This window comes from Eucalyptus grandis, chromosome 9 (genome assembly GCF_016545825.1).
Source record: "Eucalyptus grandis isolate ANBG69807.140 chromosome 9, ASM1654582v1, whole genome shotgun sequence".
Lineage (NCBI taxonomy): Eukaryota > Viridiplantae > Streptophyta > Magnoliopsida > Myrtales > Myrtaceae > Eucalyptus > Eucalyptus grandis.
In genome coordinates this window covers 43,781,438-43,911,759 of record NC_052620.1, presented here as the reverse complement: position 1 = coordinate 43,911,759, position 130,322 = coordinate 43,781,438, and the positions used below count along the sequence as shown (strand labels likewise).

The window sequence follows — 130,322 nt, the reverse complement described above, 5'->3', positions numbered from 1 at the left end:
AGTGCAATGCATATATAGCCACCGCCGAGGCTAATTAATCTTGCATCTTGTGAATTCATCGCATATTAATGCTGCAATGCATGGTTCATAATATCTCCACTTCAATTGAGCCATATAACCACTTTTTGGGGTTAATCAATCTTGCATCTTAGTTATAGAGTCAAATAAATATTATATGAAATTCATAAACATTTCATAACCATATGAAAGAACAATAAAAAGTAATAAATTTAAAGCGAAACAACTAAAAAAATTATTAGAATCATAAAATTCAAAGTTCAAATCATCATCCACCAATTTGATGCCTCATCAAAGTAATCGATGTCCTTGCATTTGCTACTTCAAGAACAAAAGGAGTCACACCAACGGAAATATTATTGGCATCGACTATGGTTATGGCAAAAGAGGATTGATTTTAATGGCATGAAATTCACTACACTTGCCTGCATTTTTTAAAGATGCTTGGTATAGGTCAACAAAATGCCTTGGCGTACGACAAGTACGTGACCAATGTCTAGTCATGCCACAGCGATAACAAATACTTTCATTAATCGCCTTGTTTGGCTTCTTTTCTTTGCCATGATTCAGGCCAAAGTTTGATTTCATAGGGTGATTAAATTTCTTGACATCCCTTCTAGGATTATGATCTTACCTGCACTTATAGCCTTTAAAATGGCAAGTATTTTTCTCAAAATTAGCATGTGCTTCAGGCAATGCTTTTAAGCCAGCAAGTCTAAGATCATGATTTTTTAGCAGTAATTCATTAATTTGCTCGGCAGTAAGAATCACATAAATTAATTCAGAATATGTGGTAAATTGACGTTGCCGATATTACTGTTGCAATACAATATTCGAAGCATAGAAGGTGGAGAAAGTTTTCTCTAACAATTCCGCATCAGCGACTTTGATATTGCATTACTCAAGCCAAGAAATAATATCAAATATAGTGGAATTATAGTCAGACACTGATTTAAAATCTTGCAGTCTGAAATTTTGCCAGTCATATTGTGTTTGAGGGAGGATAACAGTTTTGGTATGATCATACCCATCCTTCAACCACCTCCACAGGATCTGTAAGAACTGGGTACTTGCCTCTGCCACCCCAGACGTCTATCTTTGTTGCTATTCTAGAAGATTCTTTTAGAAAGAACCAAATATGGCAGATGTACGAAATCATCTTAAAGAGTTGAATCGAATCCAAAAGGAAAGAGGAAAAGAGAAAGTTCCCATAGAATCAAGTTCGGTTGTCATATCAAAAGGCTAGATCGTATGATGCTATCCAATCCATTAGAATCTTTTCTAAAGGATTTGGGTACTGTGGCTAACCCGATCCCGTTATCCAATAGCGCAGATCCTACCCTTCCAAATGATCAAACTCTATTTCCAACCGAACAAACTGTTCCTACCACTTCTGAAACTAAATCAGATTCAGTCTCCTTTTCATCCTCCTCATCCTTTTCCATTCCCGATATTGATCTTCTTCATATTGCACCAGTAACTTCATCCATATTCATGGCTGATCCTCCAGATCAGGAAATGGAATCAAATTACTTCGACTAAGAGATTGTTCAAAATAATCCAAGACACCATGTGTCCATAGCATCAAAATAGTTTTTCACCATCGATGATATCCCCTACCATAAATGGCCAGAAAGACTTGAGGAATTTCATACTTGGTTGAACACTTAGTCTATCACCAACCATGATATGAATGATGTCCTTTACAACTTTTTCATGAGGTTCACAGGAAACCTCAAACTTTGGTGGAAATCAGTGTTTGAACAAGACCAGATTCATTTTCTGATGTCACCAGATTTCAGCCATGCTATTACTCTCTTATATAATTTCTTTGTGGGAAAACCCACTGACCTCATAGAAATGAAAAGAAGAGGATTTTTCGAAAGAAAATGTTGCTCCCTCCAGAAGAAATATCTTGATAAGCATTATCGAGAAATGCTTAAGCTTTTTTACCATATTGGAGCCGATCCAAATCTGAAGCATGTTTCCTGACTTCCATCCCTAAAGAACTATCCCAGATGGTTGAAAGATCCTTTTTTGGAAGACAAAGGAGAGTATAGGATATTCCCTTGGGAGAAATACAACAAGAAATCCATCTATGCCTTGAAGAATTGTGCCTAAAGCGCCAGATAGTCCGCACCTACATTATAGACGATAGAGAACTCAAGACAGCTTGTTCTCGCCGGAAGTTGAAAATCAAATGCTCCAAAAAGGACTGTGATGGTACTTGTGGAAAGTTTTCAAGAAAAAAGAAGCACTTCAAGAAGCACTTCAAGAAGCACTTCAAGAAGCACTAGATGAAGAAATCATCAAAACATGGCCATGAGAACTTCCGAAGAAAGAAGAAATGGCGATATCTACGCAAAAGGAAGGATCGCATAGGCCATAAGAAGTCAAACCGATGCTTCATTTGCAATTAGAAAGGACATTTTGCCAAAACTGTCCCCTGCCGAAAATGTCAGCATCATTTGATACATCAAATTGAGAATGAAACATGTATTTCTTTAAAGATGATGATATTGAATCATTGTTCTCTGCTGATGAAGAACCATCTCGAACAAACTCTTTGTGCCATTCCATGTTATCCAACTTCCAGTGAAACTAAGTCAGATTCAGAGTCTGAAGATATTTTTCATATATCACCTACATCTCCAGAACCAAGTCTTAATATATTTTCAAGCCAAACTCATTGTCCCTATTTCCCTGTAAAAATCCTCACCTCAAAGTTTGCTAAACCAATCGCTGTTATTGCTCTCATTGCTATCGGAGCAAGTTGTTCAATTTTGGACACTAAAGTTCTTCCTGAAGAATATTGGACTCCTTATGTCTAATATTTCAACTCTGCCTCAGGAGACACTTTCTCCACAAATGTGAGAACTACTCCCATGATTGTTAAGTTCTTCCCCTAGTGTTCTATAACCACAAAAATCTTTGGATCCAGCTTCCCAACAAAGACTTAATCATTGGTTGGGACATTATGACCCGATTTCACAACTTCGCATCATTCCCGGAAAAGGTCTTAGGTATAAAGACCACCTCTGAGTTCGTCAACATACAAAGACTCTTTTCCATCCAAATGAGTCTGTTAGACCCGAATATGCAAAAGCTGTTGAAACTCGTTCGTAATCCCACTCTAAATTCGCCGTAAATGTTCCCATCATTTATGGGAAAATCCAGAATTCTTTGTCTGCCTTCCATTCAAAAAGAATGAAGACATCAATCCAACAAAGGCGAGTCATATGGGAATGAAGCCAGAACACTTGGCTTTAGCTCAAAGGGAATGCTCAGAATTATTGCAACAAGGCCTTATTGAAATCTCAAACTCTCAATGGGCTTGTGAAGCCTTTTATGTTAATAAGCGTGCCTAGCAAAATAGGGGAAAAATGAGACTGGTAATCAACTATCAACCTTTTAACCTTTTTTTCCAAAATGATAAGTTCCCTTTGCCCTCTAGAGATTCTTCTCTTTACCGGTCTAACCAAGGCCCACATCTATTCCAAATTCAACCTCAAAGCTGGATTTTGGCAATTGGGCATCCATCCTGAAGACAGATCCAAAATAGGATTATGTATTCCGAACTAGCACTTGCAATGGAAAGTTCTTCCTTTTGGCCTAAAAGTAGCACCATCTCTTTTCCAAAAGGCCATGTATCGTATCTTCCAACCAATTATCTCAAGTGCTACAGTATATATCCATGATATCTTGCTCTACAGCCCTGATGAGCAATTGCATTGCCAACTTCTCGAGCAATTTGCAGAAATCGTGAAGAAGCATGGCATCATGCTTTCTTAACGAAAGATGAACATTGCCTAGACAGAGATTGAATTTCTTGGTATGCACCTCAACAAAGGTACATACTACCCAGGGCCACATATTGCACAAGAATTATTGAAGTTTCCTGTAAATAACTTCACCACAAAACAAGTTCAGCAATTTCTTGGGATTATCAATTATCTCAGAGATTTTGTCCCAAATATTGCAAAGCTCTTGATTCCTTTGCAATCTATGCTGAAGAAGAATCCCCCACCTTGGGAAAAATTCAGACTAAAGCAGTCGCTGAGCGTAAAGAGATAATGTAGAATCTCCCACCATTGCAAATACCATCAACAGGAAAAAGAATTCTTCAAACTGACGCCAGTGATGAATACTGGGCAGCCATCCTGTTTGAAGAAATTGATGGTAAGAGACACCTTTGTGCTCATAAAAGTGGAAATTTTTCTCAAACTGAAATGCATTACCATTCCACTTTCAAAGAAATCTTAGCAGTAAAAAATGGAATCAAGAAGTTTGAATTCTATCTCATCGGCCATCATTTCTTGGTAGAATTAGACATGGCATCTTTTCCTCAGATGACCAAGTTTAAATAAAAGCAGATTCTCAAATCTCAACTGCTTTGATGGGCTAAATGGTTTTCAAAATACTCTTTTAAAACCAAACACATTTCTGGAAAAAATAATGTACTTGTTGACTTCTTGTCAAGACCCAAAGCATCAGCCGAAATCAACATGTACATCAAGAGGCCTGCTTTCCATATGCTCAATCATGGCGTGAAATACAAGATTAAGAAGATCAAAGATTTGTCGAGCTGGAAATATCCCCAGGAGATTATTCAACAAATCCAAAATGATAATCTCGCTGAAAACTTGGAAGACCTTATGTGGCAATGCCACACAGATCTGTTCATATTTAATGGAGGTTCAATTCTTTATCCTTGTGGATTAAATTCGGATTATCCATTCATACATCCTCTCATATGGAAGGAAGATGATTTCCCTGATCAACTCAAGACGTTATTATGGTACTTAACCAATAAGTACTTAATAGCTGTTGAAATTCCAACCAGAAGATTCATTGCCAACCTCACAAGGATATTCTTACTCGGCAGAGGTAATGTTGAAAGAGAATGAGATAAAAATCTCTTAGACTTTCTCAATTGGTTCTATCCCCCTACCTACTGGAAATACCTCATGGAAAAAGAACTAAGAACCATATCACCAAATCATGAAAGTTCATACCATCTTGTTTTTCTAACGTCCATGGTATTTTTTCACAAATAATGGCACCATCATCAATGCCCCACAGGAAATAGGAACCACATCCTACAAACCCCACCTAAATAGCAGAGAAGCTCGGATTCACAAATCTTATCCAAGATCTGTTAGATCCCGTGAACGCCAGTACCAAGAACTCCAGAGAATTTTGTGCCAAGAGAACAAAACTATTCCTGAAGAAGCATGGAATTATAATGTACCAACTGCATAGGATCATTATGATCTAGCACCAGAAGTTAAGGAAGCACTCAGGCAAAATAGACAAGTTGCATCATCCCAAGATAATGAAATGACAGATACAAATGACATTGTCCAATCCACTCATGACTCATATACACAATGGGGAGGTCCTCTTTCCCAAGATCCCTATGATCCAGGACCGTCGTCCTTATCTCAAAACATGGACACATCCTTCTATGCACAACCATCCAATTGGCCCCAGCCAACCATTCCTGCCGACACTGCAGTACGTGACAATATAGACTAGGCTCGAGAAGAAGCATCCCACTGGGCTCATGTAGAAGCATCCTCAGAGCCATGGTCTCGTTTGTAATGTTATTTGTTCCATGCGCTTAGTAGGTGAATCCAGTGCTGAGAAGATCTCTTCACATCATGTCTACATAACCAAAAATTCTCGAAGCACCCGCTTTCTAGCTCCATCTCCATCATCCTCAACCCCACCGATTTTCGTGCTTCTAATGCTTCTAAGATAGATTATCTCTATGAAGTCTCTCTTAGTGATGAAACCAAGATTTCAAACCCAACTCCCTCTCATGAACCCTATTGACACCTAAATTTTAATTATTTTTATTTTTATTTGTTTACAATAATATTTAACTTATCTTTTAAAAGTTGTTAAAAATATTTTGTTGAGGAAGGAGATTTTGAAAGATTTCGGATAATGAAGCCATATCACAAGTTGAGTGAATTATCTTTAAAAATCTTCATAAAGAATTTGGGGGCTATTTTCTTGTTGAGCACATCTCTCCGTTTCGAAGGGTGATCCTTAGCGATTAGGTCAATATATGCAAATCTTCGTAGGTAGAACAAATTAGGTTTTCACTCTATAAATAGGGGGGCAAGACTTCGGAAAAAGGGGGTTCTTTTCTCTTGGTCAAAAAAAAAAAAAAAAAAAGAGAGAAGGAAAAGCTCTCCTTTTGCTGAAAAGTGCACCCGTAGTACAGGAGGAGACAGAGAGAGAAAGTGATGTGAGAGAGAGAGAGAGAGAGAGAGAGAGAGAGAGAGAGAGAGAGAAAGAAAAAGAGGCCACCGCATCGTCTTCTTCGCGAGGGAGAAGCTCGAACGCGCCGGCCGGCTTTGTCTAGCTGCTGTGCCGGTACCGTGACGTTAGACACCACCGCACCTCGCCACTTCGCTGGTCCGCCGCCGCCACGCTGCATCGATGATTTGGTCGCTCCTCCGCCCGCCGACCCGCTGTGCTCCCTCGACGCCCGTGCTCGAGATCCGCTCGCGACCCAAAGACCCGGCATTCCTTGCTCCTGGCGACCTCCTTCCCCGACGCCACCGCTGCACTGGGCCTGACGAGCCATCGTCATCGCCATCTCCGCCGCGCCTCAACGCCCTGCCGGCCTTGCCCGCAACACATCGCCGATCGACCCACACGGCCCCGACGCCGAGCCCCACCTTGCGTCACCTATCCCCGATCCGCCCGCGAAGCCGCTCCACCCGCAGATCCGTGACCCGGACGCCCGTGAAGCCTCTCCGCCCGCAGCCGAGCCCACCGCAACACCGTGACCAGATTCCCCGAGTTACGCCCCATTCGCTGCCCCGCCGTCGGAGCCGAGCACTCGCGCCCATGACGCCGGCCGAGATCTTGCTCGCCGCTGCTCCTCTCGCAACGCCATCGCCGACGCCGAACCGCTCGCGCCGTCGGGTCCCATTCGCCGAGCTCCGAAGATTAACTCCCGGTGGACCTCCACGAAGCCGCCAAAGCGTGAAAAGGAAGAAAAAAAAAAACAAAAAAGACAAAAAATCAGATTAGGTAGTTTTTATTATTATTTTATCTTTATTTTTTTTATAGTTTATAGTTTTTTTTATATAATTTTTTTTAGTGTAATTATTCATTGATACATGATTGAGATTTCAACATGAAATAGTCCTCAAAATAGGGATTGATAGTCTGATTTTCACGCCCGAAATCCGACTCGCGATCCCTTATAAAAATCAACAATCCAATCTCAAGCCCGAGATTCGATTCAATTTAATTTAAAATTGGCCAACCCGATCTCATGCGCGAGATATGGTTCGCCAATTTTCGGATATCAATCTCATCTTGTTTGATTTTGCTTGTCGTCAAGTTGGTTGAGTTAATCGCATTTTTAAAAAAATCCAAAAAAAATCTGAATAAGGATTAGGTTTGTTTTTATTATCTTGCATATTTAGGATTGCAATTTAATTTCGAATTTTATAAAAACACAAAAGAAGTCATCATGCATATGTCATATATAATTAGGACATTGTCATGGCATATTAGATAAAATTGCATGTTTCATTTTAAGTTTAGATTAATTTTCTAGATAGATTGCATCTTAGGTTAGAGATTTGCTAGGTTAAGATAATATCTTAGTTTTAATTAGGATTTAGTCTGACTGATTAATATAAGTTGGATAAAATCTTAATCTAGATAAATAATTTTTGCATTTTTCTTAATTTCGAATTTCATGAAAAATACAAAAATTGCCTTAGAATAAATTCATTTCATTATCTAGAATAGATATGTCATATAGAATTAGGGCATTGTCATTGCATATTAGATTAGAATTGCATGTTTCATTTTAAATTTAGATCATCTTTTTTAGATAAATTGCATTTTAGATTTAGATAATGTCTTAGTTTAAATTAGGATTTAATATGACTTAATCCCTAGTTTAAATTAGATAGAATCTAATCTAGCTAGATCATTTCAAATTTCATAAAATTTGTCTTAGGATAAATTAGTTGCAATTTCTAGGATAGATTGCATTTTTAAATAAAAAATGTCATTTGCATGTCATATAGAATTAGGTTCATGAAATGCATGTCATTTTAGTGATTATTGTTAGGTTCATTTCTAATTAGAAATTGTCCGTCATTAGATTAGGTCATTTAATAAATGTCGCGTGACATATAGCTCGCGTATTAAATTATATGCTGCATGTCATCTTAGTTTAAATAATTTTGTATGTCATCGCATCGCATTGCATGTCATTAGAATTCGGTCATTTAGATTGCATCTAATTATTGCATTTCTTCATGTCATATAGTTTAGGTCATGCTGCCATGTCATATTAGATTATTAGAATGCATCGCATGATGTTCATTAAGAAAAGCGAAAACATAAAATTGAGTAATTGCTTGTTAATTAGAAACCATATCTAGGGTTGTTGATGTGGATTTTAATTTAACACTGCAGATGCTTTCATTGCTTTGAGGTAAGTCCTGCATTATTTAATTGTTTTCTTGGGTGTTAAATTGATGGTTTGTGCACCTGCATGAACACCTCACATGTTAGGGAACTAGTTTAAAATCAATTCAAGCTGCTTGCCAAACCTTTTTCAAAATAAAAAGAAAGGTACCGAAAGGGCGTTAGAGAAATCTAACGTAACCAAGTTCCCTGCACTTAGTCTCTGGTTCGTAGGAGTAAAGTAAATCTCCCTGTTACTTTACTAGGGTTTCTAATCGACCCACCAAAATAGATTAGTGGCGACTCCTAGTTAAAAAAATCAATTGCATGTTAACAATTCAAACCTAAGTCGCAAATTGGTATGGGCTTGAGAGAGCCCGAGTTAAGCCTAGGCTTAACAATCCATTAGCCAAACCATAGGTGGTCCAAACCCGAAAATTTGGTCGCGACAAACCCTTACTCCGCTTTTGCCAAACCCAACTCGTCATTTTTACCCATCCGCTCTATCCGCCAACTTATTCATCAAACCCCAAAGCAAGTAAAAGGAGTACGTTCGGTCCTCCAAATTCGACCAACACCCCATTCCCGCCACTGAAAATGAGTACTTTGTTACTCTTCAGATCCCTCAAGAGTTCCCCAGACAATGGGCTCAATAGGGATATACTCATGTCCATTATGGCGCTGTTCGTCTTGCTCTCACCTTTCATGATCGTAAAGGTTTGCCCGTTGTGGCAAGAATTGCATTGTTAGATACCAGGTTTTTACAATACCAGCATGCTTGCATTGGTACTGTTCAAACTACTATGAATGCTGGAACAGTCTTTGTAACTTTGTATCCAAATTTCAACATCGCCTTTTCAGACCCCCAGCTACTCTCTTTCTTAAAAGTTCAAGTCCAGCTCACTGGAGCTCCTCAAACTGCCGACTCTGTAGTTGCAACTCTGCATTACCAGATGGTTTATCGAGTACCGAACCATGCTCTTGATCTAAACTTCAAAATGGTAACGAAGATGCTCTGTTTATCTCAATGCTGAATGATCAAGCATCATGCATCCATGTTCCTAGGCAGATCCCGAAGGACACGTTAGCCAAGCTCATTCTAGAGACTTGGATCACAAACTACGAAAAGCTACACCAGCATAACAAGCCTTTCCAGTCTACGAATTCTGAGTTCGTTTGAAAAAAAGATGGAACTGTTTCCATCAAATTTGGCAAGTAAAAGGAAGAAAGTCCTTCTATCTTCCAGACCCTCTTCATGATTGAACCATGTGTTCCTCAATCAATTTCCAAGCCAGATCCAAAAAGCTTGTTCGACACTTTGACGATGATGGACATCCTGTCGATTACTACAAAGACAACTATGGTCATTGCTTTCGGGATCCTTTTTGCCAATGTTCTTATTGTACAAACTCCCCTGACGAGGTAGATCCTTTTGCCAAATCTCCACCTCGACAGAAAAGGCCAAAGGATAAGGTATACCAAAGGTACTTAAACGAAGATCCCTCCGTTGATACTCTTGGTGAGTGTGATAAATACCGCCTTCATGGTCTCTTATGCATCACCTCCTTCACCGTAATTCATTACCACATCCCAAGCTTCACCAGATCCACCAAAATCACCTCCACCATCTCCTCCTCAGAAAAAACAAGCTCTCTCCCCGTTTTATAAGCAATCCTAAAATGGGCTAAGAAGCATTCTTACCCACTTAAAGCCCTAGCAGAAACACCACCCACTTCTTCCATTGCCATGTTCCACGACGCTGACTTTCCCCCTCTTGTCAGAGAAAGTTTTAAACTCTCGTTTCCTGCTTAAGTGGAATTCATTGATCCACAAGGCAGATACCGTCATGTTCCTAAGATACCTGCCCCCACTGATGTGGATGAACAAGGAAGAAAAAGAAAAACTCCTGCTGCTGAAGTTGTTCTAAATTGGCAATCAGAGACTCTGTTAGCACAAAACAATGCTTTTAAAGCAATTGATTCCAGAATTGGAAATGTGCAACAAGATCTTCGAAAATATGATGAGACCACCAAGAAAATGGTTTATGAGTTCCAGAATAGGCTAAATGCCTTGGAATCAAGACAACGTCTAAGGTATCATCATCTAGAGAGCCCACAACCAGAGATAGAAAAGCTTAAAAGACAAATCCAACTCCTTGAAAAAATGAAGGTTCGACCTTTGATCCAAATGCAGCTTGGGTAGATTAGAAACGTTTCCATTCTGTCATCTCGAGTGTCTCTAGGCTCTGAACCAAAGAGCTAAGTGGTTTTCTGCTAAAAGGCTATCTCTGAAGGGTTTGAACGGGTTGTTCGCCCACTGTGGGAAGGCATACCTGCAGAAAACTGCGAATAAATATTGAGTCTACGAGCTCTCATGCAAATGACGGTGGATAAAAATCAGCGCATTTGCCTCATCCTTTTCATTTGAGATTTCATCCTCTGTAATTACATTAGCGAGACCTTGCCATTGGAGTTGCATTTCCATGTCAAGATATCATGATAGATAATTATTTCCACTCACTTCCAGGATGTGGAATTTGGGCTTTTCAATATTTGCCATAATCCTTGCAAAAATAAATCCTTATTAATTAAAAAGATTTCCAAATATCCACCGCCACCTCAGGAGCAAAATGATACTTTTAGATTTGAAGTTGGCTTTGGGCCAAGAAAAATGAAGAATTGATAGAAGAAGATGTAGTATAAGTTGATGAATAAAAGGAATACCTATCTTGCAAAAATTACTTATTCAGTCGGTAGATCTTCGTGCTTGCAAAAATTACTTACTTAGTTAGTAGATTTTCGTGTTGTAAAATATTGCATTGCAAATATATAATAGATAATAGATTGAGAAGAGAAATCATTCACTAGAGATTGTAGAGAAAGTCGATGAGAGAATTTTATTTCCAGTGTATGACTGTTCTATGACTGTTATGATTGTGTTCTATCTTGTTGTATATCAAAACTAAACTCATATTTATAGGAGAACGAGAATGTACTTATCATTAATATCAATGTATTGAATGATACATGTACTAGATATGGGAGATGAATATTCATTGTATAGGAATATGTACTTAGAATGTATGATACAAATGTACCATAATAAGTACATTAGATAAGATGAATATAATGAATATTCATTCATGTATTTCATAACACTCATCAATTTCTTCGTCCTCCTCTTGCCAGAGTCATCTCCATGTGTCAGCCTCCGCGCGTCCACAGTTGACGCCCGTCCAAGCCAACACTGTTGCACGTCCAAACCAAACCACCCCTCCATCGATCTTGTTGTTAGCTTCATCTTCACTTGAAAGAGTCCTACATCTCTGTCGTCTTTGTGGTCATCTTTACCCGTTTGAGAACAAACGGCCAAAAATCTAGAAAAATAGAAGTCTTTTGAGAAAAAAATTAGGGAAAATCTTTGAGACAAGAAAGGGGCAATGGGTTTCTCGGCTTGTCGTTTTAGCCAAAAAATCTGGAGTTTACGGAGCAACGCAGGTGAAAAATCAATGGGTCTCTTGGCTTGTCCTCTTGGCCAAATGTAGAAGACATGGCCGCAAACAACTTAGAGTTATGGGGAATCTGCAGAAGCTAGGGAAAAAAAAGAAACCCATAAACTAAAATGCTAAAGGTCTCCTTTTTAATTGCAGCTCATGGCCATAATAAAAAAACCTCAATTTGTCTTTGTTTTCGTCTTCCCGATGGCCAACTTCTAGATCTGAAACAAAACCTCGTCCATGGCCGTGACAAACGAGGTCATGATCTCAATTGTTGTTGGGCTCTTCCGGAGGGAGGGAACTCAAATCACGGCTGGCGCGGCGACCACAGCAAGGTGGAGGGCTTGTGGATGGAGGTTGCGTGGACCAAGGGTGGGAATTTGATAAGAGTGACCGGAGCGGTGGCCGCGAAGGAGGAGAAAGAGAGAGAAAAAAAGATTTTTAATTTATTCTTTTTTCTACCTTTAGAATACACGTGTCAAATGGTGATTGGGTAAATTTAACAAAATGCACTCCACGTATAATGGTGGCGTGGTGAGAAGCATCCACCGAATATTTTCACCGTGAGCTATCAAGATTAAGCTTCTTAAAACGCTACTAAGGATGGGATTGGCCATTTAGCCCAAAATTTCCTTAAAACACAGCCACATTCAACACCTTGGATTCAATGATAGAGAAAGACTAAGGCCCTATTTGGTAACCATCCAAACAACCAAATTCCGATTCTTTGTTCCCGAATCGGTATGGGCCTAGAATCGCGTTTGGTAAAATTTTTGTTCCAGGGAACAAATTGGGAATAGAATCAAGAATAAAACAAAAGTTGATTCTTCTTCCCTTTGGCCATCTTGCGACCGCCGTCCACCACCGCCTGCACTGTCCGCCGCCACCATCCGTTGTCGCCGCCACCGCCGTCGGCCGCTGTCCGCCGCCGCTGGCCACTGGTCCGACGAGCTCGCCAGACTAGGGCGAGGTCCGGTGAGCTCGCTGAGGCAAGCCCAGCCATCGACGAGGCTCGACTCTCACCAGATCCGGTGAGGCCGAGCCTCGCTAGGCCGGGCAAGCCTCGCGACGCCCAGCCCCACCGGTGGCCAAGCAAGGCTCGCCCAGCCCCGCTGGTGGCCTGGCAAGCCTCACCTAGCCCTGGCGAGGCCGGCCTGGCCACCGACAAGGCTTGGCCTTGCTAGATTTGGCAAGGCTAAGCTTTGGCGAGGTTAAGCGAGCCTCGCCCAACTGCCGGTGAGGCTCGGCCGACGAGGGCCGGCCTTGCCGAGGGCTGGCAACGCTCGGTGAGGTCGCGCCCTCGTCCGGCCGCCGGTCCGGCGACCGACCACAAGAAGAAGAAGAAGATGAGAAAAAGGAAAATAAAGAAAAAAAGGAAAAAGAAAAGGAAAAAAAGAAAAGAAAAAAGAGAAAAAGGAAAAAGAAAAGAAAAAAAAGGAAAAAAGTAAAAAATTATCTAAAAATTAAAAGAAATTGATTTGGAACATAATTAATGAGCATGGTACCAAACACAATTCTATTCAAGAATCGAAACTTTGGACGCTACCAAACGGTTTAAAATGCGTAGAATCGGTTCTCGGGAACAGAATGAAAAAGAATCATTTCTGATCAAAATCTACTCCCGAACAGAATGCGTTACCAAACGCACCCTAAGAGTGCAAACGATAACCTTTCTATTTCTGTTTCCGAACTATTTTTCTATTCCGTTTATATTTGGAACACAAATCTGTTTGGCAAAATTATTTTACTTTTCAATATATGGAATAAATTTTTTACTCAAAAAAATAGGTTTGAAACAAAATGAGAAGTAATTTTTTTTTTTTTACTTATGTATTTCTAAAATAAAAATGAAAAATAAAAACTCTTCTTATTGTTTATTCTCGCTATTAGCCAGTCACTCATTTGCTAATACTAGCCGCCGGCCATCGTATTGTCCACATTGCCACCGCCCTCATCCATCCGTTGCCGTCTACCACAGTTGCCATCCACAGCCATGGTCCGCCGATGGCTGCAGCTATCTACGGTGGCCGCCGAACGCCATCCGGAGGGGAGAAATTTTGTATCGTTATTAAACAAATTTCTATTCCAGGAATAGAAATTTTGTGTTATTATCAAATGCGTATTTTGCTTAGAAACTCATCTAAGAATAGAAGTAAAAAATTATTTCTCTTCCAAAAATTAATTTTTAACCATATGGTTATCATTTGTACCCTAAATAACCTTGATTATCTCGGGCCTTCTTCTTATCCTCTGCCTTAAATTGGCTTTATAATCCTTTGATTGGCTGCAAGGTGCTTGCATGGTCATTTTCGGAAGAGTAGATTCTGTTGTTATCAAGGGGACTTTGTCAATTCAAGATAACCAAACCATTTTCTTATGTATTATTAGTTATCAAAACGCCTAATTCTAATCTCTTAATCAAAGAGATTATAATTTATCATTACTAATTTATCTTATAGAACATCATGGATTCTCGAAAAGTAATAAATGATGATGAAACGGGCCACTCAATTACCATGAACAACTTTAACCCAAGAAAAGGAAATGACCATGAACAACAATAAGAAGCACACATCAAATTACCAATTTGTTATAGGGTACGGATCATGTTAACCAGCCTTTCAATGTTGGTCTGAGAAGAACCGCTCGGTCTGGTTGCTGCCTCCCCTCTCCTTTCACTCCATGGCCTTCTCTCTCGCCTCTCTCCCCTTCTCCCTTTCCATCAACTCCCTCATCACCCCTTCAACTCTCTCTCTCTCTCTTCAAACCATCACTTCTGCCATAGATCATCTCCAGCCCGATCCCCCACCTCGCGCACGAATACAGGCAGTTCATATGCTGCTCAGTGAAGAAGGGCCAGAAAACGAGCGGCACTCCCGCGCACACGCTCTCCAACGTGGAGTTTCACCCGCAATGCATCACGAAGCCTCCCGAGCTGTGGCTCAAGACCCTCTCTTGAGCGCACCACCCCCACGATCAATCCTCTATCCCTTATCTCCTCCCTGAACTCTTCTGAGATCACGTCTTCCCTGTCGTCAACCACGTTCGGCTTGATGACCCACAAGAAGGGACATTTGCTATCGGCGAGTCGCCAAGCGAATGCTCTTAGTTCTTCTTGAATCACCGTTATTAAGCTCCCGAAGTTCACGTACAGCACTGATTCGGGCTCTCTTCTGTCGAGCCAACCCAAGCATCCGCATCTTCCCTCCATAGAATTGATTATATGGACTCCAACGAGTTTGGCGATGGAAGGAGCTGTTGGTGGAGCATGGGAAGTGGGCCTAGCGTGTAAAGCTACGGATACTTGGCTTTGATGGCCTCTACTACCTCCCCTTCCAAATCGTCGAAAGTGCTGAGGATCACGCCGTCGGCTTTGAAAGCGTTGTTGACGGACTTGGAGTTGTAATTGAACATTATGTCGTCGGGGTTGGCTATTCTGATGAAGGTTGGGAGATCCCTCAATCGGATGCCCTGCATCGCGGATATCCAATCAACCTCCGTGTCGAGAAATCCATTACTTAAGCAGCTTTCGTCTACAATTTAATATCTTGTAGGTATAGTGAATGAATTAGACAGCCTGTAAATTCAATCCGCAAAGAAAGAGAAATCGTATCACCTACCTTTCAATGGGAATAAGCCTCCATCCATCAGCTCTTCAAAGTGGAGGTCCCCCAACATGCCGCGACCGCTAGGAGTGAAGAACATCACTTCCAAAACGCCTAATTCTCGGGCAACTTTCAAGGTGAAGCTCATCACGCCATCCGAAACTATGCACGTGAGAGGAGGGGCATCGAAATTCATGAGCTTCATGACGAGCTCGCGGAACGAACGTAAGCCATCCACCGGCAATGTCAAGCATAGAGAAGGGAGGTCAAGTATGCCTTTCGGGTTCGAGGGCGGCAATCAATCGGAGATGACCTCGAACCTGAAATCGTCCAAGCCCCGAAGAGCACCCTCTCCCACGGACTTCTCTAACCTCTGGTGATTGAACTTGGTATGAACTATGAACGAAAGTGATGTGGAATCCTTTGTGATTAAGAAGCTTGGCCAGTTTTAGCATGGGGTTTATGTGGCCCTGTGCCGGAAGGGGTATGCACATAGCGTGGGGCTTTGTGACGGATGGCTTCGTGATTGATGATTTCTCTTTCGATACGCAAGTTGGAATGAGCACTCGGCACCGGCTTAGGAAGTGGAGCACTGGCTATAGGAGCTCTACTCATAGGAGCTCTACTCTATGTTTATTGGTTATTTTTATATAGCTAATGTTAGGTAGATTAAGACTTCAAGATTCACAATAACCAGTATATTAACGAGGGGACAAATTAGTCTGAATTTTTTAACAATCAATATGCTTGACTATTGATAATGATTTGTTACATCACTTAATAAGTAAAGGAGAAAGAAATCCTAAGTGCGAATATGCCAGCCATAAAGTCAAGCCCAATCTTGAGTTGAGATATCCGGGGTCCGATTCCCTATTGTCTGATTTTTCTGTTATCATATTATACATGTACGTGAATGAGGTTGGCTCGTAATAACATTTTAAAAGAATTTACACTAATAATTTGGGAGATTGAGACGATTTTTACAATTTAAAATAAAAATCTTGTATTTTTTTTTATTCTTTGGTTTTTTTTAATTATATTTTCATTGTGGCTGGCTAATGTCATTGCTCTCGCCCAGGCGCTCATCAAATCTAGGTGAGTGATGTCTTTGCTCCATGGTTTGCGAGGGTGTCGGCCACCCTCACTGGCCAAAATTGAAAAAAAAAAAAAAAGGGAAAAGGGAAAATTAAAAATTGAAAATAAAGGTTCAGAAAAATTTTAGAATTAAAATATTTGTTCGGATCAATGCTTGTTGTCGCTAGTTATGTCGCGCAAAATCAAATGGGTATTTCTATAATAAATTTGAGATTTTTTCAATAATTATCTCGATATCAGCACCATTAGGGACTTGGCCAATTTGCCTCCGTGTATCAAAGAGGATTAACTCAAGTTCGGGAGAGAAGAACACTAGGAGTGTGACATCCTGATTTTCAAGTCTGATTTCGATGAGATGAGTTGGGCTTTTCATTGACGTGTCTATAGCATTTTTCTCTGAGTTGGCTACTCACGAGTTAATTAACCTATTAGGTAAAATCTAAATACAATAGACATGAGAATTCAACTAGGAATTGACTGCTCGACCGTGCTAATCTGCAAGGGTCGTTATGGCACTTTCAAAATGGATCAGAGACCAGAGATAGGTCGATTTGATAGAGATATGTGATTAGTGCGTGGGTGATTCCATCTAATTGCAAAATTTCTGTCGAACGATACTAGACCGATTTTTCTGTCATTTTTGTACCTTGTGTCCGTATTTGAAACTTCGAGATTTTCACGACAATCGAGAGTCGCCAATGTGTCGAAGATGTACATTGTGGCTCGAAAATAATTGACCACGAGTTAATTGCATTAAAAATTCCTAGAAGCTACCTAGTAGATTGGGACGTGCTAAAATCACGTTGAATTGAAATTAACCGCGAAATTGAGCTTGATTTCAGAAATTGAAAGTTCTGCCGTGTCATGATTTATTTTAGGAATGTTGACTCACTTTCCAAAAATTTTTCGGAGATTCCGAGATTTTTACGAAAAATCAATTCGAAAATTGAACGGAAATTTGGACGGGCTCGTTTGAAGGAAATTTACATGTATCACCGATCCTAAAGCACACCACGAAATCGAGCGTACCTTGTTAGCCACATATTAAAAACCAATGCCGATAAGAGGAAGAGAAAACCGATCCAGTTCGATACGATGACGTCGATTGGCCTTGAAGGGAAGACGGCGTCTCCTTTAGCGTTTGTTTTTCTTTTGGAGGGAGAGGGGGAGAGGAAACGTACGCACAAATGCCAAAAGGTGTCTTCCTCTCTCTCTTTCATCCCTTATATACGTTCCCTCAAAAATAGAAACGTACCCCTTCATCCATGGGCCCTAATAACGTGGGCCGGGCTTTCAGGCCCAACATGGGCGGACGGGCCTTAAGCCCATCACATAAAATCATCATCTCCCACTCGCACATGGTGGGCTGAATAGGATTCTCTTTACCTCTCTTCAACATTCATACTGGTGAATAATCCGCGCGACCAGCATACTTTGAGAGCTCGTTGCTATACATCTGTTAGGAATATATAACAGCTTATAATGGGCATCACACTCTGAGTAGATTTAGTATGCAGTTCCCTAGATCGATCGATCACATTTATATCTCTCTTGATCTCTCTTAAACAATGATATATATACTGTATTCACAATTATGATTATCCCAAAGACAGTCATAATTGGTTAACCAGTGAATACAAAACTACAATGTGATTCTCCAAATTCGATCTTCCTCTTCCCTTTAAACTCTCAATTTCAGTTCAGCTTACTTTTCTAGAAATGTCCCATTAGATCGAATCAACTCATGACTATTGGCAACATCCTAAGATAGCAAACACTAAATAGAAATCTTGAGAATAAGTAAGAGTCCTGAGGGGACTAAAAATTGAGGAACTCTTTTCCTCAAGAGTCTCACATAACATAAAAGTTGAGATCAAACTTTTGCCACTCTTAGTGGTCGTCTCATGCATACATAGTATGAAATACATATTACGGTATTAACTCCTTTCCCATGGAGCGTATGTCTACACCTTTCAATATCGTACAGATAATAGTTCAGACATACCCAATGTCTAACTTGAGTTCACGTATCTACTCATTCACAAAATTCATCAGAACTCACATCCGGCATCATAGACAGATAAAGTAAAATATGTGGGATATTTTACTTTCGGACATAGTAAATATTATGTCCTCATCTTAACACTCAGTTAAGGCGACATACATATTTTAAGCTTGAGCTCTCGATTATCACCTAGATAATAAGCTTAAAAATAGTCTCATCTTTATTTATCACACAATAAATAGAGACAATTACCCGTGTGAGTGGGCAAATCTTGTATCTGTCCGACATACTTTCTCAATTTAAAGTAATGCACTAAGCATTAAGATGCATAAAGATCAAACAAAGATTCATAGGCATTAATGATGAAAACACAAATTCATCAAATGTGAACACTTAAGAGAAATTACAATATTCAGTACATCAGTCTCTACGCAATCCTAGAGATTTCACATGGCCACAAAACACATCTCTAGATATTGGCTTTGTCATAGGATCTGCTACCATTCTATGCGTAATATGTACTGTAAGTTCACATCTTTTCGTGCAATCATATCTTTGACAAAATTATACTGGGTATCTATATATTTGGTCTTGCCATGATATTTTGGATCTTTGGTGTACGCTTTTGCTGCTTGGTTATCACAGTTAACCAACAATGAATGTGCAGCACTTCTAATAACACCTAAATGATCCAATAATCTCTTAAGCCAAACATCTTCTTATATTGCTACTGATAATGCCACGAACTCAGTTTCCATCTTGGACAAGGCTATATACTTTTGTTTCTTACTGCTCCAACATATGGTGCCATTATTTAGTAAGAAAACAAACCCAGAGATAGATTTTCTTTCATCTAAATCTCCTCCCCAAATCAGCATCAGAATAGCCTTAGAATCGCAGATCCTTTCTTTAATAACTCAGCGTATAATCAGCAGTTCCCTTTAGATACCTTAGTATTCTCTTAACGGCCTTCCAATGTGCTGGACCTGGATTGGATTGATATCTACCCACCATTCCAACTGCAAAACATATGTCAGGTCTTGTACACATCATAGCGTATATCAAGCTCCCAACATCACTAGCATAAGGAACATATTTCGTTTGTTCCTTCTCTTGTGGAGTCCTTTGACACAATCTGTGGCTCAATCCTTCACTTTTTGCAATAGGAGTGTCTATGGGTTTACAATCCCATATCATTCATCTCAAAGTTGGAAGACAACCAACTCTTGACAGTATTAACAAACTCCATATTGCTTCCGGCAATTAGTATATCATCAACATATAATGATATGATCACAAATTGATCTTTGGATCTTTTGTTATATACACAATAATCCTCATCTATCATTCTAAAATCATATGCCATTATGGCATTATGAAAACGTATATACCATTGTCTTTGACGACTGCTTAAGGCCATATATCGACCTCAAAAGTCGATATACATTTTCTTCTTGGCCTTCTTTAATGAAACCAGCAGGTTGTTCCATATATATTTCTTCCTCTAATTCTCCATTGAGGAAAGCAGTCTTTACATCCATTTGATGTAACTCAAGATCCATTACTAACCAATATTGCCAGAATAATGCGAATCGAGGCAAATTACACTATAGGAAAAAATGTTTCTTCATAATCAATTCTTTCCTGTTGATTATACCCCTTCACCACAAGGCGAGCCTTATGCCTTTCTATCGAGCCATCAGCCTTACGCTTTATTTTGAGAACCCACTTGTTCCCAATAGCTTTGCGTCCTGTTGGAAGATCAACCAGTTCCAAACTTGGTTTGACTTCATTGACTCCATCTCCTCTTTCATTGCATAAATTCATTTTTCCTTACTAAGGCAATTTAGAGCCTCATTAATATTTCTTGGCTCATCCTTATCTTGCGGAGCAATCATAAAAGTTTCCCCTTCAATGTCAAAACGTACGGGGAATACTTTGGCGACCTATTCGCCGAATGGGAGATTGTACACTTTGCACATCATTCCCCATTATGCTCCCACTAAGATTAGATAATGATGACGTCGTCTCATCATGTGGTTGCAATTGAGAGTGAGTTGAATTCAATTCATCACTTCTCATATTACTCCCACTTGGACGAACTCCACTAATATCATTATCTTGATCCAAGGTTTCAAATAGGTAGTAATCCTCACCTATTTCGCCCTTCTTAGGAAATTCATCCTCTTATAATGTGACATCCCGTGATTCAAATTCAGTTATACTCCCACTTTCCTGCTCACCTATGAACACATACCCTTTCGAGTGTTCGGAGTATCTCATTAAAATACTCTTCTTTCCTTTAGGACCCAATTTCCCAAACTTGTGAGAGGACTCATGAGTATAGGCAGCACAAACCCATGGCTTAAGAAAACTTAAGTTTGGTTTTCTACTTGTCCATAACTCATATGGAGTGGAAGTAACTGATTTGGAAGGCACTCGGTTAAGTATATAGGCAGCAGTTAACAATGCATCACTCCAAAAAGTGATAGGTAAGTTAGCATGTGCCATCATGGACTTAACCATTTCTAGTAGGGTTCTATTTCTTCTCTCCGCAACACCATTTTGTTGAGGAGTATATGGAATAGACAACTATCTTTTTATTACTATTTCATGACATAATTTTCTGAACTCATCAGATAAATATTCTCGACTTCGATCGGATCTCAATGCTTTTATTTTCTTGTCTAATTGATTTTCTACCAAGTTCATAAACCTTTTGAAACAACTTATTGCTTCATATTTATGAGAAATCAAATAGACATATCCGAATCGAGTATAATCGTCTATAAAAGTGATGAAATAAATAGTCCCATGCCTTCCTTTCACATTCATTGCACCATAGACGTCAGAATGGATTAAATGTAGAGGAAATTCAGCTCTTTTACCTTTTCCAAATGGTTTCCTTGTCGTTTTCCCTACTAGGCAATGCTTACATATGGGCAAATCGACTTTTTCAATGTTGCCCAACAAGCCCTCTTTGGCGAGTCTATTCATACGTTGTTGGCCAATATGACCAAGTCTAGCATGCCACATAATCACATCATTATCATATGAAGTAGAAGACGTGAAACAAGGGAATAACAAATATTGACATAACTACAGTCAACATTTAGTACAATAAAACCATCCAGAAAATGACCACAACCATAGTAGTTTGTATCCAAATACAAATCTACACCGCTATTACGGAAGTTCACACTAAAAACAAGCTTAACCAACACCAAAATAGACACTTAAATTTCGACGAATTTCCAGAGCATATAGAATATCATGTAGGAACAAGGTACGTCCACCATGCATGTTCAATTGGCAGGTGCCAATCCCTTTAACTTCATCTCTAGAATTATTTCTTACATAGATCCACTTAGTTCCAGTTGGTACTCGTCGGAATTCCACGAATGATCCTCTATCCTTCGCTACATGGTCTGTTACTCCTGAATCTACAATCCACAGAGGATTGGATTTAGCCAATAATACAGAACTTGACACATAAGCAAAGTTCTCAAATGTACAAGAGGTGTTTACCTTCTTTGGCTCACGACAGTTGCAAGCATAGTGACATTTATTGTCACAATTGTAACACCTCACCCTTGACATTTTCTTCACTTGAGGACGTTTTCCTCTCTTGTGTTGGTTAACTCTTGATTTCTTGCAATAAGGACTTGATCGTTCACATTCCCACATATTGAACGAATCAATATGCTTATGCTTAGAGCTCAAAGCCCTTTCTAAGCTAGAACTAGCATTGCAAATATCTATTTTCGGCTCAAATGCCGTTAGGCGGTCCTCAGCTAGCTCAAGGTGGCGCACGGCATCCTCAAGATCTTCCATAACATGGTCAAGAGCTTCTAGTGCTTCTTGCTTTTCCAGCACATATTGAATCTTCATATTCAATATTTCACAATTGTTGCCATTCATATCAGCAATTACGTTCTTAGTTGCTAAAACCATCGATTTGAACACATCAGACATATATGCACGAATAATTAATGCCTATCATTTATGCATCCACTTTGCAAAGACCCATTATATCAATGAACAATTTCAAGGAAGGTTTTAGAATCAAAAGGTCACTATGTTTCCAATCATTCTCTAAAAATCCTAACTCAAAATTATCATTAATATAATTGTCTTATGCAAAATAAATTCTATGAAGTTACAAAAAACTTCTATGAACTACCCACAGTAGTCGACAATAACAGAAAACAAATAATATTTAACATCCAATAGAATAACAATGCTTTCACATAATACAACTATCCATTACACTAAGTAATATATACAAAGAAATATCAACATAGAAAAAGATATTCAACACTAAAAAACATCTCAAACTAATCTAAGAAATAAATAGGGAATGACCCTTCTAATCTATCACCAAAATATCTCGAGAAATTTGAAGGCACATTTGCCAACCATGGAAAAACTTTTGGAGAGCTTTCATGTCGCCTCCAAGGCGCATTCACTCTGCGCCATGTGGCGCTCAATTTAAGAGTTGAAGTTTTGGTTAACTCAATCCTATAGTACTCTCTTACAAAAGCTTCCACTAGCCTCCTATAACCCGGGACCACGTTGACCTCCCATAGCTGATCTAACACTGCTTGCCATTCAAGTGGAAGAGTGTTCATCAAAGTCGGCACCTTCTTAAAATATGGCATAAGATAACCATTCCAGATGATTTCCTGTATCATCTGATTGACCTTGACCACATGTGATACTAAATCACCGTTATGCCATTGATAATTAGCTAACTCTATCATCAGCCTTTTAAGTCTTGCACTTCCCTCGTCCGTTCTAGGGATTGCAGGCATCCGTGCATAACGCATCATAGTTCTTGCAACACATGCAGAACTAAAAATAGATTACTTATAATACATAATGTACATAAGGAAAAATACATAATTTTCTATGATTCATGCAACAAATGCAGAATTTAAACAATGGATTACTTATTGAAAAAAAACAATGGATTACATAGACATAATTGAAAAAAAAAAAAAACAGATTCCTTTTTTTTTTTTTTTGGATCAACGTCAACGGTCAACGGTCATCGGTCAACTGCATCAACGGTCATCGGTCAACGGCCAACGGGCGGCAGTTCGGGGCGGTTGGACCGGTCGGGGCGGTTGGACCGGTCGGGCCGGTCGGGCCGAGTTGGACGAACCGACCAGCACGTGCTGTGTGTGTGTGCGTGGGCTGACGTCACGTAGACGTCAGCCAGTGCGTGCATGGCACGCGCCAGGCTTCCGCGCATGTCGGGTCGCCAGTCGGGTCGGGTCGCCGGCCGGCCAATGGTCGTCGGCGACGACGTCATCAATGACGTCATCCTAGCGGTTACCGACCATTGGGTGACGTCACGATGACGTCAGCACGCATCGATTCGTCGACTGGCGTGTGCCGGTTCGTCCGCCGGTGGTGCGCATGTGCCGGTTCGCCGAGCGGCGTGTGTGGCGCACGCACTGGCCGTGCGTGTGGGCATGTCCGGTGTCACCCGGCGGCGCACGACATGTCGACGGACTCGTCTTGACGAGCTCTTTCACCCTATGTTTTCAGAAATTAATTTTGACTTACGAAAACTCGAAAAAATGGATGAACAGTGCTCGGGTGTCGGGATTTCTCGCCCCGATCCATGTCGGCCGATTATTTTCGCGAAAAATCAATCAAAAACATCAAAGGGGTTGGGAAAACATGAACTAGGGCTCTAATACCAATGTTGGGAATGTCGGATTCCCAAAAACCGGATTTGACACTAAATCGAACCCCTAAAACGAATGCGGAAGACGAAGCCCGGGAAATTCACATGTATCACCGATCGTAAAGCACACCACGGAATCGAGCGTACCTTGTTAGCCACAGATTAAACACCAATGCCGATAAGAGGAAGAGAAAACCGATCCAGTTCGATCCGATGACGTCGATTGGCCTTGAAGGGAAGACGTCGTCACTTTTAGCGTTTGTTTTTCTTTTGGAGGGAGAGAGGGAGAGGAAACTTACGCACAAATGCCAAAAGGTGTCTTCCTCTCTCTCTTTCATCCCTTATATACGTTCCCTCAAAAATAGAAACGTACCCCTTCAGCCATGGGCCCTAATAACGTGGGCCGGGCTTTCAGGCCCAACATGGGCGGATGGGCCTTAAGCCCATCACATAAAACCATCAGGTTGATTTTTGGCATCAATTTAGTTGATTCTTGGATTATGTTGGTTAGAAAGAATTAGGGGGGGACAAGGATTCGATGGAGGAGATAAGCATGTTGAGTTCTTTTCCCCCCAGCTGCTCTCCACGGGCGCAGCTTCTCTTTCATTTTCCACGGAGCCGATCCCTCCACGTCGCTTGACCACCGCCTCTCTCCCTTCGTGCGACATCTTCTGCTTCCGTCTTACTTTTATTTTCCCCGAATACTCTTCTTGCATCCATCTTCATCGAACAGCCCTCCACCCAGCCTTGTCTTCATCCAGTCAACTAGCGAGATTTGTTGTTGATTCCTCTTCATCCACGCACGAGCCGCCCGCTCCACGCGTCTTCTTCCCTTCTTGCATCCAACTTCATCGAAGGCCAAAACCCACGCTTCCTTCATTCTGGTTTTGCTTTCATTTCCCTTACAGCAACCCACCGAATTCTCCATCTTCAAGTTTTTGTTGACCGGATTTTCTTCAACGCCTGCAACTTTCATTCGTCCACCACCTTTTGTCCTTTCTTCATCTCACCGAAGCCATCTCTGCCCATTCGGTGTCTCGGCTTTGCTCGGTCGATATCCCCCCAGCAGGAGCTCCAAGTGTTGACCGCAAGCCGCTCGCCTCTCCCTCCTTCGTGCGGCCCAAGCCCATCCGAAGCCAACCACTCGAAGACCCGCTTCAACCCCTCATGATTCAAGACCGAATCCAGCAGTTTCTGTGCCGGTTTTCTTAGCCCAAACAGCAAGTTCGTTGGCCATTTTCAGTTGATCTGAGCGTTCCCTCGGCCTCGCCATGAGTTCAAGTCTCGGTCGCCGTTGCGCCACCGTCGCCGTGAGCCGATTTTCAAGCTTAATTGGTGAGTTGCGTTCTAATCCTTTATTAGTGGGCTAATGACACTTAGAGGTGTGTTAGTTAGCTAATTGGTGGATTAGTTATGTTAATTAGATTTAGGATGGCTTAGTTAGATTAAGTATATAGTTAGTAGTTAGTTGGTTTATTTAGTTTAGTTAGATGGATTAGTTAGGAATTAGTTAGTTTATTTAATTGGTGTACTTAGATTAAATTATATAGGATGGTTAGATTTAATTATTAATTAGATTATTTATTTTAGTTAGTTTAGGTTAATTTAATTAAATTCTTTAAATTTATTTATTTTGTAATTTATTTAATTTTCGGTAATTTATTTAATTATTAATTATTTTCCGGAAATTAGGCCAGGATAGCCTAGTGATCGAATTTTGTGCTGATTGCAATGGTGTGTTCAATTTCTGCAATTGGATGTTAATTTGTGCAAATTGAGTGCTGATTAGAATTTTGAGTATTTAATTCTAAAATTTGTAAAATTCATTATTGATTCGAAAATCCCGGATGTCGGGTTCAACACCGAAAATGGTTTTATGTACTATATAAACCAGTGGGATTTTGAATTGGAGGATATCAATTTTTCTAGTGTGAATTGACTGTGTACCCACACACGACTATTTTTTCGTGTATTTCTAATACGAAGAAAATAGGCCAGGTTCACTATTTTAATTGAGACGGTTGAGTGCAATGCACAGTGTCCAGGGCTGAGATTGATTGGTCGTATGTTGGTTAAGAGAAACCATCCTGGTCTATTAAGCCGGATGTTGCCCATTCATTGGGACTTGGGTCGCAGTAGATTCTGGACCTACGCCCCTTCGGGGAAGCCGTCTAATTGAAAGAGAATATTGGAATTGGTCATACCCTTAAGGGGTGTAATTAACAATTGGAACGCATGATTATTGAGTTTGATGCACCCGATTATGAGACCAAAACTATGTGACATGGAATGGGACGTGTCATAACGGTTTGGCCTTATAATCAGGACCCCGATGATTAATTGAATTGATGAGGTGTTTCAATTGTTATGTGCATTGATTTTATGCATTGAGAATTATGAACTATACTGACATGCAGGAAAGGAAACTGAGGCGAGGTAAGTCCTTTCTGCCAATTGAGTGGTTGTGTGGTTAGGACACTGCTAAGTGTATTTCCCTCCTAATCGGGGCTTAGACCGTGAACTCGTTGAGATTTATATCTCACCCCGTCGTGGGCTTAAAATTTTCAGGACCGTAGAGGGAGGACTTGGAGCTGAGTTGAGGTGACCTGAAGAGTAGATCAGATAGGATACCCTCTTTTTGAGAAATAGTCTTTTGGTTATAGACTTGTGTAAAAGACTCAGTATGTTTATAAAATGTGGTTTGTTTGTGAATGTGATGTCATGTTTTTCTATCCCGAGATAGTTACTGTCAGGGGATTTGTTATTTGCTTCCGCATGTGCAATAAAATAAAAGGGTTGGTGACTCGTCCTGGGAAGTCGCAAAATATTTATCGACCAGAGAGGGATGGGCATGCGCTCGAGGATTGGGGTGTGACAAGGAGTGCCAAAACTTTCGTACGGTGTTTACTTGTGTATGAATTTTATTTTATTTTCACTTACTTAAGTGCCGGATTGGAGTAAAATCATTCACTTAAGTACAAGTTCCGGACAAACGTTCCACATGAATTTTTTTGAAATTTTTGAAATTTTTGTTTTTGTTTTTATTTTGCTTTTTTTCTTTAGGGCTGGCAAGTGTTACCGGTGACCGTTGTTGGCCACAAAACCCTCATCGAGGGCCGCCTTGCCCTTGGCCACGAAGGCACCTAGTGAGGCCATCAAGGCCTCACTAGCTGCTGGTGAGGCCATGACGCCCTCACCCATGGCCTTCATGGTTAGGGCAAGGCAGCTCTTGCCCAAATCTAGTCGTGAAGGCCATGGTCGAGGGCATCGTGACCTTGCCAGCCCCAGGTGAGGCGCCATCACCTACGAGTCACCTAAAGCTAGTGAGGGCTCGACAGCCTCACTCGGGGCCTTCATGGCGACGGCAAAGCGAGCAAGGATTGCTAGTGACCCTCGCCGACCATAAAGAAAAAAAACCAAAATGATAATTATAATAATTATAATTATAATTATAATTATAATTATAATGAAATATTATAATAATATTTAAAAAATTGTCCACATCATACCAATGAATCCATGTTAAATGACTAGTGTTGGCATGTCAAATGACTAGCGTCTACATCAGATTTTCGGGCCAAGAAAATTGGAATTAGTACTTAAGTGAACGATTTTTCCAAATTTGTAGTACTCAAGTGAGTTGGCATTCAAGTGAGCGTCGTACGAAAGTTTTGGCACTCTTTATTTTCTTTTGCCCAAGTTTAGGCCATATAGCAAATGCAGTTAGGCCATTTCATTACCCTTCTCTTTCAACCCAAGTTGCCAAACTTGTACTTAAGTTTCGAAATTCACCGCTTAATCTTCCTTCATTATGCCATTTATTTCGCTCAATTATAAGATGGAGTGTTCGAGACAACAATGTCCAGGATTTTATTTCATGCAAACTCGTTATGAACTTAGGTTACATGGACTATATATTGTTATATGTATTTTTCGAAAGGATATTCTTTTGTATTCAAATTCTTTTGTGGAATGGATTGCGTTAGGTTTCCTCGCAATCAAATTTGAAGATACTATATTCATTGTAGAAGGGCTCCCATGTACTTCTGTTCTCTTGTAATACTTACACGTACCCAATAATTTGTAATTTAATCTTTGTACATATAGTTGAATGAACTGTACGCGAGCCAACATTTGGTGTGTCGATAAAGGCTGAGGCCAAATTTCCAAGTGCTTAGAGTCCGTTTATTCATCATGTCACATGATACGTTCTTTTATTATTCACTTGTATTCTGACCAACCCCACATATAAAGAGTAATGTAAAAGCACTCTAAGCCAGTCTCGTAAAATTATAAAATTGAGCACTATAATAAAATATTAAAAAACAAACGAATTATGTTCGGTAGTAAATCAGAATTTGTTTGGACCTAGGTAGGTCCTTAAAAGGCCTTGACGGCCCAGAAAGACGGGTCCCAAGATACCGGAGGGATAACCTCCCTAGGGTAGGAGTCCCTTGTCTGCTCCTGGGTACAGCTTGGGAGGGGGCTGGAAAAATAAGCCCTCCCCACTGCTAGACCGGCCACAGACCCTCCCTTGGAAACAAGGAAAGGGAACGGCCAGCACGCCTGATCCCCGTGAAGCCTTCCCCGCTTTAAACGCAGCGGGAGTGGTTCAGGGAAATGATGGTGCCGGAGAGGGAAAAGTGCCAAAAAGTCCTAAACCTTTTTGTCATTGTGCCTTTAGTCCTAAACCTTTTTTGGTGTTGATTTAGTCCTAAACTTTTTAGGTTGTGCCAATTCAGTCCTTTCTAGCCAAGTTTGGCCGGATTTTGTTGATTGGACGCCGGCCGGTGACGTGGACAACTTTTAATAATATTTTAATATTTTAATATTTTTATTTTTATTTTATTTTTTTTTTTTATTCTGCTCTTCTTCCTCCAGGTTGGTCGCCGGACCTCGGCAACCGGCCAGAGGTGACGGTCGGCGAGGTCAAGGTCGACCTCGCCAGCCACCTCGCCCGGTGGCCGCGGGGGCGGCGAGGCTCGCCCTCGCCGGATCCGGGCGAGGGTCAAGCCTCGCCCATGGCCGGCGAGGCTCGACCTGCCGGATCCGGCGAGGGCGAGCCTCGCCCACCACGCGCAAGGCCGCCCCGCGGCCACTGGGCGAGGTGGCCGGTGAGGTCAACCTCGACCTCGCCAACCGTCGCCTCGGCCGGTCGCCGAGGTCCGGCAACCGGCTGGAGGAAGAAGAGCAGAATAAAAAAATAATAAAAATAATAAATAATAAAAATAATAAAATTCAAAATTCAAAATTCAAAACTATTGAAATATTATTAAAAGTTGTCCACGTCAGCCGGCCGGCGTCTAGTCAGCAAAATCCGGCCAAATTGGCCGGAAAGGACTGAATTGGCACAACTTAAAAAGGTTTAGGACTAAATCGGTAGAATGACAAAAGGTTTAGGACTTTTTTGGCACTTTTCCCGTGCTGGAGAAGGGGCCTTCTCCGGGTGGCCGGCCGTGCAACATCACTTAATATACCAATTTCATCTATCAATCTGAGTGTACAAGTAGCACCGGTCGCTTATAAAAAGAGTCAGAGGCTCTTCTTCCTCACACACGACACAGAGAGAGGGAGAGAGAGAGAGAGATGGGTTCTCAAGCGAGAGGGAAGCCTCATGCAATATGCATCCCATACCCAGCACAGGGCCATATAAACTCCATGCTCAAGCTGGCCAAGCTCCTTCACCAAAAGGGCTTCCACATCACCTTCGTCAACACCGAATACAACCACAAGCGCTTGCTGCGGTCGCAGGGGCCCCACTCCCTCGACGGGCTGCCCCACTTCCGCTTCGACATGATCCCCGACGGCCTCCCGCCCTCGGACGCCGACTCCACCCAGGAAATCCCCTCGCTCTGTGCTTCTCTATCTGAACACGGGCTATCGGCGTTGAGGAGTCTTCTCGTGAAGCTCCAAGAGCAATCCCAAGACGGTGTGGTGCCCCCGGTCACGTGTATCGTGTCCGACCGCGCGATGACGTTCGCTTCGGATGCTGCTGAGGCGTTGAAGATTCCTGAAGTTGTGTTTGGACGCCCAGTGCTTGCGGGGTGCTTGCTTACGCTAAGAATCGTCGTCTTGTCGAGGATGGTTACGCCCCTGAAAGGTCCACACTTCATATTATATTTGTCAAAGGAGGATTTAGGTTTTTTCAACTTTTTTCCCCAAAAAATATTTGCAGTTACATATTTTGGAATTTGAACGTTTCTCATTTCCATATGCACTTCTCTTCCTCTGCTTTTTATTTCTCCCCGTCCTTCATTTACATTTCGAAGGAAGACTAGTTTTATTTCGCACATGGCATTAACATAAAAGACAATAAGAGAAATGCAAAGACAACTAAATTTTTTAGTAAGATGTTTACTATACATGATCCGGCAAGAGCACTTTGGGTGTTATATAAGTTGATCACTATGAGTTAGGTGCTACTTATTTGAATATCCGATGTGATACCACATATACTAACAAATAAATTTTAATAAGAAAGTATAGTATAATTAACATAGTGCTAGGGTACAGGTTACATACGAATACTAGTTTACAACAAGCACCATTTTTGTGTCTGAACAACGGAAAGACATAGCTCATGTAATTCCCAACAACAAAAAGATATATGAACACTTACGATTTTGTATACAAATCTTATTTACGGTTTGAACCCCTAGCATGATTTTTTTTTTATATGGAGCATATTGCTGGGGAAAATAAAAGGTGGTTCTGTTATAAACTATAGATAAATATTTTGAATAATATTCTCAATGGTTCTATCTACCCTTTATGTTTGTGGTTTGAGGTGTCAAAATGAGTCTTAAATCTATATTTGACTCATTTAAATCATAAATAGGTAATATATGAGTCACTTACATTTTGAAATGGGTCATATATGGGTCATTTATATTTTAAGGAGACTAGTTAAATGGATCTTAAATAGGTTGGATTTAAAAATCCATTCCCAACCCAACTTCCCTTTTTAACTTTATAAAAATGTTTTTTAATAAAAATAAAAATTAGAATTATTTTTTATATTTCATTTTCCTTATCTTTTTATTTTTTATTTTTTTTCCTTTTTTTTTTTCTTTCTTCTTCCTCCTTCCTTAGCTAGTGGCCAGCATGATGACAGTTGGCGACCGGCTAGGCAAGACTTGAGCTCGTCGACCTCAAGCGAGCTTAAGGTCGTTGACGATTGGTCGGTGAGGCATGAGCCTCGCCGATCTAGCGAGTCAATCGTTGGCAAGGCCGGAGCTTGCCTAGATTTGGCAAGGAGCGAGCTCACCAACATTGGCGAAGCTCAAGCTTGTAAATGCTAGTACGAGCACCTATAGGGGGTGAATATGTGCGAAAACAAACTTTTGAGAAGTATAGTGTAAAACTTTACTTGTAACCTGAGTCTGTTTAACAGAAGACTTTAAAAAGAAAAGAGACTCTAACAATTAAATAAAGTTACGAGCAAAGTAAATGAGTTTAGGAAAGAGAATAAGAACACAAAGTTTATAGTGGTTCGGCTTAATCCAAGCCTACGTCCACTCTCCCGCACTGACAGCCCACGGCTGGATTTCACTATGAATTAAAAGAGTCATTACAGTATCACGTCCTTGATTCCATAGTTTAGAGACTCTGATACACTTCCTCTAGGTCTCACAAATGTATAAACTCTCTTTTGAGTACAAGTTTATGCTCAACAATTGAATTGGCAAAGAACAAGGAGCTTTAGGCTTTGAAATTTATCTAATGCGCACACACTCGAATAACTAGAGTGTCTTCCTTATATACTCCTCCATGCCTTCATAACCGTTGGCACTTTCCAAATGAGTTCTTCCAATCTACCTGTTAGACAAAACCAATTAGGGAGATCTCGAGTTATTTAAGGAATATGATGATAGCCCACCAATCCTGCTCACCTATACAATCGGGATCTAGGTTTCCATAAGTAGAACCTTCCAAGTGTGCTTCACCATTTAACGGATCCAAATTACCCAAATTAAAATCAAGGATAGTAGATTCCGATATGCTATCTCCAGCCGTGAGATCTTCTTTAGTTGATCGAATCAAATCCTTAAAGAAATACTTGAATCTGGATAAGACTTATTCGATGGTCTAGAAACTGTCAATGAGGGTAGACTTTGAATCTTGAGTTTAGCGGTCCAGTAGTCTTCAGACTTTGACAAAAGAGTCTGCAAGTCTTCAAACTAGACTGATGGAAACGTTTTGTCAGCTTCAAAACAAATACAGAAGTTTTCTCCAACAGAGCTCACCTCCATTTGGCCAGCCACGAGCTCGTTGACCTTAGTTGAGCTTTGGCTCGCGAGATTTGGCAAGCCACGAGCTCCCCGACCATGACAAAACTCGACTTCGCCCGAATTTGGGAAGCCGTGAGCTTGCTAACCACAACAGAGCTCAAGTCGGCAAGCTCAGGATGGTCACCACCAGCGGAGGAACAAGGGGGAAGAAGAAGCAAGAAAAGAGAAAAGAAAAAGAAAAGAAAGAAATAATAATAAATTCAAAATTTTAAAATAATTAAAAGTTTGATTTTTTTTTAAATATTTTTGATAGATAGATATCCATATACATATTGGAAAAGTACTTTTAGAGGAAGCTCGATGTTGTCTAAATCGAAATTCAATCAATATCGAAATAGAAATTCTAAATTATATAATGTAACTTTTAATTTGATAAATCACAATCAAGAAGTTACCCATTCTCACATCCTAGAAGATTTGTTATAAATAAATATTTTTTTCATGTTAATCATTAACTAATCAAACTTTTTCTTATCAAGAATTTTCAAAAGTATTTCAATTTAAGGTTTTTCACCTTTTTATTTTATTTACTAATTTTTTTATTTAGTTTACTTTTTTTAATTTAATGTGAAGTTTTTATTTAAGTAATATATATATATATATATATATATATTTTGTGTGTGTGTGTGTGTGTGTGTGTGTGTGTGTGTGTGTGTGTGTGTGTGTGTGTTTGAAGAGCTTAAAGTGTATTATATGGGTGGAAATGGGTTTTTTTTAGATTGAGTTAAATATTAATGTGTCTCGATAATATGGGTTGGGTCGGGTTGGGTATGGGTTATGTATGGATTGTCAAATTTACATTATATGAAAATAAATCAAAACGGGTTAAAGGGGTCAATATTGGTCAGATCATTTTTGACTCGACCCACCCATTTAACGGCCCTATTTGTGGTATAACCCTTTGATTTATGATGATGACAGACCCAACCTACTTGTCGAATGGATATTTAGAGACCACAGTAAGCATTCACCTGAAAGACTTCCCCACCTTCATCCGAACCCTAGACCCCCAAGACATCATGCTCAATTACACCATCCAAGAAGTCGGGAGATCTTCTAAGGCTTTCGCAGTCATCCTCAACACCTTCGACACCCTCGAGCATGACGTCTTAGAGTCTCTCTCCTCTATCTTTCCCTGCATCTACACCATTGGGCCGCTTCAGCTCCTTGCTAACCAAATCCAAGACGAAGCCCCGAGAATGATAGGGGGGAACTTATGGAGAGAGGATCCCGGGTGATTGCCATGGCTTGACTCAAAGGATCCCGGCTCGGTGGTGTATGTGAACTTGGCAAGTGTCACGGTCATGACGGCTGGCCAGGCGCCCGAGTTTGTGTGGGGACCGGGCGACGATGCCCCGAAGCCTTTCTTGTGGATCATAAGGTTGGACCTCGTGGCAGGTGAGTCGGTTGTGTTGCCGCTCGAGTTCATGGAAGAAATTGCGGCCGAGGGATGCTTTGGCAAGCTGGTCTTTGGCGGGAGGAGGTCTTGAAGCACCGGATGATCGGGGTTTCCCGACGCATAAAAGATGGAACTTGACACTCGAGAACCTTTGCGGTAGCATGCTAGTGATATGTTGGCCTTTCTTTGCAGAGCAGCAGACTAACTGCTGGTATAGTTGCATGGAATGGGGGATCATGATGGAGATCGACTGTCGCGACCTTCCCGAGGGTAAATTACTCAAAAAGGCTAATGGATTACTAAGTCCGAAGATTTGGCACAGACCCTCCCAAGTCCTACCAATCGCGACTTGATACTAAGAAATTAACTCATTTAAACATGCAATTATACTCAATTTGGAGCCGCCACTAATTAATTAGGGTTGGTTAGAAACCCGAGTAAAGTATGGGAGAATACTTTACTTTTGTGAACCAGAGATTCAATAGGTCCGGGACATGATCACGCTAGATTAATCTAATGCCCTTTCGGTACATTTTTATTTTAATTTCAAAAATATTTTTTGTAGGCAATATTGATTAATTTTAACCTAAGCTACTAACATGCAAATGGTGGTCATGCGGGTGCACAATCAATGAAATAAAATTCAATAAATCGAGGTGATAAATTGTAAGAAATTATAAACTACATCTTCATTAAGGCCCACTCTCTAAAGAAAAACTTACAAAAATGCTAATAAAAATGCACGCCCTAAACATGATTTCTAAATGACATGACACCTAGTTTTTCTTTTTCTTTTAAAAATGTCAATTATATGCAATCTTAATTTAAATTTGATATGCATGAGTTTTACTTTAATGACATGTGAGATGTAATTCATATGACATAATTTGAATCATTACAATATGTTTGCAATCTAATTTACATAATCCTAAATGTGCATGTGCTACATGGTATGGGATGGATGACATGGTAATTCTATATGCATGTTTTTTTTATGATTTTTTTATGATTTTTTTTAATACATATATGCAATCTACATTAAAACAATGATGACATGAAATGGGATTAATTATGAACTAACCTATTAACTAACAAAATAAATGACCTTTGTGTTTTCTTGTTTTTTAAAATGACTTAATAATTCTTATCAAGAAAAACAATATAATGATGCAATACTAATCTTTGGCTTTTTTTTAATTAAAAAAAAAAGAACTATACGATGGCAATATTAAAACATTAACCTATGACCCACTAATTAAAGTGCAACATGTGATGTGCACATCATGAAATCCATATAACCTAAATAACATTTTTTGTTCTTTTTTGTTTTTTTTATTAAAGGAAAATTATCCTAATTCTATATGAATCTTAAAAATTAAAATACATTGCTTTAAACATGAAATGTGTATGGACCTAAATACCTAAATCCTAGATATGACCTATGATGCATGATATGTGATGAGCAAATAATGATAACATACCAACATATATGTCCTATTGAAAATCCATCAATGTAAATCAATGACATATTATCTTAATATGAATCAATGATGCAAAGCAATTCATGAATTTGCCATGAAAAGTCAAAATAATCAAAAATATAACCCGACGTCTCGCGGCTCAATATTTTTTATTATTATGACTTAATATGACAAATTTACTAATTGGATAACGATAAAAATAAATCAGAATAAATCAAGTTAGAATAAAAAAAAAACAATGAGTCGAATACTCGAACTAAATTTAGCCTAAATTTTTTACCTATTCCAGAGTATGACTTTTTCGAGGGGTGGTGCCAACATGGTGGTGGTCTATGATGGTGGTTTAGTGATGGGTCGCCGTTCGGAACAGGGGGTGTCTGTCGGAGCTCCGGCAAAAGAGAAGGCAACGGTGGCTCTATTCGGACATGCAACAACGAGCGGAGGAGCAACAACGTCATGTACGGGGGGCGTCGGGCTGCGAGATCGGGTCCGGCTGCGGAGGGAACAACAGCGTCGGGTTACAGGCGATCGTGGAGGCTGCTAGCGTGGGTTGCAAAAGAGCACCGGGGAGAGCTCCGGAGGTACGGTGATGATCCGGCGGAGGTGACGTCTCACGGGTGTGTGGCGGCTCGGTGTTCGGTTCCGGCGTCATGGGTCGGCAAGCGAGTAGCAACGGCGACCGGGTAGAGAGGTGCTGGTGCACCGCGTCGGGCGAGTGGAGGCGGACAACCGGGTTCTGGACGCGAGTTGCGGGTTGTGGGCTTCGGGTTGCGGGTAATGTAGATTTGGTAGTAACAAAGGGCGTCGCGGGGCCGGGCGGGGGACCCGGAGGAGCGGCGGTGGTTGCGGAAAGTCGAGAGCGGGAGAGCCCGGCGTGCGGCGGAACGACGTGCTGATCTCGAAACAGATCGCGGGCGGAGCGAGGTGGCACCGATGTTCACGGACGAGCGTCGCGGGCGTGAAACGGCGGAGCCGGCCGTCACGAGTGGGCGAGAGCGGCGAATCGGAGCCGGCGGGGAGGAAGGTAGAGGTAGAAACGGCGAGAGGGAAGAAGGTGATGAACAGAAATGTCCAATCACCTTTCTCCCTTTTGCTTTCTTTTTACTTTTCCCCCTTTCTTTGAGAAAATATTAGGTACCCTAACAGTGCCACGTCATCCGTGCTCTGAACCATTCACGCGTCGACACCTGTCCTTGGGGCCCGCCACGTCTGCTCTCTCTTCTCTCCATCTTCTGCGCTTCTTTCTCTCTCCTCTCTCTTTTCATTCTCTCCCGAATAACTCGGCTGGTGGCTCGGCTCGGCTGGATTGGCAAAAGAAAGGACGACTCCCGCTTAAAATTTCTCTCTCTTCACTTAAATATTTTGGATTTTCTCTCTCTCTCTCTCCTCGTGGAAGAGCAGACAGAGAACGAGCTGCACTTCCTTTGTTTCGTTCTCGCGCATCCGCCTCTACCCTCTCGTCTAATCTTCCGTCGACGACTTGCTTTCCGCTTTGCTCGGAGCTGGTCCATCCTGGTCGGTCGTCCATCATCATCTTCACTCCGCTAATTCGAAGCTCGTAGAAATCGGAGACGCCGGCGATTTGGTGATGAACACTTGAAGGGAAGGAGCTTCGATCGGAGATGGCGGCCAATCATCGTAACAAGGCGGCGGCGGCGTCGGCGGAATGGGGAGTCGGTGGTCGTGGAGGGCGGCATGGAGTGCGGCCGACCGGGAGCTTCCAGTGAGTACAGATCGCCAAATGGGTCCACCGTTTCTCACGGTCCATACGGTTTCTCCTTCGTTTCTCGTGGTTTTCTCCCTCCCGTGTCGTTGAGTGCGGTTTTTGCCCTTGCTGCGGTGGCTCGAGGATTTTGGGGTCGGCCGGGTGGAGATGCCGTGCTTCGGGGTTTGTCTTTTCGGGCTTTGTCGTGCATTGTGACGTTCACGATTGGAATTGCTGATTTGCGTTTAGTCTTTAGTAGTTCCAATCCGCCACTTCGTTGCATGCATCGGCTTGCGCTGATAATTTTTTCCATTTCGGGTTGTTTCTTTTTTAAGGTCTCTTCGACTTGGATCACGAGCTTTGACCGTGGATGACTATCAAGGTTGATGTGCAATTCCCTATTTTGAGAGTCTCGGCGCTCGGCTTTTGTTGATTCGCTTGTCACTAAGGCTGCGTTTGGTTGCAAGTTGTTTCTGTTCCCGGGAACAAATTTTTTTTTTTTTGTTCCCTGGGAACAAAAAGGAATAGAAACGCGTTTGCGTGCGTTTTGTTCTAAAATTGTTTTTTTGTTCCCGAAACACATTTGGAACAAAAACAAGAAACAAAAAAAGTTGTTTCTTGTTTCTCAAACAAAATTGAGAAACACTTTTTTATTTTCTTCTTCTTTTCTTCTTCTTTTTTCTTTCTTTTTCTTTCGCCGGTCGCCGGCCTCAACCATGGTCGGCGACCGGCCGACGAGGGCCGGCGGCCTCGCCTAGCCACGGTGAGGCTCGCCGGCCCCGAGGCCGAGCCTCGCCGTAGGCCGGAGAGGGTCGGCCTCGCCTTGGCCGGGCGAGCTCGAGCTCGCATAGCCAAGGTGAGGCCGCCGGCCAAAAGAAGAAAAAGAAAAAGAAAAAAAAAAAAAGAAAAAAGAAAAAGAAAAAAGAAAAAAGAAAAAAAGAAAAAAAAAAAGAAAAATAAATAAGAAAAATAAGAAAGAAAATAGAAAAAATAAAATAAAAATATTAAAACATAAAAGAAATAAAAAAATTATACAAATTTACCAAACTTGTTTCTGTTTATTTTTTATTCCCGAACAAGTTTACTAAATGCGTTTTTTTTGTTCCAAAATTGTTCCCCTAACATAAATACTTTTTTTTTTATTTCTGTTTCTGGAACAATTTTTAAACAGAAACGTTACCAAACGCACCATAATTGGCACTCGACCGATGTAGTTTCATTATGTGCATATATCTGATTGAAAGAACTAGAGAAATTTCGAATGTTTGATCCGTATTGAGGGGAACTTTTGCGTACTCATTCTATCAACTGTTAATACATGGACTTATTTTTTCATATGTGCGTATTTAACTACACGACCTCAGAGGAACCATGTGGAAGCTATGGTCGATGCTAAAGTTCCGACTTGAGCCGTTTCTGCGCGTGTGTCTTCCCTTTTCCTTTTATTCTTCTTTTGAATGTACCGGTTGGATTTCTCTGCTAGTTTTCAGCTACTTTGATCAAGTCTCTTTTCTGAAGGGTTTATGATCGGTTCGATGCAAATGACTTTGCAGGATGGGCCACTAGTTTGTCTACTTATGAAAGCGTTGTGGATTCAAATATTCCTTTCTTTAATGTTGTTATTGAGATGACTGATGTTGGTCACGGTATGTTGTTACTCGTTACGCTATTCTTGCCTCTAGGCGTTTCTCTATTTTTCTTTCAGGTCGTTTGCGAAAAACCATTCTCACCAACTTAGGGCTTTGCTTATTCCCTTTGGCAGAAACTCGGTCATGTAAGAAAGCCCAGATTATGAGGCTTGAAATTCTAATCATGTATTGCACCAAAAGCGAGCACATGCAAGATATCATGGGATTGCTCTTTAAATACATTGACATCTTACACCGGTCCGGCATTTGCGAGTGGATTTATGACGAGGTATGGATCCAAAATACCTATTTAGGACTATGAGTTGCAAATATGATAAGTTCGATACTACTTGCAGCTCATCACCGTGCAAGAGGACAACCGGATGCTCTCTAGACTCTCTGATGGTTGCCTTGCAATGCCTTTACCTGCATTTTGTTTGTGGAATCACTTAGTCAAGAATGAGAGAAGCGATTATTGGGCCAAATTTTGGACTTTAAAAAATTTGTGTTAGGAGTAAGAAGGGTAAATTAGTCTTTACCACTTTTAAGGTTTATTTTTTATGTATATATATGAAACTTTATTGAATAATACGGAGTAAGTTTTCCTCACATGGTATCAGAGCCTAGGGTTAAGGCTTAACCCTAGACGACGGAGCAGCCGCTCGCCGCCGTCGATTCGTCGGACCGCCATCGACTCGCCGAAATAGTTGGATGTCACTGCCGCTCACCGGAATAGGGCTTCTCTCTCGTGCGGCTCACTCGCGAGGCTCACTCGCGGTGCTCGCGTAGCTCGCACGGCTCACTCGGCTCGCGCCGCTCACGCTGCTCGCACAGCTTGATTGTGCTGCTTGCGCGGCATGCTCGCGCTCGCCCGTCTTCAGCGGGCTCGTGCTTGTGCGATTTGCTGTGCCTTGCGGAGTGGTAGTGCTGGTCATTGGTGGAGGAGCAAGGGAACACGCACTTAGCTGTGCCGCTTCTTGTATGTGAGGTCGGTGAAGGAGAGGGAAAGCCCTAGAGAGAGAAAGGGTAATAGAGAGCAGTAGCGACAGAGTGTAGTAGCACTCATCGGGATGAGTTTGTGGGTTAGAATTTGCTTTAAAGTTGCTGATTTGGCTGATTAATTTGTTTGAGACTTATGATGAAGCAAGTTGCTACTTGGGTATAGTGCAATTATTTATTTGATGATTTGAAAGTTGTGTGGGAGCTTCTATCATTTTATTTGGTAGTAGTAATATTGGGTTATTGAATTATTGAGGCTGAGTTGTTTGATGGAAGCTAAGGTCGAGTTTGCTTATTTTTGTTTGGAAAATGGGCGATCAAGAAGAGTGCAATTGAAGTAGATAATGAGAAGAATAATACTTTGTGATGACGAGGTGATTTCCTCTTCATCTAATCGAATTACTAATAAGAAGCTCGCAGGTAGTGCTAACTTCCACCAGTGGAAGAAAATTGTGAAGCTTACTTTGACAAGCATGAATCAACATAGACACTTAACTGAGTTTAAGCCCAGAGATGATGTTGTTGGAGAAATCTTCTTGAAGTCTTTTGAAGTTGACAAAACGTTTCCATCAGTCTAGTCTGAAGGCTTGCGGACTCTGCTCTTTAAAGTCGAAGACCTCCGGGCAGCCGACTCAAGACTCAAAGTCTATCCTCATTGACAGCTCTCTAATCCGTTGAAGAAAGGTTATCCGAACTGGATGTTTCGTTAAGGATTTAACCTTATCAACGGAGAAGATCTCGTGGCTGGAAAAGACATAACGGAGTCCTTTGATTGATCGAAGATTGACTCGATAATTGAAGATTCGGTGATTGCCTAAATATTATTGGAAGGTTCTACTTATGGAAACCGAGATCCTGATTGTATGGGCAAACAGGATTGATGGGCTATCAACACGTTCCTTTAATAGCTCGAACAATCTTCCTAATTGATTCCGTCCAACGGGTATATTGGAGGAATTCCTTTTGTAAGTGCCAACGGGTATGATGGCATAAAGGAGTATATAAGGAAGACGGTCTTAGTTGTTCAAGGGGTGCGCGATAGAAGAATTCCAAAGTCTGAAGCTCTTTTTTGTTTAGACAATTACTGCGAGTGAATACTTGTATACAAAAGAGAGTCTATATTTGTGAGAAATCTTGAGGAGGTGTGGTAGAACATCTACACTTTGTGGAATCAAGGCAAAGCTATGCTGTAACTTCTCTTTTGTTCATAGTGGAATCTAGCCAATAGGCTGTCGGTGAAGAAGAGTGGACGTAGGCTTGATATAAGCCGAACCACTATAAACCGCGTGTTCAATTTTCTCTTCTCTCGCCTTACTTTGATTATCGTTTGTCTCAAATCCATCAACCTGTCTAGTATTGTGCAATTACTGAAGAAAAATCTTTTATATACCTATTCACCCCCCTCTAGGTACTTATACTAGCAATATCAGATGTAACTTGGGATTGTGTTGATGCACGTATTCTTGGTCAAATGCTGAATTCTATGGAGAGTAATATAGTTGACATGGTAACTCATATTGATACAGTCAGAGAACTATGGGAGTATTTGAATATGTTGTATTCTGGCCAAGGTAATTTGTCACGGATTTATGAGCTATCGCAAGAGTTTTATCGATTTGAAAGAAATGGACACTCTATTACTCAGTGCTTTGCAGACTTTAAGAGATTGTATGAGGAGTTGACTGTTGTTCTCCCTATTTCAGCTGATGTTCAACAAATGCAACGTCAAAGGGAACAATTGGCTGTAATGGGATTCTTAGGATGTCTTGGTTCTGAGTATGAAAATGTTAGGTCTCAGATTCTTGGAGGAGAGAATATAGCGTCACTCACTGATACATTTGCTCGAGTTCTTCAAGTATCTCATGAGTCCTCTCAGGATACTACATCTATGGTGGGGAGTTCAGCCCTTGTGTCTCAGGCTCGAACTGGTAGTGGTAATAGGAGTGATGGAGGAATCCGTGGCGGATATAGTGGGCGTGGTGTCCGAGGAGGAGGCCGAGGCATTGGAATAGGGAGAGGTCAAGGTAATCAGCATCCTTATGGACAATTCCATACATCTACTGATAATTCGGGAACTACACGAGTTTGTCATTATTGTGGCAAACCTGGTCATATTCAAAAATTTTGCTACAAGCTACATGGGAGACTAGGGCAGCAGCACCAGTTTGCTAATACGGCGTCTAATATTGACTCTACTCCACAGTCATCTGAAGACAAGGTGGTGGTTATGTCTAGTGAGGAATATGCTCGGTACACACAGTCTCAAATCTCACACTGTTTCTTCCACTCGCTACTTTGGCACGCATGGTAATGCTACCGCATGCCTTTCGGCTACTTCTCATCCTTGGATCATTGATTCAGGGCTTCGATCACATGTCGTCTTTCAGTATATTTTCCTCTTTTTCTCCATCTTCATCCATAGTTACTCTAGCCAATGGGTCACCTACACATGTTAGGGGAATTGGCACAGTTAACCCAACTCCTTCATTACCTTTGTCCTCAGTGCTTTATCTTCCACAATTTCCATTTAATCTCATGTTTGTTTGTAAGTTAACCAAAAACTTTCAATGTTCAGTAACTTTTTATCCTGATTCTTGTGTCTTCCAGGATCTGGTTACGAAGAAGACGATTGGTAGAGGACGTGAGGAAGGGGGGCTATATGTACTTGAAGATGCTTCTTCAGTTGCTTGCACAAGTGTTGCGTCCCCACATCAAATCCATTGTCGTCTTGGTCATCCTTCTCTACGTAGTCTTCAAAAGTTGGATTCTAGTTTTCAATCTCTTTCTAGTCTAGAGTGCGAGTCATGCCAACTTGGCAAATTACATCGTGTTAGTTATACACCTCGAGTCATTAAATGATCAGCATCTCCTTTTTTATTAGTTCATTCAGATATTTGGGGTCCATGTCATGTAGTTTCTAATTTGGGTTTCAGATATTTTGTTACTTTTGTCGATGACTATTCCAGAGTTACTTGGTTATACTTAATGAAAGATCGTTCAGAATTATTTTCTATTTTTCGTGCATTTATATCTGAAATTTATACTCAATTTGGCATGCGTGTTAAAGTTCTGCGTTCTGATAATGCTAAGGAGTATTTTTCCACATCTTTTTCTGATTTTATGACTCAACATGGTATGATCCATGAATCTTCCTATCCTGATACTCCACAACAGAATGGTGTTGCTGAACGGAAGAATAGGCATTTATTGGAAGTTACTAGATCCATGTTATTTGAGATGAAGGTACCGAAAACCTTTTGGTGTGATGCTGTTCTAACTGCATGTTATCTCATTAATCGCATGCCTTCTTCTATTCTGCAAGGTGGTATTCCTTTTTCCACCTTGTTTCCTAGTGAACCACTATTTGTCCTACCACCCCGTATCTTTGGTTGTGTCTGTTTTGTTCGTGATCATCGACCCGAAGTATCAAAACTTGATCCCAAGGCACTCAAGTGTATGTTTATGGGTTATTCCTGTACTCAAAAGGGATATCGCTGTTATTCTCCATTACTGAGAAAATATTTTGTAACAGCTGATGTTTCATTTTTTGAATCCACTCCTTATCATAATGTTCCAATTGATGTGGCTGAATTGGATGAAGACTTGTATGTGACCACCATTCGGTCTACTATTCCAAATGTTTCACCAGTATCTACAGAGAAACCACCTCCTCTCCAGGTTTATACTCGACGTCATTGTGCTGCTACTACTGCTCCCCATGCTCCTCATGTCACTACTACGTCGTCTTCTGCTCCAGATCTGCCATTAGTTGTCCCTCCTCTTGTATCTGATCTTGATATTCCTATTGCTCATCGCAAAGGTACACGTACTTGTACTCAACATTCTATTGCAAATTTTATTTCTCACTCTTCTGTGTCTCCTACTTTTCGAGCCTTTTTAACTACTGTTGAACAAATCCTATCCCCAAGTCTGTCGCCGAGGCGTTACAAAGTTCTGGCTGGAGGACAGCAATGGAAGAAGAATTACGGGCTCTCGAGATTAATCAAACTTTGGACTTAGTACCACTTCCTCTAGGCAAAACTGCTATTGGTTGTCGATGGGTGTATGCTGTAAAAGTTAACCCCGATGGTTCTCTTGCTCGTTTAAAAGCAAGACTTGTTGCAAAAGGGTATGCTCAGGTGTATGGGGTTGACTATCTAGACACATTTTCTCCTGTTGCCAAAGACACATTTTCTCCTATTGCCAAACTTACTTCTGTTCGTATTTTGATCTCTCTTGCTGCAACATATAATTGGCCTTTATTTCAACTTGATGTTAAGAATGCTTTCTTGCATGGCACTCTTCATGAGGAAGTTTATATGGAGCAACCTCCAGGGTTTGTTGCTCAGGGGGAGTCTGGACTAGTTTGCAAATTAAAAAAGTCTTTATATGGTTTGAAACAATCTCCACGATCGTGGTTTGGAAGATTTTTTGAGTTTGTACTGTCTTTTGGGCTATCAAGATGTGGAAATGATCATTCTTTCTTTTATAAACAATCAGGGGGAGGCAAACTATTCTTGATTTTGTATGTTGATGATATTATCATCACGAGAGATGACTTGGTTGGTATAGCTGAGCTAAAAACCTATCTTCAGCAATAGTTTCAAACTAAGGACTTGGGAAAATTGAAATATTTCCTAGGAATCGAAGTGGCGCAATCACAAAAAGGTGTTGTTCTGTCATAGCGAAAATATGTCTTGGATTTGCTCACTGAGACAGGTATGTTGGGATCAAAGCCTCTTGATTCACCCATGGAACAAGGGGTTAAATTAGTTGCTAATGGAGGAGAAATTCTTAATAATCCCGAGAGATATAGAAGACTGGTAGGTAAGCTGAATTATCTTACATTACTTGACCAAACATTGCTTTTCCTGTAAGTGTAGTAAGCTAGTTTTTGTCTTCCCCTCGTACATCTCACTGGGATGCAGTTATTCGGATATTAAGGTATTTGAAGAAAGCTCCGGGAAAAGGAATTGTCTACCAAAACCATGGTCATATTAGAGTTGAAGGTTTTTCTGATGCTGATTGGGCTAGGTCTCCAGATGATAGAAGAGTAAGAAACAAAGTGTTGTTGCCCGCTCTAGTGCTGAGTCAGAATATAGAGCCATGGCACAAGTGACGTGTGAATTAGTGTGGATTCGACAATTATTGACTGAGTTAGGCTTTAAAGATTTAGTACCCATGACTCTGTGGTGCGATAATAAAGCTACAGTGCATATAGCTCCCAACCCGATGTTTCATGAGAGAACAAAACACATTGAGGTTGATTGTCATTTTATCCGAGAGAAGTTGCAAAGTGGAGTAATTCTTCCTAATCATATTCGAACCAGCGAACAACTTGCAGACATCTTTACTAAGTCCTTGGGTAATGGGAGGATAGAACATATTTGTAACAAGTTGGGCATGATTAATATTTATGCTCCAGCTTGAGGGGGAGTGTTAGGAGTAAGAAGGGTAAATTAGTCTTGACCACTTTTAAGGTTTATTTTTTTATGTATATATATTAAACTTTATTGAATAATACCGAGTAAGTTTTCCTCACAGTTGTAATCGGCAAGAGTTGACCCTTCTTCATCTCATACCATTCTTTTAGTGTATTAGGACTCGATGAGCATCTTCGTGAAAATAACTAAAAAAGACAGCTGAGTATTTGGAGTGCAGGTTCAATATGTGTCCGATTTCCTATAAGTTAAGAAATAAGTTGCACAGTTCTCTATTATACTTGTGTCAATTTCCTATATGCGGCCTCATTTTGTCATGCATGATTGCCATCAGACTAGTTTCATTTTCTATCAATAACTGCTGATTCCTGGTTAGTTTTAGCACATTCATCAACTGAGGTAAGAGTGGAATGATATACAATGCCTGCATCAACCTATAGATTTTTTGCTTGTGGCTATTGGTTAGTCATTTGTTTTTTCTGTCCCATGCCAGCATATAGATACTTTATCTTGAGACAGAAGGCCCCGGCCCACTACCCATCCAAGGTTTCTTGAATGTGTTATGAATTATTTTGACTATCTTATTTGTCTGCCTGGGTGAAAGAATCAGCTTCTTTTATGTAGAGAGTTCTGGCCATAGGAAAAAAATACACACACATATATGTACATTTATTTTGTGTGTGTATTTACATACATATACAAATTGGGCATTGATTCGATGCAGAAATATTTCCTTTTTCACATCCTTATTCCTCCAGTAAGTGGGGTTCTCCATTTACAACATGCTCACTCTTTTTCTGATTTTCTTAAGCTGGAAGTCAGTGGCTATTATCACAAGTTGCGGGTATTATTGGATACCATCCTGAAAGCAATGGCAGATTTTGTAGTGAAGCTAGAAAGATTTTCTGTGATCAAGGTAATCATGAAATTTATGCTGCAGAAAGAAGCTTATATCAGTTCCTGTGTATCAATAATCTTTCATACGCTTGGTTGAGGAAAGCTAGATAAGTGCAGGCAGAAGCAGCAACTACTTTTTACATTTTTTGAGTTTTTTTATATGATCTACCAAAACATTTGCATTAGTTCCTGTAAGGACTACAAATAATTTTTTTTTTTTGAGGGGGAGGGGGGCGCGGCGTCGGGACTGCAGAACAATAGGAGAAGCATCCTGTTATGTGGGTTTTTTATTGGTGGAAATTGTGGATACTTTTGCTAATTGATCTAAAAGCTCAAGCTATTACGTGAAGGAGTATTTTACTGTTTAAATGTTTAAACAACCCCACATGCATAGGCTAAACTTTGACCTAAGACGAGGCGTGAAAATTGACTATGATCGGGGGCTCACGAAAGGTTTGTCGGGACCTATTATAATACCAGGACCATGTAAGTTCAAGCTATTAGATGGAGACATAACTTAAAATTATAAAATTCTAACAAGTTTAATGTATTGAAATACTAAGAAATGTTGATATTATCTTTGCCTTATTCATACTGTCAAAGTGCCATAAACTTGACAATCCATGTTCTCTTCGAGATCAGATAGCTTGAAGAAGATCACTTAATTGTGAACTCTGGTCAACTTTTCTCAAGAAGCTTCCACGACATTAGGCAGAAATGCCAATCATTTTGCAGAGTAATGTTTTTATCTGGTCATATTCGATATCTAATCAGGAAATCTCTTCGTACATGACTAAGTCGTGAAATTGCAAAGGGTCCAAACACACTTTGGTGATTCAAGCAATAACTCTTAAAAAGAACCGCCACTAGAGCAGTAGCTTCCAGATTGGTTCTGTTATGCTTTGACATAAAATACGTCATAAAGTAATCTTATACGTCAAGTTTCCTGAGCTATGTGCTGGCTGCACCAATTACTATTAAGACTCATCTTTTATTGTCTTCCAAGAGAAGTTGACAAAAAGTTATCAGAATTTCAAGTTTGATGAGCCAAGATATCATGCCTCATATTATCGCTCTTTAATATTAAATGGCCATTCATGGCCTTGGGAGGAAGATTTAGAAATACTTGAGACTCTTCAGCCTGAAGACCTTTCTCGGTTTGCACCTACAATACTCTCGAGAGCATTCTTAGAGTGTTAGTGATTTTAGAAGTTATCCTTTCTTTTTTTAAGTTAACTCTCTCATATTTGAATCTTGATCTACTTTTATTTTGTCATCACTTACTAGGGAATATAGAGCGTGATGAAGCAGAGTCAATTGTTCATCATGTCGAAGATGTTTTCTTTAATGGTTCTCATCCTATATGCAAGTGTCACGGGCCTAGAAATGGGCAACCCGAGAGGTTCCCCAAGGTCGACCCCAACTCGCCCGTGGACTTCCTGCTGTCAATCGGATTCCCACCGAGTCTTCTCCCCGAACATTGCAAGGGCAAGAACCACCGTCATTAAGTCATACTACGGGAGTCTGTTCCCTTTTATTTATGTCGGTAGTTGGTAGATGACACTTATGTCGGTAGTTGAGGCGGTGCGATCTCGTCCGCCGATAGAATTCTAGATCGATGGTTGTAATCCGAGGCCCTCAACTATAAAAGGGGTGTCCTCCTTCATTTGTAAACATCCACTACTTCCGCAATACAAAGCAAGTCTTCTTTCCAGAGCTCTTCTCTCTAGATACTTTCTCTCTCTACGATCCGGGTAAGGCGAGTGAGTGAGCGTTCGACGGTGCAAGGCTTGGCTTAGGCGCTTTGGCGATCCATCCCGATCCTAAAGTGCCCGAGTCGCCGCGCGGTCACGATCCCAATCGATCGGCCCGTGACAAGTGGTATCAGAGCTAAAGAGAGATCCGTTCAAGAGATTGAAGAGCGCCAACTGTTTGAAAGAATGTCGAGCCATGATGCGGCTATAGTTGGAGAGACTGTGCCTGGCATAGACACGCGCAGCAAGACAAAGAAAAGAGATCACTCGGTGGATGCTGCGGCTACGTTCGATGAGAAGATCGGGAAGGTTCGGAGTGCTGTGCTCGAACTCATGGAAGGTCTTGACGACGTGCGGGACCGGATCATGGAGGTTGAGGGCTCGCTCCGTGAAGACTTCACGACCGGCATCAACCAAGCCACGGCTCCACTATTCGACAAGGACGAAGCTCTCGAAGCATCGATCGATGGTTTGAACGAGCGCGTCCAAATAATCGAGGAGGTAAGCCCGTGTAGGGAAGAGGTCGAAGCCATGAAGGCGGAGATCCGAGAGCTCAAGACCGAGCTCGCCCTATGCAAACTTAGCATCACGAATGGTGCGGTGCCTGCTCAAGCGGTGACCAAGATTGAGGTCCCGAAGCCAAAGGAGTTCAAAGGCAACCGGTCCGCCCAAGACGTGGACAACTTCGTGTGGAGCATGGAGCAGTACTTCGGCGCCGTCAACATAAACGACGAGTCGATCAAGGTACGAACCGCTTCCATGTTCTTGTCTGATACGGCGATGCTGTGGTGGCGTAATAGGTGCGATGAGATTCGACGAGGCGCTGATCCCGTGTGCACATGGGACGACTTCGTGCGAGAGTTCCGAGACTACTTCTTCCCCGAGTTTGCTCAACAAGAAGCCCGGAGCAAGCTCCATCGCCTCGAGCAAAGAGGTACGATCCGAGAGTACGTGAAGGAGTTCACGGAGCTCAAACTCCAGATTCGCAACCTGAGCGAAGAGGAGGCTTTCGGAGCGTTCATGGATGGACTCAAGCCATGGGCACAACTTGAGCTGAAACGGCGGGACGTGAGTAGTCTTGCGCGTGCACCGAGCATGGCCGAGTCACTCGTCGACCTCACCAGAGTTGAACCGAAACAACCGAGCAAGAGACTGGAGGTCGGATCGACCCGAAGACGACACGAGAGGCACTCCCCGAGGCGCGCCCGATCAAAACATCCGAGCCAAACCGTGGGGAGAAGGGACCTCTAAGCCGTCCTTCCAAAGAGGTCGACCACCGATCGACTACGCGAGTAAGTTCGATCAACCTCCGCCCTCTCCTTGCTTTATTTGCAAAGGTCCGCACTGGACCCAAAAGTGCCCACAAAGGGGCCGTATCAACGCCCTCCTTGCCATCGAGGAAGAGAAGGAGGAGCCCAAAGAAGACAAGCGGCAGATCCGGATTGGGGCTGTGAAGAGGATCAACTCGTTCCAAGCCCGATCGCCGACCAAAGAAGAAGGAATCACTTCAAACACCGACATGTTCTTCGTGGAGGTCGAAGTGGGCGGCCGAACGCTTTACGCTTTGGTCGACACCGGCGCATCCAACATGTTCATGTCGACCGAGGTCGCAAAGGTCTTGGGTCTACACGTGGAGCCATCCGGGAAGTCATACAAGACCATCAACTCGGGTGACTTCCATGGCGTTGGAGCAACACCCGACGTGGACGTCAAGATTGACGGATGGAAGGGACGAATGTCATTCGAGGTAATCCCTCTTGACGATTATGATCTCATACTTGGAATGCAATTCTTCGAAAGTGTGGGAGCCATGATCGACATGAGGACGAAGTGTATGATGATCCTCGACAAAAAGTGCCCGTCGATGATCCCCATGATCAAAGGGGTGGTCGACACCAAGACCATCGCGTCAATCCGATGCCTCGACAAGAGCTTGAAGGCCGTCATGCGCATCAACAAGCTGTCCGAGGTGAAGCCGCCACGACCAAGTTGGATCCGACTCCAACACACGCCATGCCTATCCAAGCACTCTTCCCGAGGTTGAGTGTGCACCGCGTGCTGTCCAAGCCAAAGACCACGCCACGCGCATCCGACTTCATCATCGAAGGATGTGGTCCTTCGTTCATGAGCGTCCGAGCGAAGAGAAACAAGCACAAGAAAGATCGTGCCAAAGCCCGCAAGGCTGCTCGCCGAGCTGAGAGCGACGAGGACGTCGCTCGAATGAGTGGGGGAGAATGTCACGGGCCTAGAAATGGGCAACCCGAGAGGTTCCCCAAGGTCGACCCCAACTCGCCCGTGGACTTCCTGCTGTCAATCGGATTCCCACCGAGTCTTCTCCCCGAACATTACAAGGGCAAGAACCACCATCATTAAGTCATACTACGGGAGTCTGTTCCCTTTTATTTATGTCGGTAGTTGGTAGACGACACTTATGTCGGTAGTTGAGGCGGTGCGATCTCGTCCGCCGATAGAATTCTAGATCGATGGTTGTAATCCGAGGCCCTCAACTATAAAAGGGGTGTCCTCCTTCATTTGTAAACATCCACTACTTCCGCAATACAAAGCAAGTCTTCTATCCAGAGCTCTTCTCTCTAGATACTTTCTCTCTCTACGATCCGGGTAAGGCGAGCGAGTGAGCGTTCGACGGTGCGAGGCTTGGCTTAGGCGCTTTGGCGATCCATCCCGATCCTAAAGTGCCCGAGTTGCCGCGCGGTCACGATCCCAATCGATCGGCCCGTGACACAAGCCTGTGCTCCAATCTAGCTCATGACAAGCAGACTCGTCACACTTGACGAGGGTGTAAATTACGTCTACTCAACTGAAGGCCTAAACCCAAATGATGAGAATTCTGCATTGCTTCACTATATTCAGGTACTTTTACTCAACAATATTAATGAAAAGAACAAATTTCTGTCCGCATAACTTTGTCATGAAATCTTCTGGCCTGTCTTTTGCCTAAATAGACATTCAAGATGACTCCCGACTGCAATGAACTTAATTGGCCTAGGCCACCTTTGGTGACACATTGCGCATGGTTTACTCCCTTGGGGATAGGTTCAACAATTAGAATTGTGCATGGTTTACCCCCTTGGGATGGTTGATTTCTGACACACTTATTCACTTTCAGAAAGTATATGTTTGTACATTAGCAAAGACAAAAAGTTCATCAGATTACAAGCATTAAAAATCATGGAGTAACTCATTTTGGTAGGTCTACTTAGTCTTTTTCTGTATGTATTTGATTACAATCCCCATGGATAATTGCATATCCATCAAGATGACATTACTTTGAACATACAACTTCAGCTTTTGGCTTTTATTGCAAGGCATGAAGCCTTCCACCAGCTCAGAACAGTTAATCTTAACAGGGTCCAAGGTACATCGACACACGAGTCTTGAGCTTTCTTGAGTCTTTCGAAAGTAAACTCCTTAAGATGAGTGAGGTTGATTTCAAGGTGATTTGTTTCTCCCGTGTTCCATCATGAAAATCATGTCAGCTTGTCAAATAATCTTTAAACCATTACATCGAACCTGTGGAATTTCTGCCTTTGACAAAGCCATTTAAACACACTAATTGAATCAAAGATGGAGACGGACAATAATTTGTGGGAAGAATCTGAGCGTCACTAGGAAGAGATAACTGATAGAACTTTCCTCTATTTGATCGAATAGAAACTAAGGTACAAGATATTGCTTCTCTCTCTCTCTCTCTCTCTCTCTCTCTCTCTCTCTCTATTGCAGACATCAAATCCTAGTCTTCTCAGTAGTGACTGAGCAAATCGACACTATTTTTCATCTACTATTTGTTTTGCCTACATTCATCTTCTGCTTGATCTCTTTTTATGGAACTAAAGTTACCTGTATACAATTGGCAGTATGCCCTTTGCCTCCTCTCAGCTGAAACTGCCTAATTTATCTTCATAAAGCCGGACATGCAAAGCAACTCACGAAAATTGACTTCGTTTGCATTGGACCAGGTCGCAGCATTAAGGAAGCTGGCAAAACAAGAATTGATAGCTTTCTTCAACAAGCACATACGAATTGGAGTGCCCAAGAGGAAGGTGCTTAGTGTACGAGTTTATGGGAGCAAGCATTCATCAAATTTTGAAGTGGATAACAATGAAGCAGTTGGACCAAACACAGTACGAATAGATGACATTTTTAGCTTCAGGGCATCGCAACCTCTTTACGGTTCACATTGAAGAGGGTATGAACATATGGAAGTTCACAGCAAATTCTAAATAAGCTAGAATTGAGGATCTTGGATAATGTACTCCTGAAACATTTCTCCAAAATCTATACTACCACGCCACACTTGCCCTGTGGCATTTGTACCTTATAGCGTTTTAGTGTTTGGTGTGTGTAAATGACTAAAGGTATTACTTGGGATTTTACTAGACAGCGGAACACAAGAATAGGTGTTTGCTCCAGCTCAATGTTCCTAACCGAGTGAGCAAAACTGCTGGTGCTGGAGTTAGGGTGTAATGCATATACAGATCCATACCATTGAGAGTTTCATAACAAGACAAGCTCATAAACTATGAGAATTTTCAAATTAACGAATGTCCTAGTTGCCAATTCTCCATAAAAGCATACTTGCTCTACAGTGAAATGCTGGCTCTTCCCACAATTAAGTACCAGAGGCATATGGAAATATCGAGAGCTTGGCCCCCTCGGCTCCGTAAAACATTATCCGATTCATGTTGAGGACATCTGCCGAGAGGTTGCATAACCTCGAAGCATGGGAAAATGCTAGCAAAAGGCCGTGAATTGATGAGACATAGCCTAGATCGCAGTGCAAAATGCGACGAATGATGTAGTTATGGTGCCACGCGATATTGTTCCATTGTCCTCCGTGGTCAATTTGTGGGTGCTGTAGAGCAAATTCTTGTTCTCAAATTAGACAATAGTGCTTGTTTTTTAGATCTTGTATTCTAGGAACATTTAGGGCACAACACCATAGCGCTTGGGAACAACAATTATCGATTTGGACATTGTCAAACCGTTGACAAAAGATTGATTGAGATCGATAAACTGGTCAAGAAAAATGAATAAAATTCATTCATTCAAAATAATGAATCACTACTACGTGAATTATTGATTTAAGCTATCTAGGGACCAAATTGAATCAATTGAATGAAGACACAATCTATGTGAAAAAATATGTGAAAAGACAAGAAGCAACTTGATTTTTTGGTTTGATGTCTAGGGACAAAATTGACAATGGAGACACAATTCGTGTTTGAAAAAATATGCGAGAAGACAGGAAACAACTCAATTTTTTGGCTGGATGTCTTCCCTATAAACGCTCAAAACACATCCCAAATAGAGAAATCTAAACTCTTCCTCACACAACAGAAAAAGCATGAGTTCAATAGAGTCGATTCTGAGCCTGTGGTCCGGACAAGGGCCATTGCCTGTGCCGCCGCTCAAGGAGTGGTGATGGTGGTGGTGGTGGTGGTGGTTGTCGTCATCGTCATGGTTGGAGGGAGGATGGTAATACAAACGTGCGGTTTGTGGGCAGTGAGAGTGGAACCTTGCAGCCATCCTCACCCCTAGATCCAGCAATTCCACGTACTTCCCCATGCAGTTACCATAAAGGAAGAGATGCAATTTGTAATCAGGGCTTTTAAGACATCAAACCTTTGAGAAATTGCAATATCAGCAAGCATCTGGAGACTGGGAAATAATTGCACAACTTAAACAAGAGAGAAATGGACTACAAGAGTGACGAGCTGTTTAGTGAAGCAAGAGCAGAGGATCTTAAGTCAAAAACACTAACCCTTTCCAGTACATCAAAAGCTTTCTTCCTTAGCACAGCATCTGTTTACTGAAGCAAGAGCAGAGGATCTTAAGTCAAAAACACTAACCATTTCCAGTACATCAAAAGCTTTCTTCCTTAGCACATCATCCGATGTGTACATGATGACGTTGTCAATCCCAAGATTTTGCACTTTAATGATAAGAAGAATATACAAAATGAAATGGCACAAAATCAACATCTTTAACTATAATACCTGCAAGGCAGCAAAATGGCTAGGAACAAACGATGAGAAATCTAGAGTTTCACTCTCACTCTCCTGTGAGATATCTCCTTCTGTGGTGCAAAGCAAGAAGTCAATGGCATGTTTCTTTAATCTCCAAGGTACAGTAGCTGAACAAAACATGCCTTAGGATGCCAATTGCTTGCCACCTTCTGGTTTGACGAACCCGAATTTCATTCTTTAAAGCATTAAATCCTCCTCAGCATTATGAGCAACAGTTGGTTTGACTACCAACAGTTATGGTGCTGGTCATCATGTCAATAGCAGACCCTGTTATCAAGCCAATGTAAGATAAACGGCAACATCTCAAGAAGTGTGAAAGTTCAATCACTGGATACATGACCTGATCCAATGTTATGAATGTCAAGATGGTGAATTAGTTCAAAAAGCACGCCAAATGGACCTAAGATTGATCAGACCACCTTGTCAGTCTTCTTGAGGGACAAGTCAGTGGCAATAAACTGATTAGCCACTGGCAAACGAAGATGTTCACTCGAAGCTCACTGCACCCACTCCTGATATATAATAAGGAATCAAAAGAGAACACCAAAATGCATTTTTTGGAGTTATGTTTTTTACTGAAATAGTTATCATATGCCACTTTTCTTGATTCATATGCCAAAAATCAAATTTAGCAGGAAAAGAGAGAGCTGTAAATAAGTAGACGAAAGTAATGGAGTGAGTGGAGAAAGGGGCAAAATTTTTGTAGAAGCTATATGCTAAAGTCCAATATTTTAAGGCTGGCCTGAATAAAAGAGGAAAGTAAAGTCAAAATTTTTTATACTGCCTTGGAAAAACATCCAAGTACAACCAGATATACTTATTGTCTAGCAAAGGAAATTGATCACATCTTGTGACTTCCGTCGGGTGTCATTGTAACTCAAAATCAAAGTTAAATCTGAATAGGACTTTATGTTATCTCATCACACCAATTCCCTCTGACTCCTAAACTTCCAAGAGAAAATATCTAGTATCTACATCGTATGCTATTCCAGTTTACTTGAAGAGGACCAGCAGGATTGGTCTGAAGTTTGAACTAGGAAAGATACAAATGTTTTCCATAGAATGCATGCACATCATCAATTTAGAGAGGTAAACACATTATACAAGAAAGTTTGGATACCTTCATATTTGATGCTATGGAGACCACATAACTCATTGGAGAGATCTTATCCTGATTGTGCAACAATCGTCTCCCTTACAGCTGCAATCTTCACCAAAAGATTAAATTAGGATCCACACAGAACCTCTGACATTCATATTTAATAACACAAGATGGGTGCTCATACAGGGTGGGTTCAGAATCCTTTAATTCCAATTCAAACTCAAATCACATTCACTCATTCCATGCCACTGCCATTTATGATCAATTCGACAGATTTAATGTACATTGCAATTTGGAAATGTTATGCCTAATTTTCTAGTCACGTACAAAATGCAAGAATTTACTCATTCCTTTCTTCTTTTGGTGCAAAAGACAGATTTAAAATACCATTTTACCCATTTCAAAATATATTAGACATGGAAACATGTACACATAGTAGTGTCTGCAAGTGTGTTTAGTTACTGCTCAACAAATCAATGACAAAGATTAGAGAATTACGATCTCTTTCTTTTTAATAGGCCTGTCAAAAACCAACCTTGATGCTGTTAAAATGTCCAACCCAAAAGTTTAAGCTGGTAAGTGTAAGGAGACCACATGAATATAAGGCCCATATAAACCCGGTAGACATGCGATGTGAGGTACTTCAACAGATGCGTTATTCAATAGATGCGTTATTCTCTTTTAACACAAATGAGGTAGTGCTTTCTCATTTGACAAACTAAAAGCAACTATTCTAGTAAGAAAAGTACCCTCGACAAGCTTCTTGAACTCGTAAGCTTACATTATAATGCATTACCATGTTACGAAAGTCACAATCAAAGATAGAGCTGCAAGGACCAAAATTTAGATGACTTCCCTTCCATTGAAGCCCTAATGGATACATCTGCCGGTTCTACCTGTATTCAGAGTCATCCAATAAATTTTTTCTCCACATTTTGTAGAACTATTTCCATGATGGAAACATCATCACATTTGTGACAGCTATCAGAGGGATGTTTAAGAAGCACAAGTGTCATCAAAAGGTTGATTTCTTGCAACTGTTAGAGGCTATTATTTATTTAATTAATACAATTGATAATGTGAATGTCCCCTAAGAGACTTGCTCTGACAACATTTGATAGAAGTTGTATCTAGCAAAGTATAGAAGAAGCTCGAATGCATGTAGCCTCAAGTTCCCAATTACGAAAATGCTGCAATGCGGAGCATCAGGATTCTTGGCTAGCATTGTCGCTGTAATATAAAGCCCACACACCAGCCAATTACCTCCTTAGCTAATGTATAACGTAGAAATGAGTAAATACACGCAAGGGCCACAGGTAGTATCCTGAACTTATCATATTTGCAACTCATAGTCCTAAATAGGTATTTTGGATCCCTACCTCGTCATAAATCCACTCGCAAATGCCAGACTGGTGTAAGATGTCAATGTATTTAAAGAGCAATCCCATGATATCTTGCATGTGCTCTGCTTTTTGGTGCAATACATGATTAGAATTTCAAGCCTCATAATCTGGGCTTTCTTACATGACCGAGTTTCTGCCAAAGGGAATAAGCAAAGCCCTAAGTTGGTGAGAATGGTTTTTCGCAAACGACCTAAAAGAAAAACAGAGAAACGCCCAGAGGCAAGAATAGCCAGAACAGAACAACATACCATGACCAACATCAGTCATCTCAATAACAACATTAAAGAAAGGAATATTTGAATCCACAACGCTTTCATAAGCAAACAAACTAGTGGCCCATCCTGCAAAGTCATTTGCATCAGAACTGATCATAAACCCTTCAGAAAAGAGACTTGATCAAAGTAGCTGAAAACTAGCAGAGAAATCCAACCGGTACATTCGAAAGAAGAATAAAAGGAAAAGGGAAGACACACGCGCAGAAACGGCTCAAGTCGGAACTTCAGCATCGACCATAGCTTCCACATGGTTCCTCTGAGGTCGTGCAGTTAAATACGCACATATGAAAAAATAAGTCCATGTATTAACAGTTGATAGAATGAGTACACATAAGTTTCCCTCAATACGGATCAAACAATTGAAATTTCTCTAGTTCTTTCAATCAGATATATGCACATAATGAAACTACATCAGTTGAGAGCCGATTAGTGACAGCGAATCAACAGGCCACAGCTGCCCAGACTCTCAAAATAGGGAATTGCACATCAACCTTGATAGTCATCCACAGTCAGGCTCCGCGATCCAAGTCGAAGAGACCTTAAAAAACAAACAACCCGAAACGAAAAAAATCGTCAACGCAAGCCGACGCACGCAATGAAGCGGCGGATTGGAACTACTAAAGACTAAACGCAAATCAGCAATTCCAATCGTGAACGTCACAAACAGACGACAAAGCCCGGAAAAGACAAACCCCGAAGCACGGCATCTCCAGTCCCGGCCGACCCCAAAATCCCGAGCCACCGGAGCCCGGGCAAAAACCGCACTCAACGACACGGGAGGGAGAAAACCACGAGAAACGAAGGAGAAACCGTACGGACCGTTAGAAACGGTGGACCCATTTGGCGATCTGCAGTACTCGCGAAGCTCCCGCCGACCGCACCCATGCCGCCCTCCACGACCACCGACTTCCCCCTTCTACCGACGCGCCGCCGCTCACCTCGTTGCGATGATTGGCCGTCATCTCCGATCGAAGCTCCTTCCCTTCAAGTGCTCATCACCAAATCGCCGGCGTCTCCGATTTCTACGAGCTTCGAATCAGCGGATTGAAGATGATGACGGACGACCGACCAGGACGGACCAGCTCCGAGCAGAGCAGAAAGCAAGTCGTCGACGGAGGATTAGACGAGAGGGCGGAGGAGGATGCGCTGAGAACGAAACAGAGGAAGTGCAGCTCGTTCTCTGTCTGCTCTTCCACGAGGAGAGAGAGAGAGAGAGAAAATCCAAAATATTTAAGTGAAGAGAGAGAAATTTTAAGCGGGAGTCGTCCTTTCTTCTGCCTGTCCAGCCGAGCCGAGCCACCAGCCAAGTTATTCGGGAGAGAATGAAAAGAGAGAGGAGAGAGAAAGAAGCGCAGAAGATGGAGAGAAAAGAGAGCAGACGTGGCGGGCCCCGAGGACAGGTGTCGACGCGTGAATGGTTCAGAGCACGGATGACGTGGCACTGTTAGGGTACCCTTTCTTCCCCTTTTGTGTTTCTCTCCTTCTCTCGAGAACTCCACAGACGACTGTTTCTTTGCTTACTTTTCTTTTCCCTCAAAAAGAACACCGAAAGCTTTTCCCTCTTTTTTGTTGAATTTTCTTGACCTCAAAACCGAGAGAAAACACCCCCAATTTCGAAGCCTTGCATCCTTTATTTATAGAGGAAAACTCAAAGTTGTTTTTGCAAGTAGATATTCACTCAACCACTTATCAAAGAAATGGCTCCAAAATCACACAACAAATAATTTTTTTAAATTTTGAAATAAGGATATATATACAACAACAAAGTTGTTCCAAAATTTACCTCCACAACCAAATGTTTTATTTTATTTATTAGTTTATTATTCTCTATTTTTTATTTTCTAAAAGATAAGTTTGATCCTAGATGTTATTATTACCTAAATGCAATGCTATGAAATGTAATTTTTATATGATGAGTAAGTAAGTAGCATGGTTAAAATTAGGTGTCAATATCGATAATGACGTGAAGAGGGACGAAGTGGAAGGATTGGTGAGGGAGTTGATGGAGGGAGAGAAGGGGACGGAGATGATGAAGAAGGCCATGGAGTGGAAGGCGAAGGCAGAGGAAGCAATTATGCCCGGTGGGACTTCATACAATAACGTGGACAAGCTCATCTCCGAATTACTCTCGTCCATTGATTAACCCATATAGATGGTTGAAGGTTTTTGGCCAGTTGGTCGATCGATTAGTAAATTGCTCCTCGGAGAATCTAAGTTAGATTTTGGAGAGGTCTAGCGAGCTTTGGTGTTGTATGCAATATGTTAGTGTCTTGCCCTACGATCAATTCAATTGTTGAATGCAAGATCCAAGTTAGATGTTGAGTCTCATAAATGCGGACGCTTCAAGACTAAGATCTCCCCTTCCTTCTCAATCATCCTTGGTAGGGGGATTGTTGGTGCGTCTGTACTAGTCCTCCAAGCCAGGGTACAGTACCTCAGGGTCGTGAACCGTCGGGAAAAACCGTTCATGTTGTTAAATAATACAAAGTGTTGTCAATTGTAATGGTTTATCCGAGTTGTTTTCATATTGTTGTAAATGGATATGAGGTGGATTAGATCACATGCCATTATGTTGATTTATGATTGTTTAATGAGTGTTTTCAAGTCAGGGGAATCATTAGACGTGATCGAAATCATTGTACAGCAAGATCCATTTATAGCTAGTCATGTTGATTTATGATTATTTAACGAGTGTTTTCAAGCCAAGGGAATCATAGACATGGTTGAAATTATTGTTCAGTAAGATCCTATTTACGACCAGCCATGTGTACCTTTCTTACGAGTGCCATTGCTAGGAGTATAATGTGCTCCATTAAGAGATGGATTTGTTAAATTTTGCAACTTTCGTAGTTGTCCATCTTCACACTGACTTGGTTTAATGGGCACGTCCAGCTAGTTCTGTCCAAGTTGACTGGCCTTCCGAAGATATTATGAGCCCCCTCGTGTTGGTCTCGCTAGTTTGCGAAAACCTCTTATACAGATGAATCTCTATAGCGGGAAGTCAAGAAATTAAAGATGCTGAGAAGGTCTAATTCGTATGTTTCGGACTAATGACGTTTGTAAGCCCTATTTTGACCAAAATGAAGGTGGGATCTCCTTGCTGGACTAGAAGACAATAATCTCATACTCAGCTCTACAAGATATTCGACCAAAAAAAAAAAAAAAAAAAAGAGCTCTTCAAGATAATTGAGGACCCCATAATGTCCGACGATAGTTTCGGGAGAGATTCGAGAATTATAATGCACATGCGCCGTCCTGGAGTATGGATGGAGAAAAAAGAACGAGACGAGGAGGTGATTTGATGGAAGGTCGCTTTGTTGATTGGAGACCGCAGGTGTTGGCAACACGTATCTAAAAACCTCAAACTTTATTATATAAATGTCAACTCAATCATAAATATTTTAATTTGGTCAATTAGTTCAAAACTTTTTTATAATTACCAATCATTTTACTTAGTTGTAATTATTAATATGGATGTCAGCCGTCCCCGTGTACATTGTGGCACTAGCGTGAACAATTTTTATAATATTTTAAACAAATCTTGAATTTTTTATTATTACATTTTTCATTGTGGCTAGCTAGGATCGCGGCTCTCAACTAGGTCCTTGCAAAATATAGGAGAGGGCCATCTTGCTCCATGGTCTACAAGGTCCTTGTAATTATTAATATGGATGTCAGCCGTCCTGTGTACATTGTGGCACTAGCGTGAACAATTTTTTATAATATTTTAAACAAATCTTGAATTTTTTATTATTACATTTTTCATTGTGGCTAGCTAGGATCGCGGCTCTCAACTAGGTCCTTGCAAAATATAGGAGAGGGCCATCTTGCTCCATGGTCTACAAGGGTGTTGGCCACCCTCGCTAGCAATAGTGGGAAAGAAAAGAAAGAAAAAAAGGGAAAAAAATTAATAGTTAAAATTCAGAAAAATTTTAGAATAAAAAAAATTGTTCATGTGAAAACTCGGTGTCGCCAGCTATGCCAAATAGGATGGTCGGCATCGGCCTCAGTGATTTTTGAACAAAATTATTGGAAGGATTATATTGGTAATTGGTCAAAATTTATCAATAAAATAACTAAATTAAAAGGTTCATAATTAAATTGACACTCGCACAATAAATTTAAGATTTTTTTATAATTATCCTTGTATAGGCACCATCAGGTACTTGACCAATTTGCCTCCACGTATCAAACAGGATTAACTTAAGTTTGGGCCGCATGGCAAGTGCAATTAGGCCATTTTATTCCCCTTCTCTTTCAACCCAAGTTGCCAAACTTGTACTTAGGTTTCGAAATTCGCCGCTTAAGCTTCCTTCTTTAAAACATTTATTTCGCCCTGAGTGTAAGATGGAGCATTTGAGACAACAACATGAACTTAGATTACACAAACTATGTATTGTGTTATCAATTACGTATTTTCCAGAAAGGATATTCCTTTGCTTTCAAATTCCGTTGTGGTATGTGTTAGATTAGGTTTCCTCACAAGTCGAATTTTAGATAATATATTCATTGCGGAAGAGCTAGCATGTACTTGTCTTCTCTTGTAATACTTACACGTACCCAACTATTTGTAATTTAGTCTTTGTACATATAGTTGAATGAACTGTGTTCAAGCCAACATTAGGTGTGCTACTAAAGGCCGAGGCCAATTTTTCAAGTGATACTACTCCGAAGAACACGTGCTTTCCTCATTTCGCATGATAAGTTTTTTTTTTTTTTTTTAGTATTCACCCGTCTTTTGACCAACCCCACACATAAAGAGAGATATAAAAGCACACATAAACTGGGAAAATTACTATAAGAATCCTAAAAAATTTAGCTAATTTAATCTTGAATCCTTTCGGTCCATCCAATCAAATTTGACTACCGATTCATCCAATCAAATTTGACTGCCAGAGCCAGAGGAAGAAGTAGGGAAGATGAGAAAAGAAAAGAATAAAAAGGAAAAACAGATTAAAAAATTAATAAATATTTTTTAAAAATATTATTAAAAATTATAGGGCGGCGTCCATGTTAGTGTTGACCAACTAAATTTAGTCAAATGGATTGAATTTATATAATTACAAAAGGTTTACGACTCAATTGACAAAAAAATAAGTTTATGATAATATTTGCATAATTGCACTCGGTCTAGGACTTTTTTGATAATTTTTCCCATTAAGCTAGTCTCATAAAATTATAAAGTAAGTACTATAATTAAATCTTAAAGTGTTTAATTCAGCAGTATATCAGAACCCGCAACATCACGTAGATCGTAAAATACCAATTTCATCGATGAATCTGTCTGTACAAGTAGCATTATTCGCTTATAAAAAGAGTCGGAGGCTCTTCTTCCACGAAAACAACAGAGAGAGAGAGAGAGAGAGAGAGAGAGAGAGAGGGAGAGAGAGAGAGATGGTTTATCCTCAAGCAGGAGAGAAGCCTCATGCAGTATGCATCCCATACCCAGCACAGGGCCACATAAACCCCATGCTCAAACTGGCCAAGCTCCTTCACCACAAGGGCTTCCACATCACCTTCGTCAACACCGAACACAACCACAAGCGCTTGCTCCGGTCGCAGGGGCCCCACTCCTCGACGGACTGCCCCACTTCCGCTTCGACATGATCCCCGATGGCCTCCCGCCCTCGGACGCCGACTCCACCCAGGACATCCCCTCGCTCTGTGCTTCTCTATCTGAACACGGGCTATCAGCGTTTAGGAGTCTTCTCCTGAAGCTCCAAGATCAATCCCAAGATGGTGTGGTGCCCCGGTCACGCGTATCGTGTCCGACGGTTTGATGGCGTTCACTGTGGATGCTGCCGAGGAGTTGAAGATTCCTGAAGTTGTGTTTTGGCCGCCCAGTGCTTGCGGGCTGTTTGGCTGCACTAAGTATCGTCGTCTTGTCGAGGATGGTTTTACGCCCCTGAAAGGTCCGCACTCCATGTTATATTTGTCAAAGGAGGATTTAGTTTTTTTTTTAAAACTTTTTTGGCCAAAAAAGTATTTGCCGCTACCTATTTTGGAATTTAGACGTTTCTCAGTTCTCTACTTACTTCTCTTGCTTTGCTTTTTGTTTCTTCCCGTCCTTCATTTACATTTCGAAAGAAGACTAATTTTTATTTCATACATGGCATGAGCATAAAAGAGAATAAGAGAAATGCAAAGACACTAAACCTTTTAGTAACATGCTTACTATAAATAATCCGGCAAGCCCACGTTGGGTGGTATATAGGTCGATCACCTTGGTTTAGGTCATCAGATGCGATACTGCATATACTAATGAACAAATTTCAATAATAAATTATAGCATATTTAACGTAGTGCTACGGTACAAGTTACATGCAAATACTAGTTTACAGCGTCACTATTTTTGTGTCCGAAAACGAAAAACATATCTCATATAATTCCCCCCAAAAAAGACATACGAACACTTTGCGATTTTGTATACAAATCTTACTTTCGGTTTGGACTCCTAGCATGATTGCTAGGGAAACTGAAATGTGATTTTGTGATAAACTGTAGATATATTTGAACAGTATTCTTGATAGTTCTATCTATCCTTTGTTCGTGGCATAACTCTTTGTTTTATGATGATGACAGACCCAACCTACTTTTCGAATGGATATCTGGAGACCATGGTGAGTTGGACTTCAGGCATGAAAAGCATTCGCCTGAGAGACTTCCCCACCTTCATCCGAACCCTAGACCACCAAGATATCCTGCTCAATTTCATCATCCAAGAAGTCGAGAGATCTTCCAGGGCTTCCGCAATCATCCTTAACACCTTCGACACCCTCGAGCACGATGTCCTGGAGTCTCTCTCCTCCGTCTTTCCCCACATCTACACCATCGGGCCGCTCCAGCTCCTTGCCGACCAGATCCAAGACGAAGCCCTGAGATCGGTAGGGGGGAGCTTATGGAGAGAGGAGCCCGAATGCTTGCCATGGCTTGACTCGAAGGAGCCTGGCTCGGTGGTGTACGTGAACTTCGGCAGCATCACGGTCATGACAGCTGGCCAGCTGATCGAGTTTGCATGGGGACTGGCTAACAGCCAGAAGCCATTCCTGTGGATCATAAGGCCGGATCTTGTGGCGAGCGAGTCGGCTGTGTTGCCACCCGAGTTCATGGAAGAAATCGCAGGCCGAGGGATGCTGGCACGCTGGTGTCGGCAGGAGGAGGTCCTGAAGCACCAGGCAATCGGGGGTTTCCTGACGCATAGCGGATGGAACTCGACACTCGAGAGCCTCTGCGGCGGTGTGCCGGTGATATGCTGGCCGTTCTTTGGGGACCAGCAGACTAACTGCCTGTATAGCTGCACGGAGTGGGGGATCGGGATGGAGATCGACAATGACGTGAAGAGGGACGAAGTGGAAGGATTGGTGAGGGAGTTGATGGAGGGAGAGAAGGGGAAGGAGATGAGGAAGAAGGCCATGGAGTGGAAGGCGAAGGCGGAGGAAGCAATTATGCCCAGTGGGACTTCATACAATAACGTGGACAAGCTCATCTCCGAAGTACTCTCAGCAATTGATTGACTACCATAGATGGCTGAAGGTTTTTGGCCAGTTGGTCGATCAATTAATAAATTGCTCCTTGGAGAATCTAAGTTAGATTTTGGAGAGGTCTAGCGAGCTTTGGTGTTGTATGCAATGTGTTAGTGTCTTGTCCACCAATCAATTTGATTGTTGAATGCAAGATCCAAGATAGATGTTGGAGTTCAAACTTGGCCTGTGCGCTATACATGCATGCATGGCCGTGTGCAAATAATTAAGTCTTTGTTATCTTCGCTCGCTCTGGATCTAATAGAACTTGTTCAATCATCAAGCTTGTGCTCCATATATAGCATTTACCACTATTTTTTTTTACTACTTTGGATGCAGAAAATATTTTAAAGATATAAAATATCAATCATGCTATTCCTTAAGTGATAATGCGATTTAAGACCTCCATGGAAAAGGTTTGTACATTCCAACCAAAAGTAGGGCTGCTCATGCAAATTTTAAAACCATACGGAATGTAGATGGATCTCGAGTGTAATTTCTTTCACTTCCAATTCTTTCATTTGTCGTTCTTTTATTGTGGGAAAAAGGAAATGGGAGGACGTAATTTTACAAACAATCCATTTTTTTTTATGGATTAGAAGGTTTTGAAGCAAACAATTAAACACGTAATTATTTTTGAGAAAGATATACGTTATATCTTAACAAGTGATATCCATGAAGTTTATCCTTCAGGTAACAAATGCAGTGTCTCGAGTACATATACTTGTTCGCGCGATCTTTCACTTTTCTTGTATGTCAAATCATCCAAATATACTCACATCAAGCCATAACATGGCTCACCAAATTGAGAAAATTTATTAGTTGGACGAATCCATGCCACTCTCCATTTGATGATTTATTTTTTTGAAATTAATTATCTAGACTGCTTAAATAGATACATCAATAGATAATATTTGCTTAGACATTAATTATTATTAGTAATGAAAATATTTTCTATCAAGCGATACCAATAATCATTTTAAGGAAAATGTTCTTCATATCATTTATTTTTCAGAAATAAATGGAACCCAAGTCACATAAATCATGTGACCAAAAAAAAAATCACATAAATCACCACATCATGTAGATTCCAGTATACCCAATAAAATATTCAATGACCAATTAATAATGTGCATGCGTGAAAAATATTCTATGTTATGATTAGAACATCGAGTAGAAAGTATACGATGCACTTTTCTCCATAGCTTCATTGATCATTAATTAATCCGGAAATCCAATAAATTTGCATAATCCCTAAAGTTTGATATGACTCCCAAATTTCATAGTCATTCCCTTTCAAGGTTCCAATAAAATAATAAATGGATCGATAATCGCAAGACTGGTCCAATGGGTTGAACCACGCAAAGAGACAAAACTAATCGAAAAACGCAATGACACAAAACTGCATAGACCTATCTAATTAGTATCATCTCCATGATACTCGTCCTTTACAAAGAAAAAAGAAACAAAACAAGAATCACAAAAGGCAAATAAGACGCTATCGTTCAATTCATTCATCTTTGACTATTTCACCATCTATCGTTTTCGTCTTTAATATGGCAACCTCAACTAAGACTCTGATTTCGTCACATAGCCGTCACACTTAATCTTTCATGCCGTGATTTTAGGCAATCGATTAATTAGATTGAATATGGACCTCCGTGGACTCGGGACCCCTCAAGTGCCATAACTTTGGCCAAAGGGACACTTAGGGCCTGTTTGTTTGTGTTTCTTTTTTTTTTTTTTTTTGAACACTTTTTCTGTTTTTTTCTTCCTGGGAACAAAAAGGAACAAACGCGTTTGGGTGCGTTTGTTCCTTTTTTTCTCTTTTTGTTCCCAAGAACAAAAAAGAAACAAAATAAGAAACAAGAAATTTGTGTTTCTTATTTCTGAAACAAAATTTAGAAATACTTTTTTTTTTTTATTTTCTTCTTCTTTTTCTTCTTATTTTCTTCTTCTTATTTTCTTTCTTTTTCTTTTGCCGGTCGCCGACCTCGGCCATGGTCGCGACCGGCCGACGAGGGTGGCGGCCTCGCCCGGCCACGGCGAGGCTCGCCGGCCCCGGCGAGGCCGAGCTCGCCCGGCCAAGGCGGCTCGGCCTCGCCGAGCCACCGCCAAGTCGGCGTCGCCCGGCGGTGGCCGGCGAGGCCGACCTCGCATCGGGCTGGGCGAGCTCGATCTCGCCCGATACGGCGAGGCCGAGCTCGCCCAGCGCCTGGCGAGGCTCGGCCTCGCCGGATCTGGGCGAGTCGGCGTCGCCGGGCGGTGGCTCGGCAAGGCCGAGCCTCGCCCGGCTACGGCGAGCCTCGCCGTGGCCGGGCGAGGCTGCCGGCCATGGCCGAGGCCAGCGACCGGCCAAAAGAAGAAAAAACAAAAAAGGAAAAAGAAAAAAGAAAAAAAAAAAAAAAAAAAAGAAAAAGTAGAAAAAATAGAAAAAAATAAAAGAAATAAAAAAATTATACAAATTTACCAAACGTGTTTCTGTTTATTTTTTATTCCCGGAACAAGTTTACCAAACGCGTTTTTTGTTCAAAAATTGTTCCCCTAACAAAACACTTTTTTCTATTTTTGTTCCCGGAACAATTTTTAAACAAATGCAAACAAACGCACTCTTAAGTGCCATAACTTACGAAATATACACTTAAGTGCCAAAATCGGAGTAAAAGGGATCACTTGAGTGCCAATCCGGCAAAAATCCGGCCAAAACACCAACGTGGCATTTTTCCGGCGAGGACGGCAAAACGGCGCCGTTTTGCACGTTGACGTGGCCAAAACGGTGTCGTTTCAAATGACGTGGAAAAATATAAATAAATAATTAATTAAATTAAATTTAAAATTAAATTTAGTTAAAATATTTTAAAAATAATCATTTAAAAAATTAAAAAACTTTAAAAAACTTTAAAAAAATTTTTAAAAATTTTTTTTAAAAAAGGGAACAGGGGAGGCGGCTAAGGGATCGCCCTCGCCGCCGCCACCGCCACTGTGAAGAGCCGGCGACGGCGGGGGAGGGTCGGCCGGGGTCGCGGGCCCGGCCAAGGGCTAGTGACCCCGGCCAACCGGCGGTGAGGGCTCGTGAGCCCTCGCCGCCGGATCTGGCAAGGGCTCGCGGCCCTCGCCGGCCGAGCCGGCGGCGGGGGCTCGCGAGCCTCGTCGCTGGGATTTGGGCGAGGGCCGCGAGCCTCGCCACTGGATCTGGGCGCGCGGCCCTCGCCCGGATCCGACGAGGGTCGGCGGCCCTAGCCCGAGCCAAGGCCGTCGCTCACCGGGCGACCCCGGTGGGCGGCGGCCCTGGCCTGGCCGGCGAGGGCCGCCGACCCTCGCCCTGGGCTCGGGAGAGGGCTTGCGAGCCCTCGCCGCCGGTCGGCCGGCGACGCCGGCCCCGGCCGAGGGCCCGCGACCCCGGCCGACCCTCCCGCTGCAGCCGGCCCTTCCGGCGGCGACGGGGCAGCGGCGGCGTAGCGCCGAGGGCGATCCCTCGGCCCGCCTCCCCATTCCCTTTTTTTTTAAATTTTTTTAAAGTTTTTTTATAGTTTTTAAAATTATTATTTTTTAAAATATTTTAAATAAATTTAATTTTAAAATTATAATTTTAAAATATTTTAACTAAATTTAATTTTAAAATTAATTTAATTAATTTTTTAATTTTCTTTTTACCACGTCCAGCCCAAAACAATGCCGTTTTGGCCACGTCGGCGCGTGCAAAACGGCGTCGTTTTGGGCGCGTTTCGCCGGAAAAACGCCACGTTGGCGTTTTGGCCGGAGTGGCACTTAGGCACTTAAGTGTACCTTTCGTAAGTTATGGCACTTGAAGCGTTCTTTTGCCGACCTCAGTGATGAGAAATCTTAATTTTTCTTTCTTCTTTTCCATTTTCTACAAAGACACAGTCTAAATAGTTTATCCTAGCTAACTATATCACAAGTACTATACTTAATATACGTACCATACCAATAAAAGGGTCTTGCAAACTGCACTCTCTTTTTTTTCCCATTTAATTACTTGATAAGTGTGTTCGGACGATATTTTCAAGGAAATGTAATCATGTTTTACTTCATTCTTTTCCTTTTATCCTTTTATAGGACAGTCGGCTCTTTTGTCTTCATATGCCAGTTTTTTTTTTTTTAAAGCAAATCTTCGTATGCCAACTTCGAAGCGCACTAGTCAACGTCAGGCAAGCATGCCTAGTGGATTTCGTGCTATTTAATAGTTAGATATGCAATAATTTCCAGACATTAGCCGAAGAAAATATATATTTTTGTTTCGTCCTTGCGTGGCACGTGATTTGCCGGCCTCTTCAATATTGATGCATATCCATATCATGCTATTATCTAAAAATTGTTCGGTTGGATCCAATCATTTGCGTTTTGAAAGTAAAAAGAACCATCATAATGTTTCGATAATAAAAAAACCTTCATACTAGCCGACGATCATGGGAAACATTGTAAATTTGATAATATTTCTAGACTGGCAGTGCAGACACGTTTCTGATGCTTCACTCGTCTAAAGTACTATGTTTTTTCAGGTTAGGTGAGCGCCTAGCCGGCACTTGTCCTAAATATTGATTAGACCTATTCCCGGACTAGGGGAGGCGCGTATGGTCCCTAAACATGGAGAGTAATTCGAAAAAGGAAAATGATAGGGACTATCGTCCATACCCTCCATTTTCTGAACATGTATTGCAAACCCTCTTTCTATGGTGGAGAAATAGTGTTACTGGTCTTTCACCATGAGCGTGCATACACTCCTCAAAAAAGGAGCTAGCGGAAGAATTGCATAAGCACATTAAACCATATAGTCACATGATGTTGTTTCTCTGGCCACAAAAGCCGTATGTTCATCGTACCAAGGAAAATAGTTCTCCGTATAAGGTCAGAATTTGGAACGCCAAGGAGAACCAAAAAGAATGGAAAACGAAAAAGAATGGCCGGTGGATCTATCTACAGCGTTCATTTTTGACGACGTTCGTTTGTTCTCTTATTGCACGAGCATGAATGAATCAAGACGCGGGTTTATTTTACGAGCTTATACCGATACACACATGAAATGAAAGCCCACTGACCCATCAACCCCATCTTCTGCGATTCTGTGGAGAGCCTGTCTTGTCTTCTCACGGAGAGAGAGAGAGGGAAGGAGGGAGGGAGGGAGGGAGATGGGTTCTGAAGCATGAGTTAAGCATCATGCAGTGGTCATTCCCTACCCAGCACAGGGTCATATAAACCCTATTTTGAAGCTCGCCAAGATCCTCCACCTCCGAGGCTTTCACATAACGTTCGTGCACACCGACTACAACCACAAGCGCTTGCTTAAGTCCAGAGGCCTGAGCTCTCTCGATGGCTTGCCTAGGTTTCACTTTGAAACCATCCCCGATGGCTTGCCAATGAGTGATTCCGATGAGGATGTCCCTCAGCACATCCCTTCTCTTTGTGATTCCACTTCCAAGAATTGCTTGGCCCCTTTCGTGGACCTCCTCGGGAGGCTCAATGATAAGTCTGTCGATGATACTGAGGTTCCGAAGGTGAGCTGTGTGATAGCGGACGGCCGCATGTCGTTTGCACTTGATGCTGCGGAGAAGCTTGGAGTGCCTGGTGTGCTGTTTTGGACTCTCAGTGCTTGTGGGTCTTTGGTGTATACTCAGTACCATATGCTCCGCGAAAAAGGGCTATTCCCCCTTAAAGGTTAGGGAAGTATAGGATTTTCTTTACTCTGTATTAAGTTTAAAAGCACCCTATCTGTATGACATGAATCATCTTAAAATCCCGGCTGATTGATTGGAGTGTGTCCTTTAAGATTTTGAAAGTTGTTGTGATAACTGTGGTCTCAAACACAATTCCTTCAGCTGGTTTGTTTAGTAAATTGTCATTGTTTATATCCATGTGTTTCGATGCAAATGCAAGTTATCTAACGAATGGATTTCAAGACACCACCATAGACTGGATTCCTGGTATGAAAAACATTCGTTTGCTAGATCTTCCCAACTTCATTAGGACAACTGATGGTATCAACTACATACGACAGATGGAAAGAACACATGATGTCACGCCCCAATCCTCGGGCACGCACCCATCCCTCACATTCGTCGATTAATAGTGACATTCTAGGATGCATCGCCGACCCTATCATTTTAATACGCATGCGAAGGCATATAATAATAATCCCCATACAATAAAGCAATGTGATAGAAAAGTAGGACTCCAAATTTTCACACTTTAAAAGCAACCACACTTATATACATTGCAAATCATGGTGCAAATATATACAAGGCGAATCGTTAAGTCAAGTTCTAAACCACTAGTTCATAAAAACAAATTCTGCAGAAAGGGAATCAACTCCCATCAAAAGAGGATTGTCCTATGACTAACTAGTCCAATAGGATCATTAGTTCTTTAGGCTTCACCTTCTACACTTTGGGCCGCCGATCCTTCACCAACGCCATCTAAGGACCTGAAAATGGTTATTCAATAACTAGTGAGACAACGTCTCAGTAAGTTCTACCCCCTAAAACCCGATTAGGAAGTCAATACACTCTAGAGGTTGCCTAAGCACAACACGAGTCAAAGAACTTATCTTGGCCTCAGTTCCTTCCTGCAAATCGGTATATATATCAAATATATATGATCACATTACATCACATCAATCAAATTGAACTATCGATCAATCGACTTAGTCGATTACATGTCACCATGACCTTTCCCTAGCCGGTACATTCAATATCATCTACTTTCCAAGATGGTATATCTAGTCATCGAGCCCACATGCATTCTCCAGGTTAACGTACTTAGTTATTGAGCCCACGTGTATTCTCCAAGATGGTATATCTAGTCATTGAGTCCACGTGCATTCTCCAGGTTGACATACTTAGTCACCGAGCCCACGTGTATTCTCCAAGATGGTATATCTAGCCATCAAGCCCACGTGCATTCTCTAGGTTGACATACTTAGTCACCGAGCCCACGTGTATTCTCCAAGATGGTATATCTAGTTATCGAGCCCACGTGCATTCTCTAGGTTGACATACTTAGTCACCGAGCCCACATGCCTTCTCCAATATGGTCTGCCTAATCACCGAGCTCACGTGCATTCTCCAAGTTGACATACTTAGTCACTGAGCCCATGTGCCTTCTCCAAGGTGATATATCGAATTGTTGAGCCAACAAATTATGACATCTTTCTTTGAGATGACATCCTTAGCCATCGAGTCGACGTAGTATGGCATTCTTTTTCACATTCTATCATACCTGTTAAAATAGCCGTGTGTGGGTACACGGTTGGCCTTAGCCAAAATATAACAATTTCACTTTTCCTAGGTCCCACCATTTTCAATAGCCCATAACATACTTTTGGCGCTGTAAACCAATGCTTGGTTAATTTCCCATCAATTACCAAAATTGATTAATTTAGGAATAAAATCATAAAATCAGAATTAAATCAATTCATCACGATTTAGCACTCAAATAGATAAACGGACTACACCACGATAATCAGCATACAATTTTGATCGTTGGCTATCCTAGCCTAATTTTCGAAAAATAAATTAATTAACTATATAATTCCAAAAATTATAAATAATTACAATAAATCCAATTTAGGCCCGTAATGCCTAATTGGAAGCCAAGACGAGCCCGGAAAATTACCGAGACTCGTTCAATAAATAATAGGACTTGTCTACTTGCTAAGTACACTAACCATTTGCTTAACATGCATAAATAAGTCTCTAATTTAATTATTCTAATATAATCTATCCACCAAATTGCACTTAATTAAATCTAATCAACTCTTAAGCATCATTAGCATACTAATAAGGGATTAGTGAGCAAAACTCACTTGATTAACGCGGGAGTTGGATCAAACCAAACGGGAACGTCGCGGGGGACATTTTTTCTCCAAAGCAGGCCTAAGCTTCGAGGCCCGGAACACCTCCAAAATGAGCCCGACACCTTGTTAGAAACCCACTAAGTTTCTATTATGTTCTTGCTAAAACAGAAGGGAAACAAGCTTGGTTAGGCTTATGCTTCTGCTTGCTAGACTGCAAAGAGGAAACTGGCAGCTTCAACGGCGAAAACGGGCCGATCGGAGCTCTAGCGAGCAGGTGGTCGGCAACCGGTGGCTCCCGGGGTCAAGGGAGGGATGTGTTGGTGGTTGGAACGGGCAAATGAAGGGTCGGAATTGGGAGAAACTCGAGAAAAACGCTAAACAGTTCATTTGGCAGGGCTCCAAACGGTCCGATGACCGGTAACTTCACGTTGGTGTACCAGACGGTCGATGGCTCCGTTCGAGACGAGGTTGGGCTTGATGGAACAGTCTAGATGTCCTCGTCACGGAGATGGGTGGATCATTTGCTAATTCATCTGGGAAGTCGACTTTTTACTTTGATCTTTGGCAAAAGGTCAGCTGTGAGCAAAAATCGGCAGAAGTGGAAATAGAGGAGGAAAACGGTTCGACGGTGGTCTGGCTGCTCCGACGACTTCCTTGGCTGCTAGTGGTCTTTGAACAACAAGGATGGAGGGAGAGAGAGATGGCTTGGATGGCAAAGAGGGAGAGAGAGAAGGAAGAGACGAGGTTGGAGTTGGAAGGTTAAGGAGATAAGGACTCCGCACTTGCTTATCTTTCACTGCTTTGTCCCCTTGATCCATCCATGGCCATGCACATCTTCCTTGGCTCACAATGAGCCACCAAGGCTCTTTTTAAAACATTGATTTGGTCCAAAATGGCTAGGGGAAGGGGGGGGCATATGAATTTAAAGGGCTTTGGCTTCAATTGGGCATAGTTTCATCTTCAATTCAATCTCATATGACATTTATAAATTCAATTGACATCTCAATGCTCCAATTGATATTTTCCATCACCTATGTGATAAGGCTAGTACGAGCACCTAGAGGGGGGTGAACAAGTGATCAAAGAAATTTTTGCTAATCTTAACAAAATAAATTAACTTCTATGAATAATAAACTGAAGGCATGAAGAACTATAAACATTCACATAGAGTTGCAATTTAAAGTAAAGATAAGGGAAAGAGAATTGAAACACAGTTTATAGTGGTTTGGCTTAGATCAAGCCTACGTCCACTCTCCCACACTGATAGCCTACCGGATGGATTCCACCATGAACCAAAAGAGATTTTACAATCTCACATTCTTGATTCCACAGTGTAGAGACTCTACTACACTTCCTCAAGGTCTCTCAAATATCTAATCTCTCTTTTGAGTACAATTTAAGCTCAACAATTGAAATAACAAAGAATTAAGAGTTTTAGACTTTGAAATTTTTCTTTCACGCATACACTCGAATAACTTGAGCACCTTTCTTATATACTCATTCATGCATTCATAACCGTTGGCACCTTCCAAAGGAGTTCTTCCAATCATCCTGTTTGACAAAATCAATTAGGGAGATCTCAAGTTATTTAAGGAATGTGATGATAGCCCACTAATCCTCCTCACCCATACAATTAGGATCTAGGTTTCCATAAGTAAAACATTCCAAGTATACTTCACCAATCAACGGATCTAAATTACTCGAATTAATTTCAATATGAATAATAGATCTCGAGGTGTTATCTCCAGCCGTGAGATCTTCTTCAACCATGTGAATCAAATCCTTAAAGATGTATTTCATCTGGATAAAACTTCTTCAACGGATAATACTTTTCTTCATCAGTCCGGAAACCGTCAATGAGGGCAGACTTTAAATCTTAAGTCCGGAGGTCTTCGACTTTAACAATAGAGTCTGCAAGTCTTCAGACTAGACTAATGGAAACATTTTGTCAACTTCAAAACAAATCTGGAAGTTTTCTCCAACAATCTCTCCCTTTTTGATGGTGACAAAAATTTCCCGTAAATTTGAATACTTTTAACCTACAAGACAACACTTAAGCAAGCTAGGATATCTCGTAAAAGATAATAAGATTAGGATAAGGATCGTAGCGATTATGCAACCACAAAAAACATGTTAGTCCTGTAAAAACAACTATCCTTACCACAATCATCAACATATCTTAAGTTATTGCAAGCAAACAAAAGATCAAATCAACAGTTCTAATCAGTCAAACCACAACCAGACAAAAGATAAGTCCAAAAATCCAAAAATCCAAAAATCCAAAGCATAAAAACCAAATCAAATCTGCACCAAAGTTCTCCCCCCTTTTGTCAACAACAAAAAGTGGAGTGTAAAGAAAAATACTTTGAAAAAGAGTTGTTGAAAATAGGATCAGAATCATGGTTGTTTTGGAAGACGAACAAGCTCAAATTCTCCCATAGAATCCAATGTCTTCTCAAGCCTTGCAAAAATCTGCTTCAGTGAATAAAAATCTTCACCTTGTATAGTAGACTGAACTTGATTCTTCAGGGCTTGTAACTGATTGTGCAAAGACACTGAAGTGGCCATGAAAGCATTCTTAAGATCCTGTATCTCATAACCCAAAGCATATTGCTGCTTCCTCGCATCCAAAAAGATTTCTAGCAGCCTTGGAAAATCTGTTGTTTGTCCTGTTGCAACATTAGGACCAGCCGAATCAAATCCAGGGGTTTTGAGAATGGATGGAATTTCAGTAGATTGTCCACCATGACTATGAGTAGAGGCTTCTAGATAGTGAGAGGCATACACATCCTCAGGATCCACTGCAAAACGACTCACATTACTAGGAAAGATAGGCGAAGAAATACCTTTCTTTCCAGCAACTCCCCCTATTTGGTTGCCTTCAGGTGGAGTAGGTAAGATTTATTCTTGATCGACTTCGACTTGGTGATGCGCGTCGCCAGCCTCCAATTCCCGCCATCTCGGATGCATTGGACAATGAGACAGCCAAGGTTGGCTCAAAAGAGTCTTCTTGACCCTGGTCTTCTTCTCCTTCTTGTCCTCTCTCTTCTCCTCTTCTCTCTTCTGTTGGAAAAAACTTCCTTGAGTGTTTTGAAGCTGATAAAACGTTTCCATCAGTCTAGTCTGAAGACTTGCAGACTCTTCCATCAAAGTCTGAAGACCTCCGGACTGCCAAACTCAAGACTCAAAGTCTATCCTCATTGACAGTTTCTAGACCGTCGAAGAAGACTTATCCAGAACTGGATGTTTCGTCAAGGATTTGACTTTATCGACTGGAGTAGATCTTCTGGTTGGATATAACATGTCGGAATCCTTTATTATGATCAAGATTGATTTGGGAATCGTGGATTCGTTAATTGGCGAAGTATACTTGAAAGGCTCTACTTATGGAAACCAAGATCCTGATTGTATGTTCCTTAAATAGCTCGAAGATCTTCCTAATTGATTCTGTCCAACGGGTAGATTGGAAGAATTCCTTTGGTAAGTGCCAATGGGTATGATGGTATAAAGGAGTATATAAGGAAGACGTTTCAGTTGTTCAAGTGTATGCGCGATAGAAGAATTCCAAAGTCTGAAGCTCCTTATTCTTAGTCAATTAAACTATTGAGTGAAATCTTGTACGCAAAAAAGAGTATATCATTGAGAGACCTTGAGGAAGTGTAGTAGAATCTCTACACTGTGGATTCAAGGAAGAGCCTAACTGTAACAACTCTTTTGTTCATAGTGAAATTCAGCCAGTGGGCTGTCAGTGCGGAAGAGGGGACGTAGGCTTGGATTAAGCTGAATCACTATAGTCTATGTATTCATATTCTCTTCTCTACACTCTTTTACTTTGATCGTAATTCGTTTTGAGAATTTCCTTTTCATAATCTATTGTTGATTTGCACCGCACATATCTCGCAAAATTGTTTCTGCACCTATTCACCCCCTCTAGGTGCTCATACTAGCTCACAATTGGTATCACAGCCTGTGTACTCGAATTGAAGTGTTTTACTTCAGAGTTAAAGATCCATGGCTAGTATGTTGGCTCCAAGACTGGTTGAAGGGCAAAGCAATACCAGACCGCCTTACTTTGATGGAAATAATTACAACATATGAAAAAACAAGATGAAGGCATTCCTAAGATCAAAGGATCCTCTGGAATGGGACGTGGTAGACAAAGGAATCATTCCTAAAGCTGCACCTATCTCAGAAAGAGGAAAAGAAGCTGTTGAGTCTAGAGAAATGACTCAAGAAGAGATAACCAAGAGACAAGCTCTTGATGCAAAAGCGATTTATTCTTTATATTATGCATTATCACCTACTGAATATAACAGAATATCTTCTTGTGTTATAGCTAAAGAAGTCTGGGATAGATTACACATCACCTATGAAGGAACTGACCGAGTGAAAGAAACTAGAATCAACATTCTGCTTGGACAATACGAAGCATTCAAAATGAAAACAGGAGAATCTATCACTGACATGTTTAGTCGTTTACGAGAGATAGTGAATGGTCTTGAAAATCAAGGTCAACCAATTTCTGATCTCATGAAAGTAAACAAGTTACTACATTGACTCTTAAAGGATTGGAAAAAGAATCAATGAAGATGAAGATCCTAAAAGTAAGAAATCCATTGCATTAAAATCTAATAATGATTCTGATGTCACAGATTCTGAAGACGATATGGATGATGAAGAGCTTGCTCTCATGATAAGAAGATTCAAAGCTAAACGAAAGGGAAGAAGATTCAATCCAAAGAAACAGAGCTTTCAAAAGCAACAGAGTAAGTCCGTTGAGGATGATGAATCCAATAGAGATATAGTCTATTTTGAATGTAAGAAAAAGGACACATCGACCCAACTGTCTCCTTCGAGGAAAAAGAAAGGAAAAACTAAAAAGTATCGAAAGGCACTCAAAGCAGAAACTTGGAGTGATACGAATGTGAAGAAAGTGATGATGATTATGCCAACATTTGTCTCATGGCACAATCGGACTCGAGTCCGAAACAGACTCATTCAGACAAAGTGAAATCGAGATAAGTAACTTGAAAATCCCTACTAAAGTCTCTAGATACATTAATGAACCGTGTCTTAATCTCAAGACTTCTCTTAAAAGGATTTCCGAACTCAAAAGAGAAAACTCTGCACTAAAACAACATGAAATTGTTCTGAAAGAAAAGGTCAAAAGTTTAGACATAAGTGTTTCTACCTTGAAAGAAAATGAAGACAATCTTTCAAAAGAAAATGCATTCTTGAAAAATGACATCTCAAATATTTCTAAAAGATTTTCTATAAGATCTCGAGAAACTTGAGAAAATTCTTTCAAAGACAAAGACCTTACTTCAATAAATTAGGTTTAGGAATGACTACTGAAACCATTCCTCTAATTGATTTTCTTAAAGTAAAAGAAAGAATTAAGCAAAGACCTACGAGAAATGCTTATAAAAATCATTTCCAAAAAGTGTTTGTAAAACCAGTAGGTCATAGTGCTATTAAATGTTCTAAGTGCAATAGTTCAGATCATTTTGAAAAAGAATGTTCTATGGTTTGAAAACCTGTCAAGAAAGTATGGGCAAAGACAATATATCATACTAACACCAATGGACCCAAGAAAATATGGGTACCAAAGAAAGCTTGAGTCTCTTTTCTAAATGCAGGTCACTATCAAGAGAAAGATTAAATGGTACCTGGATAGTGGATGCTCAAGGCATATGACAGAAATTCAAATTGCTTCATAAAACTTGTTCAAGTAAATGGTGGAAAAGTTTCATTTGGAGGAAACAGCAAAGGAAGAATTGTGGGATTCGAACTCTAAAGATTAGAAGTCTCACGATCGTAATGTTTCTTTAGTGGAAGGACTCAACTACAATTTGCTTAGTATCGACCGGCTGTGCGACACCGGCTTCAAAATCAACTTTCAAGAGGGAATATGTTTAGGAACCAATAAAGATTCCTCTCAGTCTTTCACGGGTCGAAGACATGGAAATATCTACCTCTTGGATGTCAAACTAGATGAAGCCCAGAAGAAGCAAACTTATGGTACAGAAAACTTGGGCACATCAACATGAAGCAAATAGCCAAAATTTCAGCAAAGAAGCTTGTTCGTGGTCTACCCAATCTGTCATTTCAAAAGACTGATCTATGTACACCATGCGTGTTGGGAAAACAGGTAAGAAACTCATTCAAACCAATAAATCAAGTTGCCACTAATTGTGTACTGCAGCTTCTGCAGATGGATCTCTTTGGACTAACCAGAACTCAAAGCATTGGAGGTAAGAAATATTGTCTAGTAACCGTGGGATGACTACTCACGATTCACTTGGGTATATTTCCTGGTAAGTAAGTCTGAAAAATTTTCCTACTTTAAAAAATTTGCTAAAAAGGTCCAAAATGAAAAAATGATATGTTATTTCAAGTATACGAACTGACCATGGAGGCGAATTTAAAAATCAAGACTTTATAAGATTTTGTGATGAATCTAGTTTTCAGCATGTGTTCTCTTCTCCATACACTCCCGAGCAAAATGGAGTCATGGAAAGAAAAATAGATCGCTTCAAGAGATGGCTAGAACTCTTTTAATTGAAAGAAACATCTCTTCACGTTTTTAGGTCAAGCAGTTTCTATAGCATGTTATATCATTAATAGAGTTTTTCTAAGGCCTATTCTAAATAAAAAAACTCCCTATGAGTTATTCAAAGGTAAGAAGCCCATTGTTTAATATTTTCATGTGTTTGGATGTAAATGTTTTATTTTGAAAAATGGAAATGATCGAGTTTGGAAGTTTGAAGAAAAATCAGATGAAGGGATCTTCCTTGGATATTCGACCACAAGCAAAGCCTACAGAGTTGTGACACCCCGAACCCTTCGCAGGTCGTCACCAGTGCCAATGTTACACCTTATTACCTTTCTATCTTTCGAAGAAGTGTCCTAATTCGCAGACACATTTTTTTTTTTTTTACAAAATGGTCCCAGCGCGACTCATTAGCGGAAGCAAATTAAAATATCACCGTCTCTCCCCCTACCAACCATGATACAAATACACACCACTAATCACCATAATTTTATAAACAAGCCACGACACTTTATTTACATATATTTTCAAGATGGGACTTCTTTTGGGTCGGTACGAAAAAGGAAAAGCTAGGACTCAGCCACGTCCAGCCTAAAACCTCAAAATGAACCTCGACCCTCAACATCACACGTGCACAACCCCATCGTAAGTGTCGGCTAACTATCCCCAAAAAGGGATCCAGCTCCTACTCGTCGCGCACGGGTCTCACACCCAACCCGGTGCATCAGGCGGTGGCGGCGGCAACATCCCTCGCATCGCTCCATCCCGACGAACATGTACGGATATGAACTCCTGAATGACAGGGCCCCCAGCCAGGCCTACGTCGTACATCACTAGAAAGCGTACTCGAATAAAAGTCAGTCCGGGAACAGAGGGACAGTCTATCTCAGCACACTCGACCTCTACATCGGATGGTAGACCGTAAAATACTCCCCGCGTGACGGTAGGAAGCAGCATACTGCTAATCTGAAATGTGGGTCCCCAAAGGGATGAGTACAACCACTTAGCAGATAGGGAAATCCAATAACAACTCAATGCATCATGCAATCATACATGCATTGCAGGCGCTACTTACCTTGAAGCCATGCGCATACTATCATGCATCATCATATCAATTTATAACACATACATGTGTATCATCATCGTATCATACATGTCATCATCATCATGACATCATTACATCATACATGTCATCATCATCGTGACATCATCACATTACACATGTCATCGTGCCATATCATATATCATCATCATCATCATCATCATCATCAATCATCATGCCATATCATATATCATCATCATGCATATCATCATGCATATCATATCATGGGTGATCATCATTCTTTCACATCACATATCATCATCATCATCATCATGCATATCATATCATGGGTGATTATCATTATTTCACATCACATATCATCATCACCATCATCATGCATATCATCATGCATATCATATCATGGGTTAATTTCCACTTTTAACTTTCAATGTGATCACCACATCACCCATTTCTCAATTCATCAATTTCATCATCCCCTCGGGCAAAGACCTCCGAGGCTTCCGGCATTTAGCCTCCTAGGCCACCGGGCATCTGGCCCCCCACATTCCGGGCATCTCGCATCTCAACTAGCATCACAAGGCATTCCCTTCGGGCAGAAACCCCCGACAGGGCTTCCGGCATTTACACTCCCTGGCCGAGCATCTTGCACCCCAATCCTAGTATCGCAAGGCATTCTTTTCGGGCAAAGACCTCCGACAAGGCTTCCGGCCCCCCACATTCCGGGCATCCTGAATCTCCCAGGGAATCCGGCAATGCATCTCTATACATTCCGGCCTCATCCTCCACCACAACCACTTCCTCACTTATCATTATCCACATTTACCATTATTTTGATCTCAATTTAACATGGCATATGGCGTGACATCAAACAAGTCATACTTGGCATAGAATTCACACATGCATCACAATTCAATGTCATACATACACCAATATCTCATCATACATGCAACAATGTATAATTATTTATTAATAAATTCAATGGAATTTATGGCCAATAAAATAATCCATTTTATTATTATTATTATTATTATTATTATTATTATTATTATTATTATTATTATTATTATTTATTTATTTATTTATTAAATTCAATACCTATAAATTCCCAAAATTATAAAAATTCAAGCAATCATTAAAAAAATCAATAGGATGACAATTTCATGCAAAATTCATGGCCAAATTGAATTTCAAACAATTTCACAATTTCCACAAAACAGCACATAATATTCGGATAAAACCAGAATGCACAGTTTCCGAAGAAATTCGATTAAAATATCCATACGGCCTCCCAAAATTACGAAATTTTACAGAGTGATAGCCAATACATTTTTGTACAACTTTCATGAATAACTCCAAGCCATATTATTTTTAGATTATTTTATACAACCTCACGAAGCTTCTAGATCCATTACCGCATCGTCCAGTGTACACATCTCCGAAATATTGAGGTTTCACCTACCTATTCTCTTTAGTTTCCTCTGAAATTTAGATATGTTATACATCAATGTGTCCTATACAAGTTTTGTGAAGATATCTAGGTCAAATAACCAGAGTATGGACATCATCTATGTCCATGAAGTCTCGGGTATCTCGGAATACATCACCAGAATCATCATCTTCAGGATCTGGTCGATTTACTAGGCTATACTTGTTGATTTCACTTCAAATTTGAGTATGTTGTATTTTAAGATGTCTCCTACAACTCTCATGAAGAAATCGAAGTGAGATTCTCATCACAAACCAACATGCAATCACGAATCCAGCAAGAGGTCAGTAAAAACTCTCCAGATCTGAGGTCTCCGTAGAATAAGACTTTAACCCCTCAAATCTCCATCATTTTCAACGAAATTTCAGTATGTTGTAGTTCAAGATGTTAGCTACAACTCTAATTAAGAAACCGAAGCCAAAATCGGACTCTAAACACACATGCAAGCTCAAACAAGTTACTGACTCACACGATCCGAACAAGAACAGTCACACCATTCACACACAACTCGTCCATGCTTCGGTTTTTCTCATCTAACACCCAAAAATTCAACATGCAAACAACATACAAGCATGCAAGAGAAGCTAGAGGACTCCCACTTGCCTCTAGATCGGTCGGTCGACGGCGAACGGCGGCGAACACGGCGGCACACGGCGGACGGACGGCGACAACCCCTCGGCTCCGCCTCCTTCCTCTCTCGGTCTCTCCCTCTCTTTCTTGAATTCTCTCTCTCTCTCTCTCTCTCTCTCACCCTCTCTCTCAGCCAAAAGAAATCCGGCCACCTTCTCTCTCTCTTCCCTTCTTATACCCCAACTTCTCATGATTGTCAATCATTACATGCCACTTAAATGGACCAATGCATGGGGACTCTTCTTGCCACTTGGCAAGATCCATGCATGGGCCGCCACCATTCTTTTTTGGGCCTCTAATGGGCCGGTCGACTACTCCTCTTGGGCCACTATTGGGCCGGTCAACTTGGCCCATTAAAAGCTTAGGCTAAATGGGCTTAAGGCCCATCCTAAAAATTAACCTTTTCCTCTCTCTTTTTTTTTTTTTTTTTTTTTTTGAAATTCTTTCTATAATTATTCCCAAATTCCAATTTTCATCTTGGCCAAAGTCTTGGGGCATCTTGGTTATTGAAATTTAATTTATGAAGTACATGGCCAAGCATAAATTATTAATCTATCAAATTTAAATTTCCACAATCATATGCACAAATCATCTAATTAAAAAGGCTAATGGCTAAAGCATAAGCCATGGAAATTTTATCACCTAATTAGGAACTTTAACACACCTTATGGCTTGGCTTTGAATTTTGGGATGCCACAAGAGTATACAACAAAAAGACTCAATCTGTGGAGGAATCAATGAATGTCAAATTTCAAGACTATGCAAAATGAATCGATTCAGACTCAACTTGAAGAATCTGAACCTGCTCTAGACTCTACAAAGTCTAAATCTCCAGAAGCAACTTAGACTTCAAAAGACCATCAACAAATAATTGTCGAAGATTCAAATGAAGAAAAAGATCAACAGTCTAACAAATCAACCAGCAACTGGAAGCATAAGTCCAGTCATCCCACATATCTCATTATCGGTGATATTAATGAAGGAATTCGCACAAGATCCAAAAGGCGCGAAGAGTCTAGTGCTGTGGCTCTTATTTCTGAAATAGAACCCAAAAGTATAGAAGAAGCTCTAACTAATGAAAGCTGGACTGAAGCCATGCAAGAAGAACTCAGGCAATTCAGTATCAATGATGTCTGGGAATTGACTCCTAAACCAAAAGGTAAATCCATAATTGGAGCTAAATGGGTTTTCAGAAACAAGATGAACGAGAAAGGAAAGGTTGTAAGAAACAAAGCAAGACTCGTGGCCAAGGGATATACGCAAGAAGAAGGGATAGACTATGATGAGACTTCGCACTAGTAGCAAGGTTAGAAGCAATTAGATTATTACTTGCTTTTGCTTGTCATAAAAATTTCAGGTTATTCCAAATGGACGTCAAAAATGCTTTCCTAAATGGATTTATCTAAGAGGAAGTCTATGTGGAACAACCACCCGGTTTTGAAGATCCAAGGAAACGAAACTCTGTTTTCAGACTGAAAAAAGCTCTATATGGTCTAAAGCAAGCACCTCGAGCTTGGTACGATAGACTAAGTAAGTTTTTAATCCAAAATGGCTTTGTCAAAGGTAAGGTAGATACTACATTGTTTATCAAAAGAGAAAGTAAAAGTTTTCTACTTGTTCAAATTTATGTTGAAGATATTATTTTTGGATCTTCTAATGAAAGTCTCAGTAAGAAATTCTCTAAGTCTATGCAGGATGAATTTGAAATGAGCATGATGGGTGAACTAACCTTCTTTCTTGGGCTCCAAGTAAAACAACCGAAGGAAGGAACCTTTATTCATCAAGAAAAGTATGCTAAAGATCTTATAAAAAGTTTGACCGGAGAATTGCAAAAGACGATGTACCAATGTCAAATTCCTTGAAGTTGGACAAAGATGAAAGAGGAAAGAAAGTCGACTGTAGCTATACGAAGCATCATTGGTTCACTTCTTTACCTTCGTTTCTAGACTCGATATTTTATTTAGTGTTTGCATTTGTGCCGTGTTTCAATCGACCCGAGAGAATCTCATTTAAGTGCTGCAAAACGTATTATCAAATACATTGCCTCATCTTCAACTTTGGGTCTCTGGTATCCTAAAGAATGAGACTTTACTCTTCTTGGATACTCAGACGCAGACTTAGCCGAATGCAGAGTTGATAGAAAGAGCACCTCGGGCACCTGTCAACTACTTGGAAGCAGGACAGTGTCTTGATTTTCAAGGAAGCAAAGTACAGTAGCTCTTTCTACATCAGAAGCAGAATATATAGCTCTTGGAAGTTGTTGTTCACAAATTCTGTGGATAAAACAATGCTTAAGAGACTTTGGAATTGAAGATTCATGCACCGAAATCAAATGTGACAACACCCGCAATCAATCTCACCAAGAATCCGATTCTTCACTCAAGAGCAAAACATATAGAGATTCGACATCACTTCATTAGAGATCATGTTCAAAAGGGAGAAGTTTCAATTCAGTTTATTGACTCAAAGAATCAACTGGTGGATATATTTACAAAGCCTATGGAGAAAAATCAATTTGAAGCTATTCGTTCCAGACTCAATATCTTAAAGTCCGAGGAAGTTCGACCTAGGACCGAAAGTCTAAAGACTCTCGACTTAGATGATCAAGATTTTTGACTGTAAGATATTTTTTTCTCTTAGATCAAATCTCGAAAAGGTACGATCATCTATCCGTAATTGATTGTTACTATTTTCAATTTCCGTGATTATTGCATTTTTTTTTTTTGGAAAAAGAAGTTAAATTTTTAAAATGACAGTTATCTAAATTTTGAAAAGGCAGTTATTTTTTTAAAAAGGTATCTTTATATTTCCTTTTTATGACGTTCCGTATGCATCTCTTCGATCGTCTTATATACGTCGCTTCTTCTTCATTTTACTCACAAAAGCCTTAAGAGAGTACAGATCTTCCATTTATGTCTTCTTTTCTTGTTTAATCTTCGAAAAATTGTCATCTTTCTTGGGAAAACAAGCTTGGAATCCCTCCAATACTGTGAAAAATGTCTTCTCAAAGAAAGTCTTCGAGGGTCGCGAACAAGGGACCACAGCAAATGCGTGAGGGGCCTACGCACTTTGATCTCACCGAGGAAGAGGAATCTCCTAATCAGCAACAGAGCCCACAACATTCTCAACAGTGTCCATCTCCTCCATCTAGACCTTAGAATGTTGCACATCAAGAAGAGGAAGAAATCGTCGAAGACGCAGAACCCGTAAGAACTCTTAAGCCTGGCTTTACTTATAAACTTTACCGTGCTTTGAAGAGGGGTGGTACTCCTTTGAACTACATTGACAAATTTTTGAAAGAAAAAGGGTATCGAAATGAAACATATTTTCTACGCATGATGGAACGTTTGGGAATTGCCCCTGCTGGATCGATGAAAGAGGCATTCGCAAATATCCCAACCGATCCATGTGTTGGAGGGCTGAGTCAGCCAGATGGGAATGACGATGATAGGATGTACAATCAGTTTAAACCGAGAATGGGTGTTGCGGCAAAAATCCGAAGCAAAAGGACAGACTTGTTTAGATAAGATGACCACAAGCAACTGTACTCTAAGTTGCTGAAGCGTGGGGTGATAAACCCTAGAAGTGTGGATTTTGATTTTTTTGACTCTGTGAATGTCAATTTGCGGGAGAAATTCAGTCTTCTTCAACTCGAACAGTTTTGTTCTGAATCTACAGAAGCCTATGCTGAACTTACTGCTTATTTCTATTCGATTATTAGTTTCTTGGATGCGAATAGATTCTCTTTTAGTGTTCGAGATCAGGACCATATGGTTGACATGACTACATTGGCTGATGTGATTGGGGTTGAAAGAGGGAGATATCAACCTATCAATGTGTCTATTGCTCGTGCAACGTTGGAACTTGTTAAGGATCGAAGAACGGAAGACAAGATTTCCTATTCGAGGATGAATGCAACCAACATTCTGCTTCACAAGATTGTGATTAACTGTCTCAGACCAAAATGTACTTCAAAGACCGATGTTTCAAACTCGGAGGCAAAGTTGATGTATGCCATCAATGCTAGGAAAAAATTCTCTCTTCCACACACTATTATGTTCCACATGTACCGGGCAATGGTGAAGGACAAGGGACAACTTCCTTATCTAGCTCTTGTGACAAAGTTATTCAGACACTTGAATATTCAGCCTCCCCGAATTCTTTATGGTCGAGCGTGCGATCAAATGGTGGTGGGACTGAAAATGGTCTCTAAAATGCATCTGAAGGAACTCAACAAGGAGTTGGAGAAGTTCAAGGAGAAAACCCATGTCAAGACTTATCAAATATCTTCGGCTGCAAAAAGGAAAGGGAGTGAGCCCATGGTTGCTCCATCCAAGAAAATAAGAGCTCTCATCGTTGAGGATGAAGAGAATGAGGATGACATTACCATTTCTACAATGGCTTTGAAGAACCTAAGTCGTTCTGTACTAGAATCAACGGAGAGACAGGAAAAAGATACGGCTGAAATAGAACAGAGGATTGGAGAAAGTGAAGATTTTGAGAAAGAAACAGATGAGAGAGATGCAGAGGAGGAAAGAATTGAAGAAGAAGAAGAAGAAGAGGAGAGAGTAGAAAAAGAACATGAAGAACACTCTTCTCCACCTGAACGCATGGAAATAGGGGGAGATCCTAGAAAAAGAGGAACATCCTCAATTCCTACCACCAGTGAAGGAGTAAGTCGCTCTCCAGCAGATCCAGAGGACATCTATGCCTCACAATTTCCTGAGGAGGGACACGATGTTTCATCGCCCAATCTGCGTGACAATGTTGATACATCGTCTGATCGTGTAGAAGCAAGTACTCAGACTGATAATTCAGCAGACTTTCGCAGAATTCTTGATGTTCTTTTGAAGATGAAAGGTCAAATTTATGCTCGGGGATGCGAACTTCAATATGTAGAATGCGGACAAGCTTCCTCGCTTTCTTTGAATGATCAACTCCAAGTCCTTGCTCTTCAAGTTCAGACAAATGCTAAGGGTGAAGAAGTAGCGCAACTGAAGGATGACTTAAAAAGGCTGGAAGGCATTGTTCAGTCAATGGGAGATTTCCAGCTCGTCCGTGTTCCCAAGCCATCTTAATTTCATTCTCTTTTCATCTCTACCTTTTTAATGATGACAAAAAGGGGGAGAGATGTGCAGATTTGACTGTTTTTGACTGTTTTGATTTAATTTTTTTTTACTTGATGCTTGTATTTGGCTGTTTGGATTTGGACTGGATTTGTTTTTTACTATTTGAACATCTTTTATCTTAAGTATTATTGATATCTTATGGCCTTGTTCATAAGACTAACCTACTTTCTGTGGATGCAGATTCTAGTGTTATTACTAAGCCATTTATCTTTATGAGTATCCATATTTGCTTGAGTAATGTTTTGCAAGTCAAAGTTATCCAAATCTGCAGGAAAGTTTTGTCACCATCAAAAAGGGGGAGATTGTTGGAGAAAACTTCCTTGAGTGTTTTGAAGCTGACAAAATGTTTCCATCAGTCTAGTCTGAAGACTTGCAGACTCTTCCATCAAAGTCTGAAGACCTGCGACTGCGACTCAAGACTCAAAGTCTATCCTCATTGACAGTTTCTAAACCGTCAAAGAAGACTTATCCAGAACTGGATGTTTCATCAAGGATTTGATTTTATCGACTGAAGTAGATCTTCTGGTTGGATATAGCATGTCGGAATCCTTTGTTCTGATCAAGATTGATTTGGGAATCGTGGATTCGTTGATTGACGAAGTATACTTGGAAGGTTCTACTTATGGAAACCAAGATCCTGATTGTATGGGCGAGCATGATTGATGGGCTATCGTCATGTTCCTTAAATAGCTCGAAGATCTTCCTAATTGATTCTGTCCAACGGGTAGATTGGAAGAATTCCTTTGGTAAGTGCCAACGGGTATGATGGCATAAAGGAGTATATAAGAAGACGTTCCAGTTGTTTAAGTGTATGCGCAATAGAAGAATTCCAAAGTCTGAAGCTCCTTGTTCTTAGTCAATTAAACTACTGAGCGAAATTTTGTACGCAAAAGAGAGTCTATACGCAAAGTCTGAAGCTTCTTGCCTTTCCTTTTTGCTATAGCAAAGTCCGGTTTTGCTTTCATAGGAGACTTATCCTTCATACGCTCCAACACCTTGTTCAGTTCTTTTAATCGCATTTTGGTGACTATTTTAAAACCAATCACCATTGGAGAAATTGTTGTCAAACATAATGGTGCAAGGATGTGAATTTTAAAATGTCTAAAGAGGCGCGTGATAAGAGAAGAATAAGGAAGTTGTCCTTTATCCTTCACCATTGATCTGTACATGTGAAACTAGATGGTATGAGGTAGAGAGAATTTGTAGCTGATGTTGATGGCATACATCAATTTTGCTTCAGACCGAGAGACATCGGTCTTGGGTGTCAACTTTGGACAGATGCAGTTGATGACGATCTTGTGTAACAAGATGTTAGTGACATTCATCCTAGAATAAGAGATCTTCCCTTCAACGTCTCGATCTTTCGCCAAGGAAAAAGTAGCATGAGCAGTAGAGACACTAATTGGTTGGAAACTCAATCTTTCCACCCCAATTATATCAGCCAAAGTGTCCATAGTCACCAAAAACTCATTCTCTCTAACTGTAAAAGAGAGCATCCAGGAAAAATAAGTTTGAGTAAAAGTATGCAGTAAGCTTTGGATAACAGCAGTGGATTCAGAATATAAGCATTCCAATTGCAATAAAGCAAACTTCTCTCGCAGATTGACCTTATCGAGTCAAGAAATTCAAAGTCAATAGTCCTAGGGTTCATAACCCCTCTCTTCATCAAATTCAAGTAAACCCTCTCATGGCTTTTCAATCTGAACAAATTTGAGCCATCACAATCAACATTTGCAGCCACTCCCATTCTAGGCTGAAAATGAGTAAACATACATTCATCGCCGTCCTATCCTTGTGGTTGATTGGCGCCTCCCAAAGCGTGGGTTGCTAGGAAAGTTAGCGAACGCTTTTCAGCCGATCCTTTTCGGCAAAACCCATTTTTTTCATATCACGCAGAAAAAGAGTCTCGTTCTTATAACCTCTCTATCTTAGGTATTCATCAATCAAGGACATAGGAGTTCCTCCTCTTTTCAAATTCGAGTAAAGTTTGAAAGCAACTTGAGGAGTTAAAGTTCTTACAGGATCCACTTCTTCCAACACTTCTTCTTCTGGAAGAGTCAGTGGTGGAGTTTGATGCTACTGAGGCGGTTGATGCTGTCTTTGACGTTGAGATGGAGTAGAATCTTCTTCTCCAATTAAGTCGAAGTGCGTAGGACCCTCAGCCATGTGTCGTGGTCTCCGCTTGCAATTCTTGATGACTTTCTCGAAGACATTGTCTCTTTCAAGGAAAATTCACAGTCTTGCTCGAAAGATGAAAACTTTTTGGATTAAATAACAGGGAAAGTGAGAGCAAGTGGGAGTTTGGAATTCTAGGGTTTTCAAAAGTGAAAACGAAGAATACGGATTTCAACAAATATAAAGCAAATGAAGTGAGGTAAACGAAGCGACATAAAAGGAAAAAGTAAAAATATCTTTTCAAAAAAGAATAACTGCCTTTTGAAAATAGAAAATTGCCTTTTCGAAAATGAATAAAAGTCATGAAGGAAAACAATTTCAATCAATCAGCAATTAATGAGTAATCTGTACCTTTTCAAATTTCTAACCAAAATTAAATTCACCAAAATCAAAATAACTTACAGTCGTAACTCTTGACTTTCCGACTCTGAACAACTTTAGACTTTATCCAGTCCGAGCTCCTTCGACTTGATGAGATAAAATGTTAAGTCTGGTGCGAATAGATTCAAATAGATTTTTCTCCGAGGCTTTGTAAATATGTCCACCAGCTGATTTTTTCAATCAATGAATTGAATCATAACTTGTGGCATCCCGGAAATTCAAAGCCAAGCCTTAAGGTGTGTTAAATGTCTTTAATTAGGTGATAGAATTTTATGGCCTATGCTTTAGCCAATTTGTCTTTTAATTTGATGAATTTTGCTTGTGTTGTGGAAATTTAAATTTAAATGCGTGGCCATATGATTTAAATTTCAATAATTGAAATATCCCAAGACTTTGGCCAAGATGAAATTTGAATTTAGAAATATTTATAAAAAGGAATTCAAAAAAAAAAAAGAAAGAGAAAATAGGGTTATTTTCGAAATGGGCCTTGGACCCATTAGCCTAGAGCTTGGTGGGCCAAGCTAGTAGGCCATTAGGGCCCAATAGGTGGCTGTCGACCAGCCCAAGGGGGAATGGCCGGTTGGGCCTAAGCCCAAGCCCATTGAAATTCAAATTTCAAAAATAGAAATGACAAGTGGCAAGACAAGTCCTCATGCATTGGCCATAGGTGTGGTGGATCAATCATTACCTATGATGAGCCTAGGGGGAGTATAAAAAGGGATTAGGAGAGAGAAATGGCCGGTTACTTGCTTCATTTCCGTCCAAAGAGAGAGGTGTGCGAGAGAGAGAGCTTGAGCGGAAGAGAGAGCCCGAGAGAGAGGAGGTGGAGCCGAGAGTTGCCGCCGCCGTGTCTCGCCGTCGCCGCCTAGTCCGACCACCGTACGCCGCCGTGTGTTGCTGTGTGTTCATCTTGGAGGCAAGTGGGGGTCCATAACTTCTCTTGCATGTTGTTTTGATGGTTGCATGTTCGGTTTTAGGGGTGTTTTGGGGCGAAATACCAAGCAAGGGTTGCATGTGTTCATGTAATGTGGCTGTTTCCGTTCGGTTTGTGGTAGACAGTTTCTTATTCGAGCTTGCATGTGTATTTGGAGTGTGATTTTGGCTTCGGTGTATTCATGAAAGTTGAAGCTAACATCTTGTAGTATGACATACTCGAATTTCATGGAAAACGAAGGTGATATGAGGGGTCAAAAGCTCTGTTATACGGAGACTTCAGATCTGCGAATTTCCTACTGACCTCTTGATGATTTCTTGGTTGCATGTTGATTTCTGTTGGAGATCTCACTTTGTTGTCTTCATAGAAGTTGTAGGTAACATCCTAAACTACAACATACTCAAATTTGAAGAGAAATGAACAAGTATAGCCTAGTTAATCGGCTAGATCTTTGAGACGTCTGGTTCTGTTGAAGTATACCGAGACACCCGAGACTTCAAGGACTTAAAAGAGGATCATACTTTGGTTATTTAACCTATATCTCTTCATGAAACTTGTAAAGGACACATTGATACATAACATACTCGAATTTCAGAAGAAACTAAAGAGATTTGATGGGTCAAACCTAAGTTTTTCGGTGATGTACGTTCTGGACGAAACGGTAGAGGTTCCAGAAGCTTCAGGGAGTTGTATAAATTAATATAAAAAGAATTTGGCTTAGGGTTCTTCATGAAAAGTGCACGAAAATGTGTTTTCTATCACCCTGTAAAATTTGGGAATTTTCGGAGGTCATATGAGTATTTTAATTGAATTAATTCGAAAACTGTGTAATCTGGCCATTATCCGAATATTGTGTGTATTTTGTGGAAATTTGGGAAATTATGTGAAATGCAAATTTGACCATGAATTTGTGTGAAATTGTGATTTTAATTGTTTTTTTAATGATTGTTTGAATATTATGATTTTTGGAAAATCATAAATATTAAATATAATATTTATTTATGAAAATAAATAAATATAATAATAAAATAATAATAAAATAAAAAGTGGATTATTTTATTGGCCAAGAGTTTTATTGAGTTATAATGTATTGTTATATGGCACGGATGTATGAATGATCATGAATTATGATGCATTGCTATATGACATTGATGCATGTATGATTATGAATCATGATGCGTGTGTGTGATTCATATGCCATGAAATAATAAGATGAAAAGGATGATAAAAAATGGAAAGTGGTATGTGAGTAAGAGGTTGTGGCGGAGGATGTTGTCTGGTGGCCTGGTGGCGTAATTCCAGAGATTCCCTGGGAGTTTCAGGATGCCCGGAATGTGGGGGCGGAAGCCTGCGGAGGTTTCGCGCCGGGGAGTGACTCGCGATGCCGGGATTAGGGTGCGAGATCCCTGTTAGAAGGGTAAAGGCCGGAAGCCCTGTCGGAGGTTTATGCCCGAAGGGAATGCCTCGTGATGCTAGTTGAGATGCGAGATGCCCGGAATATGGGGGGCCGGAAGCCCAGTGGCCATGAGATGGCTGGAATGCTGGGATCCCTGTCGGAGGTTTCTGCCCGAAGGGATGGTGATGATGGTGAATTTGATAATTTGAGAAAAGATAATGTGGGGATCAATTGATAAGTAAAAGTGGAAATTGATCTATGATATGATATGCATGGTGATGCATGGCTAATGATGATATGATATGCATGGTGATGCATGGCCAATGATGGTATGATGTGATATGCATGGTGATGCATGGCTAGTGATGATGTGATATGCATGGTGATGCATGGCTAGTGATGATGTGATATGCATGGTGATGCATGGCTAATAATGATATGATATGCATGGTGATGCATGGCTAATGATGGTATGATGTGATATGCATGGTGATGCATGGCTAGTGATGATGTGATATGCATGGTGATGCATGGCTAATAATGATATGATATGCATGGTGATGCATGGCTAATGATGATATGATGATATGCATGGTGATGCATGGCTAATGATGATGATGTGATATGCATGGTGATGCATGGCTAATGATGATGTGATGTGATATGCATGGTGATGCATGGCTAATGATGATGATGTGATATGCATGGTGATGCATGGTTAATGATAATGTGATGATGCATGATATGCATGGTTACAAGGTAAGTGATGCTTGCAACGTGTGATGATATGTATGATGCATTGGAATGTTATTGGAGTTCCCTATCTCGCGAGTGGTTGTACTTCACCCTTTTTGGGGATAACATTTCAGATTAGAAAGATGCCGCTTCCTACCGTCACGCGAGGCACTTTCTATGGTATTCCGTCGATGTAGAAGTAGATTGTACGGAGATCGACCGCGTCACTATCCCCGGACTGACATTTATGCGAGTGCGTGTGCTGGTCATGTACGACGTGGGCCCGTCGGGGCCCGCCATCCGGAGTTTTTGTCTGTTCATGTCCGCCGAGACGGAGTGTTTAGGGGATGTTGCCGCCACCACCACCCGCTGCACCTGGATAGGTGATGGTTGTGTGAAGGGTAGAGAGCCGGTGTCGTCTTTTTGGGAGTAGCCGCCACTGTTGGATGGGGAAATGACATGTGATCTTCTTGAGGGGTCGTAGTATCTTTTTTGGGATGAGGCCGAGTGTGGCTGAAAATCTTGGTCTCCTTTTGTTGTATCGACCCGTGAAAAACCCATCGATATTATGTAAATAATAGTGGCTTGGCTTATCTTTTAAAATCCCGATGTTTAGTTGGTGTGTATTGGTATCATGGTTAGTAAGGGGAGAGATGGAGATGTTTAATTTGCTTCCGCTATGAGTTGCGCATGGGACCGCTTTAAAAAAAAAAAAAATGCCTGAAATCTGGCAAGGCTTAATTTAGCCAAGAGGTAGAGATGGTAAAACATGTAACACCGGCGCTGGTGACGACCTGCGAAGGGTTCGGGGTGTCACATAACTTCTCCATTTTGAACATGATCTTTAATGAAGTGGAGTCCTCCAATCTTTACTATTCCACATCCAACAATTCTTCCTTTGCTAATTCCACCAAAAGAGACTTTTCCTCCATTCCTTTGAACAAGTTTTATAAAACAACTTGAATCTCCCGTCATGTGTCTTGTACAGCCACTATCCAAATATCATTTAACCTTCTTCTTGATAGTGACCTGCAATTAAAAAAGAAACTCAAGCTTTCTTTGGTACCCACAGTTTCTTGGGTCTAGTAGAGTTAGTGCAATATGCGGTCTTTGCCTAATCCTTCTTAATAGGTCTCCAAACTATAGGACATTCTTTCTCAAAGTGTTATGAGCTGTTACACTTAGAACCTTTGAGAGCACTTCGGCCAACAGGTTTTACAAAGACTTTTTGAAAATGATCTCTATAAGAGGCTTTTGAAGGTCTTTGTTTGATTCTTTCATTTACTTTTGGAAGATCAATTAGAGGAATGATTTCAGAAGTCATTCACAAGCCTGATTTGTTAAAGTAAAGTCTTTGTACTGAAAGAATCTTTTCCAACTTCTCAGATCCTATTAAAAATCTTTTTGAAGGCTTCATACTGTCCGAGCAGAATATTGATTCTGATTTCTTTCACTCAATCTGTTCCTTCATAGTCAATGTGCAGTCTATCCCAAACTTCTTTAGCTATTTCACAATATGATATTCTGTTATACTCAGTAGGAGATAATGCACAATATAATGAGTAAATTGATTTTGCATCAAGAGCTTGTTTCTTGGTTATCTCTTCTTAAATCATCTCGCTAGCCTCCGCAACTTCTTTTCCCCTCTCTAAAACTGATGTAGCTTTAGGAATGATTCCTTTTTCTACCACATCCCATTCCATAGGGTTTTTCGATCTTAGGAATGTCTTCATCTTATTTTTCCATATACTGTATTCCTTTCTATCGAAATAAGGTGGTTTGGTGTTGCTTTGGCCTTCAACCAAACCTGGAGCCAACATACTAGCCATGGATCTTTAACTCAGAAGTAAAAAAAAACACTTCAATTTAATGAGTACACAAGCTCTGATACCAATTGATAAGGCTAGTATAAGCATCTAGAGGGGGGGGTGAATAGGTGATCAAAGAAATTTTTGCTAATCTTAACAAAATAAATTAACTTCTATGAATAATAAACTGAAGGCGTGAAGAACTATAAACATTCACATAGAGTTGCGATTTAAAGTAAAGAGATAAGGGAACGAGAATTGAAACACAGTTTATAGTGATTCAGCTTAAATCAAGCCTATATCCACTCTCTCGCACTGACAGCCCACCGGTTGGATTCCACTATGAACTAAAAGAGATTTTACAATCTCACGTCCTTGATTCCACAGTGTAGAGACTCTGCTACACTTCCTCAAGGTCTCTCAAATATCTAATCTCTTTTTGAGTACAATTTAAACTCAACAATTGAAATAACAAAGAACCAGGAGCTTCGACTTTGAAATTTTTCTTTCACGTACACACTCGAATAACTTGAGCATCTTCCTTATATACTCCTTCATGCATTCATAACAGTTGGCACCTTCCAATCATCCCGTTTGACAGTATCAATTAGGGAGATCTCGAGTTGTTTAAGGAATGTGATGATAGCCCACCAATCATGTTCACCCATACAATCAAGATCTAGGTTTCCATAAGTAGAACATTCCAAGTATACTTCACCAATCAACGAATCTAAATTACTTGAATTAATTTCAATACGAATAATAGATCTCGAGGTGTTATCTCTAGCCGTGAGATCTTCTTCAACCACGTTAATCAAATCCTTAAAGATGTACTTTCATCTGGATAAATCTTCTTCAACGGATAATACTTTTCTTCGTTTTGGTCTGGAAACTGTCAATGAGGGCAGACTTTAAATCTTGAGTCTGGAGGTCTTCAAACTTTGACAATAGAGTCTACAAGTCTTCAGATTAGACTGATGAAAACGTTTTGTCAACTTCAAAACAAATAGGGAAATTTTCTCCAACACTATTCATCCATCTTGCATTCCAAATACGTGATCAAAACGATCCCGGCCTTTTTCTAAACAAAAATGGTCCTGTGTTGACTTTTTCCCAAAAAGTCTTGGGTTTCAGAAAAATATTTTGAGACTGAGTCGACATTTTTAGAATTTATTGTGACATGACAGAACTTTCATTTTTGTAATCGGACTTAATTTCACAGTTAATTTCAATCCGGCGTGTTTTTAGCGTGACCTAGGCTACCAAGTAAGTTTTCAAAATTTTTAGTGCAAATGACTCATGGTCGATTTTCTTCGAGCCACAATAAATCCACTCGACACATAGGCAACTCTCGATGGTCGTGAAAATCTTAAGGTTTCAATTATGGGCATAGGGTACCCAAAACGACAAAAAATCGGCCTAGTGCCGATCGACGAGAATATTACAATTAGATGGAATCACCCATACTTTGATCACACATTTCAGTTGAATTGACCTATCCCTGATCTCGATCAATTTTGACAATGTTGTAATGATCCTTGCAGACTAGCACGACGAACAAATCGACTTATGGTCAAATTCTCAAGTCCATTGCATTAAAATCTCTTAATGACTTCCTCAGATAGTCTAGTTATCTCACGAGTGATCGGCTCTAAGAATAGCACTATAGACGCGTCGATGAAAGGCCCGATTTATTCAATTGAAAACAATACTGAAAATTCAGGATGTCACACACGAAGCCTTAGCAGTCATCCTCAACACGTTCAATTGCTTAGAAAAGGATGTTCTAATGGCTTTCTCTTCCATATTTCCAAATCTTTACACATTTGGTTCGATTCACTTACTTCTTAATAAAATCGAAGATGACAACTCATGTTGCATAGGCTCAAATTTGTGGAAAGTGTAGAAAATTAATTCACATAAACAATTAATTAATCAAGAATAATCGGATCCATATATGACTCAGTAAAACACTGGAATCGATATGCACAACATAAATAAAACGTACTTGTTTAAGCCATTGCTTCACTTGAGGAAAAATAGATCACTCGATATCGTAGATCTATTTGAATGCCGATCTTCCTCTCCATGACCTATTTCACTATAACAGCTTTCAATGGGATTAAACAACCGATAAGTATAACCTACCATTTTTATAGATTATAGAGGAAACTTAGCAAACCCTAATTAATAATGTGTCAACTAAGCTCTTCCCATTACGAGCTTCAGTTAAACACAATTGCCTACACTTTACTACTCAACTAGGCCCATTATTAATGGATGCCAATAGCCAATTTAGTAAGATCACTCTAGGGTTTAACAAATATTGGAATATCCATTAAGCCAATTATTTAAAATAGAAAATCAATCAATTAATTAATGTAAGCCCATATAATAGAAAATTTCCAACATTCTCCCACTTGGGCTACATTAATTAACTTCTTTTTCATTTGAAAAAGATTTTATATTGAAAACAACACTATTGGATTTATAATTGAAAATTGAGAGGAAGAGAAGTTAAAGAATGAGAAGTATGAGTCCACCCACTTAACTGTCAATGCCAAGTTGAGTTCATCTAGAGGCAAATGGAAGCTTAAAGGGTCAAATGCTCATGGTCTAAAGCAAGGCCGAGACTTCAAGAAAAATGGGAACCGTGGGAGAAATGGAGATAAGGATTTTAAATGTTTTCACTATAAGAAGCAGGGTCACAAGAGAGCCAATTGCTATAAGTTCCAAACTTGGCTAAAAGCAAGAAAAGAAAGTCACCAAGGTGAGTTGTTGGTTTGTTTTGAATCAAATCTAGTTGATGTTCCTTTGGATTCTTGGTGGCTTGATTCTGGTGTTACTGTTCATGTGACTACTACCTTATAGGATCTCACAAATCTAAGGAATCCAAGTCTGAGAGAGTCAAAGCTTAAAGTTGGATACAATATTGGAGTTGATGTGGAGCCATAGGGACAATTATTTTGAATTTAGATTCTGGTTTTCAGCTTATTTTGAACAATGTCTTTTATGTTCCTGGTTTTATGAGAAATTTAGTATCTCTTTCTTCGCTTAATAATGTTGGATATTGTCTTTATTTTGCAAATAAAAGAGTGGATTGGAATTATAATTCCAAAATTGGTGGCAATTGTGTTTTCTTTGATGGATTATATCAATTATCCTTATCTCCTGATAGACCATATTGTTCTTTCAATGTCGAGGATAATGTTACTAAGAGATCCTTAATCAAAGAAAGATCTTCATTGCTATGGCATAAGCAATTATGGCATATCTCCAAAGAAATGGTAAAGCAACTCATCAAGGTTGATATTCTTCTTCCTCTTGACTTAGATAATACTGAGATTTGTATTGAATGTGTGAGGGGAAAATTGGCTAAAACCAAGAAGAAATGTGCTACTCGCAGTCAAAATCTATTGGAGATAATTCATTCTAATATTAGTGGGCCATACTAAACTAGCTTGTGTGGAAATAAATACTTCATCACATTTATTGATGATTTCTCCCATTATTTTTATGTTTATCTAATTAAGGAGAAGAATGATGCTCTTGAAATGTTCGAAGTGTTTTGTACTGAAGTTGAGAAACATTTGGGAAAAATTATCAAGATTATCATATTTGATCGAGGTGGTGAATATTATGGGCGATATACTGAGACTGGACAACAAATGGGATCGTTTACAAAATATTTACCGGACTGTGATATTGTTGCTCATTATACAATGCCTAGTAGTCCGGAACAGAATGGTGTAGCTAAACAGTGCAATTGCACACTCATGGAGATGAAACGAAGTATGATAGGCAGTTCTAATTTACCCGAATACTTATGGGGTAATGCAATTAAAACATCAACTTATATATTGAACCGTGTACCTAGTAAATCGGTACCGAAAACACCTTTTGAATTGTGGACGAAGAGGAAACCAAGCTTGAATCACTTTCGAGTTTGGGGTTGTCTTGCAGAGATGAAAATTTATGATCCTTCTTAGAAGAAGACCAAACCCAGGACTACTAAATGTTACGTTATTGGATACCATGATCATTCCAAAGGGTATAGGTTCTATTGTCCTACTCGTGACACTAGAATTGTTGAATCCCAAACTGTCAAATTCCTGGAATTAGATATTGCTGAAAAGAGTTCTTCTCAATCTTTCGAAAGGGAAGAAGTAAACAAAATGGTCTCTATTCCATTGCCCATCTTGCATGATGATTCTATGCGAGAGCCGTACAGAGTAGAAATTCAGCAAGAAACGGATATTGGAAATATGTCGGCAAATCCTCCCATTACAAATAAAATTCCCCAGACGAATGATGCTTCTCCAAAAATGCCTGTGCGAAGATCACAGCGATAAAGAAGACCAACGCCTCTAAATGATTATCATGTCTGGCTTAGAGAAACAGATTTTGACATTGGAAATATAGTTGATCTGGCAACTTTCAAAGAAGCTCTTAATAGTGATCAAGCGGATGAATGGTTAGGAGCGATGAAGGACGAAATGATTTCCATGTCAACTGATCAAGTATGGGAACTTGTTGATTTACCTGATGGACATACACCAATCAGCTACAAATGGGTATTCAAAACTAAGAAAGACAATAAAGGAAACATAGAGAGATTCAAGGTAAGGTTAGTCGCAAAAGGATACACACAGAGAGAAGGCATTGATTATACTGAAGTCTTTTCTCTAGTGTCCACTAAAAACTCTTTCCGGATAATCATGACATAGGTGGTTCATTTTGATTTAGAGCTTCACCAAATGGATGTCAAGACGACTTTTTAATGGAGATTTGGATGAAGAAGTATATATGCAGCAACTTGAAGGGTTTAAAGAAGTCGAAAAGGAGCATATGGTGTGCAAACTTCAAAGTGTTGGAGAAAACTCCCTTATTGTTTTGAAGTTGACAAAACATTTCCACAGTCTAATCTGAAGACTCTGAGACTTTAATATCAAAGTCTGAAGACTGACAGACTTTAGGATCAAAGTCTACTCACGCTGGCAGATTCCAGACTGAGTGACATTGAAGAATGAAGACTTATCCAGATGCGAGATTATCTTTGTTCCTTCAATGATTCGATTCGTATGGCTCATGGATGACCTTATGGCTGGATATGACACTTATGTGATTGATTATCCTTATTGGAATCAATTTCAATAATCAAATCTTTTGGAAGGCAAACAAAGTTGGAAGGTTCTACTTATGAAAACCAAGATCCCGATTATATGAGCGAACATGATTGACAGGTTTTTATCACATTCTTAAAACGACTCGAGATTTCCTTAATTGATTCTATCCAACGGGTAGATTGGAAGAATTCATTTGAAAAGTGCCAACGGTCATGAAGGCATGGAGGAGTATTTAAGGCGGACTCTCTAGTTGTTCGAAAGTGTGCATGAAAAAAAAATTCAAAGTTTGAAGCTTCCTAGTTCTTTGTTGTTTCATTTGTTGAAGCTCAAATTGTACTCAAGAGAGAGAGCAAACATTTATGTGACTTCATAAGAGTGTACTAGAGTCTTTGCACTGTAAAGTCGAGATTGCGTGACTATAAAATCTATTTTGATTTATAGTGGAATTTAGCCAATAAGCTGTCAGCGCTGAAGAGTGGATGTAGGCTTGATCTAAGCTAAACCACTATAAACCTTGTGTTTTTATTCTCTTCCCTAAACTCCTTTACTTATTCATAATTTTGTTTATTCATTAGAGATTCAAAACTCACTCAAGTTCGTTGGCTTTCAGACTTTGTTTCAACAGAAAAGTATTTTACAAATATTCTTGCAAAATTTCTTTTAACACCTATTCATCCCCCTCTAGGTGTTCATACTAACCCTTTCACAAAGGTCCATCTATGGTCTCAAACAAGCATCATGTCAATGATATTTGAAATTTCACAAGGTTGTAAAATCATTTGGTTTTGAAGAAAACAAGTTTGATCAATGCATTTACATGAAAGCATGTGGTAGTAAATATATTTTCTTAGTACGTTATGTAGATAACATTTTACTTGCTAGTAGGGATGTTGATCTATTGAATAACACAAAAATTTTTCTATCTACAAAGTTTGATATGAAGATCTTTGGGAAGCCTCTTTTATTCTAGCAATTGAGATTCATCATGACAGATTTAAGAAGGTTCTGGAGTTATCTCAGAAAAATTATATAGATCGTATTTTGAAAATATTCAATATGCAAACTTGCAAGTCAGGTGAAACTCCTGTTGTGAAAGGAGATAAATTGAGCATTGAACACTACCCCAAGAATGATGTTAAAAAATAAGTCATGAAGAAAGTTCCATATGCTAGTGCAGTTGACAGTTTTATGTGTGCACAAGTATATACCAAACCTGATATTGCTTTTGCTGTGAATACTCTTGGAAGATATTTGTAAATTTAGGTCATGAACATTGGGTTGCAGCTAAAAAAGTGATGAGATATCTACAACGAACAAAAGACTTCATGCTCGTGTATAGTAGATTAGAGGATCTAAAAATGATTGGATATTCATATGCTAATTTTGCTAGTTGTTCAAATGATAGAAAATCAACTTCGAGATATATTTTTATGATGGCTGAAGGTGATATTTCTTGGAAGAGCACAAAGTAAACCTTGATTATGAACTCTACAATGTATGCTGAGTTTGTAGCATGTTACGGTGCGTCAATTCAAGCTGTTTGGCTCAGAAATTTTAATTTCAAAATTGCGAGTTGTGGACTCTATTGCTAGACCTATGGTGATCTATTGTGACAACACTACAGCTATGTTTTATTCCAAAAATGACAAGATCAGCAATGCGTCCAAACACATGAAGATCAAATATTATATTGTTAAGGACTTGGTAAAAAAGGGAGACATTGTGATTAAAAATATCATAACTGAGTCCATGTTGGCTGATCCTTTAACAAAAAGTTGACGACCAATTTTCTTTAAAGAATATATAAAGAATATGGGTGTTTTAGATTCTTTTGATTTCTTTTGCTATTGAGAGCTATATAATTGGTATTTCTGGATATTATAATTACATGCGAATTGATAATGCTTTCGTGATATCTATTAAAGCATTTATTTTCAATGATTGATTCTATTATTATCCTTTCTCCTGTTGATCGAGGAATGGAAATATAAAATAGTATTTTTAAACAAATTTTAATTTAAAGACAATTGGATGTCACTAATTATGAGATCTCATGTTGAATTGTGACATAATCATGCAATTTCATGTTATTTAGAAATTGCGCTAATGCAATTTCATGTTGTTGAGAAATTGCATCGAGAATCGATAAGCAATAGTGTATATTTTGATCACATGTTGACATTATTTCTTACTATACTACTAGGCCCATGATCCATGAATCTAGGTTATGGGAAATCTGTGGAAGTTAGGGGAAAAAAGAAACCCATAAACTAAAATATCAAAGGTCTCCTTTTTTAATTGCAGCTCATGACCATAATAAGGGGGAAAAAGGAAACCCAGAAACTAGAATGCTAAAGGTCTCCTTTTTTTAATTGCAGCTCATGGCCATAATAAGGGGGGAAAAAGAAACCCAAACTTGAATACAAAAGTTGACTCAGAAATTCACAATCTGCTTGTGACTTCCTCTATTTGTTTTTGTTTTTGTCTTCTCGATGGACAACTTCCAGATCTAAAACAAAACCTCGTCCATGGCCGCGACAAACAAGGTCAAGATCTCGATTGTTGTCGGGGTCTTGCGGAGGGAGGGGACTCAAATCATGGTTGGCATGGCAACCATAGCAAGGTGGAGGGCTTGTGGATGGAGGTTGCGGTGGACCAAGGGTGGGAATTTGATAAGAGCGACCGTAATGGTGGCTGCAAAGGAGGAAGAAGAGAGAAAAAAAGATTTTTAATTTGTTTTATTTATTTCTACATTAGAATACATGTGTGAAATGGTGATTGGGTAAAGAATACATGTGTGAAATGGTGATTGGGTAAACTTAAGAAAATGCACTCCACGTAGAATGGTGGCGTGGTGAGAAGCATCCACCGACTATTTTCTCACCGTGAACTATCAAGATTGAGCTTCTTAAAAATGCTACTAAGGAAATAATTTTTCAATTTATGGAATAGATTTTTACTCAAAAATAGGTTTTGAACAGAAATCATAAGTAAAAATTTTCTACTTCTCTATTTTCGGAATAAAAATGAAAAACAAAAACTCTTTTATCGTTTGTCCTCACTACTAGCCGTCGCTCATCTACTACTACTGGTCACTAGCTATCGTCCATTGTCCACTTGGTCACCGTTCGTTGACCACCATCACCGCCACCATCATTCGTCTGCTGATGTCTGCCACCAGTAGCCATCCACAACCATTGTCCGCTGGTGGCCGCGGCCGTCTACTGGTCACCGTCGAGCGCTATCCCTAGCCACCGCCCACCGCTGCCCACCATTGCCTGCGATCCTCCATAGCCCGAGAGGGAGAAATTATTTCTTGTTATCAAACAAATTTCTATTTTAGGAATATAAATTTATGTCATTATCAAATGTGTATTTTGCTTAGAAACTCATCTAAGAATAGAAGTAGAAAAATCTATTTCTCTTCTAGAAATTAATTTTTGACCAGAATGATTATCATTCGTGCCTTAAATAACCTTGATTATCTCGATCCTTCTTCTTATTCTCTGCCTTATATTGGCTTTATAATTAAATTGGCTTTATAATCCTTTGATTGGCTGCAAGGTGCTTGCATGGTCATTTTCGAAGAGTAAATTATGTTGTAATCAAGGGGACTTTGTCAATTCAAGGTAACCAAACCATTTTCTTCTGTATTAACAGTTATTGAAATGTCTAATTCCAATCTCTTAATCGAAGAGATCATAATTTATCATTACTAATTTATCTTATAGAACATCATGGATTCTCGATAAGTAATAAATGATGATGAACTGGGCTACTCAATTACCATGAACAACTTTGACCCAAGAAAAGGAAATGACCATGAACAATAATAAGAAGCACACATCAAACTACCAATTTGTGTTGTAGGGCACGGAGCATGTTAACCAACCTTTCAATGTTGGTGTGAGAAGAATCGCCTGGTCTGGTTGCTGCCTCCCCTCTCTCCTTCTACTCCATGGCCTTCTCTCTCGCCTCTCCCCCCTTTCTCCCTTTCCATCAACTCCCTCACGACCCCTTCAACTCTTCCTCTCTTCAAACCATCACTTTTGCCATCGATCATCTCCAGCCCGATCCCCCACCTCGCACATGAATACAGGCAGTTCATATGCTGCTCGGCGAAGAAGAGCCAGCAAACGAGTAGGACTCCCGTGCAACACTCTCCAACGTGGAGTTCCACCAGCAATGCATCATGAAGCCTCCAACCGAGTTGTGGCTCAAGACCCTCTCTTGAGTGCACCACCCCACAATCAATCCTCAATCCCTTATCTCCTCCCTGAACTCTTTTGAGATCACATATTCCTCGCCGTCAACCACGTTCGGCCTGATGACCCACAAGAAGGGAAATCTGCTATTAGCTAGTCCACGATCAATTCTCTCGCTTCTCGAGTCACCGTTACTAAGCTCCCGGTTCACGTACGTAACCGACTCGGGCTTTCTTCTCGTCGAGCCAACCCAAGCATCCGCCATCTTCCCTCCATAGAATTGATTATATGGACTCCAACGAGTTTGGCCATGGAAGGAGCTGTTGGTGGAGCATGGGAAGTGGGCCTAGTGTGTAAAGCTACAGATACTTGGCTTTGATGGCCTCTACCACCTCCCCTTCCAAATCGTCGAAAGTGCTAAGGATCACCCCCATCGGCTTTGAAAGCATTGTTGACGGACTTGGAGTTGTAATTGAACATTATGTCGTTAAGGTTGGCTGTTCGATTGTTGGGAAAAAGAACGATATTTGTGGAGAATGCCAGATAATTTTTCCCACTACTATTTCTGTGAAAATTAAATAGGATAAAATATTGGGTTAATACTCGAAAAACTCCAAACCGGTACACTTGTGACAAATTTATCTCAAACTATTTTTTTGACCACCAAAAACCCCAAACTGGTATACATTTGACAAATTTACCCCAAATTGGTACACTTGTAACAAATATATCCTCTGTTAGTTTTAGTTAAATTTTATTATCAAATTATTAAGTTAAATGACACGTGACAGTTGACCGGTATACCAATTTAGGATTTTACGCTCCGTTTGTCACAGTTTAAAATTTTTGTGATTTTTTTGTGGCATTAATTCAATTTAGCAAATGGTATATTTGTCACAAATTTACCATTTTGGGGTTTTTGCAGTCGACTAAATTTGTTTTGGGTAAATTTGTCATAAATGTACTTGTTTAGGGTTTTTTTTATAGTCAATCGGGGTAAATTTGTCACAAGTATACCAGTTTAGAGTTTTTCATGGTCAAAAAAATAGTTTGGGGTAAATTTGTCAGAAGTGTACCAGTTTGGGGTTTTTCAGGGTATTAACCCTAAAATATTGAATGAAAGCATTAAAGATGAATAGTAAATAACACCAGAATTTTAACATGGAAAACCCTCCAAGGTGAAGGGAAAAACCACGGGATCATAGTCCACTTCAAACTTCCACTATGATAAATAATGGGATACAATTTCACCCTAAGATGGATCTCTCACTATCTTCAATTTGTAGATCTGAACCTCTCACAAACTAGATAACTCACTCAAAAATAACTCTCTCTTGGAAGAAGAAAACTATTTCTTCAAGCACGCTTCCGATATTCTTACTTTTGTATATACTTCTCCATTGGGAAGGACTCCTATTTATAGGAGCAAATGTAATCCCAATTAGAATTGTACAATATGAAAATCATGTAGATTTATCTCTTAATCTCTCATGATTTTATAGATCTGAGAAGATTACTTTGATTTATTTCCCAATCTCCCTTGATTTTCTGGACGTGGAAGATCATGTTGATTTATCTCCCGATTTCTCTTGATTTTATTTTATTTTTTCTTTTTACTTTTACACACTCACTACTATACATATTCTACTATAGATTTGCATAATTGCGTTGGCCTCTCCAATTGGGAGTGACCTACTCAACAAATCTCCCTCTCATGAGCAATTTGGAGAGGAAGTCAAACTTGCAAAGTTTGACGGGTTTGCATCTTCATTGTAGATAGAGATTTTGTCATCATATCTGAGCCGTTGTTGTCAGTGTGTATTTTCTTTAGCTGTAGGGCTTTTTCTTCCAACACATCATGTATCCAAAGATATCTGATGTCAATGTGTTTGGATCTGGAGTGGAAAGTTGCATTTTTGCTGAGGTGTATTGTACTTTGACTATTTGAATACAAGATATACTCCTCTCGGTTGTGGCCCACTTCTTGTAAGAACTTGTTCATCCACAAGAGTTTTTTACATGCTTCCGTTATCGCAATATACTCTGGTTCAACAATAGATAGGGCAACGCATTTTTGTAGTCGAGATTGCCATGAAACTACTCCCCCTGCAAAAGTCATTAGGCATCCCGATGTAGACTTTCTCAAGTCCACGTCCCCAGCCATGCCTATATCTGAAAAACCTTCTAACACAGTTTTACCATCACCAAAGCATATACATTTATTAGAAGTACCTCAAAGATACCTGAATATCCATTTGACTACTGCCTAGTGTTCCTTATCAGGATTGGATAGAAATTTGTTTACCACACCAACAACATAGGCTATATCAGGCCTTGTGCATACCATCACGTACATTAGACTGCCAACCCCTAATGCATAAAGAACCTTTTCCATTTCCTTCTTTTCAGTCTCACTTTTAAGCACTGCTCTAAGCTGAGTTTGAAATGATTTGCAAATGGAGAACAAATTGCTTTGGATTTATTCATGTTAAATCTTTCAAGAACTTTATTAACATACCCTTCTTGAGATAACCAAAGTTTATGGTTCTGCCTATCTCGCAAGATTTCCATCCCAAGAATTTGTTTTGCGGGTAGCAAAAGAATGAGGAAATTACCATCAGTAAATTTCATGACGAACACACAGTGATCATCGGTGGTTTTGTTGAACCCATTTTCTTCGATGAATGAATCAAATTTTCTATACCACTGTCTTGGCACATGCTTGAGCCCATAAAGACTCTTCCTCAGTCTACACACAAGGTTTTCTTTGCCTTTGATTTTGAAACCTTTCAGCTGATCCCTATAGATCTCCTCATTTAGATCTCCATGTAAAAACGCAGTCTTCACGTCAAGTTGCTTGACCTCGAAATTCAAGCTTGTTGCCAAGCCAAGGACAACTCGAATAGAGGACATTTTAACTACAAGAGAAAATACCTTGTCGAAGTCAATATCTTTCTTCGAGCGAATCCCTGCATAACCAACTTTGCTTTATATTGTGGTTGTGAGTTACCTTCTTCAGTCTTTAGTCTGAACACCCACTTGTTTTTTAGAGATTTTTTTCCATGTGGCCACTTGACTAAATCATAAGTATGATTTTCGTCTAAGGATTTCATCTCATTTTTTATGGCTTTTAACCACTCCTCTTTGTGCTCATGGAATACAGCTTCTTGGTAGTTCCCTAGTTCTCCCCCATCAGTGAGCATCATGTGCTCATTGGGAGAATATCTACGACTAGATTGTCATTCATGGGTTGACCTCCTTAATTGAGGTTCTGATGTGATATGTTCATCAATTGGTTCAAGTTCAGTTGAAGTAGTTTTACCTTCAATTCTAGATTCAGCTTGCTTGTTATTAAAATCGATAGGAGGAGCGACTAGGCCAAGATCAATTGGGTATTCATCTGTTGATGGAGATTTCTCGTGCTTCTCGAAGTCCTCAATTGTCTCGATCTTCAAGAAATACCACGTCCCCTCGCTTCGACTATTTTTTGTTTAATGGGGTCCCAGAGTTTGTAGCCGAACTCTTTATGAGTGTACCCCAAAAAAATACATTGCTTTGATTTCCCATCAAACTTTGATCTTTCATCCCTTGGAATATGAACAAATTCTCTACAACCAAACACCTTCAAGTGGTCATAAGAAGCATCTTTACCAGTCCATACATTTTGTGGTACATCACCGTCAAGTGGAGCTGAAGGTGATAGGTTGATTAAATCAACTACCGTCCTCATTGCCTCACCCCAAAAGTGGTTTGACAACTTTGCATTGGAGAGTATGCATCTGATTTTTTCACATATGGTTTTGTTTATCCGCTCCGCAACACCGTTGTGTTGAAGTGTTTTTGGTACGGATCTTCTAGTTTGATCCCAAGATTTTTGCAATAATCTTCAAAAAGTCCTTGATATTCACCACAGTTGTCTGAGCGTACACACTTCAATCGCCTGTTTGTTTCTCTTTCAACCTTCATATGAAATTGCTTGAAAATTTTCTTGCACTTAATCTTTAGTTTTCAAGGCAAATGCCCACACTTTTCTAGAGTAGTCATCAATAAATGTTACAAAATAGATCGCACCTCTAAGTGTCCTAGTTTGCATTGTGCATACATCAGTATGTATCAAATCTAAAATTTCAGCTTTTCTAAATGGCAGGGAATTGCGAAATGCTACTCTACGTTGTTTTCTCATAATGCAGTCGACACAAGTATACAACGGTGTACCTTTCATTCTAGGTAGGAGTTGTTTTCTAGTGAGAATCTTAAGTCCTTTCTCGCTCATGTGTCCAAGTCGCTTATGCCATAACTTGATGGTGACTCATTTTCTCGTTATATTCACCTCTCCACTACATAGCTTGAATTGTGTGATGTAGAGAGAGTTAGTCTTTTCTCCTTTGGCAACCACTGTTGACACCTAAATTTTTCCATTTTCATTTAGGATTTAATTGTGTACGGAATTAGGAATTAGTCATTTAAAAAAAAACAACAAAAAAAAAAAAAAAAAAACAACAACAAAACAAAAAAAATAGGAAAAAAAAAGAGAAAAGAGAAAAAAAAAACGCCTAGGGGTCGGGTCAAGCCAGATCTGGCTTTGGCCCGGCCCGTCGCCCACCTCTCTTTCCCCTGAGTGGCCCACGCCATCTCCCTTTGGTCCAGCCCACATCCCCACTTGTCTTCTTCCTGGTGTCTTCACGTACGGAGCCTGCACCAAAAGAAAAAGGAAAAGCAGCAATGTCAGAGAAAAAAGGGAAAAAGAAGAAAGCGACAACAGAGAGGGACAGGAGGAGGGAGAGTGAGTTCAAAACAGAGAGGGAGGGAGCAGTGAAAATGGAGCCTCGGCGGCTCCGCCCGCGGCCGCGGCTGCGGGAAGCCTTCGCTGCGTTGGCCGCCGGCGGAGCCGCTCGTCCGCGAGCACGCGCCACCACCGCGCGCCCGACCCGCCGGCCAGCCCGCGTCCGTGACCCCCTGCTGCAGCTGCGACGACCCGACGCTCGCGCCACCTCCACCAAGCGCCCGACGCCCTCTCCGCTCGAGCGCCGCCCATCGACCTCGCGCCACCTCCGTCCAGTGCTCACCGCTCCGCTACCTGCCGCCGCAGCACCTCTGAGTGACTCCTGCAGTAGCTCACCTCCAGCGTCCCCGCCTCGCCCACTTGACGCCACGCTAGTAGATTTGAACCGGTTGCCGCGCGCGCCGCCCCGCAACCGTCTCGAAGCTCCGCCCCGCTGTCCATCAAGTTTCGCGCCCTCCGCCGGTCTCGGTCGCTCTCCCGCAGCTAGCACCGGTCCGCCCCGTCGCGCTAGAGATCCGCCAAAGGCCCCGATCGATCACGCTCGATCGATCCGGGAGTCTTCCCTCCGCCGCATCATCCGCCGCCGCCCACCACCTCAGCGCCCCCAACTCGCCCGCAACCCGAGCTTCCGCGACCCTCTTCAAGAGCCTCCTCCCCGCCCCCCTCGCCGCCCCTACGACGTCGTCCGAGCTACTCCTCTGCCCGAAGCCGCGCCGCCGCCGCTACCCACTACTGCTGACGCCACTCCTTCAATCTCGTCGCGGCACCAGCACCGCCGCCGCTGTGCTACCGCCGTCGCCGCCATCGCTACCCGGTGTCAGTGCCACCAAGAAGCCTTGGAGAAGGAGGCTCAAATCGGGTCAGAACCGGGTCAAGCGACCCTCCAAACCGGGTAGGGTTTGGTCTTCGAAGTGGGTCGTCGCTTGGGTCCTGTCTTCGGGCCGGGCCAGTTTCGGTAAATTGGGTGGCTCTCGTGGGCTTAGGAAATAGGTGGGTCTTTTAATTTTCTTTGGGCCTTGACTAAAGTATTAAAAAAAAAAAGAATTTTGGGCCCAACCCGCATTGAACGGGCTAAACCCGGGTCGGGTAAGACCGGCCCCAAATTTTATTTTTAGTTTATTTTATTATTTAAAAAGAAATTAAAAAAATTAAAAATTTCAAAAATCCAAAAATGATGGGATTTGATTAAGATTTGCCATGTATTGCCATTTTAGCATAATTAGACTTTTATGTGCTCGTATATTAATTATGTTGCATGTTTAATTTGCATATCTAATTATGTTTGATGGCATGTGCTTAATTTTATGGCAATTAGGATCTTGGTAGTTATGATTATTACTTTAATGATTGTGTGCCTGCATGATCACCTCACATGTTAGTGGATAAGCATAAAATCAATTCAAGCTGCCTGCTAAAAATTATTTTGATAAAATGAACAAGATTAGGTACCGAAATGGCACTAATTAGTCAATTAGTGTAATCAAGTCCCCGACCCTAGATTCTCTAGTTGCGTAGGAAGTGAGACACGCTCCCATGCCTCACTTGGTTCCTAGCCGACCCCAATAGGCTAGTGGCGACTCCTTTGATGCAAAATTCCTTAAGAATATCCCAATGTCACGCGAGGTATGGGCTTGGGAGAGCCCGCGACCAATCATGGGCCTTAGGCCCGTCTTTTAGGCAATACCCCTAAACTTGTTCCCTCCCCCTGAGGGTAGGTCACAACAGCTTGGCGACTCCGCTGGGGACTTGGTTTTAAACCTTAGAGGACTTAGGCCAAAATTAATTTTGTTCAAAAATATTTTTGTTTAGCAACGAGGATTTCAGGTACGCCCCTAACATGAAAGGTGTTAAATGTTCTTACAGAATGGGTGGTATAAGGGGAAGTGTTTGCTCACATTTGTCTTGTAGGGAGGTGTAAGAATATATGGTTTATTTTTATGTACGGAGTGTTGTTTGCCTATAAATTGTTGTGCATGTATTCTCTGCATTGCACTACACCATGGCACACACAACCTGCCGCCGGACCTGGGCCGCATAGGATCACTTAAGATGGTGTTGAGGTGGATACCACTCCGACTACAACCGCATAGTACGAGTCGCCCATCTCTACCCCGAAATTTCTTTCTTCACGTCAAAGGTACCCACCCCGGTCTGCAACCGCGCAACACAGGTCGGTTCTTTGACGAAGCCGGAGTCATGGGTAACCCGACCTAGCCGCGACCTTGCTGGTTCAGTCCGGTGATCTCATGACTTCATTTTGGGCCATATAGAGTAAAAATCGAACCACATCTCATGTGCATGTCTATGTAAAAAAAAAAGACAAAGGTCAGCACCCATTGTAAGTGTCATTTTCCTTTTTTTTTTGTTCATTTTGTATTGCATTTTCATCTTGAAATTCGTGAAAATCTATCGAATGCCCTCAGTGATGCAAGCTTATGATTGAAAAATTGGCAATCATTTTTGACAAGTAAGCATTTGAATGCAAGTTCTAAACACTTTGATTTGGCCCTATTGAACACATGGTTTTGTTTAAATTTCTAGTTATGGGCTCGAAATCATTTTGAAAAAAAAAAAAACTTTCAAGTTGTGATTTTATATTGGGGCAAAAATAAAAAAATAAAAATTGAAATTGCGTTTTTTTTTAATCGAATTTTCTTGTTCTCATATTTTGGGACTATAATGCAAATCATTTTGTGTACAAATTCCTCAAAATAGAAATTACTTCATTTTTTTAGGAGTAAAATCACAAATCAATCTTTCAAAAATCAATGACACTTTTGCATACGAAACTTTTGGAATAAAAGTGGACATTCAATTGATGGCCGTGGATTGATAATTTTAATGATGTCTTCTCTTATGATAAAATCTTGGCGAAATACTAAAGTCCCGTAATAAAGATTGTGGGGCATGTATCGTCGCCTTGATTTTATTATAAGAAGCGATGTCATTAAAATATCATTTTCTCTTATTCACATATTGACATTGTCATCTTTTTGTAGGTTATGCGCGATGCTCTTTGACATTCTCATGGTGACCATTCAAGGAAGTGAATTCTAGAGCTAGGACAAGAGTTGTTTTTTACTTTCATCTATAAAAGAGTCTCTTGTATTTTATCAGTCTTTATTCTTGTTAAGAAACATGTTTTCCGTTTTGGGTTTTGATTTGCGAATCCAATTAATGCTTTTGTAAATTGTGTGACTCACATTTTTAATGATGGAATTCAGAAATCATCATTTTAAAAAAAATAAAAAAATAAAACACAAAAAAGGAGCAAATTCATAAGTGTTTTAAGTGAACCTATACATTTACCTTCTAAAATCAATCTCAAGAAAAATTTGTTTAATGCCCTCTCTTCATGTAGTCATTTTTTTGGGCTCATGGAACTCAAAGAGCAAGATTGCGTCGATGCTTCATTGGCGCCAATCTTCCAATAGAGTCGGAACGTAATGGAATTCTGTTTAGGGAAGTTTCTTTATTTGGAGATGCCTTAGGTGCCAAAATAGCCCATCGATCTCGTTCACTTTGCATGATAAGACAACTGAAGGGAGTTGCCAAATATCCAAAAGGGCGAATTCAAAGGAGGAGTAAACGGGTGATAAATAAAAAAAGGGTTGCACCTGACCGTAGAAGCGGCGCCTTCTATCGAGGAATCAGAAAATATCAAACACTTAAAGGCGAATGCAAGGGAAGGGTATTGTTGAGTTACCAAATATCTATGAAGGTGAATCCAAGAGATGTTAGCGCCAAAAGGATGAAAGCGAGCGAAGGGTAATAATGTATCGTTTCCAACATTTCAATCCCTAAGGATCTTTGCACTAACATATTCTTTTACATTCTTCACAGGATTATCGGGTCGCCATGTTGTAGGTAAGTACCATTCTTCTTAGTTCTTTTTTTTTAAGTAAAAAAAAAAAAACAAGAGAGAAAGAAAGAGAATTTCCATTACAAAAGAGAACTTTCGGGCTTTCAAAAAAAAAGAATAATAATTGAGAAAAAAAATTACAAACCTTTTGAGCATCCTTTCTATCTCAAAATTGTTTTCTTGTCATGTGGATTATTCATTTTGAATCAAAATTCCCTATGGAGATTGATATACTCGAATGATCTCGACAGAGTGAAATGGAAATGTTAACCATGCCAAACAAGAAGTGCTTAGGATGAAGAAAGGCAAGCCACTTCCAAATATGTCCTTCAAATACTTTTGAGAGTTGAGTGAAAGACGACCTTCTCTTAGGATGAAGGATTCATTCGCATTGAGTGCAAAGATCGAAATGATAAAGGCATTTCCTTCATCAATCCCAAGCATTGCACTAATCTCTTGCTATCCCTTTGGGCCAAAAAAAAGATCCTTCAAAGTACCCTTGTCGAGGACGACCTTACATTGCAGCAGCATAGAGGGTTATGATCATGTTGTAGAGCGAAAGATTGAGAAAGATTATATTACTTTCACTTGCATCAATCTTCTAGTGATAGTTTCAGAGGAATTCTCATTAGAGCTTGACTTATCCCAAGGTGAAGAAGAGCACTTCCTTCTCTACCCAAACACTAATATCCATTGCTTTAACCAATTTGGGCCTGATTATTCATTTTCGAACCCCGAGCGGTGGTCATCTCCCTTCACTGGGGCAAGACATAAGAATTGACCAAATACAATTGACAATCACGGGAAAATGTGAAAAGCATCTCGAAAGTCATAAGCTACCAAAGTTCAAAGAGCAAAAAGCTCGACAAACTAGGGGCATGAAAAGCAAAGTGTGTGCGGTAAAAGCAAGGCCAATGCCCATCAAGAAAAGAGCCAAAAGGTCACATCTTATGTGAAAGAAAAATTATCAAAATCCAAGTGCCTGCGAAAAAAAAAAATCATCGCAAAGGACAAATGAAATTAAAGAAAAGAGCAAAGCTCTCATGCAAAAATGATCAATGAATGAACTCTCGAGATGTGCTGTGTTTCAAAAGCCAAATGCTTTCGAAAGGTCAAGTGACCCGGTCACGATACCATGATGATCACTGACTCTTAAAGACCCTCTTGAAAATTTTAAGCCTTTCAAGCCTTTCCCGAGCCAACATTATAACCATTTTCCAAAGCCTCTTCTGATTGGGATGATTTGAGTGAAAATGAGAATACCACAAAGAAGCTACTGCTTGAAGGAGTGGAAATAATTCTATCTTGTCTTATCTTCCAAGTTCTCGACTCATAAACCCAATGAAGATAGCGACAAATGTTCATTTATTGGCCTTAAAGCAATCATTCCTTTGTGTAAGCCCTAACCAAGCCTATATTGCGGTCCTTTCAAAAGACCTTTTTGATCGATCAGATTGTGCTCATTGTGAATGTTTCCAAAAGCCTTCGACATAGGCTATGTGAGATACTTTCAGCAATCAGTTACTTTCCACGTGAATGGATGGGATCAAGTAGCCATTTTATCGATAGTATGTGAGAAGCCCTTTCTGACTAAAAAGCTCCAGTTTGGCATGCTTAATGAGTCTTTTTCATGAATAGAAATCATTCTGGTAAAAACTTGACTCATAGAGAATTTGATGATTAACGATGCATTCTCGAACAAGATGACAATTTTGCGCCACATGATGCTGATTGAAATAAAATGTTTTTCCAAAGCAATCAGACTTAGCTTAATTAGCTTGTTCAATTAATGCTGCAATATTTCTAATACGACGTCCCTAATGACATTTGTCCAAGTTGAGTTTCACAAGATTCCTCAGTGAAGCCATGCAGTTTTCAAGGGATTAGCGGGTGCTTCCCTAAAAATCAAAGGTTCATGGTCAGCCTTAAACCATGCCATCTCCAAAGGTTCATGGTCAACCTTAAACCATGCCATCTCCAAAGGTTCATGGTTAGCCTTAAACCATGCCATTTCCAAAGGTTCATGGTCAGCCTTAAACTGTGTCATTTACATGGTTGGTGGGTTTATCCTTAAACCACGGGATTGGTGGCTTTTCCTAAATCATTCGGTCAAAACTCGTTTGTACACGGTGAGACATTCCTCACAGTCGAAACCCGTTTTTACACGGTGAGACTATCATTTAGTCGAAACCCGTTTGTACACGGTGAGACTATTATCCAATCAAAACTCGTTTTTACACAGTGAGACTATTATCCAATTGAAACCCGTTTTTACACGGTGAGACTATTATCCAGTCGAAACCCGTTTGTACACGGTGAGACTATCATCCGGTCGAAACCCGTTTATACACGGTGAGACCTTCCTCCCAGTCGAAACCCGTTTTTACACGGTGAGACTATCATCCGGTCGAAACCCGTTTGTACACGGTGAGACCTTCCTCCTAGTTGAAACCCGTTTTTACACGGTGAGACTATCATCCGGTCAAAACCCGTTTGTACACGGTAAGACCTTCCTCCCAGTCGAAACCCGTTTTTACACGGTGAGATTATCATTTAGTCGAAACCCGTTTGTACACGGTGAAACTATTATCCAATCGAAACTCGTGTTTACACGGTGAGACTATTATCCAGTCGAAACCCGTTTGTACACGGTGAGACTATCATCCGGTCGAAACCCGTTTGTACACGGTGAGACCTTCCTCCCAGTCGAAACCCATTTTTACATGGTGAGACTATCATCCGGTCGAAACCCGTTTGTACACGGTGAGACCTTCCTCCCGCCGAAACCCGTTTTTACACGGTGAGACTATCATCCGATCGAAACTCGTTTGTACACGGTGAGACCTTCCTCCCAGTCGAAACCTGTTTTTACACGGTGAGACAATCATCCGATCGAAACCCGTTTGTACATGGTGAGACCTTCCTCCTAGTCGAAACCCGTTTTTACACGGTGAGACTATCATCCGGTCGAAACCCGTTTGTACACGGTGAGACCTTCCTCCTAGTCGAAACCCGTTTTTACATGGTGAGACTATCATCCGGTCAAAACCCGTTTGTACACGGTAAGACCTTCCTCCCAGTCGAAACCCATTTTTACACGGTGAGACTATCATCCGGTCCAAACTCGTTTGTACACGGTGAGACCTTCCTCCAAGTCGAAACCCGTTTTTACACGGTGAGACTATCATCCGGTCCAAACCCGTTTGTACACGGTGAGACCTTCCTCCTAGTCGAAACCCGTTTTTACAAGGTGAGACTATCATCCAATCGAAACTCGTTTGTACACGGTGAGACCTTCCTCCCAGTCGAAACCCGTTTGTACACGGTGATACCTTCCTCTCAGTCGAAACCCGTTTTTACACGGTGAGACTATCATTCAATCGAAACCCGTTTGTACACGGTGAGACTATTATCCAGTTGAAACCCGTTTTTACAAGGTGAGATTATTATCCAGTCGAAACCCGTTTGTACATGGTGAGACTACCATCCGGTCGAGACCCGTTTTTACACGGTGAGACCATCACATCAAGTCAAAACCCGTTTTTACACGGTAAGACCATCACATCCAGTCAAAACTTGTTTTTACACGGTGAGACCATTTTTTTCTTTTTCCAGTCTAAACCACACGGTTCATGGGTTTATCCTTAAACCACAAGGTTCGTGGGTCATCCTTAAACCCCGCTTTTAAAATGTTCATGAGTTTTTTTTCTAAACTGCAATTTTTCAAAGGTTGATGGTCAACCTTAAACCATGTCATCTACAAAGGTTCATTGGTTTCCCTCAAATCATGCATTTTCAACCCGGTCGAGACCCGTTCGTACACGGTGAGACCTACCTCCTAGTCGAAATCCGTTCGTACACGGTGAGACTATTATTCCCAGTCGAAACTCGTTTTTACACGATGAGACCTCAATCCTTCAATCCATTTCCTATGACACGGTGAGCTTTGTAGCCCGGAGAGCTTTTGTAGCCCGAAGTCCTTCTTCCTATGACACGGTGAGCTTTGTAGCCCGAAGAGCTTTTGTAGCCCGGTGAGCTTTGTAGCCTGGAGTCCTTCTTCTTATGACGCGGTGAGCTTTGTAGCCCGGAGAGCTTTTGTAGCCCGGAGAGCTTTATAGCCCGGAGTCCTTCTTCTTATGACACGGTGAGCTTTGTAGCCCGGTGAGCTTTGTAGCCTAGAGTCTTTCTTCCTCTTATTGACAAGACGCACTTCCATAGTTATGAGTTCTTTCCATCAATTTAATACATGCCTATGCACCTGGGTCTATCATCAAAATAATTTAGGTGTCTTTTGTCTTTGAAAGGAACCTCTTCGAGCTCCCATTCAAAGAGGGGCAGCTGTTGACACCTAAATTTTTCCATTTTCATTTAGGATTTAATTGTGTACAAAATTAGGAATTAGTCATTTAAAAAAAACAACAACAAAAAACAACAACAAAACAAACAAAAAATAGGAAAAAAAAACAAGAGTAAAGAGAAAAAAAAAAAAAAAACGCCGAGGGGGTCGGGTCAAGCCAAATCTGGCTTTGGCCCGCCCGTCGCCCACCTCTCTTTCCCTAAGTGGCCCACGCCATCTCCCTTTGGTCCAGCCCACATCCCCACTTGTCTTCTTCCTAGTGTCTTCGCGTGCGGAGCCTGCACCAAAAGAAAAAGGAAAGGCAGCAATGTCAGAAAAAAAAGGGAAAAAGAAGAAAGCGACAACAGAGAGGGACAGGAGGAGGGAGAGTGAGTTCAAAACAGAGAGGGAGGGAGCAGTGAAAAATGGAGCCTCGGCGGCTCCGCCCGCGGCCGCGGAAGCCTTCGCTGCATTGGCGGCTGCAGCGGCGGAGCCGCTGTCCGCGAGCACGCGCCACCACCGCCGTGCCCCGACCCGCTGCAGCCAGCGCGTCCGTGACCCCTGCTGCAGCTGCGCGACGACCCGACGCTCGGGCCACCTCCACCAGGCGCCCGACGCCCTCTCCGCCCGAGCGCCGCCCGTCGACCTCGCGCCACCTCCGTCCGGTGCTCGCCGCTCCGCTACCCGCCGCCGCAAAGCACCTGCGAGCGACTCCCCGCAAAGTAGCTCACCTCCGCGTCCCCCTGCCGCCCACTTGTCGTCGCGCTAGCGCCCGACGCTAGCGGAGATCGAACCGGTCGCCGCGCCGCTGCCGCCCGCAACCGTCTCAAGCTCCGCCCCGCGCCGCTGTTTCCGCGCCCTCCGCCGGTCTCGGCCGCTCTGCAGCTAGCACCGATCCGCCCCGTCGCGTTGGAGATCCACCAAAGGCCCAGATTTGATCACGCTCGATCGAGATCGGGAGTCTTTCCTCCGCCGCATCATCCGCCGCCGCGCCACCACCGCCGCGCCCCAACTCGCCCGTAGCCCGAGCTTCCGCAACCCTCGCAAGAGCCTCCTCCTCCCGCCCTCCGGCCACCCCTACGACGCCGTCCGAGCCGCTCCTCTCGCCCGAAGCCGCGACGCCGCCGCTACCCACGCCGCGACGCCACTCCTTCGATCCCGTCGCGGCACCGCCATCGCGCCGTTGCCGCCCATGCCGCCGCCACCCACTTATGCCGCCGTTGTTGCCGCCATCGCTGCCCGTGTCGGTGCCACCAAGAAGCCTTGGAGAAGGAGGCTCAAATCGGGTTAGAACCGGGTCAAGCGACCCTCCAAACCCGGGTAGGGTTTGGTCTTGAAGTGGGTCGAGCTTGGGTTTGTCTTGGGTCGGGCTTCGATTCGGGTAAATTGGGGTGGGCTCTCGCAGCTTAGGAAATAGGTGGGTCTTTTAATTTTCTTTGGGCCTTGACTAAAGCATTAAAAAAAAAAAAAAATTTTGGGCCCGCCGGGCCCGTTGCCACCGACTAGGCCGAAATGCCCGGTCCTGGTCGTGGCGGACCCAACCCGCATCGAACGGCCGAACCCGGTCAGTCGACCGAACCCGACTCGATCCGGCCCCGAATTTTATTTTTAGTTTATTTTATTATTTAAAAAGAAATTTAAAAATTAAATATTGAAAATAGTTTTTAAAAATTTAAAAAAATTTAAAAAAATTTGAAAATTATTTTAAAAAAAAATTAAAAATTTCAAAAATCCAAAAATGATGGGATTTGATTAAGATTTGCCATGTATTGCCATTTTAGCATAATTAGACTTTTATGTGCTCGTATATTAATTATGTTGCACGTTTAATTTGCATATCTAATTATGTTTGATGGCATGTGCTTAATTTTATGGCAATTAGGATCTTGGTAGTTATGATTATTACTTTAATGATTGTGTGCCTGCATGATCACCTCACATATTAGTGGATAAGCATAAAATCAATTCAAGCTGCCTGCTAAAAATTATTTTGATAAAATGAACAAGATTAGGTACCGAAATGGCATTAATTAGTCAATTAGTGTAATCAAGTCCCCGACCCTAGATTCTCTGGTTGCGTAGGAAGTGAGACACGCTCCCATGCCTCACTTGGTTCCTAGCCGACCCCAATAGGCTAGTGGCGACTCCTTTGATGCAAAATTCCTTAAGAATATCCCAATGTCACGCGAGGTATGGGCTTGGGAGAGCCCGCGACCAATCATGGGCCTTAGGCCCGTCTTTTAGGCAATACCCCTAAACCTGTTCCCTCCCCCGAGGGTAGGTCGCGACAACCACCAAACTACCTTTATTGAGTTTCCATTTCCCATCACTAAAGAAATTGTTGTAGCCTTTGTCATCAAGCTTGCTGGCAGATATAAGATTGAGGTGTATGTCCGGAACATGTCTCACATCTTTGAGTAGTAACCTACATCCAACATTAGTCTCCAAATAAATATTACCCATATCAATAATTTTGGACGTACCTTCGTTTCCCATCTTTACGAGTCCTTAATCGCCAGTGGTGTAAGATGTGAAAAGATCTTGACAAGCCGTGACATGGTAGGATGCACCAATATCAACTACCCATGTCGAATCTTGGGATGCAAGATTAATGGATTCATCACTTTGAATAATGATCACCTCGTCTGCAATATTTACAGTGTCATTCGTTTGGTTCTCGTCAGCTTTGTTGATGTTATGCTCTTTGATTTTTCTGCCTTTAACTTTCCACGTTCTCGGATGAAGTGTCTCAATTTACCACAATGATGGCACTTCTTGTCTCGTCTGAAGTTGGATTGAGACCTTCCTTGTTGTTGATTCCGGAAGTTTCGGCTTTTACTTCTCCCTCTCCGTTCTTGATTTTCTTGTCAGTTAATGACAAGAGCCTCGGACTCAAGGTTGACTCCACTCTCTTTTCGCCGGGATTCTTCATTCAACATTCTATATTTTACCACATCCATGGTAAGCTTGCCGTTAGGAGCTAAGTTGCTGACCGACACAACAAGTGTGTCCGAGCTATTCGGCAAAGAGCTAAGTAGCAGTAATGCCTACAATTTATCATCTAATGTCATCTTCATAGAGTTGAGTTGGTCTACTATACCTTGGAACTCGCTCATGTGTTCTGAGACACTGCTCCCGTCTTTGTATTTCATATTCACGAGCCGCCACATATGATTTGCTTTATTTTGAGCTGTTGTTCTTGCGTACATTTTCTCTAATTTTTGCCAAAGAACACCAGCATCATGTTCACTAGCAAAATTTTGAAAAATGCTCTTATCGATACATTGTCGGATTTGAGTGGCACACTTTCGATTGAGCACCATCCATTCATTTTCGAACATGGTCGTTGGTTTGCCACCAGAACACGATGCCAATTTGGCTTCTACTACAGGATCGAACTCCTTGGACGTTGGTACTGGTACCTCCATCAGTTTCACAATTGGCCTCCAAAGATCTTTAATGTATAGTAAATCCTCCATCTTTGGTTTCCAGATTGCATAATTGAATGTAGTCAATTTTATCATGTTGCCATAATTTTCCTCCATTTAATTTTGCACAAAAAAATAATATATAGAGCAACCTCGCTCTAATACCACTTGTTGGGAAAAAGAATAATATTTGTGGGGAAGGCCCAAATGGTTTTTCCCACTATTATTTCTATGAAAATTAAATAGGATAAAATATTGAATGAAAGTAGTAAAGATGAATAGTAGATAACACTAGAATTTTAATGTGGAAAACCCTCTAAGGTGAAGGGAAAAACCACGGGACCATAGTTCACTTCAAACTTCCACTATGATAAATAATGTGATACAACTTCACCCTAAGGTGGATCTCTCAGTGTCTTCAATTTGTGGATCTAAAACTCTCACAAACTAGATAACCCACTCAAAGATAACTCTCTATTGGAAGAAGAAAACCCTTTCTTTCGCTATGTTGCTTTGATATTCTTGCTTTTGTATATACTTCTCCGTTGAGGATGACTCTTATTTATAGGAGCAAATGCAATCCTAATTGGAATTGTACGATATGAAAATCACATAGATTTGTCTCCTAATCTCTCATGATTTTATAGATCTGAGAAGATTAATTTGATTTGTTTCTCAATCTCCCTTGATTTTTTGGATGTGGAAGATCATGTTGATTTATCTCCCGATCTCTCTTGATTTTTTTCTTTTCTTTTTACTTTTACACACTCACTACTATACATATTCTACTATAGATATACATAATTATGCTGGCTTCTCCAATTGGGAGTGACCTACTCAACACTAATGAAGGTCGGGAGATCCCTCAATCGGATGCCCTGCATCGCGGATATTTAATCGACCACCATGTCGAGAAATCCATTACCCAAGCAGCTTTCGTCTACAATTTAATATCGTAGAGGTATAGTGAATGAATTAGACAGCATGTAGATTCAATCCGCATAAAGAAAGAGAAATCTTATCACCTACTTTTCAATGGGAATAAGCCTCTATCCATCAGCTCTTCAAAGTGGAGGTCCCCCAACATGCCGCAACCGCTAGGAGTGAAGAACCTCACTTCCGGAACGCCAAATTCTCGGGCAACTTTCAAGGTGAAGCTCATCACGCCATCGAAAACTATGCACGTGAGCGGAGGGGCATCGAAATTCATGAGCTTCAGGACGAGCTCGCGGAACGAATGTAAGCCATCCACCGGCAATGTCAAGCATAGAGAAGGGAGGTCGAGTATGCCTCTCGGGTTCGAGGGTGGCAATCCATCGGAGATGACCTCGAACCTGAAATCGTCCAAGCCCCGAAGAGCACCCTCTCCCACGGACTTCTTTAACCTCTGGTGATTGAACTTGGTACGAACGAAAGTGACGTGGAAGCCTTTGTGATGAAGAAGCTTGGCCAGTTTTAGCATGGGGTTTATGTGGCCCTCTGCCGGAAGGGGTATGCACAGAGCGTGGGGCTTTGTGACGGATGGCTTCATGATTGATGATTTCTCTTTCAATACGCAAGTTGGAATGAGCACTCGGCACCGACTTAGGAAGTGGAGCACTGGCTAAAGGAGCTGTACTCTATGTTTATTGGTTATTTTTATATAGCTAATGTTAGGTAGATTAAGACTTCAAGATTCACAATAACCAGTATATTAATGAGGGGACAAATTAGTCCGAATTTTTTAACAATCAATATGTTTAACTTTTGATAATGATTTGTTACATCACTTAATAAGTGAAGGAGAAAGAAATCCGACGTGCGAATATGCCGGCCATAAAGTCAAGCCCGATCTCGAGTCGAGACATCCGTGGTCCGATTCCCCATCGTCTGATTTTTCTGCTATTATATTATACATGCACGTGAATGAGGTTGGGTCGTAATAACATTTTAAAAGAATTTGCACTAATAATTTGGTAGGCTGAGACGATTTTTACAATTTAAAAAAAAATTCTTGAATTTTTCATTTTTTGGTTATTTTATTTTATTATATTTTTCATTGTGGCTAGCTAGGCTCACGGATCTCGCCCAGGCGCTCCTCAAATCTAAGTGAGTGATGTCTTGCTCCATGGTTTGTGAGGGTGTTGGCCACCCTCATCGGTCACGATGGAGAAAAAGAAGAAGAGGAAAAGGAAAAATTAAAAATTTGATAATAAAAGTTCAGAAAAATTTAGAATTAAAAAATTTATTCATATCAATGCTTGTTGTCGCTAGTTATGTCACACAAAATCAAATTGGTATTTGTATAATAAATTTAATATTTTTTTAATAATTACCATGATATTAGCACCATTAGAAACTTGGCCAATTTGCCTATGTGTATCAAACAGGATTAACCCAAGTTTGGGGAGAAGAACACTAGGAGTGTGAAAATTTTCGTACGGTGTTCACTTGAGTGCAAAAACTTTTTTTTTTTCACTTACATTAGAGTAAAATTGTTCACTTAAGCACCACTTCCGACCAAAGGTCCTACATGAAATTTTTTGAACTTTTGTTTTTGGTTTTATTTTTTTTTTCTTTAGGGCTTGTTATGTCACCAGTAACCCTCACCGGCCGTAAAACCCTCGCCCGAGGGCCGCCTCACCCTTAGCTGCGAAAACACTAGGCAGGGCCATCGGGGCCTCACCAGCCGCTGGGGAGGCCATGACGCCCTCACCAATGGCCTTTATGATGAGGGTGAGGCATCCCTTGCCCAAATATGGTTGCGAAGGCCATTGTTGAGGGCTGGCAAGGACCTCGCCAGCCCTAGGTGAGGCGCCATCGCCTACAGTCGCCTAAAGCTAGCAAGGGCGCAATAGCCTCACTTAGGGCCTTTGTGGCTAAGGGCAAGGTGAGCAAGGATTGCCAATGACCCTAGTAGGCCCTAAAGAAAAAAAAAGAAGCTATTATTATTATTTAAAAAAAATCATCCACGTCATGCCAGCGAAGCCACATCAAACGACTGGCGTTAGCATATTAGATGACTAGCGTCTACATCGGATTTTCCGGCCAGGCAAATTGGAATTAGCACTTAAATGAGCGATTTTTCAAATTTGTGGTACTCAAGTGAACAAAAAAGTTTTGACACTCAAGTGAATGTCGTACAAAAGTTTTGGCACTCTTTATTTTTTTACTGCCCAAGCTTAGGCCATATAGCAAGTGCAGTTAGGCCACTTCATTGCGCTTCTCTTTCAACCTAAGTTGCCAAACGTGTACTTAAGTTTTGAAATTCACCGCTTAATCTTCCTTCATTACGACATTTATTTCACTCGATTATAAGATGGAGCGTTCGAGACAACAATGTTCGGGATTTTATTTCGTGCACACTCCTTATGAACTTAGGTTACATGGACTATATATTGTTATATGTATTTTCAAAAAGGATATTCTTTTGTATTCAAATTCTGCTGTGGAATGTATTGCGTTAGGTTCCTCGCAAATCAAATTTTAAGATACTATATTCATTGTAGAAGGGCTCGCGTGTACTTCTGTTCTCTTGTAATACTTACACGTACCCAACAATTTGTAATTTAATCTTTGTACATATAGTTGAATGAACTGTACGCGAGCCAACATTTGGTGCGTTGATGAAGGCCGAGGCCAAATTTCCAAGTGCTTACAGTCCGTTTATTCAACATATCACATGATACGTTCTTTTATTATTCACCCGTATTCTGACCAACCCCACATATAAAGAGTAATGTAAAAGCACACTAAGCCAGTCTCGTAAAATTATAAAATTGAGCACTATAATAAAATATTAAAAAATAAACGAATTATGTTCAGCAGTAAATCAGAATCTGCAACATCACTTAAAATACCAATTTCATCTATCAATCTGAGTGTACAAGTAGCACCAGTCGCTTATAAAAGAGTCAGAGGCTCTTCTTCCTTACAACAACACGGAGAGAGAGAGAGAGATGGGTTCTCAAGCGAGAGGAAGCCTCATGCAATATGCATCCCATACCCAGCACAGGGCCACGTAAACCCCATGCTCAAGCTGGCCAAGCTCCTTTACCACAAGGGCTTCCACATCACCTTCGTCAACACCGAATACAACCACAAGCGCTTGCTGCGGTCGCAGGGGCCCCCCTCGACGGACTGCCCCACTTCCGCTTCGACATGATCCCCGACGGCCTCCCGCCCTCGGACGCCGACTCCACCCAGGACATCCCCTCGCTCTGTGCTTCTCTATCTGAACACGGGCAATCGGCGATTAGGAGTCTTCTCCTGAAGCTCCAAGAGCAATCCCAAGACGGTGTGGTGCCCCCGGTCACGTGTATCGTGTCCGACGGCGCGATGACGTTCACTTTGGATGCTGCCGAGGAGTTGAAGATTCCTGAAGTTGTGTTTGGACGCCCAGTGCTTGCGGGGTGCTTGCTTACGCTAAGTATCGTCGTCTTGTCGAGGATGGTTTTACGCCCCTGAAAGGTCCGCACTTCATATTATATTTGTCAAAGGAGGATTTAGGCTTTTTCAACTTTTTTCACCAAAAATATTTGCAGTTACATTTTTTGGAATTTGCACGTTTCTCAGTTCCATATGTACTTCTCTTCCTCTGCTTTTCATTTCTCCCCGTCCTTTATTTACATTTCGAAAGAAGACTAGTTTTATTTCGCACATGGCATGAACATAAAAGACAATAAGAGAAATGCAAAGACAACTAATTTTTTTAGTAAGATTTTTACTATACATGATCCGGCAAGAACACTTTGGGTGTTATATAAGTCGATCACTTTGAGTTAGGTGCTACTTATTTGAATATCCGATGTGATACCGCATATACTAAAAAATAAATTTTAATAAGAAAGTATAGTATAATTAACATAGTGCTAGGGTAAAAGTTACATACGAATACTAGTTTACAACTAGCACCATTTTTGTGTCCGAACAACGGAAAGATATAGCTCATATAATTCCCAACAACTAAAAGATATATGAACACTTACAATTTTGTATACAAATCTTATTTACAGTTTGAACCCCTAGCATGATTTTTTTTTATATCGAGTATATTGCTAGGGAAAATAAAAGGTGGTTCTGTTATAAACTGTAGATAGATATTTTGAATAATTCTCAATGGTTCTATCTACCCTTTATGTTTGTGGTTAGATCTGTCAAAATGGGTTTTAGATCCATATATTTAAATCATAAATAAGTCATATATGGGTCATTCACATTTTAAAGAGACTAGTTAAATGGATCTTAAATGGGTTGGATTTAAAACTCATTTCCAACCCAACTTCCCTCTTTAGCTTTATAAAAATGTTTTTTTTTTAAAATTGAAATTAAAATTATTTCTATATTTCATTTCCCTTTTTTTTTTCTTTTTCTTTCTTCTTCCTCCTTCTTTAGCGGTGGTTGGCACGATGACGGCCGGTGATCGGCCGGCAAGGCTCAAGCTCGCCAGCCCAAGCGAGCTTGAGGTCGCTAACAATCGACAAGGTTAGAGCCTCATCGATATGGCGATTCACTCATTGATGAGGCCGGAGGTCACCTGGATCTGGCGAGCAGCGAGCTCGTTGGTCTTGGCGGCTCGAGCTCACTTGCATCCGGCGAGCTGTAACCTCATCGACCTTGGTTGAGCTTTGGCTCACGAGATCTAGTAAGCCATGAGCTCGCCGGCCATGATGAAGCTCGGGTTCGCCCGAATTAGTGAGCTATGAGCTTGTTGGCCACAACAAAGCTTGGGCAAATCACCGCCAATGGAGGAACAAGGGAAGAAGAAGCAAGAAAAGAGAAAATAAGAAAATAAAATAAAATACATAATAATAATAATAATAATAATAATAATAATAATAATAATAATAATAATAATAATAATAATTCAAAATTTTAAAATAATTAAAAGTTCGATTAATATTTTTGATAGATAGATATCCATATACATATCGGAAAAGTACTTTTAGAGGAAACTCGATGTTGTCTAAATCGAAATTCAATCAATATCAAAATAGAAATTCTAAACATTATAAGGTAATTTTTAATTTGGTAAATCACAATTAAGAAGTTACTCATTCTTGCATCCTAGAAGATTTGTTATAAATAAATATTATTTTCATGTCAATCATTAACTAATCAAACTTTTTCTTATCAAGAATTTTTCAAAAGTATTTCAATTAAAGGTTTTTCACTTTTTATGTTATTTACTAATTTTTATTGTTTAATTTACTCTTTTTAATTTGATGAGAAGTTTTTATTCAAGTAACACATATATATATATATATGTATGTATGTATTTGTGTGCGTGTTTTTTTTTTTTTTGGTGATCCGGGAACCGCTGTACAGTCGACGGCATAAACTCGGGGCAACCCGAGAGAACCCACCTCCCCCAAACCGTGGGTGAGTCTCACAAGCGACCGCGGAGATTTGAACTCGCTCCCTTCCGGTAGAGGGATTGAGCGCAAATCACGCAACCACCAATGGGATGGGTGTGTGTGTGTTTGAAGAGCTTAAAGTGTATTAAATGGGTGGGAATGGATTTTGTTAGATTGAGTTAAATATAAATGTGTCTTGATAATATGAGTCAGGTATGGATTGTCAAATTTACATTACATAAAAATATATCAAAACGGGTTACATGAATCAATATGAATTGGACCATTTTTGATATGACCCAAATCCAACTTAACCCACCCATTTAACGGCCCTATTTGTGGTACAACCCTTTGATTTATGATGGTGACAGACCCAACCTACTTGTCGAATGGATATCTGGAGACCACAGTAAGCTGGACTTCAGGCATGAAAAGCATTCGCTTGACAGACTTCCCCACCTTCATCCGAACCCTAGACCACCAAGACATCATGCTCAATTTCGCCATCCAAGAAGTCGAGAGATCTTCAAAGGCTTCCGCAATCATCCTCAACACCTTCAATAGCCTCGAGCACGACGTCCTGGAGTCTCCCTCCTGTGTCTTTCCCCGCATCTACACCATCGGGCCGCTCCAGCTCCTTTATGACCAGATCCAAGACGAAGCCCCGAGAATGGTAGGGGGAACTTAAGGACGAGAGGATCTCGAGTGCTTGCCATGGCTTGACTCGAGGAGCCCGCTCGGTGGTGTACGTGAACCCGGCAGCGTCATGGTCATGACGGCTGGCCAGCTAACCGTGTTTGCGTGGGGATGGCTAATAGCCGAAGCCATTCTGTGGATTATAAGGCCAGACCTTGTGGCGGGTGAGTCGGCTTGTGTTGCTGCCCGAGTTCATGGAAGAAATTAAGGGCCGAGGGATGCTGGTGAGCTAGGGCCAGCAGGAGGAGGTCCTGAAGCACCAAACGATCGGGGGTTTCCCGACGCATAGCGGATGGAACTCGACACTGGAGAGCCTTTGCAGCGATGTGCCGATGATATGTTGGCCGTTCTTTGTGGAGCAGCAGACTAACTGCCGGTATAGCTACATGGAATGGGGGATTGGGATGGAGATCGACAATGACCGGAAGAGGGATGAAGTGGAAGGATTGGCGAGGGAGTTGATGGAGGGAGAGAATGGGAAGGAGATGAGGAAGAAGGCCATGGAGTGGAAGGCGAAGGCCGAGGCAGCAATTATGCCCGGTGGGACTTCGTACAATAACGTGATGGGAGAACGGTAATAATTCGAACAATATCGAATCAACGCAGCAGAATAAAATCATCTCTCATCTTGTGTAAACCTAATAGGAATCGATATAGTAGAGTAAAATAAATACCAAGCACGAGAACACAAGACGATTTTTTACATGGAAAACCTCCTCGATGTGAGGAGATAAAAAAAACCACGAGATCGGAGTCCACCTGAAAATCTTCACTATCAATAAAAGTGTTCTTCTCTAGCAAATACTAGAGGTACATAGCAGCAAACACCTCAAGAACATAATTCTTGGCAATACACATGAACTTCACAAGAGATCAAGGATAAATCTGACCAAAAACGAAGGTTTTGATCAATCCACGAAAAACCCGATGTAGGGAGCTTCAAACGAAAATCAAACCGTTTAGATTCGATAAAATTGCGCCACAAACATGCTGACAAAATTTCAGCTCAATCGGACCACGAATCGACCTCCGACGCCAGTTTGATGTAAATTAGATATTGCCTCAAACCCCAGATTTTTTGCTTTCTCTTTTTCTCTTGTTACTGTTTCCTTTTTTTTTTTTGTGGCTACCTCTTTATATAGATAATGAGAAATCGTATTTCCTCATATAACTTATTATATGGACTCAAGCCCTTTTTGGCATTGCAACTCATTGGACTTCCTCCACATAGAAGTGAACCCAGCTAACAAATCTCCCCCTCACAACAATGTGGAGGGATTCACCATCCCTGCTATCAAACGGCAATGTTCAAGCTTCTCTCTTGGTAGAGTCTTCATCATCATATCGGAGCCATTATAATTCGTATAAATTTTCTCAAGTTCCAACAACTTTTCATCTAGAACATCCCTTATTCAATGATATCTAACATCAATATGTTTCAATCTAGAATGAAAAGATGAATTCTTACCAAGATGAATTGCGCTTTGATTATCACAAAATAACATATACCTCTTTTGCTTGAACCCAAGTTCTTCTAAGAACTTCTTCATCCATAGCATCTCTTTACTAGCTTCGATCCTTTGCAATAAATTCAGCTTTGGTTGTAGAAAGTGCAACACACTTTTGCAATCTTGACTTCCATGACATAGCTCCACCCGCAAAAGAAATCAAATAACCGAGTAGATTTAAGAGTATCAATATCTCCTGCCAAGTCAGAATCTATGTATCCAACTAACTCAAGTTTCCCGGTCCCGAAACTGAGTTTCAAATTTGAAGTTCCCGAAGATACTTCATAATCCACTTCACTTTGCATTCCAAAGTGCTCTGCTGGATTTGACAAATAGCGACTAACAACGCCAATTGCATGCTCCAAGTCTGGGCGTGTACATACTATCGCATACATTAAGCTTCCTCCAGCTGAAGCATATGGAACACTTTCCATATCTTTCTTTTCTTTATCAGTAGTAGGACTTTGCATCATATTTAACTTAAAGTGGGCAGCAAGAGGAGTACTAACCACTTTAGCCTTGTCCATGTAAAATTTCTGAAGGATCTTCTCGATATATTTCTCTTATGACAAAAACAACTTCTTAGCATCTCTGTCTCGGGTAATTCTAATGCCAAGAATCTGCTTCGTCGAGCCCAAGTCTTTCATGGCAAAAGACTTGCTCAACTATTTCTTCAATAACTCAATTCTTGAAGCATTCATGCCAACAATCAGCATATCATCAACATAAAGCAAGAGAATAATAAAGTCATCATCAGAAAATTTTTGGACAAACACACAGTTATCTGAAGAAGTCTTCTTATAGCCTTGTTCTATCATAACTGACGCAAATTTCTTATACCACTGCATCGATGCTTGTTTTAGGCCATAGAGACTTTTCTTCAATTTGCACACATAATCCTTTTTCCCTTTCACTTTGAAACCCTCAGGTTGTTCTATGTATATCTCTTCCTCCAAGTCACCATGTAGGAAGGCCGTTTTAACATCCATTTGCTCAATTTCCAAATCTAGGCTAGCTGTTAAGCCTAGTACCACACAAATAGAAGACATTTTCACTACCGGAGAAAATATATCATCAAAATCAATACCCTTTCTCTAACCGAATCCCTTAACAACCATTCTAGTTTTGTACCGTGGTTGTAAAGTATGTTCATCTTGCTTCAACCTATATACCCACTTGTTCTTCAAAGCTCTTTTACTTTTAGGTAACCTCGCCAACTCAAAAGTATGATTATCATAAAGTGACCGCATCTCATCTTGCATAGCATCAAACCAATTGCTTTTGTACTCATCTTCTATTGCTTCTGCATAGCACTCTGGTTCACCTGCATCAGTCAATAATACATACTCGTCTTCAGAATACCTAGTGGAAGGTCGTCGGTCTCTAATAGATCTCCGGACTAGAACATCCTATGGAACATCTAACTGAGCCTTTGGTTCTGGAATATTATTATATGTTTCAACATGTTCAGGAACATGTGCGTTATTTGGAACATTGAGTTCCTACTGCTCTTCATCAATCTGTGTAGGAATATTTGTAAGAGGAACTGGATCTAAATCAACCAGTTATCACTAACTGTGGTGCTGAAATCATCTTCATTTTCTCAATATCCTCTATTGTTTCATCTTCC

The 130,322-nt window shown here is 40.8% G+C and overlaps 2 protein-coding genes, 2 long non-coding RNA genes and 4 pseudogenes across 5 annotated transcripts; 4 read left to right on the top strand and 4 right to left on the bottom strand.

The window, feature by feature from the left end:
- Positions 1-14,558: 14,558 nt before the first annotated feature.
- Positions 14,559-27,581, bottom strand: LOC104428557 (annotated as a pseudogene).
- A 2,376-nt stretch (positions 27,582-29,957) lies between these two features.
- LOC108956585 lies at positions 29,958-58,936 on the top strand (annotated as a pseudogene).
- Positions 53,450-54,544, bottom strand: LOC104429902. 2 transcript variants are annotated; one of them, XR_005546396.1, is made up of 4 exons: positions 54,433-54,544; positions 53,984-54,353; positions 53,749-53,789; positions 53,450-53,543 (listed from the first exon to the last, which is right to left on the bottom strand). It is a non-coding gene; the product is annotated as an uncharacterized LOC104429902 (long non-coding RNA). The 2 variants fall into 2 exon arrangements; XR_005546395.1 differs by lacking the exon at positions 53,450-53,543 and adding an exon at positions 53,544-53,645.
- Positions 56,128-56,640, bottom strand: LOC120288115. Its single transcript, XR_005546397.1, has 2 exons — positions 56,495-56,640; positions 56,128-56,345 (listed from the first exon to the last, which is right to left on the bottom strand). It is a non-coding gene; the product is annotated as an uncharacterized LOC120288115 (long non-coding RNA).
- A 3,251-nt stretch (positions 58,937-62,187) lies between the features above and the next one.
- Positions 62,188-64,307, top strand: LOC104428555 (7-deoxyloganetin glucosyltransferase). The gene is given in 4 exon segments (XM_039302656.1): positions 62,188-62,362; positions 62,365-62,534; positions 62,537-62,705; positions 63,376-64,307. Coding segments are annotated over 4 exon segments (1,446 nt in total).
- Positions 64,308-68,918: 4,611 nt separating this feature from the next.
- LOC108953957 (UDP-glycosyltransferase 85A5-like) lies at positions 68,919-69,991 on the top strand. Its single transcript, XM_018866258.1, has 2 exons — positions 68,919-68,984; positions 69,518-69,991. Exons 1-2 carry the CDS (start codon positions 68,919-68,921, stop codon positions 69,989-69,991), a joined length of 540 nt encoding a protein of 179 aa, XP_018721803.1.
- Positions 69,992-74,520: 4,529 nt separating this feature from the next.
- LOC108956584 lies at positions 74,521-121,684 on the bottom strand (annotated as a pseudogene).
- A 2,265-nt stretch (positions 121,685-123,949) lies between these two features.
- On the top strand, positions 123,950-127,762 carry LOC104428543 (annotated as a pseudogene).
- The last annotated feature ends 2,560 nt before the right edge of the window (positions 127,763-130,322 follow it).

What these genes read in the sequence shown, in the direction of transcription:
- LOC108953957 (XM_018866258.1), top strand. Translation starts at nt 68,919, where the DNA reads ATGGAGAGTAATTCGAAAAAGGAAAATGATAGGGACTATCGTCCATAC. An exon ending in ACCCTCCATTTTCTGAACAT is followed by an intron (nt 68,985 to 69,517) that starts GTATTGCAAACC and finishes TACCCAGCACAG; the next exon opens with GGTCATATAAACCCTATTTT.